The following is a 104,626-nucleotide window of genomic DNA, read 5'->3' on the forward strand; positions in this document are numbered from 1 at the left end:
TGCTGTTTTATCGTTACGGCGGAGCACCGCAATCTCAGGATCAAACCTATCACATAGCTACTCAGCATTTCCATTGCAGAGGTGTCTTCGGTACGTCTTTACATCGGAGAAGTATCTCTAAAAACACGCAACGCAGCATAGAGGCTTGATATGGAAATTTCCCCTTTTCAGCAAAAAAAAATCTGTTTTCATAACTGCTGTCGCTCATTTTTAATCAGGCACTCTAAAAGTATCAACAAATTCTGAGGAAGTGAAGGTTTTCAATTCACAGAACACGTTGGATTCTTTTTATGCCGTTAGACACATGTAAAATAGGCAGACAATGGTTTAATGTGCAGAAATTAAAGCTAAATGCTGCTATTTTCCCAGCACGTCCTAACGACGCTGTCTGTTCGAGGTAGGGAGAGAGACGAGCCATTTCATAGATTTCAGGTCACAAAACCATATTTTTGGTTATGTCTGTATGTGGCTTGACCATCATCCAGAGAAGATTTACATGTAATACTTTGCAAACATACAGAGGGGTAGACATGCATTCATATGTCTGTTTCCCCTTTCATGCTTGGTGCAGCTGCCTGACTCGAAAGAGACCGGCCATTCACACTCGGGTGAATGAGTCTGTTGATAGTCTTGTTTTCTTACTGTTGTGCCAATGATGGGTGGGGTGGGGTGGGGAGGGGGGGGGGTGTCTTTTTAATGCCCTTTCCCTCTCCTCAACTCTCATCTTGCTCTCCTTTCTCTGGAAACATTGAGGGCAGTTTGAAGGATGACTCACACTGGTATTGGTGGCCAGTGTCATCAGTGATAAATCCCCCCACCTCACCCCCTGGTGATTTGGGCACTCATTAAGTTTGGCTTTCCCTCAATACCCCAAGCTCTACTTATGCTCACCAGGAAATGGAAAGCATTTTGTCTTGGTGGATATCAATATACTCCATCATGCTGGACTCTCACTCAGTCAGTGTAACATGCTAAGCCTGCCGAGTGATCCGCCATGGCTTTCCACAGAGGGCGCTCAACCAGATTTTATCTTCCCAGTTAGCGTCTACATTTCTGGGGTCTTGACCAGGGAAGCTTTGGACTTGGTGACTCAGTGATGATAACTTATAAGGCATGCTTTCCTGAGGCACTGTGCGTCCTTGTAAACTAAACTAGAGATGTCTGTCAACGACACACACACACACACACACAGGCAAACACAAAGACATGGATACAGTCAGACACACACACAGGCAAACACCATAATAACAATTTAATGATATGATTAATGATGTAATTATCAAACAAGGACCCAATCAAGCTTTTCACAGCATATGAAGTAATAAGAAATGTGGTTTATAATTTGAAGATGTGTGAGTTATGGAGAGTTATTCAATGCTGGACATACAGAGAGTTCCTGTGAGCAGCGGCCTTAACTGACTCATTATCTGGGATAGCCTGTGCATACACCTGTGTCTGCTTTCCCTCAACTGTCCTTCAATTTTAGTCAGGTAGACTATTGCATAGAGGCTTCAGACAAATGCAATAAAGTGTGAACTACGTGAGCATTCATTTTGCACCCCATATAGGGTTTAATGAATCTCTATGGGAATCATGCAGCCTTCTAAGTCAAGCCAAGTGCATTAAAACAGAAAATTTACTATCACTGGAAGTTCCATGACATACCGAACTGCAAAATAATTTAACCGGGCACTTCCTCTTCAACTGAGATTTCTGACCAAGGGGCTGTGTTTTTGCAAGGAAATAATGCAACTGTTCAAGCTATATTTGTTTGAATTCCATTTGTATGTTCAAGATATAACTCAAACAAAACTTTTCTGGGCATGCATTTATGATTATGGTTTTTGTTTTTTTCTCTGTTCTGTGTCCACAGAATCTTCTGAGTTTCAGAACTATCCTTCCAAGCAGCGCATAGAAAAGATCATTCTAATTAAGAAGAGGGAAAGGCAGAGAGAACCCAGTCTCACTGAGGAGCATCCCTCCTCCAGGCTTTCCACAATCTCTCTTAGGAGATTTCTCTTTCCAGGATCTCCAGTCATCTCTTATAGATCCCAGACCACCTCTCAAAATGACCACGAGTTCTCTTTTTGCGATGCCCTGGTTGGCCCTGCTCCTCGTGGGCCTGGCCACTAGCGACCCCTCCGGCCCGGCCTCCGACTCCTGCGCCACCCTGGTCCAGAACCGCTTCTTCGGCTCCTTCACCTCCACCTTGGTCTTCCCCTCCACGCCCTGCTCCTGGACCCTGCAGAACCCGGACCCGCGCCGCTACACCGTCTTCGTGAAGATCACCAAGCCCACCGAGGCCTGCCTGCCCCGCCAGCTCAAGACCTTCCAGTTCGACTCCTTCCTGGACACGTCCCGCACCTACCTGGGCATGGAGAGCTTCGACGAGGTGGTGAAGCTGTGCGACGCCTCCACCCAGGTGTCCTTCTTGCAGTCCAACAAGCAGTTCCTCCAGATGCGCATGGTCACCCCCCGGGAGGACCTGGAGGCCGAGGATGGAGACGGGGAGTTCAACACCGAGTACCTCGTGGTGGGAAACCGCAACCCCAGCATGCCTGCCTGCCAGATGTTGTGCCAGTGGCTCGAAGCCTGCCTGACCTCCAGCACCCACGGCCACCCATGCGGCATCATGCAGACCCCCTGCCAGTGCTGGGAGGCCCCCCAGCGCAAGCCTGGCGGCTGCTACAGAGCAGGAGTCTACCTGGAGAGATGCATTCCCAGCATCCCCCGGGACATTGGCCGCGACGCTGAGATTGCAGGTGAGTCCTTCCTCTGACTGTCTCTAGTTGAGCCAAACTGTGTAGTGTCAAGGTGGGTCACAGTTGGTGTCACTACCAAAAAAACTGATTGTCCAGTGTAAAGCACCACAACCTCATTCATTTTAAGCCATCACTGCACAAAGCACCATGACTTCATTAATCTAAAAAAATTAAAAAATCACAACACTGAGAACCACAATAGCCATCACAGTGCAAAGCACCACATCTTAATTAATTGGAAACTAGCACAACAGAAAACATCACAACATAAATAATCTTAAAGAAATGCAGAGCATCAGAGCTCTTTACACCACAGGCTCGCTGTGTATGCTTTCATAAGTATGTAAAGACATGATCTCATTCTTATCTCTGTGCAAAAAAGGTTTGAGTGTTCCAGTCAAGCATCTCTCTGCATCCAGCCTGATAAATTATTCATGCTTTTATCAAACCATTTAATTGCAGCTGTTTAATTGGGCATATCAAAAGACTACTTAGAGGCTGCTTGCGGAGGGATCTATTCATTTTGAGATCTAAAGACTTAGCAATAAAAAAAACTACAATTTTTCTATTATTCTCCCTCTGCAGCTTGTCTCAGAATCTCAGTGCAGATGGTTTTTCAGATTTACTGGTAGCAATGACTGGTAATGTGTCGCTAGTACATTATGGTGCTCTGCTGCAACAGTGATTTGATGCAGCTATCTACAAAAGCTTGCTATTATGAATACAAGAACATGTGGTTCTTGTATCCAAAATTATTTTCTCCCTAGAGTGCAATAACACTAATACAACCATAGAAATGGGCACCATTTTACATAAAAGTAATAATTATGCAACATTTATATTATATACATAGTTATGCATATGACGCATTTATAAACACGTGTTATGTAAGTGGGTATTATACTGTACCAGAAGGGTGCTGGAGACGTTGGTGACCCTTGGTTGGGATTGTGTGGGCGTGGGTGAGTGGGATGGAAAGGGGCTGGTGTGGGAGGCAGGCACAGCCCTTACAATGCTGTCTCACAGCAGGCAGGGACCACAGATTGTATTAGAAAACAGAGCAGGGCTCTTGTGGTTACCATAGCAACTGTCTGAGTTTGCACACAGTCCCCACTGAACTCAGAAAAACAGGCAGCATAAAAATCGCCAGTCTTACAGACAGCAGGAACATAAGCTCTTTTATTGTGTGTGTGGGCGAGTGCATGTGTGTGTGTTTGGTGTTTATATGCATGCTTTAATTGTGAATTTATAATCAGCTAGTTAGAGCCCAGGGTGTGTCTATAACTATGATAATGAAAACGTTTATGAGCAATTTATTTTGACAATGATTAAACATGCGTTAGAGAGGAGCAATAGAATACTCCGTCTCAAATTGATGCAAAGGTCCTTTTTGTAAACAGTAGCACAAAAAATCTGTGCAGACAGAACTTGGTTTGGTTGTATACAACAATGCAGTTAATAGATTTGTCCTCTAGGTGCCAGCACTGATACATTATGGTGTATGTTTTGCACACTGTAACTGCTGGAAGAATGCTCCTCAGCACAATTCTCCTTGTAATTGATTTCATGTACATAAGATGTCTGTCACCAGGTTAGACTCATTCTTACAGTCTGTTTGCCAACACTAAGATATATTTGTTAGTTTGTTTTTATACTGCAGGAAATGCTCCAAAAACATGTGTCTGAGGTATTCACACTCCTCTAAGTTCATTAGTGTGAAATGGCGCTGTTGTTCAGGACACAAAGGATCATGCAATGCTATTTGTTACAGTGTAATAATTGAACTCCTACTCCTGATGTCCCTCCAGTTTAAATAGCCTTATGTGAGCGTCTGCTTATTATACTCTAATGGTTGTGAATCCATTCTCGGCCTGCAGGGGGCTGGAGTGGGTGGGGCCGCTGGACGGAGTGCAGCAGTGACTGTGGCGGCGGAGTTCAGACGCGCAGCAGGACCTGTCTGCCTGACGAGAGCTTTCTGTGCGAGGGCGTGGTCGAGGAGGGGCGGCCCTGCAACCCCCAGCCATGCATCGGTGAGCCTGTCTGCCTGCAGTCAAAACTCCAAAACTTTATTGCACACAAACAAAACAGTTTCAATGTTTTCGGCGCCAATTGATTTGAACACAAAAGAACACTAGTTTTGCATGCTAATCAGCTAAGTCAGTTTTTCCTTATAGAATGTCAGATCCACACAAAATGAGGGCCCATGTTTCCTGCCATGCTACTTGGCATCTAGGAGAGACCTGTGCATGAGCATGAGTCTTACCTCATGGCCACTCTAGATTACTGCGATCAGATCTCCCCCACTGTCTCACACAACCTCATGTAGCCTCAGGCTTGCCTGCCTTACGTTCAGTTACGAAAGTGCAGGAGTAAACACCCCAGTGCGCGCTGGAGCGTGATAGCTGATATCTGACTTTGACACCGCAGGCAAAGTGCGCTCCCGAAGCCAGTCTCTGCGTTCAATCAAGAGAGACAACGGTGAGGAACCTCGCTATGGAAACCTTGCACCCCAAACAGGTAAGTGGACAGCACAAAAAAAATATTAATAAAGCCGTTTTCACAATTTTCTTGAACTCTCCACTTTGCCGCAGCCATTTGCACATCTCTTTTCCACGCCCAGTAAGCTGGGTTTTTGGATGCAGCAGAGAATCCTGTGTTAAGGATTAAGAGATGAAAGTTTACACAGCATGCGGACAATGACTGGCTTTTAGAGCAAGCTATCTAACCCTCAAGTGCTAGTATGAGTAGCACACTGACTTTCATAGGCTTTTAAAGCAAAGCCTTTCATCTGCCATCACTGGTCCAGACCTCACATGGACACTAAATGGCTTTTGAGACAAAAGCTCTATTGGCACATACACTATCAGTCTGAGGAGCAGCAAGAAGAGGGACTTTAAGAACATGTTTTTTGAATTCCCTCTGCTGCACTGAGGACAGGGCGTTAGAAGTGGTCTGAAGTCCCATCTGCTCCTGTCTATAAAATTGGGACGCTCAAGTTCCACTAGAGCCGAGTATTGAAGATATCTGAACCAGTGTGCTAACCGCTAACCGCCCTCTCTGCAGTGGATGCCGGGTCAAACGACTGGTCCCCCTGGAGCGTGTGCTCGGCCACCTGCGGAGAGGGCTGGCAGAGCCGCAGCCGCTTCTGCGTGTCCTCCTCCCACAGCACCCAGTGCACCGGCCCGCTGCGCGAGCACCGCCCCTGCAACAACACGGCCGTCTGTCCAGGTGAGCTCCCCGTCCCGGCCCGCGCCCTTTTAGGGCTCCCGGGTCTTACTGTAACTCTCAGCCACCACAGCTGTCCCAAAAATCTCTCTATCCTCCTCCACCCCTCATGTCTCCGTCCTGCCCAGCCCCGCCCCATTTTCTACCTCTACACTCTCAAAAGAAAGGGTTCTAAAAAGCTCCTCTGTCCCTCCATAGAGGAACCCTATCTAGTTCAAGGGTTGTTTGTTGGCCAAAGGGTTCAATCTGGGAGCTTTCACACTTTTAACATCTACCAGAGAGGGATCCAAAAAGAACTAAAAAAGGTTCCCTTTGAAGACAAGCCAAAGAACCCTTTTTTTCTGAGAGTGGAAATCCTCCCTTACTTGCTCCCCTTTCCTCTCTCCCTCTTCTCTCTATTTGCTGCCATACTCTGCATCCTGCTCCACTTTTCATTATTAGTTTTGAAGGCTATGGTTTCAAAAGCAACTGGGTGAGACATAGAAACCACCTGATTCAGTGACTAATTGCTGTAATTTGCCCAATTATCTACTTCTTCCTGTTTTGAAAGCCTGTGTATGGTGAAAGGCCCTCTGGATTATGTCTAGAACAAGGCTATTCTGATGGATACAAAAGCTGAAACCATGCACTGATTAGATTGAATTGAAAGCAAAAACTTGATAAGCATATTGCAATAAATGACATGCCTATTTGCAATTTGGCAGTCAAATATATATGCAGCGTGGGGCAGGTTGCAGAATGCGGACTCAGCATGTGTGGTGCGGTGTGGGTGTTTCTCTCTATAAATCACACTCTAGCTTCTCTGATTGCAGTGCATGGAGCCTGGGACGAGTGGTCGCCATGGAGCCTTTGCTCATCCACTTGCGGACGTGGTTACAGGGACCGTTCCCGCACCTGCAAGCAGCCCCAGTTTGGGGGTGACCCATGTGTTGGACCGACAAAGCAAACCAAGTTCTGTAACATTGCTGTCTGCCCAGGTGAGCCTAACCTCCTCAAAGATGTGTATATCACTGCCACACCGCTTTGAAGTTTTCCAGTCCCTGATTGGTCAAATTTACATTTCATTCTTTGGTTTTGTGAAACATCTCTGGCCCCTATAATAGACTGAGAATCCGTAGGGTCAAACAAATATAGGTCGAGAAACACTTTTTTGTTTTCTAGTTTAAAATAGCTTTGAATTTCATTGAAAAACAAATGTGATAAAATTTGTAACAGATCTTGCTATTTTTTACTGCCATTATTTTTCCTTCTTATTTTAATAGCAATCCTATATCATAAATAATAATTAAAAGGAAGTGAAAAAAGGAGCTTGCTTCAGCCTTTTAAAGCAATTCTCAGCAGTCTGAGACCAATCTCAGCCTGACAAAAGGCTGTGTTCAGCATTCAAAGACAAAGGCTGCCAATCACTCTCTCTAAAAGTGTTCATTTAATTGGTGGAATTTGGTAGAGGCTGAATCCAGAGGACTGGCAGTTAGCACTGCTGTGTTTAGTATATAAAGACCTGTGTTGGCCCTTGAAAATCAGTGTGAATTCAGAGCTTTTCATACCTCCCCAAAGTGAAGGTCAGAGGCATGCTGTTGAGTTGAAGGCTTTTGTTCATAAGGAAGATGAGTGCAGCTGAAAGGGAATGAGCAAACAAAGCATTAGCGTGAAGTTATGCAAACTCTGTTGGAGCTCTGAATTTCCCTCCAAATTTCTCCCAGCAACTGTCTGTGACTTCGGCTTACCTGCTTACATTTTATGAGAATAATTTGTCCTAAAATAAACATGTATAACCTTATATTGGTATGAATTGTGATGGAAAGTGTGGCTCTTATATGTCTTTTTCTCTGGTTCCCTCTAGTGGACGGTGCATGGAATGAGTGGTCCAGCTGGAGTGCTTGCTCTGCCTCCTGCTCCAATGGAACCATGCAGCGCACTCGCGAGTGCAATGGCCCATCATACGGAGGTTCAGAGTGCCGTGGGGAGTTTCTGGAGACTAAAAACTGTTTTCTGAAGGAATGCCCAGGTAAGAACCGCCCCATCAATCAGGAAAAACTGACCCATGGTATGAAAGTCTGGGAGGAAGGGAACAACATTAGTGCTATCACGCTAAAGATATAATTGTACATTTTTGGGAGTATTGAGACATACCCATGGAAACGACCTTCTATTTGAACAAGATCAGCAGGGTCAGGGGTCATGTTTTTTGTTGCCTTCCCTCAGTTGATGGCCGCTGGCATGATTGGAGCATGTGGGGAAGCTGTTCAAGAACCTGCGGTGGAGGCAGCCAGCAGAGACAGAGGATATGCGAGGGCCCATTTTTTGGGGGAGAGCCTTGCCCTGGGAAAGGGCAGGTGACACAGCGCTGCAGTGAGAGGAGGTGCCCAGGTCAGTGAACTCACAGCAAACTCACATTCAGTAAGCTTACATTTCCAGCATGCATTGGGGGTGGCTTGGGAAATGAAATTCATCTAGCCTGCTCTTCATTTGGTCTCAGGAATCAATTTTTTTTCACAAATTACTCATGCCCAAACTTTTCTTACATTACATTAGATAGGTATTAAGCAAACCTGAACAACTTCTAGCATTTTTGCTTGCACAGAATCCATTTATGCAGTTTGATATATACTGAAAAAAGTCCAATTAAGTACCTTGTTTTCGGTTACGAGCATAGTTCCCTAACCATTATGCTACCCTGCCACCCCACGCTTGTACTGCATTTCAGAAACACTGTAATTGCGATGAATCTAACAGGGAAAGAAAAACCACAACCAAAATTAATCTAATAGGCACATAATGTTCTGTGTGGGAAGTCAGTACCAAACCAGAGTGCAAGTGTCAATCTGCGCCAGTGTTAGAGGTAACAGAACTGAAAGATTTTGAGGCATTGCAATATATGGCAGCGGTGATGTTTCGTAATCACTGTGGCCAGATTCATGGCAGCCTATGGCAATGAGGAAAACAATGCTGACTGATCTCTGTTCTCTCCAGAACCCCATGAGATCTGCGGTGAGGACAACTTTGCCGATGTCGTGTGGAAGAAGACGCAGGCAGGAGACATTGCAGCCGTACACTGCCCCCCCTCCGCCTCAGGTAAGCCATTTTCTGGAGAATGGGTGGGTGCAGCGGGTGCTGTCACAGTGGTGCCAGCATGGCCTGTTTAAGGTATTACGAGCATGCCAGGGGCGTTGTATAATCTTGTTAAGATTTATCAGTCCCAGTCTTACTGGGACTGATAAAGCATCCTGTCAGAATTGTACTGACCCCCAGCCTTCTGCGTCAACACAGGGCTGATCCTTCGCCGATGCACCCTCAACGAAGCAGGCATTGCTTACTGGGAGAAACCAACCTACACTAAGTGCATTTCTAATGAGTACAGAGACATTCAGATGATGGTAAGCTTAGTGTGTTTCTAAGGATCTGTCAATTACCTTTTAAAATGATGTGATCTATACAAAATATGCTACCCCTGTATTAGTTTTGCATGCAACTATGGACATCTTTCAGATAGGACCATATTATACATTGTACCTGTAACATAACAGAAAGAATGATTTTAGCGTTGTGTGACAGAAAGAAACAATGAGAAACTCTTCTCCTGCAGACACGTGATCATCTGACAAAGGCACAGAAGGGGCTTGTGGGAGATGGAGTTTCTGAAGTCATCACCAAACTGAAGACCACTTCTGATCAAGGGACAAACTACAGTGGAGACCTGTTGGCTATCATGGACATCCTGAGGAACATGACAGAGATTTTCAGGGGGTCCTACTACAACCCCAGCAACACAGATGTGCAGGTCAGTCAATATCTGGATGTTTTTATTATTATTATTATTATTATTATTATTATCATTATTATTACTGGTGGTGGTGTTGTTGCATTTGTTGTTGTTATTGAGTGTTTATCCTGAGCCATAATCCTCTTAGCTCAACTGCACTGCCATTCTCTTTCTCTGCTCTGCAGAACTTTGCTCACTCAGTCAGCAACTTGTTGCGGGAGGATAACCATGAGAAGTGGGAGGAGGCTCAGCTAGTGAGTAGTAACCGTGTGAACCATGTGCTTTCCAGACAACCACACAGCTCCATACTATCTGCATGGCAGCAAGCATAATTGCCCCAGTATTATCTGATAGGTCATTCACTCACAGTTAGAATAAAGCCCTGTGTCTCATTTGCTGCCCTTTCTGTCACACTGGTAAACTTATGCGTCAAACCGAGCTGCATACCCAAGTGGCAGTTAGCATTGCATGCAATTCTAAATATCCTAAAAACACCAGGGATTTGATTTTCGTTTGCAGAAAAATAAAGGGAATTGTGTGCAAGTTAGGAATCTAGTTCAGCCATTGTATTGCATCACGTTTAGTGGTGGGTGGTGGGTGAGGTGAGTACCCCTTCACTGTAAAGCACTTTGAGCATTTGGAAAAGTGCTATATAAATGTAAGGACCATGTTTAGACCAAGACTTTAAGATGTCCACTGATGTTAATGTGATTTACTGAGGCGCTGAACTGAATATGAGTTTCTGAGCAAAGGACATAGTTATGATTTGGAATTTCAGCTGTCAGTTAAGGAGCTGACCATGCAACCGGAATATTGTAATTTGATTTCCAAGTGGGAGCAAACACTGAGCGAAGGATTTATCCTAAATTGCTTCCATAAATACATCCCATTGTGTAGTATATGACACATGAGCTGTGAAAATCTCCTGGGCTGCGGTGTTCTGCTAAGTGAACCATCGTTTGAATCACGCTGTTCGTGTGAATTAATCATGCTGGCATATTGCAGAATGCCATCAGAAACGGTCACTCCTGTGAAATCTGTAATTGTACAATAGCCATTTCTGACGCTTACGGTTAGCTGCACCTGAGTGGAGTGCATCACGATGACAAATCTTGCAAGGTTAGAAATTGAGTGACAGGGGCCGCCTGGAACAGCTCTCGATCCGCCCGAACTGTGCGAGCAGACAATGTTGGAGGGAGCGAGAGAGAGAGTGCAAGAGTGCGAGAGAGAAATACTGTACGCCCACTCACCAATCTGTGCGGCTCCATAAAAACCAATCGAGCTGTCAATGGTGGGAGTAATAAACATTGCATTAGAGGCACACACACTCCACCCACACCCGCTCCGACCTGCGTCAGAGAGACGTCAGAGATTCTGCTCTAACTTTCTGAGAAAAATATCACTAAACACACTCTCCTGTTATGGAAGTTCCACTTCCGGTTCTGCACATTATATAAAAATCATTTGACAAGGAATGTTTCATGCAATTTAGTTTTCATTTCTTTTTAAGTTTATTGTCCAGTTATAAGAACAATCACAGAGCCAAGAAGATTACCTTAATTAAGATGATTCAGAGGGAGAAATTGACATTCTGGCATTTCTTTGACAAATGAAAAAATGGGAGAGGTGTCAATCATTGTCTTTGCACATGGATGTGACTGCCTCCCTTTTCCTCCAGATGGGGCCCAACATCAAAGAGCTCTTTCAGCTGATCGAGGACTTTGTTGAAGTGATTGGTTTGCAAATGAAAGAGTTCCTGAACATTTATGAAGTCACAGAAAACCTTGGTGAGTCTCTGTCCAGTTTTAACTGATAAGCTTCATTGCAATATTTGCAGTTTTTAGAAGTTATTCAGGAAATGAAAATTAAAACAAACGTGAACGCGTTTGGCTTAGCATAGTTTTTGGTGCTTTGATGTGGTCCTATGAACACTGAGGTGACAAGTTTTAATCCTTCAACCTCCCTCCCTCCACGCTTTAGTGCTCAACATCCACAAGAGCCCAGCCGCTGCCACGTTTGACATCAGCTTCCCCATGAGAGGCTGGAGGGGGATGGCTGACTGGGTCAAGAACTCGGAGGACCGGGTGATGGTACCTCGAGAAGCCTTGTCACATGACGAGCCAGGTAAAACTCAGAAACACAGTCTCACAAACATGCACACACACTCGCGCACACTCATACTCACACATACACACATGCACACACACGCACACACACGCACACACTCGTACACACTTATGAACACAGTACAGAGTCTCGCTCTGATTTTTTTTTAACGATTGTGTGGGTTTGTTATGTGTTGTGTGTATTCCAGATGCAGATGATAACTCTGCAATTGTGACTGGGATTGTTCTCTATAGAAACCTTGGCAGCATTCTTTCCCTTCAGAGGTATGTCTGTCTTCTTTGTTCTTGCTATTCTTTTTATAGATATCTAGCTCAGGTGGCACTGCATTCTCTACAGGAGCACACCAATCTCTGTGAAGCTAACAGAGATAATGTTTCATTTACCGAAAGTTTGTAAATTATATAAACCTAACACAGGTAAGATTGTGTTTTCTCTGGAGGCATGTTGGTGATTGTGCTGTCATTAAGGCATAATGCTCTACATTCAGTATCTCTATGCTGTCACAGCAGCAGAGTGCTGAGTTTCAGAATCTGACATGGTTTAATCTGCTTCCAGAAGGGAGCTTCAGGCAATCCTCCACATTACAGCTCCACTGAATCCGCTGTGGATATGTGATCCTTAGTTCTTTGAGAACAGAATAAGCAGCTAATACTCAGTTTGGTTCAAGTTCAATTCTACCAGCTGAAAAACACCAAAGCTCAAATCAATCCCATGTAAATTCCTATTTAAGTGATGTAATTGTTCATATTTATTTTGGCGGTCAGTTCCTTAAGATGGTATTTAAGTGTGTGTGTAAGACGCACATATACAATGACACATGCAAATGTCTCCTGTCTTTTAGAAACAGCACTCTATTGGACTCCAAGGTGATCTCCGTTATAGTCAAACCTACTCCTAGCTTCCTGTCAACTCCCATCGAGATTGAATTTTCCCACCTCCACAACGTAAGTGTCAATGCATAGGAAACATAACTTCATGAAATCTAATTAAATCATGCTGTGCTCATGCTGACATTTTAAAGATAAATACCCTGTTATTAACTTGTACTTCCTCCACAGGACACCATCAACCAAACCTGCATCTCCTGGGATGAGAGTGAAACGTAAGTGGAGTCAATTTCTAACCACTTAATACAGTACCGGTGATTTCCGTTCACTTTATTCTTAAGTGTTCCTCGTCACGTGCAATGATATGTGTGTGTGTCTGTGTGAGTGTGTGCGTGTGTGTGCATGTGTGCGTGCGTGCGTGTGTGCGTGCGTGCGTGTGTGCGTGTGTGTGTGTGATGCTTACTTCAGAAACGTTTCAGCTTTCTTTCTTAAAACATGATCTGGGAAAAAAAATCCAAATATGATTATATTTGTTATTCTAATATATTCTTATAAATATTGGCACAATCCATTGGCCACTGTAAGAATGATTCACTGTTCCTGTGTCTGAGTCCCACAGAAGGGAAAGCCCTGTACGTCAAAGGAAATACAGTTACTCGCCATTCATATTTTCTGTCAAATACTTTCATTATGTTTACAAACCTCTAGGGGAACTTAGAACAGGTTTTCAGTCTGGCCCCCTAATCCTTCCCTACCAATCCTACAGTTGGTTGGCTATGCAATTCCTTGCTTTGACAACAAACTGCCCTTCCCTATCTGTCACGGCAAATGAGAAATGACTAAATGAGTCCTCAGTTGACCGTCTTAGTAATATAAAGTATTTTCTTTCAACAATATTTGTTCTTATTTCAGTAACTTAAGGTACATTTTATTCATTAGCCTTACCGCAAACACCTTTACATTTTCACGGAGCGCTTCTGTTTTAGTTGTTCTCTATAGAGGATGTATTGCCCATACCTGAATTGTGCTCTCTCATGTGCATATGATGAGCATGTGAGCATAATGATGTATAGACTGGAGTATAAGGGCCTTCAGGGCTTTTTGGTGTCACACTTTTGTGCGACATCAAAGAGAATAACAACGTTCCTCACTTTGTTGGCCTTTTGGGTTGGCCATTGTTGTCCTCTCAGACACTCCAGTTAAAGATGCCCAACCTCATTGTGGAGAGTCTTATGAGATGCCCCAGTAATGGGAAAACCTGTGAGGTGCCCGTGTTATTTTACTTGTAGTTCAAAGAGTTGCTCTTCACAGGCTTTGTGATGAAGCATGCGAGATGCTTCTCACTGCTTTGCACACAGCAGGGTAGGTGATCCTGTCCCTTTGCTTTTTGAAATTAGTTTTTCAGTCCTACCTCAGCACTGTAAAAATATCTGAGACCCATTGTACCTTTCTGAACTGCAAGCACAATAGGACCTGCAATATTAAGATGTTGACTGGGAATTCTATTCTGGGCTTTTGGTTCAATGTTGCATCAATTAAGTGCACTGTGGGTTTTTTCCCCCTCTTACCACATCCCCCAATATGGTTTACTAAGACTCCTCTTCTACAAGTTATTTGTCTATAACTTCTTACACAGAAATCTTCTTACACTTACTGTCCATTTTAGAGTTCAATTGTTTAAAAAGTTGCAGGATTTTTAAGTTCTAAATATGCATTTTCAAAATACAAATACTTTCTTGAGTACACTTCATTTTATCTTTTGTAAATGCTCTCCTATCAAAAACTGGCAACAATCAATTCAATCGGTATAAATGACAGAAAGTGCATAGAGAAATGAGTCTGAGGCAAAGGTTCCTAAGACTTTGTGGCCTTGGCACACAGATTGTAAATGGTGGGAGAACATCTAATAAAGTGTCCTCTAGCTGATTATCTTGAAGTCTGGTGACGTCGTATAGGCCAGTGTGGGAGGAATCCTTGTACTTGCACCATTATTGCTTGTGCGTCATTCACGCCCGCCCACTCTCTGCAGCCTGAGCCCGTGTAAGTGTTGGGTCTGAGTAGCAGATCTGTGTGTGTGCGCGCTTTCTGTGTGGTTGCAAATACTAGAACTTGTGAACTGTTGCATGATGTGCCCGGTTGACTTGTGAGTCGCACTTGCTGCTTGCTAGATATACGAAAATAACGAATATTGCTTAATTGCAAGTGTTAATAATAAATCCAATGAGAGAAAATTCACCATCTGCCCTGCTGGCAGTGGCCCCTTTGCATTGAAAGTTCTGTTTATTCTAGGGCAGGAAAAGTAACTATAGTTCACTGTTAGATCCTTATCTATAAGAGTGGGTGAGAACTAATGTTTTTAATGTTATTGCAAAGTCAAATCCTAAACACTTCAACCCTAATCCTTAGAGTGAGCGTGTGAGGAATTTCAGTATGATGGAGGTTATTACAGTTTGAATTAATCTAAGCCTCAGAGAACAAACACTCAGGGAAGAACAAAAACAAATTCAAATTGAAAGTCATGCAACAGATTTGTCATGATTTTAAATGCATTGACCCATTCTTATTCTTGTTTGCAGTATCATGAACAAACTTACTTAGCTGTCATCAGTTTATTCATAAAATGATTAGTTATATTGGTTATGTCTACACACTCAGGACAATAACAGATTTGAACATTGCTCCTCTCTCAAACCCCTACTACTAATATGTCGTTATCAGAACATCTGCAAGCCACTATTCGTTCTTTAAGTATTAACATTGCAATATTACAGAATAATAGCAATATAGAATTTTCATTTGTTACCAATATAATTTTTATTTCAAATAATGCTAATTCATTTCAACTTATGAATAATAATAATAATAATAATAATAATAGAGTAATACAGACAGTAAAATCGTGGTACAAATATAGATTGCCTTGCATTGCAATAACCCGGCCCATGCTCAAACACCCTTAGTGTATGCTGTCTCAGATTGTACTGTCGGTCTGCCTTTCCCGAACGTTTGGCCATTTTCCTTACGCAGTGTAAGCGCAAAGGCTTAATCTGAAAGATCTAGTTAATTTGAGGGGTTCTGTCTAATGCCCCGCCGTTCGTTCTCCTTTCGCCCCGTGCAGTTCTTCGCTGCTTGGATCCTGGTCTGCGCGAGGCTGCAGAGCGGTGCCAGTCGATTCATTCAGAACCAAATGTGTGTGTGACAGACTCTCGTCCTTCGCCATTTTATCGCGGCAAAATCCCGACACGGTAAGTCAAAGACATGCATGTATTTCATTTTTCTAGAATTACGGTTTTTGTTTGTTTGATCTGAGGTGCAATCGCTTAGCCTGATTTTCGTACTGTAGCAACGGTCTTTTGTCATCCCGCCCTTCTCTCTCTTGATCGGTAATCGCTACCGCATGTACAAATGCATAGTGTTTTTGTCTTATGCCAGACACGTGTGTCGGCATTTTTCAGTCGAAACAGTAATTACAAAATGCGTACATTGATGATTGTTTTAATGTTCCGTCAAAAAGATGGTTCGTTAAGGCTATGGGGGCAACTGTTCGTTCTGACAGAGCTCTGATAAATATTAAATTAGCGTATATAGTACATTGTGTGCACACAGTTGAATGCAAATAGTATGTGCTCAACAAAATGATATTGAATTTAAATCAGTGTACGACACGGGCGTGTTGTGCAGTTATCGTGTGTAGTAAAGCATTTCTGCACATCATTTTGCTAAATATTTTATCATTGCAGTGCATTAATTGATATTACACGACTCAAGAGGGTTTCTATCGGGCTTTATGCATGCTGTAGCTACTTGGGAATGCGGATGAACAAACAAACCAACCCACTAACAAACATGCAACAATATCAAATGTATTGCATTCAGGTTAGTTATGCAGTAGTAATATAATAAAATGCATATATTGCATACATAGGACCATGGAACATATTTTAGACTAACAGGGGTAGGGGTGACTAATGAACAAATAATTTTTTTTTTGGGGGGGGGGGGGGGGGGTTATCAGACAGGAAGCAGCCTCTAAAGAATTTTCTTCACTAGTTGCCGTGGCAACTGCATCTGCAGCACCCGCTGGCTGTAAAAGACAGAAGACAGGAGCTGTATACAGCCCTCTCTGTTAGACATGGGCTCTGATGCAGGGGCATACGATTACCACAAACCCCTCCAGACCACAGACAGCACCGTTTGCTCATTTCCTGGGCATTTCAGATTGTTTGAAAATTTTAGATTGTTGACAGAAGCAACACAGCTCCTCTGAGAAATGCACTGATTAATGACAGGATTTATCACAACAAATGACATACTGAGAATTTAACACTATGTCTTAGATATTCTGCTAGATATTCTGTCCTTTGCCCCCAGCTTGACTCCTGGGGAGGGTAGGAACCACTGCTTTTCTTGTATATGTTCTCATGGGCAAAAACCTCCTTGTGCATTTTGATTGAATTAATTGTGTTCTAGTGCGCATTGCTGCAGCCCTTCCTGAATGGCTTTTAATTTGTTCCCCTTCCACAAAAGAGGCAGTTTTTTTTTGTCAGGTTATCTCCATATTATCTTCTGGATCAGTTGATCAATCATACTCAAGTTAGAACTGGAAAATGTGGATGCGGTGGACTTTGCTTTGTTTTACCAGTTCAGATCTGGAGCTGATGGAGGCTGGTTTTCACCATTCCGTCAAGGCCCAGCATGTTTGTAGCTAATCATTTCAGTGTGTAGATGCTGTGGTCTTCTTGTCCGAGTGCTGCTCGCAGACTTTAGACTCCACTGATCACGCCAGTGTAATTTAATGTGATGCAAATGAATTCTGACACGGTCAACAGGGAGTCATTTACATTGCAGTTCAAGAGGTTTTCTTGCTTTCATAACTGCAGTAAGTGCACCATTATAATTTAACAACGATGTGTCCTGTTCTAGTTTGTACCCTGGTCCAGAATCAGCAAAGATAGTAGTCAACGTGCACTGTTTTCTTGCTTTATAATATGGCAGTCGCTGAGCTCTTGTTCTGATTGGGGACATTCTTCCCTGCCTGTGCTCTGACTGGATGGTTTCCTGGATCACCTGGGAATGCCACCCTAATGTAGTGTAATTCTACTTCATAGCATTTCAGGTGCAGCTTTACCAAACAGCTGAACCTAGACTTCCGTTGCGGAGCTGGGACATGACCATAAACTCGACCAAATGGCAGCTCGGCGAGAGTGTGCGTCCAGGAGTCTTCCATTAGTCAGGGGATTTGTCGCGCCCCCTCCCTCGGTGACTCAGTAGCCAGAATAACGGGGACACACTGTGCTCTCCCCTGCATCCGAAAGCGCACAGTACGTGCTCGGATGGGGCGGGGGGCTGGGGGGCGTTTAGCGGCGAGGTTCTCTGTGAAGCAGCCGAGCGCTGGCGCCAGTCGAGTGACAGGGTTTAATTGCTGCTGGCGCGTGGGAGAGGCTGGTGATTAATGCCCACCTGTCTGCCCTCATGAGGCAGACGGTGGTGTTGCTGGGCACATGCTCGCGTGCACCCGCTCGCACGGGCACAGCTCACTCACGGCGGCAGGTTGGTGCTGCAGCTACTGCCGCTGCCATGGCAGCAAAAGCTCCATTACCATGGCAACAGAGAGAAAGGCAGCGGTAACATATATATGGTTGTTCCGTTTGGTCACTTGAAAGATGCAGACGTACAGCGTGGAGTGCTTGCGCACGTATGACGAATATGGTCTTTTGTGCCTCGTTTGATCTTATAATTTGCCTGCTGGAAACTATAAATTATAATTACAGTGTTCCTTCAGTAATTCATTTTTTCACAAGTCACCTTGAAGTCACCTTGCTTGATAACTGCAGCTATTGCGTCAGTAGAAGGCTGCATACCCACATACCTGTGTGTGTGGGCATGTGTGTGTGTGTGTGTGTGTGCGCACCTAATCTAAAGAAATATCTTGTGTGCCTTTCTTTCTTCCAGAAAATGGACAAAAGTCTTCTCCCATCCGTGACTCTGATCGTGGGCTGTGGGGTCTCCTCTCTCACACTGCTCCTGCTCATCATCATTTACGTGTCCGTTTGGAAGTAAGAGACTTCTCTCACTTACATCAGTTGTGAGGTTTGATATATTTGTGAAAGGGAGAGTCTGCAATGGTAGCCTGCAAACGTGCCCCCACCCCCCCAAGCAGCACACAAGCATATGCTACTCCACCTCACTGCTGTGTTTCCCCCCTCAGGTACATCCGCTCCGAGCGCTCCGTCATTCTGATCAACTTCTGCCTGTCCATCATCTGCTCCAATGCCCTCATCCTGGTTGGCCAGACTCAAGCTCGCAACAAGGTACCTTGCAGTAGTTCCGCCCTGCTCCTCTCCTCCTCTCCTCTCCTCCTTTCTCTGCACCCCGTCTCCTCCTCAAGGTTCTGCACTGGGTTGTGAAAAACAGTATCCTCACTTCTTCCTCCTCTTTCCCTCCGTCTCAGGTGGTGTGCATGCTGGTGGCTGCCTTCCTTCACTTCTTCTTCCTGTCCTCCTTCTGCTGGGTGCTGACGGAGGCGTGGCAGTCCTACATGGCGGTCACGGGCCGCCTGAGGAACCGCATCATCCGCAAGCGGTTCCTGTGTCTGGGCTGGGGTGAGCGTCCGCCCGGCCGCTTGTCTGTCTCAGTTTCAGTTATCCCGCAGTCTCTCTCTTTTCATTAACTCTCTTCTCTCTTTCTGTCCATTTACAGTCTCCCATGCTCTCCTCTCTTCTACTTCTTCATCACACTCTCCCTCATTTTCTCCTTCTATCTCCTGTGTCCTTCATTACTCGGTCCTCCCTCCGTTCAGTACTGACTCTCCTCTCTCTGTTCCAGGGCTCCCTGCGCTGGTTGTGGCTGTGTCTGTGGGCTTTACCAAGGCCAAGGGATATGGCACCGTCAACTAGTAAGTGTCCTTCTTGGATGACACACTCAAACAGGTTCACTACAGGTTCACAGTGTGAAAATCGGTCTGTTCTGCTCTGTGGTTGACCAGCGTGCTTGTGCTCTCTCCTCTCCTGTAGCTGTTGGCTCTCTCTGGAAGGTGGGCTCCTCTACTCGTTTGTGGGACCAGCAGCTGCCGTCGTTCTGGTATTTAAACCTTATTGCTAGCTACCAGCACTATAGCCCCAATAATACACATCTGTGTCAGCCACAGTACATTATCTAGTGCTGAGAAACACATATTTTAGAGTCATAGTTGTGGCATTTGTGTTATAAAGTATGTAAAGTATTATTTGGTGCTCGGGTCATCACTTAAAACACTGAGTTACTGTACTTTTGCTAAACATTATGACTGAATACAAATAGCATATATATTCCATGAACACAGTAATACGGAAAGCAACCCAGCATTGTAATTCACTTTCGTTAGTTATTAATGGTACCTTTTTAAGGCCAGACAGGCTTGTTTACTTCATCGTTGTGTTTGGGTCAGATTATTTTCCGGACTCTTCAGCACAGAGCTCAGTTCTGTGTGTGAACACTCCTTCACTGGGTCTTTCTCTGCCTTTCACAGGTCAACATGATTATTGGGATTCTGGTCTTCAATAAACTTGTGTCCAAGGATGGCATCACAGATGTGAAACTGAAGGAGCGTGCTGGGTAGGCATTATCAGCACAGTACTACAGTAACATTGATGGATCCACTGTGTCACTTTCATATTAAATCCTAATATACTCTTAAGTCTTAATATATAGGCATGTGCCAATATTAAAATTTCATTGTATGATTATCTTGGCCAACATTTTCACAATATACAGTATTATAACAAATATTAAGTTGAAAGTCTTGAAACAGTATTAGAACGTACTTCTATCAAGTCAAGTCAAGTCAAATTTATTTATAAAGCACATTTAAAATCGACCACCAATGTGCTGTACAAACCAGACCATTCTGTGACTTAAAACATACCAATAACAAACAGAAAACATCTGTTTCTAAAACATGTTTTATTATAAAACATTTAACTATTTTTAACAAAATAACAGAAGTAAATATAAACTTTTTTTCCCACAAAATAGTAAAATAGAGTAAATCTAATCATTTTAGCCTGCTTTTAAACAACTCTGGAAAGGACAAATTCTGACATAGGTGGCCAACTGTACAACTATGTGTATTGCATCTTTCAGAATTGAATGAATTTTCTGATGTGCAAATTGTCCTGCAGAGCGTCACTGTGGAGCTCGTGTGTGGTGCTGCCCCTGCTCGCCCTCACCTGGATGTCTGCTGTTCTGGCCATCACCGACCGCCGGTCCGCCCTCTTCCAGATCCTCTTCGCTGTCTTTGACTCGCTGGAGGGCTTCGTCATCGTCATGGTCCACTGTATTCTGCGTAGAGAGGTAAACTGGAAGTCACCTGGATTTGCTGACATCTAAGGTGTGATGGCCTGAGTGTGGAACCATTGTGTGTTGACCGTGTGCCGTGCTCTGTTTTAGGTTCAGGACGCGGTCAAGTGCCGAGTGGTTGACCGTAAGGATGACGGGAATGGTGATTCCAGCAGCTCTTTCCAAAACGGTCACACTCAGCTCATGGTAAGCCCTGAAACGAGCCTCATCAAACATGGACATCACTAAATAGTTAAATTCCAGCTTGGCTTATGCTGCTGTTTGTTCCTTTTTTTCAGTCAAATTTCGAGAAAGACGTTGATTCCTCCTGCAGACCAGGTGAGCTTCTTCAATAGTGTCACTGTCATGTACTCACCATCCACCAGGTTAAAGCAGCGTTTCTTTGTTTCTTTTTATCACACACACACACACACACACACACACACACACATGCGCACACACATAATAGTCCTTTAACAACTCATTGGATTTGGATAATGGCACTTTTGTGTAATTAAACTAATGAGGTTACACAGTATATGGCATATGATCAGAGGATACAGTATATAACCAAAGGATAGTACAATCTTGGTTCTGGTACTGAAGCAGTTTGGTATTGGAGGGAATGGACTCAGTCACAGTGTATTTGGCCACTATGGCTGTCTGGACTCATGCAGGCTTTAGGACTGAGCTGTAAGTCAATACACCTTGATGACCCAGGGCCCTTTCTGTCTTTAGGCACCCAGAAGCGCCCCTCCCTCACTCAGGGAGATGAGAAGGCGCCCCCCCAGCAGCTGACCATGCAGAAGGGTTCCAACTTCCACACCCTGCCCGCCAACATGAACAAGATGCACCTGCAAAGCGTTCCGGACTATGGCAGCCACACCCTCACGCTCAAGAGGGACAAGAGCCGGACGGGCGGAGAGCTGCCGGGCAGCAAGTCCATCTACATCTGCGAGGGGGAGCTCTTCAAGCAGCTGGACGCCGAGCTGGGCCGGGGCCCGTCCGAGTCCGGCGCCGTGGACGGCAGCAGCTACGTGCTCCTGCCCAACAACACCTCCACGCTGAAGCCCCGCCCCAAGGAGGAGCAGGCCCAGTACAACATCAGCATCGAGCAGCTGCCCCAGGCCCGGCTCATCCACCTCAGCAGCCCCACGGCGGAGCCCGGCTCCGGGTTCGGCCTCAAGAGCCTGCCGGCCGACCGGGTCAGCGTCTCCTGCTCCGAGAGGGACTCGCCCATTCAGAACCTGCACAACATCTCCAGCGAGTCCCACATCACCAGCAGCATGTGCGACGCCGGAGAGTCGTGGAACTCCATGTCCAAGAGCGAGACCGTGTCCACGCTCTCCATGAGCTCCTTAGAGGTGAGACTTTCTTCAGAGAGAGAGAGAGGGGGGGGGGGGGGTTCGGGCTGTGGTGGCTCTTCAGAACTGTTGGTTCACATCTTTTGCTCCTGGGTTGAAATCTGGGCTCATGAGGCTTGTGAACTTCTCCCTCGTGACCTTTCAAAGTGTAAATGACGATTGAACCGGCTTAATTATGCAGCACAGCCTGTCAGATTGCTCATTAGCGCTTCTTAATAATGTTGACACCCCCGAAAGTGAGGCTGACATGAAGCCCTGAACGTCGGCGTTGAAGCTGAAACGCCATGCATCTCATCAAAAACTTGGCATCATTTATTTTGCCCTGGGGATATAAAATGCAGTCTTGTTCAAAAAATGGATGGTGCATTGCTTAGTCCGTCACCTGTATACTGGCAGGAATCACTTAAGGTACATTTTACCTGAGGATCCATGCATATTATACTGTTGTTTCTTTCGACCATGCCGCCATACACTACACCAAAGTAGTTTAGTTACCCACAAATGAACTCATCAAACCTTGTTGTGTTCTCACTGTGGGAATTTATTGAAATACCACCATTGCGTGTTTGTGTCGGGGGGGAGGGGAGGGGGACATGATGAGAAGGCTGAATATCACTGTGCGCTGACCTTTCTTAATTAGGTGGTGGTGTCTGTTGAATTAGCTAACACTACGTGATCATTTTCCCGCTTAAGTGGGGGTCCATTAGGCTAGGCCAGTGGTAGATCAGAGTCTATTAGCCTAAGTGTTCTGTATGGAGGCGGAGGAGTGGGTGACATTATGCTTTTCCGTCCTGTCCTGTGAAGCTGTCGATGAGTCAAAACGCAATGCAAGCCATTCCCTCGCGGCACCTCCTCTACTTTTAGTCATATTTGTCATTTTTTATGTATCAATTTGCACAACTGTGCCTGTACATAACGCCCCTCAAATCACTCCCCTTCACGGTGTAATGGCTGCCGTGTCACCGTGTTATTAAAGATGTGCCCGAGCTTCTGGCCTTGCTCCCTATGACTGGCAATAACTCAAGGCTCGTCCAATAACTGGAGCTGATGTGCGACAGCCATTTTAGCGCTGAAGGATGAGGAGGAATCCACGTGCCACTGTGCTCCTTTCAGAAAATAAATAAAGCCATTTCTGTCATTTTTGTGCTTCAAAGTGGTATGCAGTCAGTGAGTGGTATGCAATCAAGGTGATATAGCTGAAGTGAAGTCTAGAGAACTCTCAAGGGCCAATCCTTTTTGTAGATAGCTTTAATGTTAGACAGCATCTACATTTATTTCACTGTGGGAGCATTTGATCAAAATCTAACTATGGCACTTTGAGAAATCGTTTAAAGCAAACATGGAATATTTCCTGGGCTTACACCATTTTTTTCTTTTTTATTTAAGAAATTTTCACGAATTATAATTTCTGTCCAAAACGAAATTGCTTAATTCGTAGCAGTTTACTGTGCTGTACTGTATGTTGCACTGAAAAACCTTTAGATATTTTCAGGGTTTTCCCATATGCATTTCACCATTGATAAATAAGCTATTATATTCCAATGTAAGGACATAATATTGAATGAATGTAACCATGCCCTTTGTTTCCTACACAGAGGCGAAAATCCCGCTATGCTGAACTGGACTTTGAGGTATTTAGTCTTCTTTTTTCATGATGTACTTTCTGCTTTAAAAGGAGCACTGGAGCGTGGGCCCAGCTCACATGACTTGCGTGTCAATACTTGCAATATTTGATGCAAATTACTGTAAAGCCAGATCTGTCATTTTATTTGTGCCCACTCTTTTAACATAATTCCAGTTTGACTGAGTGCAGTTCATGCTAAACTAATTATGATTCGACCGTTAAAAGGAGAGTGTAATTGTTTTACAGTCAATTTTGGGTTGTGCGGTGGATGCAGTTTGCGTGATAAGAGGGACAAGGGGTTTGCTGACATGGTGTGTTCTCCTGTTTTCTGTGCCCTGAGCAGAAAGTGATGCACACACGGAAACGTCACCAGGACATGTTCCAAGACCTGAACCGGAAAGTGCAGCACTCCGAAAAGGACAGAGATTCCCCTCCCTCTGACTGCAAGGTGAGGGACGGACACACGGTCATCCTCCTTGCAATGCTGAACAAAAAACACACCCTTTTCTAACTATTATCAGCCCGCTTTGCATGACAACCAGCCTGCCAAGTGGTTTATTATTAGTATTATTATTATTATAAGAACAATAACAATAATGACGATTTGTATAGCACATTTTCATACAAGGATTGCACCCCAAGGTGCTTGACATTGAAAGAACATGCACATATGTCATATAGAAGAGACACATGGCAAATTCCTTGCAGATAAAAGATGCAGAGCTAGAATCTTTAGCAGGGGCTGGGTTCAGGAGTTTGTTGATTGTAGAGAACGAAATCTTCAGGTTATCCTTATTATCAGTGACTCCCGTGAATTATGCCTTGATTTCCTTACAGCTATGTTGTACCTGTTGTAGTTGTATTCACTACAATTGAAATTATTTCATCAGAAGAGCACAAAATTGTTTTGGTAAAAACAGTTGACATTTCTAAAATGAAAAATGTTGGAGTTGCGATGGCTTACAGAACAGGCTGTATCTGTGTTCCCCCAGCCGGTGCAGAGATGGAGTGTCTCTTCCGGAGGCAGTGACAAAACCAGCCTGAGTGTAAGTTCCTCTCATTTTATTCTTTCCCATTTTTGATCACAATATACGAGTAGCTGCACCAGACAAAGAAAGATGGCGCGTACAACTGATGTTGAGGGGTTAGCTCATTGGCTTCCGTGTGAGGACATGCCCCACAAATTGTGATTTATTTTAGCCTTTATTTTACCAGGCAGGTCAGTTAAGATTGGATTCTTATTTAGAGTGACGGCCTGGCCTGATCACGCCAGCACTAACTGTGGTCGGCAGCCCTACTGGGCTGCAAATATGTCTGTAAAATATTCATAGGAGCTTCTGAGATTTAACCATAGAAACATGGCTATTAAAAAACAGGAAATGCAGCAGCCGGCATTTGTGTGACAGGGCAATTGCCACTGTAGTGTTTGTGCTCTGGGTCCAGTTGCTAATATCGACTTCCCATTGACAGGACAAACCGCAGACACCTAGTGATCGGGCTTGGGAGGGGGTTCAGAAGACGCACTCGCCCCCATCCTGGGTGCGCAAAGACCTGGAGCCTCTCCCGTCCTCCCCTCTGCAGATCCAGGCAGTGGAGTGGGAGAAGACCAGCGCCACCATCCCACTGGTGGGACAGGAGATAATCGACCTGCAGACTGAGGTGTGAGGAGAACACCTGATTTCCCCAAGAGTCTTCTCGTCATTTTACATTCACAGGGAGAGAAGGGAGCGGAAACGGAGTGATGGAGGGAGATAAAGGGCACAGAGCAGAACGGAGCGAACTCACATCGCATCTCGGGATGCGAGTCCATCGCAGCGTTTTGCGCTTACTTCCTTTTCCTGACACAGACAAAAAAAACTGAGAGGAACAGTGAAACCCCCTGGGTGGAGAATCTCATGCAGAGGGGGGAGAGGAGTCCAGTTCTGTTCTGATTATAGCTGCTAGGAGTTTCCTGCTCTCTTTTATCAGGGTTTGAGGAGGGTAAAATTAACAGGCTTGAAATTGTGTCGCTCCTTTGACTGACATGGAACCCCAGACGTGGGGAAGACTTGTCAAAGGACGGGCGCTCGAGCTTGCTGATGTGGCGTCTTCCAGCCATAGTAAAGCGCTGCTGAAGAAGGGCACACATCGTTCCCCCCCCCCCACGGGGACGGGAATGGTGGAACTGCGATGACTCTCCTTCTTTTTGGCTGTTTTTTTTACAGTGGTGATAGATGGACACCTTCCGTGTTTTGTGTTGTGTTCGTTTCATATATTTGAGCAGAACTGCTGATGAACACGCACAAGATCCTGCTCAAATCGACCATGCCTTTAAACTCTACAATGAAGACCGTGGAAATCTGACTACAGAGCAGAACATAATATTTTATGATGATGGACATCATTACTGTTATGATTAGTATTATTAGTATTATTATTATTATTATTATTATTATTACTGTTATTACTGTCCTTTATTATTGTTATTATTTTAGTACAATTCACATCATAGCTACAAGCCCATAACATGTTGTTGCCATCTGTTGGTTTTTCAGATGTATTAATTACATTTATTTTATTTTTTATCTTAGAATATTTAATAAGAACCCCAAGAGATCACAAATCAAGTGCAGATAAAAGACAGGAGATCAGGATCAGAAAATTCAGTAAAGGAGGTTATACTACAAGCCTGTAGAGCTGGAGTTTCAAAGGCACATCTGAAAGGGAGAACAGTTGATCCTTCTCTGACTTTCTGGCATACATCAGTGTGGTCTTATTAAGGGTAGAGTAGACCCTAACCCAAAGCAGACCATAGGATAAAGCTCTGCCTCGTAGTGCTTCAGACTCTGGGCTGTTGTCCAATGGCATGCCAGGCTCTGGGCCTCCCTATGGCAATATTTCCAGCCAGGGTGCCTGCAGGGTTTCATACTGTGAATCCTCTTGGAAGTAAACCTTTTGTGTTTTAACGTAAGTGTTGAGAGAAGGTTTGAGATCTGATGGTGACTTAATGTACACGCAGAATAGCTACATCAGTTTTAGGACAAGCAGTGGTCATATATATCATGTCCTTGAAAAAGTGTACTTCAGATATCCAGAGTGTATAAATGCTTCTATGAAAATAACAAAATATCTATTTATATAAGAGTATATGAGTATAAAAACTGTGATTCAGAGGAGACTTCTTTGTACATTTCTAGAAAGCACAAGGCTCCTGAGAGTCCTGTGATACAGTATTGTAATTCTGTAAACATATATGTACATGGGATGAGTTTCCACAAATGTCTTCTGTGCTTCAGGATATATATTTTTTCTAACTTCTTCACACTGTTGAGTCACTAAACTTTCAGTGTCCTGTAATAATGTAATGGTATGTGTAATAATATCACTGCCAATACCACACCATCCCCACACCCTGCCCCAATTCCCTGATCTCGTCTACCTTCCTGCAATCTCCTTTTCCCAGCCCTGAACTACCTCCACTTCCCTTTTCTGAGTGAGAGTTCTGTTTGTCTGAATCTCTTCTTCACATTTTTTCTAATCTGTTGCATTTTTCATTGTTAATGTACAGTTTTCAGAGCACAAGTTGAATATGTTATTTGTAATAATAAAATATACCTAGAATATAAACAATGGCCTTGTTGTGGTACTGATTGAATGTTAAGTGACTTGAAGTTTGTTGACTTGTTTGGGATTTGCAAGTTGCATTGTGGCCATTCCCTAAATGATGGCAATATATTGATTGGAGTCTCCAAAGCATGTGGCAGGGCATGTTGATGTCCTTAGCCATTTAAGGCAGGGAACTCAAACTCCTGTTATGGAATGCTTCAGTTTCTGCTGATCTTTTGTGTGTGTTTCAGTATGTAAGATTTACTAACTGGCTAAATAGTCCGCACACTTTGTTCCTGATTGAAGGGAAACTAAAATGAAGTCTTGAAAACATCAGTGATGGAACATGGGGGGGTTGAAACACCAAATTAAAAATGGTTAAAAACACAAAAAAGTTGATGTAAAACTCTGTGTAGGTTCTTGTAATCACAGATCAAATTTAGATCTGTCAGAACAGCATATAGAGTAAAATGTATCATTTTAAGCATTGCAATGACAATTGTTTTCCTGTTGCTTCACAGGACACTGTTAGCATATTCCCATTTGCAGGTGATGCCTTGCATTGCTTTCTTAGTCACATTATCAGAACACACAAGCACATTGCCATCTCACTTCTCTGTGGTGTATTCACACCAAGCTGGCATTGGGGTCTGGGTCCTAAATAGCAGCATCAGGGAACAAGTGTTTTAAGAAAGGTGTGCTATAAAACATAGTTGATTTAATTATAGAAAGATTGTTGTCATAAATGAAAGATTGACTGTGGCAGTGCCAACTATGTCTGGTATCCACAGGCATTGCAAAACTGGCCATAGCCTTCTTCAAGGAATTTTAGTTCATTTGGTTGTATAATCCTCATCTTCTCACACACCAGTGACTTACTGCCAAACGATTACCTGCTGTCTACCCTTGGCTGGTGCATGTGACATAGACTTAACTGATACCATGACAACGCAGCAATTTCAAAATTTTGAACATGTGCACACAAATGAATGCAGCATAGACATCATTTGCCATGAGAGATTTGTGAATGGTAAAGATAGAATGGAAAGTAAGAATAGATCTGATCATAGGACAGTTGAGCGGTAGGCTAAAAACAAACTTTAGATCTGGGAAAATCAGGCATCATTTCAAAAGTGAGATATTTTGTGGAATTGTGGAATAAGAGTGTCCTGAAACAACAAAGTAGGTCATAACTGCTGCCACCAAAAATTGGATTTCCAAGCACAATTTTTTTGATGTGTTGAAAAACATAGAGGAGTATCTGCTCATGGGTCATCAAGTTTCAAATTTAGTTAATGGAGCATCAAGCCATTTACAGTGAAGTGATTTGAAATTCCAGCTGGTGTTTTGTTACACAAAATGTTCTGTGTGTAACAGAGTCATAGTTTATGCGTATACAATTACACTAAGTCAGTCGTTGTTTGTTGCTGGCTGAATATTAGACCCAAGCTTGCCTGGTCCCCACGGTATGGCGGGTGAAAGGTATTAATCAGACATAGGATAGGTGATGTACTTTCTGACCACGTATATATCAGATGTTAAAATAAAAGCCACATATTCCTTCCATGCCATCACTGCCATGACACCGCCAGTCACTTATTAATCCCATATTAATCCCATTCAAATTTTTACATGTACTGATGGTGACAAGAGGGTAGGCTGCACCTTATCCAGGGAATCCTATGACTGGCACCCACCATACCTGAGATTTGTCTGTTGTGTCTGGCTCTACCATTCTCCGCTGTTTCTCCAGCATCCAATTTGCTTCTCTCTGTCTGCACGTACACATATATAGTAACAGCAGGATATTCTGTATGTGTGTGTGTGAGGTATTTTGTCAGATCACCACTGGAGACATTTGCCATACAATTTTAAGCCTCCATTGCTAAGCCCCTCTATGCCTTGACAGCATGACAAAAGAAGAAGGCTAAAAGCTGCAGTGGCTGCAGGAGAGCTGGAACTTTACATGACCTTGCCCCTGAGGACTGGGCCATTGCCTGTGAGAAGGCATTTGAAGACCTAAAGCAGTGTTAACCATAACTGTTCCAGATGAATTACCGTCCGGTAGGTTTTCACTTCATCTGTAATTTGGCACACCTGATTGTACTCATTAGCAGCTCAACATGAATGCTTTGTTAGGGTTGGAGTAAAAAATTATAGGACTGTAGACCTCCAGGTCCTAAAGAGTGCTTTACTGAACTGTGTGGTGCTAGCTCACCCAGACTTTCACAGACCATTCATCCTATCCAGCAATGCTTCATCTATCCCACCCATTGACTGGAGTTCTTGGCTTTGAAATGGGCTGTATGTGATAAGTACAGTCACTGACTAAAGGCTCATAAATTCACAGTTTGGACTGATAACAGCCCTCTCAAATAATAAACTGAACAGACTGAAGCTAGATGCCAGTGAGTGCCATTACAGTAGGTCTTCCTTTGACATCAAATATGTTCCAGGCAGGCTGAATGTGGCGGGGAGTGAGAGTCATTCACCAAGATGGCAGGGGGTGCAGGTCGCCCTGCTGCGGTGGGATGGAGTGGTCGAGCTGGCGTGTAGCATTAAATCATGTCCTGCAAGTAGGCTGTCCTCTTAACTGCAGTGTAGGTGAGGGTCAGGACTTTGGACCTGATACTGGCAGCAACCGGTAGGCAGTGGGGTGACCTCAGCAGAAGAGTGTCGTGAGAGAACTTTGAGGAGGGTTGAAGACAAGTCGGGCGGCATCATTCCAAGGAGTTGACTGGTCAAATGGCGGTGCTATTGTATGTTCAGTTCGATAGCCTGAACATAACCTGTCCCGGGCCAGGCTAGCCATAAGTTACCATGGTGACTGTGGAGGGGGTGATGTGGTTAGGGTGCCATCTGCGGGCAGAGAGGGAGCGATTTTGCTGGTGCTACAACCCCAGATGTGTGCAATCTGAAGTAATTGCTAATTGTTTATATGCTCTGCCTGCAGTGAGACCGGGGCGCTGGAATGAGACGCACACGGGAGCAAAGCCGAGTGATTCCCTTATCATGTGTGTGTTTTGTTTTGGTTTGTTTCAGTTTGTGTTTGTGTATGTACGGCCTGAAACCAAGCGCAATAAAACCTGTGTGCGTCAGAGAACAGAGGATTGTGGGGTTTGTGGGGAGAAAGACTGCAACACTTGTTACAGTGACATACCCTGATTTAAAGTGAGTCAGCTTCATGATATGGAAAACCCTGGATTAAAGCTTAAGTTAGCTCACTAACCCTGTAATCTCGCTTCAGTACATTCCTCTGGTCCCCCTATTGGAGGGATATGAACCCACATTTATTCTTGTGTAAACACATATATCATTAACACATTATTATGAAAAATAATTACGAAACCATCCGGTTAAAATTCAGAAGGTCACAAAATTAATTGAGCGTTGGTCTGGTCTCAAGTCCTTTTGTGAATATCATGATCTTTCCATGGTATTACATTCTGCTTCCTAATGCATAATGCATAATGTGTTTATAATATGTGGTGAATGTCTTGTTTCCAGAATTACAATTATAGCTGAATCTGAGGTTGCAATCAAATGTCTTACCAAGCCCAACAATTAAGGCGGGTACATGACCTTGAATGGGTGAGCCTTGATGACACACCTTAGCCATTTCTTGTTCTACATTAACTGTGCAAATGGAACTAATCCATTGAACAAAGCCACCCAACAGGACACTTTTGTACATGAATAAGTAATGCCAAATATGTACTTGATTGCGTCAATGCTAAATAAAAAAGTCTCTTGAGTGTAATATACAGGAGGTATGGCTACTAGCCCTGCAGTGCATAATAGTACAGCCTGTGGGTGGTCCGGTGGCTGAGTGGTTGGCGTGCCACTGCTGGGTGGAATGAGCAATAAAGACATCATAAACCGAGACAGGTTTGCTGTATGGCATAGCGGCCAAAACACTGGACTCACAGCCACAAAACTACACTTTAAATTGTGCTAATGCGGATGTGGATAACTCTCACTAATGCAGTCAGCCCATGGCCGCAACCTGAATCATTTCAAGGCATACAGTGTGTGTTCATATTATGTGCTAACTTGAATTATGTCACTGTAGGTATTTATTGACATTCATAGATATGGTCTCTAAATAATGCGTTGTCACAATGGTAAAGGGTCCACACTTGGGACATGAACCAGGGAATGTATGGCATTCAGTTGTCTCAAAGTCCAGCAATGTTTCCATGGAAACATTTTCAGCATGGGCTTTCCTATTGCATCAATATTGCCATAGAAACCCACATAGCATCTACCATTCATTAAAATGCTGCTGACACAAAGCATGGACAGCAATACTGCGGCTCAGAACAATAATATGCACTACGGTACATAGGGGTTCCAATGTACAAAGGCAATTGAAGAGCTGCAGCAAGGCTCATTTTCCTCCACTGCTAGTTTAAGTGGAGCGATACACCCTGCAGTCTCGTACTGCATACTGGCTGTGCCAGTGCTGACTGTGATAGTGTTTGTTTTGACCCACAGGTCATTTGTAATGCTGCTTGAGAAAAGCACATACATGCATAAATTGAAATATCCAACTAATTATACAATAATTAACTGGCAAACATGGGCAAAGATGCAGCACTGCCATAAAATGAAATTTACAGTGCCATGAAAAGTATTTTCCCCTTCCTAATTTCCTCTGTCTCAGATCTTAAAATGTAATATTAGACAAAGAGACTAGTAAACACAACATTTGAATGATTTAATTTATTTAATTAAAAAAAGTTATCAAACACACATATCAGTAGTGCTGTCACGTACGGGAAGGTAGGACCCAGATGCGGAGTAAAAAAAAAAAAAACACAGGAACTCAAATGGAAAATTTAAACAAAGACGTTTACTACACAAAAAATGCAAAACAAACAAAAGGCCACACAGGGCAACTCTAAAAAAAAAAAAAACTCAAAAACCAAAAACAGAAGAAAATCCAAAAATCCAAAAAACATGTAGAACAGAACAGGCAGGACAGACACAGACACAGACAGGCAGGCAGAAAAGCACAGGCAGCAACACATCAAGAAACTCAGGCAGAAACACAAGAAGGTCAAAACACGGACAGGCAGAAACAAACATGAAACGCAAGGAACCAGCACCCGAGATAGGAAACAAAGAACTTAAATGGACAGGGGTAACAAGACACAGGTGAACTCAAAGAACAATCAAACCAGAAAAGGAGGGGATAACAAGACAAAGGTGGGAACAATGATAGAATAATTAAAACCAATAATACAATTAACACAGGGAGGGAGAACGAACTGAAACACAAAACTGAAGTGCCGCCATCTGGTGGCCAAAAGGGGAAAAACAGAAACAGAAAATACAGAACCATGACAAGTGCCTAGTTACTCAATCGACCAATTAACTAAATTCAACTGACACTTGGATTCAGCTGATTGAACACAGCCAGGCTTGATTGCAGCCAGCCCTGTTGAATCTAAACCTCACTCACTGAACCTTCAGAGTGAAGCAGTCACCACAAAGCTTCTACCAACATACTATGCCGCGTGAGCTGAAACTGAAATGTAATTGGGTTATGGAGCAAGTCAATGGTCTAAAACACAAAGTCCACATTTGAATGGCTGAAGAGAAACAACCATGAATGTGCACATCATATTTTTAATTTGTTAATTATAAGACAAGAAATCAGTGAGAAGTGCTAAAAATTGGGGTGGGTCCTAAAAAGCTGGTACAGCACATTGGATTTCTTAAGCATTTTCAGTGTTTCTTCTCATATTCTGCACAAATTTTAAGGAGGTCTCTCGAGCATCTAAGTGCGTGCCCTATGATCATGTGATTGGATGGGAATTTGAGACTTTTACATGACAAGTATACCTCCTAAAGCAAATATTATGGCATAAAAGCCAACAGAAGTACATAGTTCTTCCCCCAGTGTTACTCTTGTCCACAGTGTGCAGAACAATTGGCCCAAATGCTATGAGTGAGTCATCCCTTTGCGTCTCCATGCAGGAAGGCATGGCCTTAAATCTTGTTGCTAGGTTTTATGGTTGCTAGGATACCTTACTTCCGATGGCAACCACATGAACTTGAGAGCTTAACAATGAAAAAATGCTGTGATGCGACTCTGAGATTCCAAGATGGATTTTGATTTGTGGTAGTTAGCGGATCTAAAGCCAACATGACCAATCTCTATTCAAAAGGGAAAGGCACAAATGTGTATAAAGCAACTGCAGGGCATCCCAACTTTCAAACCAGATGCCCCACAAGGCCTGTGAATGGGAAGTAGGTCTATATTTCATGCAGAAGAAATTTCTGACAGGAAGGAATCTAGTTGAACACTTTCAACTCACTAATTACAAACCTACTGAAAAGTTGATTGTGTGCAAAATGTATTGCTTAACAGAAGGTCCTCAGAAGGTCACTGAATGAATGGAATTTCACCAAATGAACTATAAACAGACAATGTGATGTCAGCATTGTTCATTTAATAATATATTATTATTACATATTAGCAAACTTTGGGTATGTATGTACATATATTTTAAAATACGTTTTTTTATATACAGTGCATTGGTTTTTAAATTATTGATGAATTTGACATTGTGCTTGTGAGTCAGGAATAGGGATCTCTCCTGGCCGTAGCAATGAGACTTAAACACCCTGTTTGGTCATCAGTACCTAATAGGAAGATAAACTTCAGAAGAGGTGTGGATAGGGAGGAGAATGGGTTTTTCCAATGGATGATATAAGAAGGATTTACAGAGAAAACTAGTTTAACAGAAAGTTTCAATTTAAAATTACAATAATCTTGATCCATAAAATTACAAAACAGTAAGAGTTAAACGGAAACAACACTTTCCACATCTTCTCAATCATTGTCTTCAAAATTGAATGCAATGGTATGTTCTTGCCTCTATAATTGTATTTCAGCACAACAAAATAAATAAATAAATAAAAATAATAAAATAAAAATAAATAAATTACCTTTTTAACTGTTTGCAAGAATTTGGAATTAGGTCCTATGGGAATAACAAAAGACACTTCCAGCAAATTTGACTATGGACTGGTATATCCATATATATTTCTTTAGCACCATGTCAAATGTTACACACGCCTCATCTTTCACTGATTCTGAACCACTTCCATCTTTTCTCCGATCCTAAGCCTATGTGCCCCTTTACATTAAAATGGGCCAGGGACACATCTCTATGAAAGAGATTCTGCTTTTTCCTGCTGGTGTTTGTGTGAGTGGACTATTATTTCTTACAGCGCCATTTCTGAAAATCTCTTGGAAAACAGTGCCCCCTGTCAATAAAGAATTGCTACTACCGCAGCAAAACTCAATTTTTCATGGGAAGGTTTTAGGGGGAAAAGGAAGAAGAAAAACACAGCCCCAAACCTAACAAACATTATAAAGTTAATGATTGTACCATATCCACCGTATAAACATTCCTTACCTTGCCAAATAGTTATTGACACTATACCATACCACACTATAGCTTGACATATTTATCACACTGACATGAATAGTCCACAGCCACCATAAAACAATAATAGGTTTTTGACACAAAGGGAGAAATAAAAAACACACTCAAGGACTGCGTGCATCTGTTCATGGAAGACTCATGCAGGCTTTCCAGTTTCAACCCCCCCACTCCTTTTTGCTTTTTGGAAAACACACATGCATTCCCCTCACACAAAAGAACAGTAATTGATGGTGGAGAATGTCAAGGTCAATGGGTCCTTCCGGAGCTTGTCATTCATTGCTTTGTCATCCAGGTGGTCTTTTTGAGTGCGTCTAACACATATTCAGTGGACACCCACTCCCTCTTCTATGAGACAGTCTCCTATTGTATGCTTCGTCCAACAGGCTTTGCTTAAGAGCAAACTCAGTGAGTTTTCCATGAGCACACATTTACCCTTGTCTGGCTGGTTTCAGCTGGACATTGGAATTACATTATCACTGTTGAATAAAATCCTTCTCACATCATTCTTTGGGAGTAGTATTGCACCATTGAAGGATCTTGATATTATTTAAATCGATCAATGCAATCCTGATTCTCAGAGGCAGCACGAGGGCTATACATGCTGGGTTCTGTAACCTGGAGATGAAACCGAGGTCATTGTCACAATAAGTAAGCCATGCTTAATTGGATGTCATAAAATAAAAAGGCCCCCTTCTTTTGCTTGGCTGCACGCTTGGCCCCATTTCCCCATTATTTGCAAATAAATACAATTAGCCCACCAGAAATGCATGAGTGATTTTCTTTTTTTCTTTCACCGTGGATTAGGGTTTTAAATGTATTTTCAAATACATTTTGTATTTTAAACACTCGGTATTTGTAAATGCTGTATTTCAAATATTTAAAAAAAAAAAAGTAATTAAAATACTTTAAATATGTATTTGACCCAGGTCTGGAAGCAATAGCCCAGGGAACCATTTGTTAAACATAAACAAAAAAGTCAGGATTTGAAAATTGAAAATTGCACAGTTGCACCAATAATTTTGCTGTAGTTCTCTTATTATGACAATTCATAAAATAAAGGTATACGTGCAGACGTTCGTTAGCAAAGGAGTTTTATTTTGGTGATTGAGGGCACCAGTAACACTCTTATAAAGAGATCATTCAAAACTCACCAGTCTACTTTTGTATAAAACATTTAAATTAATAGAAATAAGTTAAGGCCTAGATCATGTTTCCTACCATTACATCAAAATTCATATGCTGTAGGCCTAATATGAAAAGTTAGGTTTTGATGCACACAGACTTAGAGAACTAACTGATTATAAACATACAGAAAATTAGGCTTTGGAGCCACTGAAGCACGGTCTCTTTAACAGCGGCAGCTCCTTGTGTTATTAATGAAGTAAAACAGTGTTAGTAATTCCAAAAGACATTATCTGGATTTTACTTATCCATTTAAACCATGCAGCTTGGTTTTTGTTCCATGTTTATTATTGATAGCTATGAGGACCCATCTAAGCCCTTCTATGTTTTTAGCTCTGTCTAGTTTGATATTTAGTTATTCTCTTCTATCGCCTGTTTTTTAATAATGTGCAAATAAAACACGCAGAGATAATACCTGCCACGCAGGCATATCTTGCAATGTTATGTGTTTACAAGGAAGAAAGAAAAATATTATTTAGAACAAATAGTTTGGATGGGAGTTTTATATGTAGCTTAGTCCCTGCGGTTCGTTATTTGCGGGAAATTGTAAGGATACTTTTGGGACTCACAGGGTCAAACTTTCCAGATAAAGTGGGCAAATAGCTAAATAGCCACTTCAACTTTCCCAATAGAGTTTCCTGAAGAACACACACACTCTTATTATGTCGTGTAGGGTTGTCTGATGTTACATTTCTTTAAAATAACACATGTCAGTTGACCTGCGCACTTATCTTTCAAACTGTGCTAATGAACAAATCATTCTCATTTTCAAATCATTAATTGCCCAAACAGCCACCGATAAAGATACGCAAAATTAAATATATATCATCCTTCGAACTGAAAACAAAGCTTAAAGCATAACTTCTTGCAACAGCTTCAAAAGATAGTATACGCTATTCGGTGCGCCTAAACATATCAAAGACGGGAAAACCCCAACGTCAATGGTTCTGAAGGAAGTTACACTGTGAACTCCGAGTAAAAAACTGGTTGGCCCTCATTCCCGTATTATTGGAAGGAACTAAGGAAGCACAAGGGCACAGTTGACAGTGATTATTTTGAGCTGAGGGATTAGATATGTCTCGGCTGCTTAAATCAAATTTGAGGGGTTTCCTAATTACCCAAATCAGGATGTCATCCGACCAGGTCAGAAAGTAATGTTTAGGTATCCGTATTTGACTGTATTACATGTTTTTGGTGAAAACTATGACTCCGTTTTTGTTGTCTAGCGAGCTGGCAGTATTTACCTAGGCCTCTGAGCCCAATTTTAGTTGACACGCCTAGATCTTAATGCAGTTTATCAACGAGAAAAATGATTTAACCTTTTTATTGCAGTTTTGTGTTATATTTGTTGAAAGTTGCTATGTATGTGATCGTGCACTTTTGCAGTATCGCCAGCAACATGGTAGCTAGATGCCTAGCTAGCCGGATAATTTAGCTAGCTACATACAATTTTAATATGTCTAGCTGCCAACATTATGGATTATTTTGGTACATTTGTTGCAAGGGTGCAATTACTTGGTGGCAAAACTAGAGTGAATTTTAATACAGTTATTATTCACTCTGCACTTTATGTATCGATATATGCTTAGCTATGTCAAGAATCTCTTTAGACTCAATAGCATGTATATGGTTTCTTTATCTATATTGTGTGTATTGAGTTGCTAAATTCATTTGATTATGTGGTCTTGCCAGCAGTAGACCTATACATACAAACAGGTCATTAGCAATCAACATTATTGTGTTGTAATCATTAAAAGGCTTATTGATGATGGATTTACCATCATGGATTGATCAACAAATTCAGCAGGGTAGAATTACAGATTATAGGCTAAATGCTTGTTGCCAAAAACTTGCTTATCAAGTTGTGACATGCCTAAGACCATTGTCACATATTTTGTGAATGCTTCCAGACAAATGTATTTTCTGTGACAGAATGGTATGCTGCAATATTTTCTGCCAGTCGTGTGCTGACCCAAGGTTTTCTTTCTCCTATGATTTAGCTGGGTGAGCTGGGTAAAGGAGCTGGAAAGGGAGGTGGTGGTGGAGGTTCAGTCCGGGAGGCTGGAGGAGCCTTAGGCAAGAGGCAGGCAGCTGAAGAAGAGAGATACTTCAAGTAAATTTCTAGTTTCCTCCATTTCACAGCAACATCTGAAAAGCAGGTTTTGTGCAACTAAAGAACTAATTATGGGATGAAACGCATAGAAACACTTGAATAAGACAGGGTTCTCACACATTTCATCTTGAAAGAAATCACTAGATTAAGACCTTTTGACTGTAACATGAACAGATGCATCTAAATTAAGTTTTGGCATGCAATTTACGTGCATTTGTGAATACATGTAAATTAGCATTATAATTGTAGCTATATCCTACTTTTTTGTGAAATAATGTGTCAGTAGCAAGCATGACATGTTTTAAATAAATCTTTCACTTTCACTTGAGACTTGTTTTTTGCAATACTTTTATGAGTACCACTGAATACCAGTGGCTTTGTTTTTGTCCGGTGTATTTGAGCTTACTCCTCTCAGTGAGTATAGAAAAACAGTGCTAGATCAGAGTCCCGTATGTGCAGCGATTTTTTGTGCCACAACTTTCCCATCAGGTCCTCTGCAGAAGGTTATATAGTGTTCTGTCATTTCACAGTGTAAGCAGCTGAGTTCCGAAGCTTTGTCTCAGGCTTTTCTGTCTGGTTGTGTCCTCTCATTGTGCTCCCTTCTATTGCCTCCTGCAGGCGTAAGGAACAGGAGCAGCTGGCTGCACTGAGAAGACATCATGAGGAGGAGATTGACCACCACAAGAAGGAAATTGAGCGTCTTCAGCGAGAAATCGATCGCCACAAGGGCAAGATCAGGAAACTGAAGCATGACGACTAAGTTCTGATAACACTCCTGCACGGGCCAGTTCATGCCAAACTTCACTTATTCCCCAAGCTGCCATCTTGGCCAGCTTTGTTCATGTTTGACTGTTCATTGATGGATTATGGATTAATAAAATACTGAGCGCATATACTTTTTCCAGAAGGATGATTTTTTTCCTGACAAATATGAAGCAGTTGATTGGTTGAAGTAACTGGGTCATTGATAACCTGATAGCTCCATCCATTGTCCATCCATCCATCATTCATTGATTGTAGGGTTTAAAAACCTCAGTCCTACTGAATTGCTACTGAAAACAAGTGAAGTACTGTAGTAGACACAGTTACTAGTAGGGTAAGTGGCAAACAGTGTCAAACAACTTTCAGCTCTCTTTTGTGGCATACTATGTAGGATTTCACCTTGAAAATAGTATAAAATAACCAAGCTAAGGCATATCTATGGTGCACTGGAAATATCACCTGGTTTGTGCACCTCTACCTGTATTTGTTAATCTAAAATGTGTTTGGGATGTTTCTGGTTGTGGTACTCTTTTGGGGAGGGGTGAGTGTAGCTACAGTGCCCGAAGTTTGAGATCAGATTTCAACAGAGTGTTTGTTGCTAGCTAGCTAATCGCTGTAATGGCCCAGATACAGCAAAGAAAAAAGACATGCTGACAAGGCCTATTATGCATAATCCTGACTGATTTTCATTAGTAATTGAATTCAAAACCATATTAAATCTTCCAGCAAATACTAAAGCTAACAATTTATAGTCAATATTAAGCAAGCTTATTGGTCTCCAATTATAAATGAAGATCAGATTCTTCTTAGGTTTAGGTATCACAATGATTAACACCTGTGTCATAGTAGGAGGAAGTCTGACATTCTCTAGACCAGTGGTCTCCAACCCTGGTCCTGGAGTGCTACAGGGTCTGCTGGTTTTTGTTTTCACCTTAAAATCAGTGCCCAATTGAGACCCAAGACACCAGGTGAGTTGAGTTAACTGTGTAATCAACTGCTCTAATTGATTCATGAAGTGCAGAGTCACTATGAAAAACAGCAGACCCTGTAGCTCTCCAGGACCAGGGTTAGAGACCACTGCTCTAGACCATTGACAGTATATAAATGGACAACGGGATGCCACAATTTTCAATGGGCGAGATCAGTGATCGATTGTATCACTTCCTGATCGGCCTCTTGTGCAATGGCTACTGGGAACACACAAGATTGTGCAGGTCCCAAGGGTCTGGTTTATGATGCAAAAAGATGTTTTCTTGCACTACATGTATGTAAAGTGGTTGTGTCCTGGGCGACATTGTTCACATACTCGTCTGCTTACTTTTTGTCTGACTGGAGGTTTAAAAGGTAGGGGGTAGATCAGGGCATCTCATCAAATTATTCCGCCATCCTTCCTGGCTTCCTAGCATCTGTTGAATCACTAGGCATAAAATGTGCACTGCCACCACAGATTACTTGGGAATTGCACCTTGCAGATGTGTAGTGTTAATGTTTAAGGACGTGCACAAGGAACGCTCAATGACCGCAGGATACGCATGACAGAAATCCTGCGTACACGTAATTTAAATCAAGTATGTTTCCAGCCTTAGGTAGCAGCTAGCTACAGACATGGTCCTATGACTTAGGTAACTTCTGTGGCTTTTAACATACCATAAACTAGGGCTTCAACAGGGATTTTAAGATTACTTCAATTAATTGCAATTTTATATTTTTCTCAATATCGTCATAATTTTAGACATTTTAACTATCTTAGCAGAGTGGCAAGCCAACATAGTATTGTTTTTAATCAAATAGTATAAGTAAACTGGCCACAGAAAATTCATTATCACATGATTTTAAAATAAATTATTACATTATATTACATTTTATTTTACAGACGCTTTTATCGAAAGCGATGTACAATAAGTACATACCCGAAGGTCACTGAACAACTACAAAACACAGGTAAAGCGCTAAATTTGGCAGTCATAAGGTACAAAATTATGTTATCACTCTACCTGGCAAATTATCAGTTTGTCTGTGTATTTATTGTAACTTTCATTTCCACAAGGTAGGACGACTGAGCACACATGCCAACAGCCAATGCCCCGATAGCACCCTGCGCCCCCCTCCCCCATTCGGTTGTGAGAGGAAACCGGAGTAGCCTGGGGAAGACACCCAAAATGAATGAATTTCAATGGACAGCTTCTCTCAACTGATCCTCTCATGTTGAGAACATAGACATGTTCTTGTAGTGAAAAAGCATAACACGCTTATTCATAAAGGTTCAGGACAAATGTCGATGAATCCCGCCCACTGTCTTTTTGAACAGTAATTGGGTAACCAATTAGTCAAATTATAATTGTTTAACAACTTAATCAATCCATTGATTGACAAACAAGTTACTCAGGTTTGGGAAGACAAAATATTATCGCAGGAACAGCTGTATGCACTGCATATGTTCACCATACTCTCAACAGCATGCTGACCATAAGCAGGGTCCAAGCAGCCTCAAAGATAAATCTATTTATATCTAGTTATATTGTTCTCATTAATAACGGCTTTTGATTCACTTGTATTGTCTGTGTTGTTTTTGTATGATTAGGTGTGATTCCAGTGCTAGTTTGTACTTGGTAGGATTCTTGCTTGCTGAACAAGCTTACTCTACAGGGTTGGAGTCCTGATCGATGTGGTCACTTCTGGCACTACGATCCTTACTTCACTCTAGTGTTTCTTTTGCGCCTCCACATCATGAAACCTATGCACTTGTTGTACGTCGCTCTGGATAAGAGCGTCTGCTAAATGCCTATAATGTAATGTAATGTAATAATTGTGCGTGTATCCACTCACGCATCAACTGCTTCACATTAATTTATTTCTGCCCATTAGTTGATGCTTGACTAAAGCCTTTTCTTCATCCATCCCAAATTGTATGTGTAGTACTTCATTTACTTATAAATGCACCCTCATTCCCATCTATATCTTAACTGTAAATTTCGAATCCGTTCGATTATGTGCTTTAAAAAAGTAAGTTGCTAGCAAGTTGCCTATTGAAACTACAACGGCTGTCGCGTGCTGGCAGGCTAGTATGGAAACCTGAGTGACGGTTGCCAGAATGCGACTTCTGTTATAGTTTCAATGTAGCAACTGGGTGTAATTAATTGGCGTAATTTATCAAGTAGAACAAGACCTGTCATAAAAAGGGTTTAGTTTGCCAGTCAAAATTATGAAAAAAAAAATAATACAAGTGGGCGTGGCAAACAGGTACGGCACTCTTGATGGTAAAGTTAATAGGCTAGTTATTCAGGGTGAAGGTTGTGTTAGGCCGCAACGCGTAGGTCTAGCACGTTTTAATTTTTCTTGCCCTGTTTCAAGAAAGGCTTTTAAATTTACTATCAATAATGCCTTGGATCCCTACCTGTTTGCCACTTGTATTTTTTCATTTTGACTGACAAACTAAATTGATATTTCCTTCTTTTTCCAAAGAGCACCTTTCTGGCCATTATCTTTGTTCGTGTATCGCTCCTTCTCTAACCTTTTTTTAGTTTCTGCATTAAACGAAATCCCTATGGGGGAAAAAGAATTGGAAATCTGCCGCGGGAACACGTGGCTCAAAAATGCGAACTCAACTGTGTTTTAGAACTACAACATGTAACCCTCTATAACTTAACGAGAACAGCAACAAAAAATACATATTTACGGGTCGCTAACCACTTAGTCGTTAGCTATTTGTTTTTTAAATAATTTTAGATTCCAAAAAAATAAGTGAAAATCATTCTTTTTTCATATACAAACAAACGTCCAAATGTCATTAATTATTTTTGAAGGAATTAGGAAAACGCCATTCATTTCCCCGTTTTGATCTGGAAGTCTCGAAAATGCTAACGAAATGGTTTACATAGGAATATATGCACCTCTATGACGAACCCGAAGGCAATGACGACACTACTTCGGAGGCCCATTGTTCCTGCTGCGCAGCTACGTGCGCGCACCTAAGGACGGCCATGTTCGCCGCGAGAAAGCTTTGTGAACGCGCTGTGACAGTTTTTACTGTACTGCCGCGAACAAATCTGAATAAATAATCTTTGTATCATATTCACCTCGTTGGATTGCTTCTTGCGAGACATTGTGAACTGACAAATAACTACATCAAATAATACTTTGCTGGAAAAGGTTGGTAAGCTTTACGCCACTATTTAATTATTTAAACGGTTTGGTGGATGGTTTGTTTGGTCTCAAAACGGTTGTCTTTGCTAACTAGGCCTTACCAATACTCTACAAAATGGCTAGCTAGCTAGCGACACTGAGTCAAAAAATTTCACGCAGAAAGTTTTTTATTGGTGTTTACCTTTAGTATAATTTCGATTTTCAATGTGTGTGTTGTAGCAATAGTTTGCTCGCTAACGCTGGGTTGTCTAATTAACCAGCTAACGTTAGCTAGTCTATGTTAGCGAACATTAGCTAGGAAGGCCGGCAAGGGAGTGGATCGATCTTCACGTGCATTGTTTCAATATAATAATACTGTTGGTTGGCTAATTTGATGTCGTCGAGCAAACCGACTGTTGGTTCGGTAATTAAGGTTGTGTGTCGGCTAATTCGCACATTTTGGGTTAGAAGTTGAAGTCCCTGGCGCAACGTTTGGCGCGGAAACCGGTCAGTTCTTGGCTAGCTAATGTTTCCGAATTGAGCAGGAGTAAATCCGCTGGCTAGCTCGTTGGCTAACTTGGCTAAATAGCTACAATGTCTAGAACTAACGCTAGTTTTGTGAAATTGGAAGCTTGTTCAATGGCTAAATACCTACATTTCTTTTGCCGATGTCATGTTGTTGAACAGTTCGACTTTGAAAAGGAGATTAACACATTAATGTTGGTGAGATAAAACCAGGTGCAAATATTTACGATGAAGCCCAAGCACTTTAGCGAGTCACACACCCCTTCACGTTCACTAACGTTAGCTCACGTAACATAGTATATTCAGTCTGACGGACAAATTGTATTCATGACCATTCGGCATTAGTCCGCGCTTATGAAGCGTAATGCTAGCTAGCTAGCTAGCTAGTGATCGATAGCAGACAGTATGTTAACGAGATTCCATTTCAGTGACGTTACGACTAACCTGTTCAGAGCTAAGCAATGTTAGGTATCATAACCCCGATCTGATCCTTGTGACCAACAGAGAGCAAACAAAATAAAAATAAAAAATCGCACAATTGTTTCACGAAATATTACATACGTTTCTAATGGCCAACAATTTGAATTATATACACGAGAATATGTAATTTAGATAATGTACTTTGTACTTTTTTTGTAATTTCAGGTGTTACTCAAAATGCTGCGCTCCACCTCGTTTGGTTTAGTGTATTTTACTTCTTACAGTATTTGAATGCCTTCCTTCACCCAGCTACTTTTGGTTAAGTTCTTAAGTTGTTCTGAATCTCTGTGTAAACTTATCAAGGAGCTGTTTATCTCAGTGCAAGTTAGTGTCTGTTCTGCTTTTTGTCACAATCTACTTCTTAAAATAAATAATAATTGACTCAGCTATTGGCTGGATAGTTAGTTTGGCACGTCTAAAATGCTTCATTGGTGCAGTTGTTATTACTAATGAGTGAAAGAATTACTATTATTTGCAAAAGTGAAACCACACGCAGAAATGTTTTGCACCTGGGTAGTGAGAATTGTTGCCACTACAATCATTGTTTTTAATGATAATTAAATGTTAATATAGAAAATGGAAAACGTCATCGCTGTGCTCTGATTTCAGCTGGAGAATGGCCGCCGAGGTGAACGGCAGCTCTGCACAAGTGAAGGAGGAGGTGAAGGAAGAGGAGGAGGTGAAGGAGGAGGAGGAGCCCATGGACATCGGTGTTACGCACACTGAGAACTACCAAACACTCATCGATGCTGGTCTTCCGCAGAAAGTAGCTGAGAGGCTGGACAACATCTTTCAGACAGGTGATGCTTCACAGCTTCTGTGTTTTTAATGGACTGTTCTTGCTGTTCTATTTAGTATTTTTATAAAATACAATTTTAAAAAAATAAAATACTGTTTTGAGACTGGCTAATGTATTTGGATACCAGTTTGCTGTGTCAACTAAAAATTTTAGCTTCAGAAACTTATGCCAGCACAAAATGTAAATGCATTGTTAGAATGTAAATTGAGCAACAGTTTGTTTTAAATTGAGAGCATTTGACTGATGGAATTGAAGGCCAGTGTGTTTGGGCGCAGCAGGGCATCTGGACTGGAAAGAGCATGTAACCTCACTTTCTACTGTGACGCATGTCTGACCTCCAGGGCTTGTGGCGTATGCTGACCTGGATGAGCGGGCCATTGATGCCCTGCGGGAGTTCAACGAGGAGGGAGCACTCTCCGTGCTGCAGCAGTTCAAGGAGAGCGACTTGTCTCATGTGCAGGTGAGGCACCCCCCCGCCAAATGTGAATGAAATGGTCCTATTTAATCACACGCCTCTCAGTAATCTCCCCATTTTCTCACTCGCCCATGTTATAGGTCTGCAGTCAACTTGTGTATTGTGAATGCATTGACAATGTCTGGTGTGTTGTAGCTAACGGTACTGTTTGATTCAGAATAAAAGTGCGTTCCTGTGTGGCGTCATGAAGACCTACAGACAGAGAGAAAAGCAAGGGAACAAAGTGCAAGAATCCACCAAGGGGCCCGATGAGTCTAAGATAAAGGTGAGATGCTCTGGGCTCTGCAGGCATGTTGAAGTGCAGTGGTCAGTCCACTTCTGACAATCGAGCAGGGGACTGCAGTCGCACATCTGTATAAATGGATGCATTGTAAATGCTATGTAAAAGTTGTGTCGCTCGGGATAAGAGCATCTGCTAAATGCCTGTAATGTAATCCATATTACATGCTCTGCTCCTCTCAAATAGTGACAAAGACACTGTTTCCTACAGGCCCTCCTGGAGAGGACAGGGTACACCCTGGACGTCACCACAGGACAGAGGAAGTATGGGGGACCCCCACCCGAGGGGGTGTTTTCAGGAACGCAGCCTGGGGTCGGAACAGAGGCAAGGCCAGAAAACACATAAATCCAACCTTTTTTGTCTTCTGCTTTTTTCTTGTGCAGTAAGCACTGTACCAGTACAAAGGCCACATATGTGTGTGTGATTTGCGATTGTGTGTGTGTGTGTGTGTGTGTGTGTGTGTGTGTGTGTGTGTGTGTATGTGTGTGCGCGCGCGCGCCAGGAGCTTATTCAGTCTTTTCTGCAGGTTTTTGTAGGAAAGATTCCAAGAGACCTATACGAAGATGAGCTGGTCCCCCTGTTTGAGAAGGCCGGTCCCATCTGGGACCTGCGGCTGATGATGGATCCACTGTCGGGTCAGAACCGAGGCTACGCCTTCATCACCTTTTGCAACAAGGAGGCGGCGCAAGAGGCAGTCAAACTGGTATTGAAACGCTTTTGCCTTACAGAGCTGGCCGTCTTCTACTCTGCATGAGACCGCCGTGTGCTGCTCTTCCCAGCAGTCCAAGTACCTCGCTGGGTAACTTGAGCATTTACTTGGTTTACGATTCTGATTTAACAAAAGGTTTATCCCCCCCCCCCACTCTTTTTGCCTTTAGTGTGATAACTATGAAATCCGGTCAGGAAAATACCTGGGTGTGTGCGTCTCCGTTGCAAACAACCGCTTGTTTGTGGGATCAATTCCGAAAAACAAGACCAGAGAAAGCATTTTGGAAGATTTCAGCAAAGTTACAGGTCAGTCTTTCTGTCTTTGCATTTAACGTAGTTGGGGAGTGAAATTGTCACTGTCCTTAATCGGAGGTGTACATTGACATCAAGCTGCATGTTGGGATCCACGTGGCTGTGTGAACACCTGGCTTTTTCATTCACGTCTTTGTGTGCTGCTTCCAGAGGGCCTCATGGAGGTCATCCTGTACCACCAGCCGGACGACAAGAAGAAGAACCGCGGCTTCTGCTTCCTGGAGTACGAGGACCACAAGTCTGCCGCACAGGCCCGCCGCCGGCTCATGAGCGGCAAAGTGAAGGTGTGGGGGAACCCGGTCACGGTGGAGTGGGCTGACCCGGTAGAGGAACCCGACCCAGAGATCATGGCAAAGGTGGGTTGCCGCGCTTTTGTAACTCTTCGTATCCAGACACCTGTGAGGTGTGGTAAGGACATTGTAAGGAACCCATTTTAAAGGCGTCAGTGCATTCTTTGAAAGGCAAATGCTTGAAACATTGTATGTCTAAACAAATGCATGTTAACTGGGCTTTGCTGGCTGTTTTCCCAGGTGAAGGTGCTGTTTGTGAGGAAGCTGGCCACGGCTGTCACAGAGGAGCTCTTGGAGAAGACTTTCTCTCAGTTCGGGAAGCTGGAGCGCGTGAAGAAGCTGAAAGATTACGCCTTTGTTCACTTCCAGGACAGAGACGCGGCTGTTAAGGTCAGTGTGCCGAGCTCTCCACTAATACCCTCAACCCTGTTTCCAACGGGCCATTGCGTCTCCTCCAGGGCCTAAATGAACAGTGACTGCTTTTCAGGCAATGGAAGAGATGAACGGGAAGGAGCTAGAGGGAGAGCAGATTGAGATCGTTCTGGCCAAACCTCCAGACAAAAAGAGGAAAGACAGACAGGCGGCACGGCAGACATCCAGAAACGTGGGGTGAGGATTGGGCTTGATCCTGTAACAGCCAGCGGAGCACGGTCACAGAATCAGTTCAATTTAACATAGGCTTTGTGTAGTAACTCAGTTTAAAAAAAAATCTCCATTGTCCTCTCTGCGCAGGTACGATGATTATTATTACTATCCTCCACCACGCATGCCGCCCCCCATGAGAGGCAGGGGCCGTGGGGCTAGGGGGGGCTATGCTTACCCTCCAGACTACTACAGCCACGAGGAGTACTATGACGATTACTACGGCTATGACTATCACGACTACCGGGGCGGATACGAAGACCCCTACTACGGCTACGACGACGTCTACCCCCCCAGAGGGAGGGGAGGCCGGGTGAGCAGGGGCGCGCCCCCTCCCCCTCGCGCCCGGGGTGCACCGCTCCCCCGCGGGAGAGGAGGCTACCCCCAGAGGGGGGTGCCTCTGGGCGCGCCAAGGGGCGGCCGAGGCGGCCGGGGAGGCCCGTCCCAGCAGCAGAGGGGCCGCGGCGCTCGGGGCTCCAGGGGAAACCGCGGGGGCAACGTGGGCGGGAAGAGGAAGGCCGACGTGTACAACCAGCCTGACTCCAAGCGGCGCCAGACCAACAACCAGCAGAACTGGGGGTCCCAGCCCATCGCCCAGCAACCCCTGCAGCAAGGTGCCGACTATTCCGGTAACTATGGTTACAGTAATGACACCCTGGAGTTTTCTCAGGATTCTTATGGGCAACAGTGGAAGTAGATTCAAGTAAGGCTATTGGGCAAAAAAAAAGGAAATTGGCTGCAACCTTTTGATTGGCTTTTTATCTTTCATCCTTCACCTCCTTAATTGAAATGTATAAAAAAAAGACATGCCACAAAAGAATTGGCTTTACTTCCTCCATGATGAAGTGTTGATTGGCTGGAAATGGGACACTTTTGGGCTTTAAACGGAAACAAATTTTATTGCATTTTTTCCTTTGAGTTTTTTCTTTTAAGTCAACATTAAATATTTCGGTGGACCCTTATTTTCCAAAGTTTGAGAAGAGAAAATCATGAGTGTGTCCTGCTGGAAGCAAAAGGGTTTTTCCCCCTGGACTTTTTCCCTTTCAGGTTTCTAATAGAGTGGCATAGGGATTTGCGTGTATATAAAAAGCTTAAAGCTCAAGCTTGATTTTCGGTTGTTTTGCTGAAATGGGGAAAATAATCCATAGAAAAAGGAAACATTTCCAATTTTGTATTCAGAAATAACATGTACTCTTAGCATTTTGTAGAAGTAGATTGTGTTTTTTTTGTTTGCTTGTTTTTTTTTTAACTGTTATGACTTCAGACATTTTTCTCAAGAATTTGCCCAAATTTGGTTTGGCTCCAGAGCCACTACAGTTTGTTCTGATGTTTGTATTTAAATCTTTTGATTGTTACATTTCAATAAAACTCAACTGAATACCATTCAGGTACCAGCCATCTCAAATTCAGTTGTGTCAGAATATTTGATCCAAATGTGACTTCTCTACAGACTGTCTAGAAAAGGACAACTTACATAATGTGAGTTGTCCTATTTCAAGTATTGTTCTATAGAAACAAAATCATTCATTGAAGACTTAAAGACTCATCAAACCTGTTAATTTACTCAAAAATAATCAAGAGACTCCTTCTTTTGAAATCCTCTAAAACAGACCAAGAATATTATGCTTCAATATGCTGCATTGTTGTGGGTCAAAGAAAGGATTTTAACCCTTTGCTTTCCAGAATTTATTATTCACTTCAATTGGTGTTCTTGTCATTTTGGGACATTTTGATTTCCATGTGAAAATGTTTCCCAGAATGGGGGCAAAAAAGCCAGAATATTGACACTGATTGTTCTGCAGAAAATTTTGCTTTGCTACCAGCAGCCAGAATCAGAATGTCATCCGAGCTCAAAATCTGCCTATTCCCATGGAGGAACGGTACAGAGATGTCTCTAATCCTGAAGTTAAAGAAAAGAAAGAAGAATGGGGACCTGGTCAGTCTGTCTTCTAGCAATAGTTTTACAAAACGTACAAAAGGTCTGATTGGGTTCTCCCTCTATCACATCTACTGGAATTACTCAATTACGTTCAGTTATTTGACTTGAAACACCATCAGGGATCATCTCCCATGTAAAACAAACCAATATCGGAATTTGAAACGATACCTTTGTATGAATCGCTGCCTGAAATCTACGCACATTTGAAAGGGTTAAACTTCTTACTGCAGAGAGCTTTTCTTTTCTTTCTTTCTGATGAACGGTTTTGGTTTTGTTTAAGATTGTCCTTTTATTCCGACTCAACCAGGTGGCGAATCGAGAGCGGGCGCGCTAGCATGAAGAACACATCTCAGCTGTGTTCTTCTCAAAGGGTGAGCTGGTTTGCCTCTTCACCGCTGAACGGAACACTCTCTCTCAGGGCTGCACCTGCACATGTTTCAATCGGTAAACGAGGAAGGTTTTAAGGCTCCATTGTATTACCAGTTACGTTAGGGCTGTACCACTTGTGAATGTAATGGTAATAAAGCACAGTCTTGTTCTTTTGGAGGATTTCCCATGGTCCGGAGAAACAAGACCGCTGCCAGTCTCACAATTACAGTAATGGATGCTAACAGGAATTAAATAAATTGAGAATAGCTAGAAAAATATTTAAATTGCAGAACTTTGCCTAATGGCATTGATATAAAAGAAATAACGGAGTATAAAGCCTTCCCAATTAGCCTTCTGATTTGGACACAGGATGCCCCAGGGCTTCAATCTCCAAACCCCTATTTACAGACCTCTTTCCATAGTGTTCCTTCAGGTCAGGATGTCCCTTTTGGCTTTAAGCATGGATGGTTTTGGGGGGGGGGGGGGGGGATTGAGTTCATTATCTTTGGCAGCACATGGTGTGGTGCTGCTGCAGTTGGTGCATATGAAGTTTTGCTGTATTGCTTTTCATCAAGAAATTTTAATTCCTAAATGCCAATAATTGCTTTTGGCTTTATTACACATGTAATTCCCCCTTTACCATAAATCACACAACCTGGATGAAAGGGTGGGCGGGGATGTGTTTCCATTTGTGAACGTCTGATTTTCCACTTACCAATATATGATGGTAGCATTTTAGGTGAAATTTTCTTAGTGGACATGACTTGAGCTGTGAAAATGTGATTTATAGTGAAGGGGAAATTAAAAGGAAAATAAAGAATAATCATTTATTTGTTTTAATTATATTCATTTGACAAAATTGGATGCGGTAACAATTTATTTTCTGTGGATTTTTCATATCGGGGCTGTTTCCTGGCTCACAGAATGTGTACACTATACAATTACAAGCATGTTATTTTCCTAGACAAAGTCTGCTTTGGAAACGAGTTGCTACAAAAATTTAGTACATGACTACAATGAGAGAGAGAAAAAATCTCCAGGTCATTGCTGAGGGACAAGTTGTGAGTCATTTCCTGCATTCCTGATTGGCTGAGCTGGTTAATTTTTTGTACTGGGAATGAAAATGACTCACCCAGCTTCAAGTCTGGTTCTGCTGTCTTCAGCTGCTGATGCAGTTGATCCCAAATGTCAACATGTTACTACGTGGAAGGACTACCGATTTTACCCCTCATCACACTTGATTGGCTTCCAGTTAACCAGAAACTGAGTAAATGCTTAATTATGCGTAGAAAATGCAGTGAGAGGCACACACACAATTAGACCACGTGTAGATGTGGTCTCAGTGAATTGAAGTATTGAAGACGATGTGAGTAAGCGTGATAAAAACTTGGTCTGCAGCATTATAGCCCCTTGCGCACATCTTGCAAGACACAGCAGCTTCTATTTCAGTTCATTTATTTGCTTTTGCATTGCTTTCCTTGTTTGACTTCGCATTCCTTACCCAAAAAGGCTATACTATTTTTATTTGAATTGATGTGAACTGAGGAAATGGTGTATAATTACCAGTTCTGTACTGATCTTTGCTACTTTACCTTCATGAAATCAGTTTTGGTGGTGGTGGTTGCTGGCAGGAGGGAGGCGGATTTCAAAGAATTTGAACTTGATTATTTGGGGGGGGGGGGGGGCAATACCTGTGAAAATTTAACAATAATTGGAGTATTAATATATCATTCACTCTGGGACTCCCCTGTGAACTTTATGCTATACTGCAAAAAATTTGTCATCTATGAAATGTATTTCTGCACATTTTTGCAACGTGAAACCTCACAAGATCCCTGCTGTTATAGCAGTATACATAAAAAATACATTTGCAGCAATACACATTAAACGTGAAGCATGACACTGACCGATATCAGGGAGGATGTTGCCAAGTGGCATGAGCTAAATTAGGTGTGCTGTTGTCCCAGAAAGATGTTTATCATGAGGCAGAATGTGAAGCCCTGATAAAAATACAATGGAAAAAAATTACTTAAAAGTTATTAAGAATGTGGTTGATCTATCACACTTTTCAAAGTTTATATAATTTACAAAACGATTTGAAGATACTGTGTATTTCTGTTTGCAGTGCGTGTTTAGGTGTAATGTGCTGCTAGTGTCCGGCAGAATAATGAAATGCAAGCAACTGTAGGAAATGCCACTTTATTCCGTCCCAGTGAAGAATACATAATTTCTAATTGCCTATAGCAGTCTGTATGTCTTATTATTTAGTGCTGAGAAGAACGATGAATGAGTTCTCCACCACACATAGTTTGATTAGTTTAGTAAGGCTCCAGTCACAGCTCACAGGCTAACCCTGCAGAAATACTTCAACAAATGTTCACAGCTTGGAGTCACATTTTAATTATGTCATTTTACAGTCATTGCTTTTCAAACCCTTTCTTTTTTTCCTTAATGGCCAATCAAAAGTTAAGTTGAAAAATAATCTGATTGAGTTCAGATGTCTTCCAAGAAGCAGCGATGTTTTTTTGTGTTTTAACTCCTTGCTTTTGTCACCTGACTGTCTATCAGCAGGAGGGCCCTGACCCAGCCTTGTCATGATGTGGACATGCTAGGCGGGGCTCCCGTTGGAGGAGATCCTGTGGACTATGGGTAAGGACGTCATTTACAATGTGTTTTTCCTCCCTGATCTAGGTGTAACTGCAAGACTTCTGTTCATAGAGAAACCGGGTAGTGTTCATTCCCGCCCCCCCCCCCCCCCCCTTTCAAAAAAGGGGTTGAGTCATATCACCAAGGTCTCACAGGTTTCAGTCATTTGCTGACTGATCTGGAGTCTGTTGAGTGGGGCCAGAAATTGGGTGCGTCCTGTCAGGGTAGGCTGAAAGTGTGCCTCTGGTTACTGCTGAATTATTTCCTCCCATCATCGGCTGCCAGTTGTTGTCTGCTAGAGACAGCCCTTCTCCGATTGGTGCTCATGCTCCAGTAGAACTGTGGCCTGTAGTGTGGAAAATGGTCACTACATCACAGGACTGCACGTTTTAGTCGCAGCACTCCTTGCTCAGGTGGCACAGTGGTGCATTCAAGCACGATTGGCGATCCCAGATTGGGGATTAGGGGGGGGGGGGGGGGGGTAGGGACAACTATTAAAGGTGCTTCAATATCTGAGGAACAGAATAGATTTGGATTCCAGTGCTATACGTTCTGTCAAGAGAGGTAATTCCAAAAATGGTACCAACCAGGACAGGATCTTGTGTATATATGAACAGGCAAGACAAATGATTCCAAATCTGTATGTGTTCTAGCAGACAAGATCAGCCTAATTTGAATTTGTATATATTCTGAGACAGGAGAGGGGATTCTAACCGATGTTCTCTGAACAATCAAGGTGGTCAGTTTGTGCATGTCCCTAAAATGGTGTTAAGACAGACTGACATATCTGTTTCTTGAAGGAAAAGAATAAATGATTTAACTATTAAATAAATGAAGGTGTTTTGTTTCGTTTTGGTTTTCGTGAATATGCTGGTATCTGTTAAACCTGGTCGTTAATGGGAGATTCCAGTGCTTTCTGTCACTATGGATATTATATTTTCAACCACATCCCTGTGACAGAACTTTCAACATTAAGAATATGAAGCTGTGTCTCGTTTTTATAGATAACATGATGTGTAATTAAGGGTAGGGGATTCTGGTACTCTGTTTGAACTGACAGAACAAGTGATCCCAACATAAAGCATATTTCAGCATACTGGACATCAGGATTAGCTCTATGCATGTTATTTCAGACAGGGCAGCGAATTGCAATACTAATACTAAGCGCATACTGACAAGATTGGGGTTTGTAGTGTTAATTATATTCCATTACATAGAACCATATATTCCAGAACTATTCCAATACAATGGATATCCTAATAGACGTTATGGGGGATGCCATTTGTATGAATATTCTGTACAACCTGGATAGGTGATTTAAATACTAAGTATACTTTCTCAAGACAGAACAGATTGTAATACTATATACTATCTAGTGGAACAAATTCCATCTGCATACAGTGAGTGAATGAGAAAATTCTAAATACTAACCCTTTTGGTTTGTGACTGTGATGGATGGCCGTCAAGCGCAAGTCCTGGAGGGCTGTAGTTTCTGCAGGTTTTTGTGGTTTCCTTTCAGTCAACAGCAGATGTGTGCTTTGGAAGCAAGGTGTGTGGCCTGTCAGTGATTCATCAATGAGTGAGTGCTGAAAACATAACATAAACTATCAATCAATCAATCAATCAATCAATCACTAGAAAACTAGTAAACACTGCAGCTCTGAGGAACCAGAGGCCGACATCCTTGGTACATACAGGATTTGCATGGGTCTTAAAGTAGAGGTTCATTTCTGTCTGCAAGAAACCACACCAGACATGACTTTAAGTACAGTGAATGAAATTTTTTTGCTGTGAATCAAAAAAATACATTGTGTACATTCGCAAAATTCAGTCGAACGATACCCAATCATTTTTTCGTGGACTTATATTTTTTCCCCAACTATACAATATTTAGCCTGAAAAAAATGAATAGGACATCTGGAGGTGAATGTCTTGTGGTCATCATTTACAGTTCTGTTTCCATGGTACTGAGAAGGGTTGTATCCCAACCCAAATACCCTGTTTATTAATGCACAGATAATGCATTTTATACTGATAGATTTTCTTTCCAAAGCTGTCCAAGGATATTTGGAAGATGGAAAATAGAGAAAAATGTGAGCATTACCCTAATTGGTTTTTTAAAATCTGTGGTAAATTGTTGCGCACAATAAAATATTAATTTTAATGCTTTTTGTCACATAGATGCATACAGATTAATTTAGCCCTGTATCACTACAGTATTTAAACAGTTTACCTCGGCTGAATGCTCCAATGCAGTTTCTACAGTTAATAAAAACTAACCGTAAGCCTTCAGCATTAAGTGAATTCTGTTACACTGTTACACTGACTGTCTAAGTTTTGTCCTATGCTGCGTAAGTAGTACAAGATGAATTCACATCATTATAATTAGCATGTGATTTATTCTGAATTATCATTTAAAAGAACAAAAAAATGCCAAATAATAGTCCAGCCCAGCCAGGCCCTAATTTGATTCCTTGTCCTAACAAAATAGACCTGACCCGACCTGAATGGGACATGCCATTCTCATCTTGTGAAGTTTGGGTAGCTGTGCCTTTGTAAAGCCTCAGAACCCTTTGTGTGCACACTGTTGGATGTGTGGTAGCGAGATGTTTAGGGTGATGGAAGATTTTAATATTGGCACCAATTTTGAGCAGAGCTTCAACCTACTGCTAGTTCATAATATTTTACCTGTTAATAATGGATATTCTTTCGTTTTGACTGACGGTCCAAATCCACATCAAAGAGCTGTTGTTTTTTCCCTGATAGCGACACATTATTTGTCTATGGCTGTAACCGTGTGAGAAAACTGAACAAACAATACTTTGCAAGGAAACAGATTTTAAATTTATGCCTACCATTGTATGAAACCGTGCAGAATAAAGCCTTTAATAAGCAAGCTTTGTCCTTGGTATTTTTTTCCTTCCTCAATAGTAATCATCACATTTGCTTTAATTGATAGATGACAATAAGGGATGTTGGGAAGTGTCCTAAGATAACTGCTTTAACTGGCAGGGAATTTCCAGTATTTTCCCCAGCTTATGGTATATTTGTATTTTTGTGTATAAAAGTCACCTTTATACTAAACATGTGACCTGTAACCAACTATTTATGATATGAATACACAGTCAATTTAGAGTTCCATTTTCCAGATTTAACATTACATATTTTAATATGAAAAGTTCAGAAAATAAAGTTAACTACAATTTATTTTATTTTTTATATTGGTAGTGCAACTGGGAGCGTTCTGCAGTGTTACAATTTAGTGTTGATTATAGGGCTCTACATTGCTCCCATTTTAGAAGCATTTCAATGTTCACCCTGAAAAACCATTTTTGCCCACTGTAACATCTGAAAGCAAATTTGTTGGTTATAAATATGTCCTTTGGAAAAGGTTGGTTGAATGAAATAATGCATATTCACACACTGAAATAATGGTAGCTGCCATGCTTATTTATGTTAGAGTCATGGTTGTTTATCTAACATTCGTGTACAAGGAACTAAATAAACCTGCTTGCCCAAAATTGAACTGACATTTTGTTATCTGTTGTAGGCAATGCAGCTTTCAGGTGGGACGTTGTGTGTGACAACCTACTGAACCACACACAAATTTTGATTAAATAAAGTTTAGTTGTGATTTACAATTTACAGCCATCCGCCAATCCCTGCTTAGAAATGACTGCTATGTACAACTTCCTCCGACATCTAGGGGTGTGCGCCATTACTTTTCACCTTAAAGCATATAATATGCTTATTGTATACACAAAAACATGACAACTAAAAATAAATTTTAAATACTAGAATCTAACAAAGAATACTAAATACTAATGTAAAGTAATGATTTTTATGATGCTGTTAACCTCACATGGCTTAACTGCTCTGTGCCACAACTCTGGTATCATTGAAAAATCCAGGGTACCAGGGATTGACATTCCCCCTGAAGCTTGCAACCTTGAGTGGTTACTGGAGGTATTGCAGTTTTTTCAGGCTCTTGGTGCAAAAAAGGAAATTTCCTCACTTAAGTCCTTTCAAAACTATGAATTTACCTTGGCAAAATTACATTATTTTGGACAGTACTTTTCAATTCTAAAATTTCTTCACACTGAACTAATTACAGGGACTGATTTTTTTCTCAGTCGCCCAGAAGTAGATAAAAGATTTTTTAAATCCCATTCATTCCTTCACGTTTAGGTACCCAGTGCGCATGCTCTGGTGCCAAAAAAAGCCCCAAAGTCAAACATGGCAACTTCCATGAACTAACTTAATGCTCCATGGAAAGGAAGCTGTTTCCAGTACTTGTACATCTCGATGGAAAAATGGGGTTTCCCACTGGTACGACTTTGTCGGGTCATTCGTGTGCACACAACTCAAAAATACGATATTTCCGACAGCACACGATGGCAGCAGTATTGAACAAAAAGGTTCTTGTCTCCCTAACCAATGAAATTCTGTAAGGACCACGTGAATTGGTAACGTCACGTGAGGGGAGTAAGCAAAGATGGCGACCGCGGGAGGTGAGGCTAGTTCGCAGAGCGAATCTGGCGACGAAATTTTTCAGACATTTTACACAGAGGTGAGTGAAATGTGGAAATAATGGTCGATTAGGCATCAAATTATTTAGTTTCAACAATTTTCTGGTCTGCATCGAGTTCCGAACACAGAAAGACCCAAGGCGTTGTGCCATCGTGACCTAGATTCTGCGGTTAGGGGTGCCTATTTGGCTAGCTAAAGCTAACATGATCTACTCAATGATACTATGTTATTGTGTCTGAAGTTTAAGATGGTCTTTTTTTCCTAGTTGGTGAAACAGAATTGCATCCACCATTCACATTGCGTACGCTTAAGGTTGCCTACAACATCCACATTCTACAGCTATAATAACGTTACACTAACTAGCTGCACAGTTAGCTGTATTCGTTAAGATGGCTAGCGAGCTAATTGGTTGTATTTGCATGCTCATCTCAGTTGCAGTGGTTTCAATTTGGCTCGCTTTTAAACGTTTCATATGCGGTGACAAACTAACTATAATAGATGGATTGTTACATTTGGAGTTGTATTACTTGCCATTATTTTATTTCTGAGGTGTATAGCTGGTCTTTTCTTAATTTTACAGGTGAAGCAGATTGAGAAACGAGACTCTGTACTTACCCCAAAACAGCAGATAGACAGATTACTCAGACCTGGAGCTTCATATTTTAATCTAAACCCATTTGAGGTAAGTGTCCATTTAATTGTTATAAATTTGTGCAGTTAATCCTTGGCTGATTACCATAATCCCTGTCTATTCATTTATGATTCAGGTCTTGCAGATTGATCCAGATGTAACAGATGAGGAGATAAAGAAGCGGTTTCGGCAAGTATGTAATTCATTCAGTCACTAGTTTTCAATAGGCTCTATGACTGTGCAGTGCTTTTATAAAGTGTTCATATATGTAGGGTAGTATTAACTAAACCTTTCTCCTTCAGCTATCAATCCTGGTCCATCCAGATAAGAATCAGGATGATCCAGACAGAGCACAGAAAGCGTTTGAAGGTACAGTGCAGCCCACTGTTATTCTGTCAAGCATTTAATACTTAACCTGACTCCTTACCTACCTGTATGTATTCTTCCCTACATAACCACAGCAGAAGTGTGGTTGTAAGTGGTGTAAGCGTGAGAGCAGGGCTGTGTGCAGGATAACTGATGGTGAATTCAGTGAACTTAAATGAATTCTGTCCCTGCGGAACAGAGGCTGTCAACCTCTTGCATTGGAATGAATGTGGCATTGTTGGTCCTGTTGGGATAGTAGCATGAACATGCATTGTATTTTCCGATTTCTCATCAACAAATCACAAAAATCCTGGTTGTTTTTGCATTTACAGAGACATTTACATTTTGTGTAATATTGCTATGTATTGTTTTCATTGGTGGTGTAGAAAACCTGGCTGTGTCGACTAGTTATTTGTCTAAAGTTTTGTGTACATGGATGCAAACTACAAGGTTCTCACTATGTCTCTTTAGCTGTGGACAAGGCATATAAATTACTCCTGGATCAGGATCAGAAGAAACGTGCAATTGATGTGATCCATGCAGGAAGAGAGTATGTGGAGCACATGGTGAGTGCCTGCCTGGTTCAGCTTAGTATAGCCAGGCCTGGAGAATGGTAATTATGCAAGTGGCCCATGTTGATGTCTTTTTTAATTACAACAGATGAAGGAGAAGAAGAAACAGCTGAAGAAAGAGGGAAAGCCTACAATAGTGGAAGAGGATGATGCTGAGCTGGTACGAACACTGCATCGTTTACAACCCAGTTCAACAACAGACTACCTCTGGCATACTCTGTAGTTCATTTCAACCTGAAGGAATGGCAGTTGCAATTCCTGTGGGATATTGTTGCTACAGTGCAACAAACTTTCAGAAAGTCATTAACTGACCACTGTCTTCTGTCTGTCACCTGGTGTATGAATCATAATGTGATGCTGCAGCTGAACTTCACCCACGTGGAGGTGCAGTCCACTCAACTGAAACATGAAGTGAATGTCATTTGTCAACTTTAATTTTTTTTTCAGACTGGAAGTCATGCTGATTGACAACTTCAGTTTAAATACGGGGGGGGGGGGGGTTGTATGGGACGTATTTTTGTAGCAAAAGTCACAAGTCTGTAGAATGGATTGACAAATTTGTTAGAAGTTTTCACAAATCTCTCCCTTTCAGTTCAGACAAGCTGTTTACAAGCAGACGATGAAGCTGTTTGCTGAGTTGGAGATCAAGAGGAAGGAAAGGGAAGCCAAGGACATGCATGAAAGGTAGTTGAGATATTAAACAAAGACCACTCATTATGCCAGTTTGGGTAAAGTAGATTCTGAATGGGATATGTGTTGGGTGATGCAGACACTCAGAGACTGAGTGCGGCACATGCATTATCTCACAGTGACCGACGCTAGGATAGTTTATGGGCAATGGTACCGATTGGTATGGGGGGAAATTTTCCGAAGAAATCAATGTCGGCAGTTTTGAAATGGGTCGTGAAAATCTTAATAAAGGATAAATTTGCTGGCAAGGTTCGTCATGACGTGGTAGACCCATTGATGCCTTCTGGATTAATATTCACATCTGTTAATGGCTGCTCACCCCAGGTTGTCTCGTGTGACTTTAGGCTATGCTTCATAAATAGTGGCTGTTCATTGTAGATGGTGACAGCTGGAGATAAGCTTACAGGATCATTCATTTTATGTCTCATAACTTCCCCTCATTTTTGTCCAGGAAAAGACAAAGGGAGGAAGAGATTGAGACTCAGGAGAAGGCAAAGAGGGAGAGAGAGTGGCAGAAGAACTTTGAGGTACTGAACACTTCAAGTAAGGCCTTCATTATGGATCTGCCTTCTGGGTAGAATTACACCTGCATTTGTTTTCCCCTGTAGGAAACGAGGGATGGACGAGTAGACAGCTGGCGGAATTTTCAGGCTAAAGGCAAGAAGAAAGAGAAGAACCGCACCTTCCTTAAGCCTCCGAAAGTGAAGATGGAGCAGAGGGAGTGACTACCTTATTTGGAATTGGGGGGGTGGGTGGGTGAGGATTGTCCTAATGGTGTAACCAACAACAGCATCCCAGACCTAGGAGAGCCAGGTCTCCAGAGAGTGTGTAGTGTGTAGTTTTTTTCTTTCTTTTTTAAATGTACATATTTGTAAATTGTGACCTCTCTGAGAGTTTCACTCCGAACTGAGTAATCAGAAAGATCAAAACAGAACAGCAGGTTTTCTGTTAATATCGCCATTTCAACATATTTTTTTGTTGATCTTTTTCTTACTTTTTCTTTATGACAAACCCCCATTCACAACCGGCCACATTGTCCTAATTTGCCAAGCAACTGGTCAACAAGACGGTTACATCAACCACTGCATACCCGCTTTCTCATTGCGTGGGATTTGAGTGTATCAACTTCTTGTCTCCCTTACATTCATGGCAGCGAGATCTTTGGTTAGTGTTTTGTCAGCCACACGATGAGAGGCTGTCAAGTTTATCTGCTTGTTCCCATGGTGATGTGTTATCTGTCTCATTTCATCTTCTGTAGTGTCAGTAGCCTTCTGTCTTTCCTCTTCCCGTTTCCTCTGTGGTAGCAGCAGTTATGTGTTATATATTTTTTTAAGTTATCCCATCATAGCTGTTGGAACTGCATTGCCCTGCAGGTGTGGAAAGATGCATTTAATTTCTGTTTGAGTTTAGTCGGATGACCCTGTGACATTTGCACACATAATAAAACGTTAAATCTTTCTTAAGCCACTGGTAGTGAGTGTTTCCTTGTTAAACCATGGTGCAGTAGGTGAATGTTCAGTTTGTTTTAAAGTGACATGGTGTGTGTGTTTATTTATTATTTTTTTGGCATGAGTATGTCTAAACGTCTGTTAATGTGTCAGTAATATAGTTTTTATGTGAAACGGCTCAAGCCACTAATATTGAGCAAAACAAATATTTTCACATCCTAGCTTTTATGGAAAAAAATGTATTTTCCCAGTCTTTTATTTTATTTTTTTAAACCTTCTGCTTTCTTGCCATTCTTATCACTGCAACCTTAATTCTGTAGAGTGCAGATAAGCATGATCTCTCCTCTGAAACATAATGTCAGCTGCTCACTCAGTAGGCTGGCAGTTCATTTCATACAGACTCGAGTTTGAGGAGATATGATGTGTAGCTTGGGCTGGCAGATTGTGTGCACCCAAATGATCAGGGGGTGTTTTCACAAAGCAGGACTACTGAGTTAGCTGGATAACTGTGCGCAGTAAAACCCGAAACGGCTGTTTTTACGCCATGTTCCAGATTTGGGAGGGTTCTGGGTTTTACTTGGTGCAGTTATCCAGCTAACTCTAATCCTGCTTTGTGAAACGGGGCCCTGCACACATTGTGGTGTGATGACTGAAGTCTGTCCCTCCCTGGGCAGCGCTACAGCCAATTAAGCACCAACACTGACATAGTGTAGATTCAACACAGTGGAACAGATCCTTAACACAGGGGTGGGCAATTCTGGTCCTGGAGGGGCGGCGTGTATGCAAATATTTGTTTCTACCAATTACCCTGGCTAAATGAACTAATTGGCTGTATACCCCAACATTGGTTCACTCATAGATCGCAGTTAACGTTTTCATGTGGTGACAGGGACAGTCTTTTGGCTGTCATTCATGCGCTCATCATGAAATGTAGTTAAAATGTCAGATGGTGTGACCTGCCCAAAACCCCCGTCAGACATTTTTCATCAAAAATATGACTTTAACAAAATGTGAATACGCATTGGCAGCTATTCTTACTGACATTATTGGCCAGTGGAATTGAAGTAGAGTAACACAAAATGAGAGATTGACAAATCAATCCTGGCTCAATTTGATTAGTGGTAAATGGTCATCAGTTCACTTGTATATTAGACCACAGCAAAATGTTTAATATCAGAACTCAAACAGATTTCTGCAGTCATTTATGAACAACAGTTTAGCTAAAACATTTGATCATTCGTATAATTGGCATAATTAAAAAGCAGAATTTGGCATGAAATCAGAAAACCAATATGACCTGCCCTTGCCCACCCCTGCACTAAATCATGTCACGTTTAGGGTTGATTTTATGTGCTACTTTTCAATTACAGTACAGTTCTCAACGACTGATTTAAAATGTACGTTGACTGACCACGTCGTTTTTTTAATTCTGTGCCAGTTTCACATACACAGATTAAGCCTGGTCCTAGTCCACACAAAACTCAGTTTACTCCAGGTGTAAAATTAATCTGTATAACCTGCCCTAATGTTACCTAATATTCTTCTGTGCTCTCCATATTTCATCATGATTCGCTAATTTTTATCGCTTGATCAAATGAGGATATTATTCGATCAGGGCTTTTTCACCCACCAAAAAAGAAAGGGTTTTTATTATTTCCTCCATACCCTCAACGCATTGAATTTGGCCGTCCATTAGATGCATCTGAGCCAATGAGAGTTGAATTCGTTGTTTCTGCGTTGGATAAAAATGGATGTAAAACAGGGGTATCTGCCTACTCTGTCACCTAATAGGGCAGCGATCCCGGCCTAATTTGTCCACTAGTTATCCGATTGGTCGGTAGAACAACTGTTGAGGCAAGGTTTGTTTGTCTGTGTTACGCGACGACTACCAATAGAGCAATATAAATGGTAGTTTTCTATATCAATCAGAATGATATGTATTTTCTGAGGACGTGATTGGATAAACTAGCTGTCCAACAACTACCGTGAGCAATACGTCGCGGTTTATGGAGCCTGTGCTGAAGAGAAAGAGGAGGGACTACGGAAGAGTGTTTTTATTTATTTCTTTGTTTCCACTGGAGAAATAATAACAGCATACGTTTTTGTAGAAAGTTGCTGTTATTTTTCCCCCTCCTTCTGATGATAAAAACCTGGAAGAGATTACGATAGAAATCAGAAAGCCAAAGCAAAAAGGAGGAGGATGAAGCGGCGCAATGCGGACTGCAGCAAACTCCGTCGGCCGTTAAAACGGAACCGAATCACCGAGGGTATATACGGCAGGTAGCTACAAAGGAGGGAGCTTGGGATGGGTTCATACGATAATTACTCAAACCCTGGAGATTCCCTCTTTGGTGCGGCTGTCAGGTGTATTGTGTGTTGCCCCGGTGTATTGTGAATTCTCACGAGGCAAAATGGTAGCTGAGTAGCTAGCTAGCGAGCGTTCACTATCTGGGTTGTAGCTAGCGTGATTCCTGTCAACTTGTGGGACAGGGCCTGGGCAACAGCCTGGGGTTCGCTTAAAATCTTAATCCCCGCTAGCTTGGACATTGCGCAGTCAATAATAACGTCACACACTGCACTTTTAGGTGTATTACTAACGTTACCTGAAAGTGCAAAGGCAAAACGCGTTGTAAATATTGCTAAGCTAACGAGCTGACCATATGTACAACGGTGGCTGCCACGTTAGCAAGCTACTCCGTGGCTTTTTCGGGCAATATTTCCGAAGGATGAGACGAACACATTCTGCGACAGAAAATTCACGAGAAATTACAGCAACGTTACGTCCTCACGCTAATATTATAATGCTAGTAAAGTCATATCTTTTCTAAAATATATTTTGAACGTGAGGAACCTCTAATGCAAGCTTTTTAACCAACGTCAATGGGGAATTTGGCGATTTTTGCGAACGTTGGTTTAATTGGATGAGGTTTATAAAGCTACCGAGTCAAACTAGCTAGTGATTCTTAACTTTGGTTTGTTCTTGGTCAGTCGTTTTGGCAATTGACAAAGTCAGCTGCCTAATCTGACGTTTTTCCATGAATGTTAGCTAAGTAATATATTACGTCAGTGAATTTCAATCCCGCTACCTCGTTTGTTTTTCATATTACTGGCGATATTCCAACAAGTGTTCAAGTGTTTGTCACAAATAAAACGTAATAGAATTTGGCTTACAAAAGAATGTTTGAGTAACGTTGACTGAACTGAGGGGTTCTTTGTAATACATTGGTAGTGTTAAAAAAAAAAACAGCCAACTGTCCCGTATGCTGACCACAATAAATTGCACGTGTTCTTTGCTGCTAGTGGTGATCATAACATAAAAAGAGCAACAATCCCTACAGTGCATGCAGAGAAAACGTATTAAAGAACACTTCCATCGCGACAGAAACATCCTTTGGGTTTGGCCTGTGTAATTTCGGCAACCCTGTTACAAGACAAGGCCTTACATAAGAGAAATTTCACACAGACCGTTGTTGTTTAATGGAAACCCCCAGAGCCCCGACCTTTTGATCATCTGTTCAGGTCCGTTTGTTTGACTAAGAAAGACCATTGTTATTGCTCCTGACGTGATATTAAACTGGGATAGTAATTGGTTGTTAGGTCTGCTTTGAAAAACAATACACTCACAAATTCATTATTTAAAAAAGAAAAAATGGCCAAACAGCTGTTGTATATCTCTCCCCTCCAGTACCTTCCTTTACCTCAAGTTTCTGGTTGTGTGGGCGTTGGTGCTGCTGGCAGACTTCGTGCTGGAGTTCAGATTTGAATACCTGTGGCCCTTCTGGCTCTTCATCAGAAGTGTGTACGATTCCTTCAGATACCAGGGGCTGGTGAGTAGCACTGTGAAATTTATGACATGCCTTAGTGGGCCAAACGGGAGATGCTCTGTTTACATGTTTGCATTTAGTCTTGAGACAATGAGCACACGTCTGTTGCAGTATTACCAGTGCATTAGATTGAATGTACTGCAATCAATAGGGGCATTGGTGGCTTGGAGGATATGCCCAGTTAATAAGCATGTTGGGTATTGGGGCCTTCCGTTGCCCCTGATTTATTTATTTTTATTCTTCCCCCGTCTAACAAATTTCTCCTCTTGGCTTTTTGTCTTGCAGGCATTTTCAGTATTTTTCGTATGTGTTGCATTTACATCAGATATTATATGCCTCCTCTTCATTCCTGTACAATGGCTGTTCTTCGCTGCCAGTACCTACGTTTGGGTGCAGTACGTATGGCACACAGGTAAGTGTGTTTCCCCTCCTGGCTGTGTGTTTCTACGTTTTGAGGATGTTATTGTTTTTGTTCAGTTATCGTCTTCTCATTTAGCAACTAGTAAGACATATGGACAAGTGCTTCTCAAACACACCAACACCAATGACATAATGTACAGATTGGGATTAAATGTGTAAGTGATGAAGAGTCGAGTGAAAAATATAAGTTTCACTTGTAGCCGACATGGTGGGGAAAAAAATGATTGAAAAAATTTAGATTTTATTGTGGGGTGCTGTTGTGTGAATTAAAGGTTGAGAGGGACAAAATAACAATGCAAGGTTTTGATGTTGCAGTGTTGCAAATGGGGGTAAAGCATTGAAATGCTTTGGTTACCTTCCTCCCTGCACTAGTGTAATGGTGTGGAGGAGGAAAAAAAAATGTATGGCCCACAAAACAATGCTTTGGCTCAGCATTCGATTTGGGGACATACCATGTTATGGTTATGTGTGATTGCAATCCAATAGGAAATGGCCAAACGGTATTTTTCACACCAACATCATGACTTAACAGCATTGATATGACTGTTTTTGTCTTTCCCCTACCGTGCACCTCTGTGATTATTTCTGTCAGTGACACAATGGGAAGAGTGACTTATTGGGGTAATTATAGCTCTGTATAGCCTAACTGTCAAGCAGGGGTGGTTTATTAAAATGGGCCGCCACAGGCCTGGTGTATCAACTGGCCCATCTGTGTCAACTCTTAAATTCATTGACTCGTCATCAAAATGATGAAAATTCGAGGCCTGTACACCCCTTCCCCCACCCTTTTTAAAACATACCGGACCAATTATGCTGTGTTGCCATATGAATGGGTTTTTGATTTCCAGAGCTGGGATTGTGATGTTTTGGTGTTTTTTCTGTTGTACACCATCTGAACTTGTCACTGTGACAATATGTTCCTAACATGTTGTCGGAGCATTTTTTTAAATGTAAGATGTGCCACTCACAATATTATGTGGTGCGCATTTTATGTAGCTTTATGTGTAAACAAATAGTCAGTGATACCAGAAAAAAACAACTTATTTGCCAGTCAAGAACATTTGCCAGTCATTTGTTGACTGCCCGAGTTTGCATGCTGTGTCTGGGGTCCATCAGTGAAAGGGGGAGGGTCCTTTGGATTTTCCGATCACAGAACAAAAATTGGGAAGAAAGAAGGGAGTATCCTTGGACCTGATGACGCCTGATGTTTGACTTCCCATACTATATAGTAAATATAGAAGACTACAGTCTGGTTAAGATCCTTAAACTATGTGAATATTAGTAAATTACATTAATGATCACAAAGCAAACATATTTTTATTTTGCTTGTATGGACAAATAATTGTAATACAGTATAGCATGGATTCATGTATTCCTTTCTTTCCCTTCACAGAAAGAGGTGTCTGTCTACCCACAGTGTCTCTGTGGATACTGTTCGTATATATAGAAGCAGCAATCCGCTTCAAAGACCTGAAAAACTTCCATGTTGACCTGTGTCGACCATTTGCTGCACATTGGTGAGTTCTCAAAAGATCATTTTAGCAGCAAGAATATTTCAAATTTGGAACTGTGCATCATACTTGTCTACAATGACTGCTTTTCATGTGATCTCTGTAAACGGGGCACATTGTTTTGATCTGTTGTGTAACTATTTACAGTATTTGCTCAAATGAAAGAATTAAAAGTGTTAAAATGAAAGTCCTAAATGAGCAGGAAGATTCGCAATGCCATTTTCAGGAGCTCAACTAAAAACTCAGTTGAATACTGGATTGCTTTCCCCCTTTTGTACAATGCTGGAAAGAATACTCATTTGTTTAAAACCTGATGTGTATACAGAAAAATAATGCATCTCAAATGAAATTATTTGCTGTAATGCTAATTAACATTAACAGTTGCTTGGGCCCTTAACAGAAACATACACACATTTCTGACAGCCAGCTTTACAGTGGTTTGTGTGAGGGTATTCAGGGGTTTCTGGACCAAAGCAAGAAAATGCACTTCCAGTAAATTTACTTTGTTTTGTTTTGTTTCGAATGGAAATCATGCCCTGGCTACAGAGCAGCTGGCTAGGAGGAGCCATGTAACTTTCTGTTACATGGTGCACACTGACCTCTGTCCAACTCTGCCCAACCTCTGCCCCCCCCCCCCCCCATTAGTATTGGTTATCCCGTGGTGACGCTAGGCTTTGGCTTCAAGAGTTACGTCAGCTACAAGATGCGCCTGCGGAAGCAGAAGGAGGTGCAGAGAGAGAACGAGTTCTACATGCAACTCCTCCAGCAGGCGCTCCCTCCTGAACAGCAGATGCTCCAGAGACAGGAGCGCGAGGCCGAGGAAGGTGAGCCCCCCCCCCCCAACTCTGCTCCCCGAAAACAGCCTTCTCCCCTGTCAGAGGGCCAGAACCCCTTACATGTGCAACCATGTCAGCCCTGACAAAAATTATGAACTGTTGCCCAGGATTCCATGGTCCCCTTGGGGTGCATTCTAACACACACAGTAATTATGTTGAGGAACAGAAATTTGTAAATGGGACCTAAGGAATTTACTTTACTAATGAGCTCTTCACTGCGGCAGATACCGATATAACTCTGTCAACTGGTGAATCACATGAGATTTAGAGGTCTTGTGAGGGCCATGCTTGACAACATGAAATCAGTTGGAAAATATAGCTTGCCTTAGACAAATTGTGCCCTGTGGCCAGCTAAGCGAAATTGCAATGCTAAAAATATGTGGAGAGTAACAGAATGGCAGCTGTGTAATGATTCCTGCAGAAGGTCCCTCCAAGTTCTAATAAAGCTATGAAGGCAAGAAGGGCTCATTTCTCATGGTAATTTTCTCCACAGGGGATTAATGTGTTCCTGTTAGTCTTGAATTTAACATTCATGTGCTCGTATCCTCCAAATCGGTAGTTCCTGAAGAAATCTTGTCATGATATACAGATAATTCTAAATCATTTTTAGTCAACATAATTTGTCGGCTTGATCCTTGCAGACGTGTGGTAGTTTGCTGCCAGACGGCTGCTAATCGCAGGCTTGACATATCACTCTTCTGTGGTGTTAAGCCACAAGTGACCTTCCATCACTGCAACACCCACTCTTACACTCTCCACCTCTCTATCCCCCCCCCCCTCTCTCTCTCTCTCTCTCAACCTGCAGCTGCAGCGGCCAAAGGCATATCTGAGGTGGATTCCACAACAACGTCACAGAACGGCGCGCCTGCCAACAAAAAGAGCTCCCTCCCGCTCCCAGAGCTGGAGTACAGAGAAAAGGGGAAGGAGGGCAGGGACAAAGAAGCCAAAAAACACAATGTGGGGATTAACAACAACATCCTCCAGACAGTAGACTCTAAGCTCCAGGAGATGGAGTACATGGAGAACCACCTCAGCAGCAGGAGGCTGAACAACGACCTGGCGGGGAGCACGGAGAACCTCCTCCAGAAGGAGGAGATGGGGAGCGGGGCTGGCAATGCCTCTTCCAAAAACTACAAGAATGCCAGCGGGGCGGTGATCAATTCTTCACCGCGCAGCCACAATGCCACCAACGGCAGCGTCCCCTCTTCCTCCTCCTCTTCCACCAGTAAGAACGAAAAGAAGCAGAAGTGTTCGGGGAAGAGCCCCGCCCCTCACAGAGATCTGATGGAGAACTGTATACCCAACAACCAGCTCAGCAAGCCTGACTCTCTCATACGGTAAGCCTTCTCAGATCAACTCAGCATGTATCTGCACCCTCTCCCTGTGCCATTACCTACACCTCTCCCTGTGCCATTACCTACACCTCTCCCTGTGCCATTACCTATACCTCTCATTACCTACACCTCTCCCTGTGCCATTATCTACACCTCTCCCTGAGCCATTACCTACACCACTCCCTGTGCCATTATCTACACCACTCGCTGTACCATTACTTACACCTCTTCCTATACCATTACTGACTCCACTCATCACTGCCTGTAATGGTCCTTTTACCATTACTTCTGATGTTCCATTTACACTGTAAAACCCACAAAATTGTTTGATGAAACCATTTGCCTTGAAGCAATTGAGTAGGGCAACTTAATCTGTTCAAGCATTCACTGGTCATCATTGTTGCTTCCTGTTTTACAACCTTTTCACACACATTCCTATAAACCTCATGATAGTTTAGAGATGTACATCTTAGCAATAAGAGTGTTTACTGATATTGTCGCATTGAGCCACCTGCTTTCCACAGCTGCCCATATGGTGAAAATCTCTTCCTTAAACTGTCCAGTGATTTGGGACATTCTCATTTTTGGCTCATTTTAATACTCTCAACTGACAGGGCGCGTGCTGTGTATACCACAATCCAAACACGGGTGCACTTACGATTAATTTGCTTCCTGTTCTCAGTGTTTTTCTTGTGATAACAATACAGGGACAGAAATCTCCCTGTGGTGGGAGGTCCTTCCTGACAGAACACAGGCCAGCTGTGGAATGCTCCCCAGCACTGCCTTTAGAAACCATACCAGCGTGGTGTGTAGTGCAGCATTGACCATGTTAACATGTTCCCCCTTAGGGAAACCATGCATTCAAGAACATGCCAATGCCAGCTTCTCAACATGGTGCTCTCTTTCTTCTACCATTGCAAGCTGCAATGTTTCCAGCGTTGTCTAGGTTAGCTTCCTTCAGTTCCATAATGCAAAAGCATTCATTCCATTTATTTTGGTCACAAAGGGAACTGTTTTCCTGGGAAATATGCATCCTACGGTCAACCTGTAGCCTTTATTGCACGCCACAGAGACCAGTTAATTGTGCAGTCATTGTTGTGTACTGCACAGAGCAGATAATCTTGCAGTCGTTATTTCACGCTGGATGGACCAGGTCATCTCGCTGGCTGCTTTGCACACTGTACAGACCGGATTGTTGTGCATTCATTGTTGCACACTGCCTGGAGGAGATAAGCTTGTCAGTGCAGCGCGTCACAAAGATCTCAGATCTGGACATCCTGCAGCACTGCACAGATGAGCTCGTTCTGCAGACAGCACAGCACGTTGTGGCTGGACGAAAGTGACTCTGGTTTACTCTGCTCCGTACCATGTTCATTTCCCACCCATGAAACCTATTTATATCTGCAGCCGCCAGGGGTGCAGAGCTCTCGCTGCTTCTGAGCACAGCGGTGTTTACATTAACGGCAGTAATTAGTTAATTTTCTATTCCCGTAATCCCTGAGCTGTAAAAGGCAGCTGCAAGTGGTGGCATTGCTGGCGCCCTGCAAATATTTATCGGTTCTGGCTTCAGTTACTCCCATACTGAAGTATTTGTAATGCTGTAATTTCTATGTCTGATTGGTATTCCTAAATTACAGTTTGTATAGATCAAGGAATCCAAAGTGCAGACGCATATAGAAAACTGTATGTGCATCAAGTGTACCCAATTTTTCTTTCTGTTACAAAAATGATTTGAGAAATGGCTTCATAGTGATGTGTATGCGAAGCACAAGTGCAACCAGGTTCTCCCCGGAGTGAGTCATCGCAGATGGCTTGATAAAGATGCGGAACTAAGTTCAGAATTCAGTTCAGACTTTAACTGTGTGCAGCGCAGCTAACACAAAACGTCCTCACAATCGTTCTGCAATGTTTTTGTCCGTCGTATAATATTGGCACTACGTTGCAGCGACATTGTGAGAATGTTCTGTGTTAGCTGGGGTAGGGAATGTGGACCAGCATACAGAAGGGTACCAGGGCTTGGAATTACTGGTTTAAAGGAGGAGAAAAAAAAACAAAATTTTATACCGGCAGATACAGCTGTAACGATATGGAATTTCTTATACCACGGTGGCAGAGAGACACTGCGGTTAGTGATGATCTCGTGGGGGGTGGGGGGGTTTAAAGCCAGCCAACATCTTGATCTTTACCTGCTTAAACATTCAGACTTGATATTTTGCACGGTTTTATTTTATTTTAGAATAGACTTATGTCTTCTTAAATATGTAGCACAGCCAACATGTTATAAAACATAGCCTACTTTCTCTTCTTATTCTCTTACACTAAGCACGTCATGTGGCGCTTTAGCCTCAGGTGCACTCTTGTGCTGCGTTTGAAATGGTCGGCTCTATTATTGAAATTGTGGGCTCTATTATTGTTTTTGCTGCGTACTCAAAAGCTGTGTTTCTGTAGCCTTAGTACAAGCTGTTGGGGTTGTGCCATTTTAAATAATTGAAATGCATATCCCTAATTAATTTAGCACTTCCCTTTATTATGATTGTTAATATTATTATTATTATTACTGTTCACCTTACACTAAGCTTGTAAAACTATCTGGAAGATGTAAGATGATGTGACTTTGTAACATCAATTCAATTCAATTAGTCTAGGATGCACTGTCCTGATGGGTATTTTTTTTAAAGTTAAAAAAGCTTGGGTAATGACGGTGCGGTGCCCAAACCCGCGGTAAGCCTCCCATCGCTGCGGCATGTCGATATGGCGGTTATCGTCGCAGCCTGTCCTGCAGATCGTACTACCAGCACCCCGGGCACAAGGCACGCACTGGCCTGTTTTACGGCTCTCAAAAGTCAGAAATTACTGCTGATTATAGAGTTGGGCAGAACTCCACGCCTGTCCAATATATAAAGTGTGTGTGCGTTGCTGTTCGCTACATTTTCATTTAATTTGCAGCATCAGTGGAGCTTCAAATGCGTTGCCTCTCTGGTGGATGTATGTTGCATCATCATGTAGGGAACAATCTTCGAATCAGGCCAATAGGGTTCATTTTAAGCTTTTATCGACCAATTTGACCTCAGTGATTTCATGTGTTTCTAATATGGGTTAGATCATTCCCTCAATATTAAGTCATGGCATGCATTTAAAAAATGTTGTAAATTTTCCCTTTTAAACCTGTACCCAGATTTATGGTGCAATGAAGCATTAGGCCTATGTAGCATTTAGGTTTAAAGAATGTGTGTAGTTCACTTTAAACCACCCAGTGGATAGCATACTCTAGAGATCTTGTGAGTCATCGCATTGGAAGCTTTTTTTTTAGTAGTGCACATCAGTGCAAAGCGATATTAATTGTCTGTTAATTATTTATTAACATTATTTGAAACATACCTTCCAAAATCATTTGCTCTGTGAAGTAAGCTACATCATTGTAGGATGAGAGAGCCAATGTGTGACACGTTCAGAATCTGTCATAATCCAGGAAAGGAGTAATTGGTCATGGGACCAAGGGCACTGTGTCCTTCACTGCTTTGTGTCCAAGCTTGTGTCCCTTGGTCTGAGGGAGGAAACCTGTTCTATAGAATCAGAAATCCTTTGTTTACTCCAACATTACCGTTTCTCCTTTTCCACAGGACCCTTGCGATGTGCTCAGGTTAAAGCGCGCACTGGTCACGGTTATGTGGTGGACGTTAGTAACCCTTAGTTCCACACACAGTTCTACTCCTCAGTCCTTACAGACTGTGGTCTGTTGCACGCGTTTGGCTCCAGTGCATGTGTATGGATGGGTCGTGCAGTACAGTACTGCAGTACTCCAGTGGTGTGGGGAAGGGGGTCTGGGTCTCTGTCTCATAGGAAGTAGGAGGCATCGGGGGGCAGGAGGGCTCAGCGGACATGCGAGTAATTGGAGAGGGCTTTGCTCGTCACTGAGGGGTGACGGTTCGCCTGAAGCTGACCCCCTCTCCCTCCCCCGGTCTGTCCCACCCATTCATTTCCTCAGCGTTCCTCTCCACTCCCCTGGGACACTCACTCCTACGCCAAGCTGGCCACCCATCGTGTCATTCCCACTGGTGCTGCGTAGGTCACAGCTGTTCATTGTGCCCCCGGTGGTACCCGCTAGCAATGCCCAAAAATGACTTGCATATTTCATAGTGCATGTGAAAAATGGCCAGAGGAACGACGGTTTTGGCTGCCATTTAAATGTCCAATATGTTGAATCCATTAGATTTGTAGGCTAGATGTACTGAGCTGCCTTATACTTGCGTGTCAGGCTAGATTGTGGTCTCTTGGATTTCTTGTTTCCCTAAACCTCAGTGCAGAAGTAAGGCATTGTGCTTGAGTGTAAGGTTGAACAAGCACACCCTGATGGAGACGCTCGTCTGACATGCGCTTGTCTATGTAATGCGTTTTGTGTTGAACATGCCACATAAATAAGGCTTTTTAAGCTGTGTTCGCCACGCTTTGGTTCTCGCCTTGGCACTCCTCGGAAACCCAGTGCAAGGGGGGGGTGGGGGGTTTGTTGTATTGTGTGAAGCACTTTGTGTTACATTTTACTTGTATGAAAAGTGCTATACAAATAGTCTTGATTGATTGATTGATTGCAAAGAGCACCTTTTTTGAATCGCTCACCAGCACACCACTCTGTCTGCACGTCACATTGTATTTACATTTAACTGCAGTTTTTTATTTTTCTGTTCTGAATACACCAGATGAAATGTATCATGTTGACCATAGGATTTTGGTTTAGTTAATTTTACATGTTAACAGGTGTTGCCAAATTTGCTTTTATGTTTGCCTCATGTTAGCCAACAACCCTTAGCTCATTTTTGGTTGGATAGCTGTGGCTTTTTTTGAACAAGTTCCTTTAGTTAAATATGGTCTTCTCATTGAACTGTGGCTCCATTTGGGTGTCGGTGATTCATAAACCTCTGATGTGGCTGCAGTGGTGTGTCTAGCTAATGAGACTTTATTCACAGAACCTCTGTTTCCTGGCTGATGTTATTTGTTCCTCTATTAGCGAGTATAGTGTCTTCATTTGTTCTCCTATGAGCTTATGTTAACTTTAGGCTCAGCCACTTAAAATTGCCAAAATTTTCAGGTAATATTAATCATTTACATGTTGAAGTTTGATGCACACTTGGTTGAATGAACTGGCATTCCTATTCTTGAACTAGCCTGTGCAGATATGATGGCTAAGCAGGGTCTATCAGTAAGCAGAATGTGTGCTTGATGGTGCCATTGTAGGGTGTTTGTGATTCTGAAAGGGTGCATTCTAATCCTCCTGACGCGCCTCTCTCCCTCTCTCTCGCCGCAGGCTGGAGCAGGACATTAAGAAGCTGAAGGCGGACCTGCAGGCGAGCCGTCAGGTGGAGCAGGACCTGCGCAGTCAGATCAGCTCGCTCAGCTGCACCGAGAGGAGCATCCGCTCCGAGCTGGGCCAGCTGCGGCAGGAGAACGAGCTGCTGCAGAACAAGTGAGGACCCGCCAGCGCTCTTCTGCTCTTCTCATTCTGCTCGTTTCACTCAGGCTCCTACCCCTGCCCTTTATCCCATAGTATCCGTTTGACCTAATAGTGTCAGTTTTATTTTTTCTCAAATTCTGTTTTTATTTTTTTACCATTTTCAGATTTTACGGTTTTATTTGTTCTGGATTCTTAAAAACAAATTTTTTTATGATGTTATGAAATTACAGATTTTTACTGTAACTATTCTTGCCATCAATAAGTATGTCATGTCATGTGTAAACATGACCAGAACAAAAAAAAGCACAATTTTAACACCACTTTAAAGAAGTGTTTCCATAGGACTGCTTCACATTTTAAAATAAACTACTAGTGGGACTTAATACATTAATTAATTTATAAATAAGAAACAAAAATAAAATAAAATGGTCTTAGACAAAAGTTGGTTTGAAAATCAACAAGTGAAGCTGGGAAGTTTTGTTTTAGTCATCAGTTCCTCCTCTATCATGGATAGATTAACGTGTTTCATTATAGCTAGTAGTAGTTTGGTAAAGCACACCAACACTGGCTATATGTGAGTGAATAAAATCCCCTACTTGGACAAGTCCTGGGCACACCCTTAATCACGAAATGACTAGTAGCCCTCGGGCCCCTGTCTAGCGTCCTGCCGTTTGTACCGTAGCCTCTGTCTGTCTCCCTGTCTGTTCGTCCGTCTGCAGGCTTCACAGCGCCATCCAGGCCAAGCAGAAGGACAAGCAGACCATCAGCCAGCTGGAGAAGAGGCTGAAGGCGGAGCAGGAAGCCCGGGCAGCGCTGGAGAAGCAGCTGACTGAGGAGAAGAAGCGCAAGAAGCTGGAGGAGGCCACAGCGGCGCGGGCTGTAGCCATGGCAGCAGCCTCCAGGTGCGCCTTGGGTTCTCGCCATTGCATCATGCATTAGGCCATGCGTTAGACCATGCATGGCGTTAGGCCATGCGTTAGACCATGCATGGCGTTAGGCCATGCGTTAGACCATGCATGGCGTTAGGCCATGCTTTAGGCCATGCATGGCGTTAGGCCATGCGTTAGACCATGCATGGCGTTAGGCCATGCGTTAGGCCATGCATGGCGTTAGGTCATGCGTTAGGCCATGCATGGCGTTAGGCCATGCGTTAGACCATGCCACCTCCACTTCCTTAGCATGGAAAGATTTTGACAGAATATGTGACAGAATAAGCTATTCACAGAGGTAGCACAGTTAGCATGCAGCCCAAAGATACTGTTTAATACTGTTGCACTGGAGGCACACAATTGCTATCATTCTGATTGATTAACTATGGGTATGATGGCCAAAAAGTTTCTAAAAAGATGGACTATCCCTTTAAGCATTTTAGTCAGTGTACATTTTTGTGGGCACTTGCTATTTTTAACTAGGGTGCAGTAGGCTATTAGAATATGTGTTGACATTTTCTGTTAACAGTTTAACAGGTTAATGATAAAGTGCTGTTTAATAACTGGAATTTTTTTATGACAGAAGCTGACGCTGTTTAACCCCTCAATTTATGGGCTACACGTGATTTAAGTTACATTACTGGAATAGGCAACACATGCCTGTTTATTATCTGGTTGTTTACGCTTTTATTATTGAGCTAAGTGTGCTGAGCAGACTTGGTTTCACAATACGTTTTATTTTTTGAAGAATATTTTTCTTCTGATACGCCTATTGTTTTTTGTGGAGATAAAAATCCGGTCAGAAAAATGTTTGATCTCTAACTGCCTTGTTGCAGAGATGCTTATTATGCATGTATTCAACCATGATAAAGCTTCTAAAAGTTGGTTTGTATGGGAATTTTGCGATTCCCGGGAGGGTGGCTAAATTACTGGGAAGTGAAAATGGTCCATATTTGGGGGAAAACGTGGGACCCTAGTCTGTGCTGGTGGGCCGTCCCACTGACCCGGCGCCTCCTCGTCCCCGCAGGGGAGAGTGCACAGACTCGCTCAGGAACCGCATCCGCGAGCTGGAGACCGAGTGCAAGAAGCTCTCCATCGACATGAAGCTGAAAGAGGAGCAGATCAGAGAGCTGGAGATGAAGGTGCAGGTGGGTCCAGAGCCGACGGTCACTCCGCCGACACCGGCTTCTCACACCAAACTCACCTCTTAAAGAAAAAATCACAAAAATCTACTTTTACTGTCACAATTAAATAGCAACCTGGGGGATCAGAATATTATGATTTGGTGCTCCTCAACGTTAGTCATGTTTGATGTAGTTTGGAAGAACTCCGCTTGTGTTTAATACTAAAAAGATATGTTCTTTAACATTCATGCTGTGACTGATAGTGACCATTCAAAAATGTATTCATGTGCAGGTGTTTGTCCTCTGTCAATCAGGCGGTTCTTCCTTTAACCCTTTAAGGTGTAAAATCACAGATATGTTATTAGAATTCTAATGCTTCTAATGTAACAATCACCACTGAACATTCTAATGTAACAATCACCACTGGTAATTGTGAGCGATGGCCTTCTAGAACTCTTTAGGAAAAAAAACAAAAACCTACTCTTCAAAGGGTTAATACCAGCTTTTGCACTGGCTGTGGTCTTTTAACATTAGTCAGGCCATGATTGCCAGCTTATTGTGAAGCAGGGATTGTAGACCATAGAAGTTCAGCTACTAGACCGGAGGGCGGCTGCGTTTGCCCCATGTGACCTCCTCCTTCACCTGCGCCTCGTTCTTGCCCCTCCCTCTCTCAGGAGCTGCGTAAATACAAAGAGAACGAGAAGGACACGGAGGTGCTGATGTCCGCGCTCTCAGCCATGCAGGACAAGACGCAGCACCTGGAGAACAGCCTCAGCGCCGAGACCCGCATCAAACTGGACCTCTTCTCAGCGCTGGGCGATGCCAAGAGACAGCTGGAGATCGCCCAAGGTCTGTCCCATCCCACCCCTTCATTTCATTAGTATGACACCAAACACGGCTACTATGACTCGGTCATTACTGTGACACCAATCACAGCTACCATGGAGACTCAGTCATTAGTGTGGAGCCAATCAGATCTAGTACGAAGTCAGTCATTAGTGTGGTGCCAATCACTGTTACTATGGAGACTCGGTCATTAGTGTGGAGCCAATCAGAGCTACTATGGAGAGATAGACATGGTCGTGTTTTACCAGGGTGGTTCCGTGCAATGTTGAGTAGCAGTGAAAGGGTGATGGTTTGTGATGTAATAAATGGGCATAGCTACCATATCCTTTGTAGAGCAAAAGATTTTGATTGGTTGTGACATGTCACTCACTCCTTCCTTCAAACTGGGCCTGCAGTCATTTATGAGTTTGTCAGTGTTCTCTCAGTGGAGATCTGAAGTTCTGGATTTACAGTGGTTTTCAGGGCCATCGTGGCGAGTAGCAGTGCAGTACTTGGTGTAGAGCTGCAGAGTGAGAGTATAGTTAAAGTGGCGCATGGCAGTGAAAAAACCATTACGCTGAAAAATGGTGCACATCTTTTTATGATTATTATAACAAAGTGGGCCTCATCACAGCGCAGTTAATGTGTCAAACAGTGAACCATGATGGCTATCGCAAGCGCACGTAGCGGTAATGCGCCTGAAGTACCTTAACCCTAAATCAAGCTTAGCCTTAAGACGGGGCATTACATGTATTTCTGCCATTTTCTTTGCTTTGTCTGCAGGTCAAATCCTCCAGAAAGATCAGGAGATCAAGGACCTTAAACAGAAAATAGCTGAGGTGATGGCTGTCATGCCGAGCATCACCTACACGGCAGACACCAATAACATGAACCCGGTGACCCCCCACTACTCCTCCAAGTTCATGGACAGCAGCCCCTCGGGTCTGGACCCCAACGCTTCGGTCTACCAGCCCCTCAAAAAGTGAATGCTCACCCCTCCGTATTTTTTTGGCCCAGCTGAAGATGAACTCTTGTGTATTTAATGCTGAGAACGTCCTCTTTTGTTGTTGTTGTTGTTGTTTTCTCCCCTGGTTAAGAAGACTTTGTAACTTGTGACTGTATTGTTGTAGTTAAAAAGACAAAAAAGGGACATTGCATCAACTAGGACTGCGCAGTGTTTCCCCCCCCTTCCCCCTCCTCCCCACCCTTTGTAAATGTTTAGACAACCCTCACAGAATGTTGGCACATCTCTTTTCTGGGTCAGTGGAGAATGGCTGCTTTTAAATGCATTTTTTCAACTCCACTCCTTTCCCCTTTGATTCACAAGATCAGTTCCACTCACATGTTTGATGCAAGGATCTAAGTCAGAACCAGGTTGAGCAGACCTTTACAGTATAATGTCACCAGCTGTTCAAAGAATGTAATGCAGAATAAACAGTTAGTAAACTTTCTACTAATTTTTCCCTAGTTCCCCTTCTCCACTTCATAACTATTACTTTAGAATTAGAGTCATTGTCATAGAATGGACACTCTAGAGCCTTTTCTAGACCCTGTGAGTTCCGAGTTATTTTTAGTTCTGCCACCAGCTGTGACAGCAGTTTTATTCTGGAGGTAGTCTTCTGTGTTAATGCCACAGTCATACAATTACCACATGTCATGGGGTTTTTATGTAAACCTTAAAATACTGTAGTCAAGTGATGCATGAACAGCTTCGAACGGATTTGAAACGACAGCTTCATTGAGTTATGTTGAGATGTAAAGAAATAAAAATACATACTGCCCTCCCTGTTATTAAACTATTGTGCTAAATACACCCTCCCTTTCCTAGCGGACCAAATTCGACAGGAGTAGCTACAAGATTGTCACGTGATGCTAGTAGTAATGCCCGAGCTATTTAAAAGCTGAACCTTGTGATGTCAAGTTAACTGATTTATCCAGTTGTCATATCCACAGTGCCTTGAGACTGGACATTTATTTATTCTTCTTTTTTTGGAGACGGCCCCCTATTCAAGCGACCTTGTATTTTAATGTGAACCATCAGAGTCTACTGCAGATTGTATACAAACCTATCTTACCAAATGATCGCTGCCTGCTTCTCCCAGTTACACCTTTTTTGTTTCTTTATTCAGACAAATGTTGCACCCTAAAAATGGCATGCGATTCAAAAAGGGAAGTTTTTTTTTGAAGGGTTAAATCTGCCATTCAGAAACTTATTTGCATTATTTCTTTGTAGATCTCAATACAGAATTTCTATCTTTTATTTTTTTTAGTCTTCAGCTGAATGTTTCATGTCAGTGAATGTGCCAAGTTAAGAGTATTGCTTTCCATCGATGGGAATCCTTAAATGTGTGAAATTGGCTATTGAGTTGCAACATGCTTTCTTTTGATGTGCAAAGCATGGAAGTGTTTTGAAAATGCAGGACAGAACAAACCTTGCCACCTGTTTGCAGTAGACTCTGTAAAGGCGGTAATTGCCAGTGTTTCTTTGAACACATTTCACTCAGTGAATGTGGTTGTATTTGCATCTTACCCGAGGCAGTAATTGTCAGTCAGCAGGTTTGTTTGGTTTTTGTTCAGTTAAAAAAATAATATAAAATAAAATGGGGGATGAATACATAGTCTGATTTTGATGTCACCTGAAGGTGTAGGTCATATTGTGTGTGTTTGGCTGAATTGTGCAATTTGCAAAGGCATAAGTGGGTTCCCGAAGCTTTTGAAAACTTTGTTTAGAGTAAAACGATTTATTTGTCTGCCATTGCTTGGCCACTCTGTTTCTTTTCTTGATCTTATCTCAACTGTATCTCTTCCTCCCCTCCCCCTCCTTTTCTCCCTCTAACTTCATCTCTTTCCCTTCAAATTTTCTTTCTCTCTGTGGGGTTCACATTGAATTAAAAAAAGTCTTGCCAGTCATGCAAGCTGTTTGAAACCTATTGTCGTGTCAATTATTGCATCTCGTTAACTGGACTCTTACTCAAATATTTGACTTTCCTCCAAGTTGCACTTGAGTATAGTCAAATTACAAAAAAACAACAACTTTGAAATAGTGCAGTTAAGCTGATATAAATAATATATTAAAAAGGCACATGTTTTATTTAAAAAGTTGTGATTGTTACCCTTCGTCTAGATTTGTTTTAAATGGGCACACATTACACTGGAGTAGATTTGCAACCACCGCTGACTAAATCTAAAGCTGACTTTTTGTTAACTTGGTTATAGTTTCTGTGCATCTAAAAATAATTTGCTACAGTATTGATGAAGTGCAGATGCCAACTATCAATGACTAACAACAAATAAATATGCAAATAAAAACATTATTTTAAAAATGTGAACTTTTACATTTTCATATGAATTTAAGTCCCCATCCCCACATTTCATTCTGAGGCAAGAAATTCAAAGTATGTCAGTTATATTCCTGGTAGATAGTGCTGACTTAATGTAAGGTAACACAACCATGTCAACTACAATAATGCAATTTAAATATTGTCATTCATTTTGAGTGAATCTCTTCAAGGTTTTCCTTCATATGTACAGTCATTTTCAACTGAAGTATACACCTGGAAATGGAGACACTTTATGTAGTAAATTAATATTACCTATAAAGTAGCTCTATAAAAACAGGTCATTTTCCTTTGGACATCTGACTTTGTTGATGAGTGTCAGATTCAACTGGTCTGCCCCTAGCCACAAGGAGGCGACAGTTTTCAGAAACTGAAAATCTGGGATTTGTTCATTACTCCCATTAAGCCTACAGTGATGTGATCACATCTGTTTCTTGCATATAAATGGTGTGCTCTTTTGTCTCTGATTTTATTTCTTTGTGTCTGAGCTAATAATATTTTATAGTTTCACCTCTTTGCCTCTGGTGCATGAATAAGTTGTGCTATTATTCCATGGTGACTTCTGTGGTCTGGATGCTTCCCGATTCATGGTATGAGAGTATAATAAGGCCTACAGAACTGGTACCTTTCCTATGGCTTCGGTCTTTTCCTTAAGCACTTATCTTTATTTCCATACTGCATTCATTCACAGAGATGGCTACTGTGGTTCGTGGAAGGATGCTGTCAGCATTGGATTTGTGACAGCTGAGCTCATATTTCAGGCTGATATTAATTCCAGGGAGTGTTCTCAAAGTTGTTTGTTGATGTAAGTAAGGAGCAGATGACCCTCATGTCTGATTTGTGAGATCAAAGGAGAGGTGAGCTTCATTCTGCCACCTAATTCCTTTGAGTACTTAATACCTTTATGTCCAAGCACCAGATACACGGAGATAGACCAAAATTATGACTTCTATAAAATAACTTTTCAGATATTCATAATTCGCCATATATTTCATAACTGGCTCTGGGAATGTGCAGAAGAAAATGATTAGATTTCCCCCCCACCAAGCTACAAGTAATCCCAGAGGATTTGAAACATGGTGTACGGCAGTAGTTTGGAATTTTCCTCTAACAGAAGTTTTCTTCCCTGGGGCATGTGTTGGTGATGTATGATACGAGACACGAGACATTCTACTACAGGTTTTACCCTTTTCCCAGATAATCGTTCACTTAAACACTTCAGTTTTTTCACGATACTTCTTACGGGTTGACAGACAGTGAGTGTCTCATCTGGTGGTTTAAAACTTCCATTTAGCATTTGCAATCCAATAGGCTATTCTGGACTGTCATCCTACAGAATGCGACGGGAGACATTTTATAAGTCACAAATAAGGTAACTTCAGTAAAATGAACTTGGTTTAATTAACCAAATGTGTCTCCTTTTACCTCCCTTTTGCTAATCTAATATCCGACACAATCTTCCTCTACCTTGCTTTATAGATGGCATTGCCCAAGGCGATTTACTATGCTTATTATTTTCGTGTAGCCTAATCATGTATTTTCGTGTTTTGCATGGGCTAAAATGAAACACAAGCTACCTAACGCGCAACTCACAAGTCTTCGCGACTGTTTACCTCATGCATTAACCCCAGTGACATGGGCTCACATTTTTATTTCAATCATATGCGGCCAGAAGTTCAAATCACATTATTTTGGATTTTAATAAATGAAGTTTTCTTCGACTAGTTGGCTAATTTAAATTAGCGTCAGAGGGGAACTATAGCTACATAGCAACGCACTTACCCAGATTTTGAGAGGTGTTACCTATTTTACGATTTAGGCTATAGTTTTCAAAGCAACGCGTCATGTATATTATCCGGTTGATTTACATAAATAACACCGCCCACCTTGGGCGAAACGCTTTAGAGCGTCGGCTCTTGGGTAATGTTTAAAACAGGTGGGAACACAACATTTAAAACAAAAAAGTTTGAGGGAGCGAGCACACCAACATCGCGCAGAGTTCTTCGAGCTGCGGTGGATCATATCCGGAGCTTGTTGGACTCGGTTCTCCCTTCACAGAACCATAAACTATGGATGCTTTGAAGTCGGCTGGCAGGGCTATTATTCGAAGTCCGAGTCTTGCGAAACAGTCATGGAGTGCAGGCAAACACAAAAGTAAGTTTTAGCTAAACATTGTAACTGATTCAATTCTTTCCCAAATGTTTCCGTTCATCGTTCGCAACAATGATTACCTAGTATCAGTATAGTCAGCAAAGTTACGAAAACGGGCCAGAGTTCCGAGGTTTGTAATTATTTGGTGAATATAGAAGAGCGTACCCATAATAGCTTGCAATTTACGTGTTGCTTGCCAATCAACTTAATTTTATCTGCCTGTTGATTAGGCTACCTCAAATGCAAGGATAGTGGACACATGCTACCAATTCAGAGCGCGTTGCTAGCTAACTGTTGTGCAGGCTGCAGGCGTGGAGCTAGATAGATAGCTGGACATTAGTTTTACACGAGCCTTTTATATCAGGTCGCATGTATGTGTAACAGTGGTTTAATGTGTCTGGTTAGTTATCTTGAAAATCCATGTTTTCAGAATTGGGTTAGCTATGTTACCTGCTTGGTTACCGGTGTCCAGCTATGCAAACCAATTAATATGCGAACGTGAGCTAGAATCAAGATAGTCTATGCGTAGGTAAAATAGGGTATTTACGTTTTATTTATTTATACGTTACATAGACTGTCTACAAGGTATCCTAAACAAATTATTTATGTTACCCGAATGGTTAAACTTGCAAGATTGTTTTAATAATTCGGATGAAATGTCTATCTGTCATCTTTCGAATAATCCTACAAATTAAATAGCCTACTGATATAACGCTGAATTTGTATTATGTGTGTCAGTTACTAACCCTCATCCTCAATTGTAGTGAATTATTTTGATCTATTCTTCCTCGATAATATTTTCTGCTGGAGCAAAAAGTTTCTTGTTGCACTTTTCATGAAAACCAAAGTTCTCTCGCGCCATTATGAGTGTTATGTTTGTCTTGTATTTAAAAAAAATCTCATTCTCTTATTCTCTTATGGAAAGAACCTGTTCAATCTTTATAATTATCTTACTATCTCTCAATAGTGTCAGACTGGTTTCCGACCGGATGTTTAGTTCTGTCTACCCTCAAACCTTGACTTGCTTCCATGTGACCTACTGCCAAGTCTCTCTGTACTCTTCTAATAGTTGTGCTTTTTTACTGTAACTGTTTTGCATTTGTGTGTGTGCACGTGAGAGCTTATGCTCACGACAGCTTATGTACTAACAACCATTTTAATGGATTTATTTACTGTTATTCAGGTAGACCAAAATAGTGCACGCATTAAGGTTATATTGACACCTGTATAGATGAAAAACTTGTCCTTGGAAATGCACTTCACAGCCATCTCTCACCTTCCCCTTTAGCCTGAATCATTTGTGTTTTTTTTTTTTGCTGTAGAGGTTGTGGACTTGAATGCAGGAGGGGCATATTTGTTCTCCTCTGGGAACCAACTCATTCTGGAGCTGCTGCTGACCCACTTTCTGACTGGAATCCCAGCTATGTTTTTAAACTTGAGCAGCTTTACTCAAGTTGTGAACTGGACAGATCCTAGTGCTTTGCCAGTCTGATCCAGTCCTATGCTGTCATTTCAGGGAGGGTTAGAAACGGGCATGTCTGACCGAGGGACACTTATGCTTACAGACTTCTCAGATAGACAGAACGGAAAAGTCTGGCAGTGGTTCACGTAATCTGTCTGGGCTATGTGCTACTTTTCTGGTGATATATTCTGGCAGTGTGGATACCTCTTGAACGTCATCATAACTTTCTGTGTTAGAGGTGTCCACCTATCATAGTCTATTTCAAACTGAGAATCAGGGACTAGACTATTTGTACTGTTATTGCATCTGTGTGTGTCATTTAGCAAACTGCCCAGCCGTGTACAGTTTCTTTTTAGTTTTACAAATGTAGCTCAGGTAGTCAAAGACCCTCTATCTGTGGCCATCTGAGGATTTGACAGTGCTCTGCTATTCTTTTCATTACTGATTTTCTTGTAAGCTTTGGTTATTCAGTACAAAATTAACTCAGTAGGACATGGTAGCTAGTGGTTTTTATTGCATTTTTTAAAATTTGCTTTGACCAGATTGATTGCATCCTGCAGGAATATTTCATTTAAGATATTTACGATGGGGGGTGGTCCTCAGTGGCTATAGCCCATTGGTTCTGTACTTGGTACACTGGTAGGCATTCAGGCGTGTCTGTTAAGAGGACACGCATGCTTTTCAGATGTTATGCCTTTTCGTGCTTTCATATGCTTTGTGTTTAGGTTAGAATGCAGTTTTTTGGCCAGGGGTCATGATTTCACAGGTTTTCTCTGAAACCAAGGCCGTACTGTTGTAACATGTGCCTTGCGAAATGTGCTTTGAGCCCCCTTTAACCTAGTTTATGGAGATTAATCCTCATACATCTCATCACGTGAGTCTTTGAGTCTGGAGTTGTACTATGAAACCATGAATGTGTGCCTGGCATTTCTGAGGTGTAAGCTTGTGGTAATTGTTGTTCATCCTAGTAATTTCCTTTTTTATTTTTTATTTTTTGGAAGATGCTGCCTACCTATTGAATTGCTGTAATGAGAAACCTTGGGAATTTTGCTTCTTCTAAGGTAAAGTTTTGCCTGCAGCAGTTGTTTTAGGATGACTGTGACTGGTAAATAGTTTTCCTAGCTGAAGTACATTGTGCATATGATTCATGGGACAGGCATGCAGGCTGTGCAGTGACCGGTGTGTAGAAATCACCACACACCATTACCAATGGGGGTCCCACCTGGGGAGAAGTTGTATGGCGATTGTGCTGGATATAGTAATCACTATTGACTGTGAAGAAATGTGAAGAAATCATTTTTAAAACTTGTATAAATCGATCTGAAGGCCTGTTACTGTGGACCACAAGTTCTCATACAGAGTATATACAGAGTCATGTGTGTGGTACCAAAGTAACAGGTTTATGTCCCTGCTAGGGTCACAGGTGGCTACGCCAGTGTGGCCTGGTTCTGCTGTTTCCCAGTCGTAGTTTTGAGCAGACCTTGGGAAGGTTGTTTAGGAACTTTGCCTTGTGCTAGTATCGCGCATTAGGTCTTTTTATGGCCATAAGGCAATCTGTGTTTACCAACCCCCCTCATATTTGATGGATGAATTCATTAGGAGGTTTTCAGTTATGCCAGGCTTTTTAAAATGGTGTTCATTATTTATTTATTTTTGTCACAGGGGAAATAAAAGTGATTGAGTAGAAGTTTTGAACTCAGCATACCTGAAACTCTGCTGGTGATTTCTGTGTAGCAATATGAGGTTTTTTTTTTTTGGGACACTTAACTCGTCTGACCAAAACAGGGCTAACAATTTAAGGCATGATCTATAATTGATATTTATACTCAGAAATGGTGTATTTATCCCATAAAATATTTTTTTGTTCTGTTTCATATTGCTATCCCTCCTGCATATTACAGGAAAACAAATGTGATTCATGTGCTCCACAGATATTTGTGGGCTACAGTTTGTGAAGAACAATTTGTCCAATCCTTTATCCTTTTAAAATCACAAATTTCAGACCCACAATTTCACAGCATGTGGCATTTTTCATTATTGGACATTGGAACGTAATTCTACATTGTCACTGCAAAGAACATTACAGTTTTTTTGGGCACGCAAATGTAGTGCATTACGTACTTGGTGTAGTCTTATGTTTTTGCATGGTGTAATACTCAAGAGTTCCTGATTTCCACAGGTCATGATGCCACAAAAATCGTTTTCGTTGGGTTGTCAGACCCAGGGCTGATGATTTGTGCCTCTCTGGCATCATCCCCACAAATGCATCTCTCTCCAGAGATGCAGAGAGGAAATGTCAGTTTCCACGGTGATTAAAGGTTGCAGGGTGCCTCACTAATCAGAATAAACTGAAATTGCCTGTCATTCTGGCTGTTGGGCTCACCCCTCCATTTCGTTTGTATGTGTGATAATTACTCCAGGCCCCAGTGTGGGGATGGGGAAGAGGGGGGTGCAACAGGACTGTGATATGGAGGGGGGGTTATTGATTGTTCCTGGAAAGGAGAGGAAATCTCAGGAGCCTTGGAATAAGTTATTTTTCACTTCTAATTTTCTTTTAAGGATGTAAATCCGGTTGTAGGGAGCTGCAGGTAACATGAAGGAAAACTCTGTGGATATCTCTGTGATTAAGCCTTGTGTTTACCTGGTCTTGAACTCTTTCATTTTCCCATGTCTGTGATGGGTTGACTCTACTCTCTCTCTCTTCACTTCCATGTTTCTACCTCTCTGTCACTGTCCTTGGTGTTGGACTTCATTCAGACAGCTTGTCAGTAGTGTTGTCTCCTGCTGCTTATCAGGAGCTGGCTGTTTACTGCTTTGCCTTGACTCCCTGCTGGCCCCGGGCATTCTGAGAACCTCAGAACCTGAACTTGATCATGCCTACCTTCCACAGCTATTTCACAGCACAATGTGGATTTAGCCCTGCTGGTCTGATCGTGGTGTCAGTCCGCTCTCCATTCAACCCTCTGGCTTTCTGGAGTTTAGCAGACGATTAGCAGAATCGCACAGGGTTTCATTGGAGAAACTGTGTTCAGATTGGCTGGGTCTCCTGAAGTTAATATTTATGGCACTTTGACTGGAGCTGGGCCCTGAGGTCAGTGCAGTGGTCATCGTTCAAAGGGAGTGGTGTTTGGGGTCCGTAGTAGAGTGGTCCCTCCCAGATTCAAGTCAGACTCAGTTGTGATAGCAGTCTCTAATCTTAGAGAGATTTGTCAGTCAAGCAGATTATCCATCTACTCAGTTAACACACAACTTCATTCAAAGTTTTATTCATTGTGAACGGGGGGGGGGGGGGAGTAGGTAGGAAGCCACAAGCTCTCACTGCATTTTTGTTTAAATTAATAAAATGGCTAGCTGAAGTAGGTGGAGCCTAGCTGTGTAGCCGGTAGGTGAGCCTTCCCAGCAGTGCCCTAATTGCAGTGCAGCGCAGGCTGGACTGCAGACCTGGACTCGCGCTCACGCTGCTGTTTGTGTTCTTAATGAAGCGTGCTGTAACTGCAACAGCTCCACCCCTTCTGAGGGGGATTATGAAAGGTAACATTGTAGCATCCTCCGGCACACCCTGTTATTCAGAGCTGGAAGTTCATGCTTATCTTTGCATTCCCGGTACACCTGTAAAAACAGTGTGTGAGCCGGGCTGCCCTTTCTGTGTGTGTCGGCGGGTGGACCTTGACATTGCCCCAGTGTTCCGGAAAAATAAAACCAAAATACTGCAGTTGGAGGCCTCTTGCGAACAACATCGATAACCAGACCCCATTTGTCTAATGATGCCCTCTTGAAAAATTGAAACCTTTTTTGCCAAGTACTGATGTATTTTAATTACAGCTAGGAATGTAATGTTTGCTAGCTAGTCAACAGTAGCTAATAACATTAATATTTTTATATAAAAGTGCAAAATTTGTATTTCCTCTGACTTTAATGCCCAAAATTGCCAATTTACTGTACACAACGCTACTGTAAGAGAATGAATTGGGCAGTCTGAGAAGGTTTGAATATTAAGCAGTCTGCTCAGTGGTGAGCACGTGTGAAGTACAGTAGAGTCGACTGATACAGGGCTGTAGCAGTTGTCAAAGCTCTGTGCTTATACGCCTTGATGGCGGGCAGGCTGATTTTTGAGTTAGGGTTGATCAGTTTAATTTTCTGTCTTTTGAGGCTTTCGGCGAATTAAACATTTCAACATCATCTCCCCACAGAGCTCCCAGAGAACTGGACAGACACCCGGGAGACGCTTGTGGAGGGCATGACCTTCAACCTGAAGTACCTGGGCGTGACGCTGGTGGAGCAGCCCAAGGGCGAGGAGCTGTCTGCTGCTGCAGTCAAGAGGATTGTTGCCACAGTGAGTGCCTCTCCCACACTGGCTGTCCCCGTGATAGAGCCTGAATGGCTGTCTCCCACACAGTCATTCACAGGCATCCTTTTCATTGGTAATATGCAGAGCTAGTAAATTACATTAGCCACAATGTGCTAGATGGATAGTTAGTTCTTTCTTTAGACAGCCTTCTTCTCTGGTCCAGAATATATTCTTGCTAATGCTTATTTTTTAAAGTCCATTTTAGAAGTCATAATGTGGAAGGTTCAGGTGAAGTAACTTGTTTAGTGGCTCAATAACAGCATCTCTCTTGAGATATTGACCGTCAACCCTTTCCTGTGTCCAAACCAAATTTCTCCCACCTCTGGCAACAGCTCCCTGACAGGTGCTAGAGGTTTTGAAGGCCTTTTGTTTTGACTGATAACATACTGTTGTCCTGAATGGAAAGGCCTGTAACTTGCTGTTTTTCTCCTGAAATGTGGGAAATGCTGCCATGTGCAGTGGGTTAATCCAACAGCAGCAGCTGCTTAAAATACTTAGTTTTTTTTGTCTCAGATTAGGGCCCGAGGTCAGGGACCTCAGCAGTGAAGGAGCACACAGTGCTGCTCAGTTTGTTATTTTTTGGTCTCCTCCACCAGTAGTGTTCCAGTAATTGGCATGCAGTTGTGTATTTCCTTGCAGTTTATTTTTTTTATAGTTTTGGTGAGGCAATTTTATTGGATTTAATCTAGTTTTCTGCTCAGCATTAGTTTACCATACCAGGCTATACATGATGCCTCACTCTGGAAAGACGTTTGTTTGTACAGGAGTAGATTGCCATTACTGATGTACAGAAACCTTCCTGTTATAGTATAGAATGAGAGAGAAACGGCTGCATTTGGGGCTGGTCCCTAATTTCTTGGGTTTCAATCACGTGTGTAAAGACTCCTTACCGTGCAAAGCAGTGGGCTGCTGATTCTGTGCTCCAGAACAGCAGAAAACACTCTGGCGGCTGCGGCGTGTGAAGGAATGTATTCCAGAGATCTCCAACCTTGTTCCTGGAAAGCCGCTTCTACATTTTTTCCACATCACCCTAAATCACCTTTGGAGCTGAGGGGGCCCACTGTAACCACTGGCAAATAACGCCAGCCAGTCGTAAAATATAGGTTAAAGGCGAATGACGTCTCAGTGGGTGCAAGATCACTGGGGTGTTCTGTGTGGTGTTTGTTTTTTCAGAACATTGACTTTGGTCAGTACTTCAGAAAAGCAGCTGGGACTGAACAGTTATAAACCTTGGTGATGTTTTTCTGTAAAGCTCTATAGGTCACCGTACAACTGGGCATATGTTAAGCAAGCTGTTTACACAAATGCACCTTAATCGGGTTCAATGCTCGTCAATGCCAAAGACCCAACAGTGAATGTAGTGTGTACCGTCTAGTGCAGAAAAAGGCCTATGCTATGAGCTTGATTCTGTGAAGTGGCAAGTATACCCTGTAGGGAATATTTTTCTATATTATACTGAAGGCGAGTTATTTTATAAGGGGATAGAGAAGCACAAATCATGAATGTTTCCCCAGTGTATTGTCGTGGCACGAAGGGTTGAGAGAGTACTTTCAGTGTAATTGCAGCGGAAAAACTAAAAGTTCACATTTCTTATTTTTAATTTCTCAATGAGCACTAGATCTCTTGTATTTCAGTGCTTATTACTGTGTGTGTGTGTGTGTGTGTGTGTGTGTGCGCACGCGTGCACTTCTGCATGTGCACACGCGTGTGTCTCTGTCCACACAGGCCAAAGCCAGTGGAAAGAAGCTCCAGAAGGTGACCTTAAATGTATCCCCCCGGGGCATTATCCTGTATGACAGCTTGTCCAACCAGGTGATCGAGAACATATCAATATACAGGTGGGTCATGTGAAATGCTATGTTTCAGCTTTGTTCACACTGTGGTTAATGGTAAACCGCAGAGGTTTTATTTCACGTTCTCTCCATTCCACCTCCATTGGTCACAGGAGATTTGCAGTGTTTCTCCTCTGAGAGGGAGAGGGAGAGGGAGATGGCGGAAAGTGCCGGAGATGTCTCCTATAAATCTCACTCTCTTAGAAGCTGATGGTATGGCAGTTTCTAGACTGTGCTGCCGACTGCAGTTTTACCCGAACGAGCCTGTAAATTTCTGTGCAGCTTCCCTGGGTTGGGGCCTCATCTACAGGCCTAAAAACTCTGATCTGTTTCTTCTGCGCAGTTTTCAGACCGCCTGACCGCACAGCCCCTGCACAGACCTTTTAAGCAGCATTCATCTCATTTACAGCTTGCTGCGCCCCCTCTCTGGCTCCGGTTACCAGTAAATGCTCTGCGTTCCTTCTGTAGTCACGCCTTGCAGAAAGAACTGTACTGAATAGAAGGCCAAAGTGGTCACCATAGCTAGCCACAGAAATTCTTTAATGATGATGATAAAAACATTCCCTGCCCGTTTTATTCACTTGGTTTTCAGTTCTGAAGGAAATGGGTAAGATCTTTGCATAAAACTGGCTTATGAGATTGTTTGCTTTACAGTGGTGTGACATATAAAATAAGAGAGAATAGCATCCTGTTGTTCACACATTGCTATCTATGGGTCATGGAGGACACTACCCCATTTACCAGAGTGTATTAATAACTGGAATTTGTTAAATTTGTGTGCTTATGTCAGATACACATCTCATAATGAAAGAGTTTTTCCAATTGTTTAAGATCCAGCATGTATAAGATCAGAGCTTTGTTCTCTGAATCCTGACTATTTTATCACACAGTTTGTCTGTCCTGTGGCTTCTCTGCATTTGTTTGGAGTGGATTTGTGCAATTCCCTGTTACCGTTAAGTAACCGTTACCCTACAGGATATCGTACTGCACGGCCGACAAGATGCACGACAAGGTATTCGCCTACATCGCCCAGAGCCAGCAGAACGAGACGCTGCAGTGCCACGCGTACCTCTGTACCAAGAGGAAAGTGGTGAGTGCCAGCAGGAAACGAGGGCCGTGGTGTGGTCGGTCCCTGCAAGGCATCGTGGGAGTTTTGTTCGTGTGAACTTTCAGTCCTGTTTGCACTTTTGAAAGGGGAAACTGCAGTGCTATTGCAGTGTATTTCTCAGCCAGTGAAACGTGCCTTGTCTTGCAGTTTCCTCCAACCACCACTTCTCCCAGAGGGGTATAAATAGCAAAGAGATGCTCCACACCCTTTTTTGCTAAACATGCTGTTTAAAGCTCATTTCCTCCCAGCTGAATATCTGAATGAGGTTGTCATACTGGATCGCTCTAATCGCCCTAAGATGCCATCAGCTGTCATTCTTGTAAAGCTAGTTAGATTCCTGGCTAACACACAGTGTAGCAGGAACATTTTAGCGACAGGTCAAGGTTGCCACAGTGTTACAGGAACGTAATGTTTTTTTGCTTTCTCTCCGTCTCTCTCTCTCTCTCCCTGTTCCCAGGCGCAGGCTGTGACTCTAACTGTGGCGCAAGCCTTCCGAGTGGCCTTTGAGTTCTGGCAAGTCGCCAAAGAAGGTATCCATGGTTTCATCTGAGATGGCGAGGCTGGTTGCAATCCTTTCTCAGTCCCTTTGAAACAGGAGACTCCAGTTTGCTGATTTTCCTCAACCATTAGCGTTTTTGAGCAGGGCCCTAATGTTAAGATCTGTTGTCTTGAATTTGGCCCTTTTGCAGGTTTAACAGTGAAGACATGTTGCCATTTTTATCACAACCTTGAAGCATGAGCCAGATAATAATATAGTGCCGCAGTTTCCCCTCACTTTTTGACTCTTAGATAATTGGTGCATTTGTGATGACAGTGTTGGAAAGTATTGATGATGAATATATCGGCCATGTGAGTGGAACTTTAGGTTGTGTTTATGCTGTTACTAAAATTGTTTTGAGGGGTGGAGTGCAATCAAACCACAAAATGTATTTTCTTCCTTTTTTTGGAGGGGGGGGGGCCCTCCCTCCAAAAAAAGGAAGAAAATACATTTTTCACCAGCCCAGTCATCACAACAAATGCCATGTTTGGTCGCATTTCCTGGCTGCGAATTTTGAATGGCAGTGCTCGGTGCTGTGACTTGCCGTGATGGTTTTGGAAGTGCTTCCTTTGTTGTGGTGACTAATCTGTTCATCCTTTCTGACCTTCCGTGAGCAGAGAAGGAGAAGTGGGTGAAGTCTGGTTCTGATGGTGAAGTGACCAGCAGCTCCCAGTCCGAGAGGTCTGCGAGCATAGCCAGCCTCAAAGGAGGGGGTAAGTTTCCCCACAGACAAACTAGGCCACTGCACTTAGCTGCTGTGGATCAGACTTTGAGTTGTGCTGGCAGTACATCTTGGTGTTAGATTTTGAGGCTGAAAATGGTGCTTGCATACTCCTTACATATGTGAGTATTTGTATTGGTGACTGGTATTTAGCAGATCTAATGAAGGTGTGTCCTTGGTCTGAAAGTCTCCGTCCTTTCACATTCACACTATGCTGTTCTATACTTTCATTCATTCACTCACTCACTGTCTCACACACACACACTTACCCTCTTCCTCACTCTTTCTCTCACATATTCCTTTTCTGAACGATGGAGGTAAGCATGAATCTCCCAGCACATCCTCCATAGGCGTGGGTGCAGATCTGTTTCTTATGGGGTGGAGTCCTCATGTGCAAAACCTGGTTTCTGGTGCCTTGTTGTCACAGCTGTTTTTGCTGAATTCCACCTTCACGACCGTGGCCTTGACTTTTAAGGTTAACGTTCCCTCATTATGGGCTACCCTGAGTGTGTGTAAGGAGAAGCCTCCCACTACTTGGACTAGGATAGCGTCTGCATGATTAAGGTTCTCTGAGAGGCCAGCAGCTACCAGGAGCACACATTCATGAGAACTAATATTAAGAAAAATGATTCAGGGCTTCTGAAGGAAGGTGGCAGTCAAAAGCACTTAATGCTTTTTCACTTTGTTGTGTTTGATTGCCCTGGTCCACTTTTCTATGTTAGGAAGTGGAATTATCCATAGTGGCCCACATTTGATTTCAAATGATCACTCCAGCCTGTGTACTAATGGTTAATCAGAATAGTAGATGCAAGCTTATCAAGCTTTCTGGTCTAGGGAGTACACTATGGCCTTTTTTTGTTATCAGGACTGAGAAATGTTCAAATCCTCAGACATTTGGTGTCGGATAGCTCAGGATGAGCAAATTACTCCGAAGTGAATTTAAAGTTTTGATTGCCAGCTGTCTCCCAAGGAGGTTGATTTTCAAACATTCTTCTTCCAGTGCATTCTGAACAAGAAATAATTAGGATTGGGATCGGCAGCAATTTTTACGCTTGATTATTGTAATACTGTAGATGATCATAAAAGGCTGCATAATATTTGGGTTGTATTAAATCTTCTGTTTTGTATTGTATTATTGGAATATACAGTAAAACATCTTAAGTACAAATTTCAACCAGGTACAGAGCCCTGACCTCAACCTCATCCAACACCTTTGGGATCAGTTAGAAAACCATCTGAGAGCCAGGCGTAATCGACCAATCTGTGGCCGAGCTCACCAGTGCTCTTCTGGCTGAATGGAAGCAAATCTATGCAGCAATACTCTAATATCTGGTATAAAGCCTTCCCAGAAGAGTGGAGGTTGTTATTGCAGCAAAGGTTGGACTAACTTCATATTAATGCCCATCATTTTGGATGTAATGTTGGGTGTCCACATAGTTTTGGCCATGTAGTGTATATAAAATGTTAAGGTTAAAACTAATTCAGTTGTATAATGAAGTTTGCATTACTAGGAGTCTCCTCAGTAAAACTAAATTGTTGAATTGACATTTCAGTTTGCTGCAGGGGGAGGTTTCACTTCCCTGATTATGTTGGCACATTAATAAAAACTTCTCATTTTCCCAGTATTTGCTTGAGGTACAGCTTGCAGATCCAAAATGGAACCGCAGCCACTGCAGCATGTTTGTAGTTGTATTCAATGCTATTATGGAAGTATAGCTAAAGTGCAGTCTGGTCCAAATGGGATTGTCTGTCTTCTGTAAATCATTATACAGTAGTGATATGAATATAGAATATACCTTAGACTCTCTTCCTGTTTTTGGCACTGTAGGTTTCTGTCATCACTGCTTCTTTCAGAGGTGCAATTTAGTATAATGACCTTGGTGCGTATGTGGGTGTATAATCTGCCTTATCATACCAGCTGTCTTAATGGCGTACTGCTAATTTTGTGATATTTTTAAGTGAAATTATGGCTGCTGCTTCTGTTCTGGTGTACCTGTTGTGTCCGTCCCACTGCTGCATGTTTTCAGCTTTCAACATCTGTAACCCTAGGTCTGTGAAATGCATCCAGTATGTGACCCAATTCACATGCCAGTTGCCTGCGTCCGAACAGTAGTTTAGTCTCAGGAGTATTTGGTTTTGAATTACCCCTATGTCGGTAATCAACCATCTTGCTTTTCTTTAATATGTCACCCTAATTATTAAATTAGCAGTGGGACACTGTGTGTGTGAGGGGGGGGGGGAGGTCTTAGTCTATTGGACCAAAATTGTGTATTTGGATGTCGTGTGAAAGGCAGAAGTCTAATGGCTGACCTGCCTGGTCTGCGTTGAACTAAAAGCAGCTGTGGTCTGCTGCATCCCAGACGAGCTGGACTGTTTCAGGAAAGTGTGCCCCCCTGCCACCCTGTCCCCGCTGTGGGTGGGGTGGGGAATGGGCTGTTGGCCAGAGGTGTTGGGAAAGTTGAAACGGACTCTCTTGGTAGATGCTTATGTGATCCTCTGACCAAAATGGTCAAACCGACATGAATAGGAGGGGTGCTGCCATTACTCCGTTTGCGCTTCATTGGTTAGTGGGTCAGGTTTCCGTCCCCACAAGCTGCCAACAGCAACTACAGACATGCGCATACACACAGACCATCTGGGTTTTTCAGGTTCTGTGCTTAAACTGAGGAGAGGTGAGCCTGAGTCCAGCCGGTCTCCGTTTCTGTGGTGCCTCCAGACTGTCGATCCGAACATTATACAAATATTTATTAAGTTCCTCTCGGCTCTCTAACTCCTGGAGTTAACTGCTAAAGACCTTGTGGATTACCTCATGCAATACATCTGCCATCCTGGCACTGGAACCAAACGCTGCTTTGTTTGTTTTGCTGGTATTGGAATTTTTACAGCTTTTACAAAAAGAAAAAAGAAAAACTTCCTGGAAGATGGAGGTGGTGCTTGGTCAAGTGTGAATTGTAGTCCATAGACCATGACAATACAGCAGGGGCTAATAACAAATGGAAGATCCATTACTCAAAGACTGTCATTATTTTAATTTTGTTTTAAGCTGGCAAAATGCAACTACATCTTAACGGTGTGTGTGTGCATGTATGTCTCTTCAAACAACTTCTCAGAAATGAAATTTGTCAGCCGAGACATTTAATGTGTAATTAGGAAAAGATCATTAGTCAGCTGCTTGGCGTATTGTCTCTGAACAGGATGATGGAGCTTTTCTGTTTGTTTGTTTTCTCGCTGCCTCAGAAGTCGCTACGGGGAACCTGTTGGATTTGGACGAGGGTGCCATCGCCGGGCTTGCCAGCCTGCGCGAGGATTCCGGCCATCTGGACGATGCCTTCGTGGCACAGTGCCATCATGCAGAGAACAACAATACCATATGGGTAAGGGGGGCCCGCGGGTCGCCCGGGCCACGGGCACAGCCTGCATAGCGCTCGCCAGGGCCCGGGGGCTTTGGAGAGGGCGCTCTCAACTTCTGTACTTCCGCTTTGCAAAGTTTCTGTCATCTGTTACTCGTTTTGGTGTGAAGTGCTCAGTCCTGTTTCCCCCTCACAGGAACTCGATGATGGTTTGGACGAAGCCTTTTCCAGGTGAGCCTTGTTTACTAAAAACTGTTTTATCCTTCAGTTTGGAAGTGCTCCTGATTATGACATCGCTTGTGCGTATGAACAAGATGCCCGCAGCTCAGTGTGAGGCTTCAGTCTTCTTATCTGTCTTTAAAGTAACCATTTCCTGTTCTCTTTTTCACCGTGGTGAATGAGTTTTTTTGGTTTGTTCTCTCGTTTATGTAGCTTTACGTAAACGGATTTAGCATGTTCTATTAAGACACATGTCTGGCGAGCTGTCAGTTGAGAATGAGGACACGGCCTGAGGTCCTGTTTATTTCAGAACATTTGCATACCATACGCTGCAAATGAAGTACCTTTATACCAGTTCTGTTCGGTGATGGACAAACCAAATAATGGTCCTGTTTTCAGGTGATGTGTGATCATGCCGTTTTAAAACTGAATGAAGTACAAAGAGATATTTGACATTTGGTGTCATGTTTGCATAAAGGCCTTCTCAGAGAAACCAGTGCGTTTTCTCATTTTCATGGATATGCAATATGTTGAAATTTGGCCATGCTTAAAATGCATTCTTTTCTGATGCAGCCCTTTTTTGGAATCACATTTTCCAGTAAGAACTTAAATTTGACGATGGCCAAAAACTTGTGAAGTAAAGGTATTAGTTTCAACCACAGAAATTGATTTGGTTATGTTGAGTGAGAATCTGGTGGGAAAAGTCTGTGCACAACATATAATTAGTATACAGTGCCACCTACTGAGTACAGCAGGTATTGCTTCATGTTTCATACAGCTCTTAGGCTGTGAACAAAAATTATTTTGTCTAGTGTTTCATACATCACACATGGTAAGCTAGGTGTCACCTCCATGATGCCTAAAGTTGGCTGTGCCAAAAATATTCTTCTACAGTTGTAATTAGTCGTAGGCGACTGATGACAGGCGTTCGATTTTTAGCAGCAGTCTGATTCTCGCATTCTTTTTACGCCCCCAGCCGCAGTCTGGATAGCTTTCAGTCACCAACAGGTAACCGTGTTTCTGGGACGTGACCAAAGTACTGTTTGCCAGAGCTCTGCTCACCCCTTTAACCCCTCCCCCCCCACCCATCTTATGACCTCCATACTCCTCCCTTCAGTGACATGGTCACCCCTGATACCAGCATCTCCATTCATTGTGGTAGATAGTTTGTGATTTGCGAAGTGCTTGCAAACATCCCATTGGAGAGGTTCAGAACTCTGCCATTCTGTCGAAATGAAATGTTGGCGATGAGGTAATGTTGTGATGTATACCACAGTCAAGACTAGGTCAGATGACAAAAGCCTCGACCTCATAAATCAGAGAATCCCAGCATGGCAGGGTACTGAGGTGGACCAATGTCTGACATCATCATTTTAATCTGATTCAGTCATTCACCACTACAGCTGTGGCACAGATTTACATTTCTTACGCAGAACACTAATGGAGTACATCTGTTAGGAATTGTTCTGTGAAAAGCTTACTTGTTTACTTTGCAGGTATCTCATGTGCATCATAATAAATCATGCCATTCTTTTAAAAATATTTTGTATGGTCGGCTAGGCATGAACCAAGCCTACTAATGCAGTCAGCCGTGCAATGCAGATTTATGAATTGTAAAACCCGCCCATTTCTCTCTTTCATAGAACCACTGGTGCCTTTAAGTGTCAAGTGTGTATGCATCTTCTCGCACTTGGAATCATAAAGGATTGATTTGTGCCGGGAACATAGAGTGATATGCAGCTAGGAGCAAATTAATGAGTAGTTTGTATCTTGGAATCGTGTGGTAAACATAAATGTTGGCCTTCTAGGTTTTCACTACAGTATGCATTTCTGTGATTCATTTAGATGGTGAATTGGGTTCAAGTAAAGCATTATGTCTTTGTTATATTCACCTTTGAACCTTTCTAATCTGAGCCTGAGATATGCTGCTCATGTGCTGGTGACCTGAATTAAACTGTGCTTTTCCTTATACTATACTATACTATACTTGTATAAGTTTCGTACCATTACATGGCGTGTAGACAAATACATTCAGTTGTTTCTGTGGTTGATTCAGAGTGTTATTAATTTATAGTTATAAATGCTGTGTACTTTCATTGTGCATTTTGGAATAGATGTTTTTATGAATCGGCTGTCTGACCCATTAAAAGTATACAGATTTATTCGCTGGGTGTATCTTGTGCCCAGCTGTTCTAGCCAGGCTCTGTGAATAAGATTTATGTTTGCAGTGGGCACTGCATGCTCGGCCCCTGAGAGAGGAGATGACCTTTAAAACAGGGCTGGGTGTCGGCAGCGAGTGTCTGGTATCAGGTTGTCTGAGTCACGGCTGTGATACGAGTAGCTTCCCCCGTCAAGCTGCGTTAACATAGCAAGCAATGAAGCTAACCTTTCATACGAATACGTTGCCCAGCTTCCCGTTGCATGTTGCACCCAGCTTTGAATGGGTGAAGCTCAGTCCCGATGCTCTCCTTTACAGTTTTCCCCTTCCCTCCCCCCACCCCTCGTTTCTAGGCTCGCTGAATCTCGTACTAACCCCCAAGTCCTGGACATTGGGGTGACGCCTCAGGACTTAAACGCCAACGAGTGCCTGCTGTCTCCTAGCGACTGGGATAACGCCAATGCCGCCAACGGAGAGGACCTGTTCCGGCTGTGAGTGCAGTGACCCCCCCGGCCGCGGCGGGAGGGGGAGGCGCGCAGCCGGTGCTCCCTGGAGGGCCCACTGCCAGCTCCCCGTGGGCTCTAGCTGGGAGGACCACTGACCCGGCCCAGATCACTGATGTGTGCTGTCTGTTTCCGCAACGCCTTCACCAGAGCAATAATAAACTATTCAAACCAGTCATCTCTTTTAAAACGTTGCATCTTACCATAATTAAAATGCAGGATCTTTGTTAGTCATCTTATTTGACATTTTATTCTTCCCCCATACCCAAATGCCAGATTTGTATACATGTATCAAAATGATTATATATTTTTATGTGCATAGTAGTGTAATAGTATTGTACATGATAACTGTGAAGGGATTTGGCCAAGGGTCTTCCTCATTGACCAATTAGATCTTTCTGCAGTGTTTGAAGTGGTTCTAGATTGGATAGCATGTTCAAACCAGCATGTGCCCTCCCTCTGAATGGCTGTGTGCTGCAGATGCTAGTGTAAGACACTAATGAGTATTTAGCAAGATAATGGCTAGGGCATTTGTGGAATGATACTGAAAATTTGCACATGTGAAACTGGTCACACCTGGTTCAGTTCCACTCATTATGAGTGAAGGCCTAGATTTAAGGAAAGTTGGAGGGGTTCAGTGAGATGCCAGGCTTCATGAGTCACTACACCTGGGGAAATATCTGTCTGTTCCTGTAGGTCGTTTCACATTGGAACAGTCACAATGTGCTGCGTGAAAGGTTATAGAAGTTTAAAAAACTCAGGAGAACTTGTGTAATGGATAACAAATTTCCCAGCCACCAAGTGCATTGCACTCCATGGAACCTGAAAAATGTAGAGGACTAATGCAAATTCACCCCCAGCTTCCACAGCCCGTAGTGCCTTGAATCTAGCAGATGAAACCTAGTAAAGGCATTTCCATTTATTTAGCAAGTGAATATAACAAGTCCATTTTTGCCCAAAGGCAGGTGCATGTACTTCTCTTTGCCTTCATTATTATACCTGTTTGGTACAGTATAATTGGATAAAGATATTGCAAAAAGACTGTAGCAGTAAAACCTCAATGATTTGGTAATTTGATAAACAATGGAACTGAATACAGTAATTGCACAATATCCATACCATGTTATACTCGTTATTAAACACATTGGTAAATAAAACGTAAAGAGTTGGGTTTTGATTGTGTATCATCTTTTTACCAGTTCACAGTTCATGGGCAGCTTGCAACACACAAAATGTTGACGTGGCAAACGTCTGGTAAATGTGGACAGGGCAAGCCATTTGAAAACACTCCGGTTTACAGAACAAAATATCTATATACGAGAAGCCATTTCATGTAAAATGGTTAACTAAACACCCTGGTGAATTAACAGAAAATAAATGCTCAATATTTTAATGTGCAAAAAAATTTAAGGCATGTAGAACAAGAACTTCAAAATCCTATATATACTATATTTCTGAGTTGAGTGATTTTGACCTGCTCTTAATGGAAGCTTTAGACAGAATATGGTGTGGTGATTTATCTTGCATTTTGCCTTTAGCTTTCATGTAATGGTGCAATGTACTGCCAATAAAATTCTGAAGTATGTGGTTCTCACCACTAGGAGGAAGCAGTTTTACACAGCACAGACCTTAAATGTGCATGACACAAATACTAAACGTCAAAAGGAAGCCTGTTTTCCTGTTGTTTCTTTATAATTTAGTGTGAATCGAAACTGATGCACAAACCCATTTCATCTGCAGAGATAAATCTGTTTAATTTCAGGGAAAGATTTCTGTTTTACGGTTAGTGTACTGGTTCCCTACTCCCCCTCTACGATTTCATTATTTGATATCCATGCTAAAGACAGATGAATTGTGATTATTTTCTTAATTCATGGTACAGACCTGTCCTGATATTATTTTATACATTATCAATTAGATAGTGATCTCTTCAGCTTTGCGCCTCTCTGCCTCTCAATTACAGAATCTGCAATGAGGTTGTTTTGCCCTCCTCTGCTACTACCGATCGAGAATATTCAAAGAACATATTGTGCTACTGTTCACATTTCAGCTGGCCATAGAAAGAATAAAGGTGTTTTTACAGTTCTAAAGGATAGGAAAAGTTAGAGCACGTACTTGAACAGAATGTATTGAAAGATAAAATATAACCATGCAGATTTGTAGGATAACCAAGATGCAAATAAAGATAACTGGGCTTGAGCTTCAGTTTTAGTGGACCAGCAGGGGGCACTGTTGCATCTAGTACATCCCAGTGCATTGCAGCAGTGAAGGTTACATGTAAGATTCATAGATTTGTTCAATTTCCCATGACACCTGTAAAAAAAGATTATCTGCGTTACCCTACTCTTAAAAACATTTAGCATAGCAACCACCAAGACACATGTTTTCACATCACATTGTATTTGGAGAAGTGGTATTCTAATTGCAACAAGATCCTATTTGGTGTCAGCTGTGAAGTGAGATTTCCCTCTGGATGCATTAGAGGGGGTCTGGTATGGATCCCACATGAATGGCTCAATCCCTTTTAACTCATGGGAGATGCACTTTGTTAGTGGGCTCACATATAAACACTAACGAGTACCATTCATTTCCAACTTATTGCATTTCATGAACTTTCTTTTATGAAGCAGCAGTGCCTTAAATGTGGGAGTGAAGCATGCAGTGCTAAATATTATGTGTTGTATGGGTGCATGGGAAGATGAAATGTGTTTTTCATAGTTCTTATTTTTTGTTGTGCTGAACTGGGAATAGGATGGCTTGCCAAGTGTGAACCCAAAAACCAATTCAAAGCCCTGAATCCTAAACCTGCAGTGGGAGTACTATAGTTTATTATCTATTTGTCTCACAGACATGTTTAATCAGGAGAACTCTTAAAATGAGATTGCTTTTTAGAGATATAGTACAGCAGAATATTTACTGAAGCCATTCAAGTTAAATGACTATGTTCACAGCTACAAGAGTAAAGTCTTGCCTGCAGTCTGTGGGTTACCATTATAATTCCTGAACCTTCATGGTTGCGGTTCATTTGGTCTTTGCTCCAGAGGGAAGAAAGACAAGATGCAGAGACATTTCAAAATCAGTGAACTTCATCCTGGAGTTCTCTGCGTCCTGGGGCTGTGACATATAGCAAATTATAACAAAAGTGCAGCACTGTTCTCCGAATAGTGTTCTTTTGGCCATTCACTCAGTTTGCACAGTTTGCTGCCAGTGAACAATTCTCCTCAACATTTTCTGTGTGTTCTTTTTTTTTGGAGGAATGATGTTTATGTACAGTACCGTGAAAAAAGTATTTTCCCCCTTCCCGATTTCCTCTATTATTGCATATTTTTTCTTGCTGAATGGTTTCAGATCACTGTCACTGTCTGTATCTGTTCAACCACCAAAATTATGTTTTTATCTGTATTTGGATAGAAACTGGAAGAGGGCGTAGCCTAAACCTCAGTCTTCTGGGCCAAATTAATTGAGATCATTAGCAATTACTTGAGCGGACAATGCTTTTTTCACAGCTCTTATGATCATCCTGTCTTCAGTTCATGATATCTTCTGCAGACTGCCTCATCGCTGGTGATTCCTAAGTCTTCCTGCAGTTAGTTTTTTAGAACATTCCATATGATTGAATTTGAATTCTGCAACAGCACTAATTTATTTTTTTTCTTTCCTTTCATCCTGCATTCTGGGTTGTCATGATCACTTCTCTGGACCTCATCTGCAGTTTTCTTGTCTTCTATCTTTTGGCTCAGTGGTAACCAACCCTGTTCCTGGAGATCTACCTTTCCGCAGGTTTTCATTTCAACCCTAATTTGGCACACCTGACTCTATTAGTTAGCATCTCAAAAAAGATCTCTAGCTGTTGAATGAGGTGTGCTTTGTTAGGGTTGGAGTGAAAACCGACAGGACGGTAGATCTCCAGGAAAAGGATTGGTTGGCATTGTTTTAGCTTATAAACAGAGCCGGCTGCTCTGGTGGAACCAGCATCTGCTTCAGCTGGATACCATTTGGAATTTCGTAATGGTCTATTGTCAAGCTGGCCCACCAGCTGGACATGATCTTGCCTGCATGGTTGCTATCTCAACCGCCTTTGTTGCCAGCTTGACCATCTCCAAAGCAGCTGGACCAGCTGGAATCCAGGCTGGAACCAAGGTGTAATTTCCACCAGGGTGTTTCTGGCTGGCTAAAAAAATCAGCTCACTCTTCCCTTTGGTTTAATTTGGTGTGGTGGGGAAGGCACTTACGGCTTTTCCTGCTGCCTGGACTCTGAGGTCTTGTGTAACTCTTCCAGGGGGAGACCCAGCCTGTAAATAATGCAGGCTGTTAAAGTAAGCCTGTCTGAATGGATCAGTTGGGCCTGCTTGGCAAGCTAACCAGGAGGTACTGTGGCACGGTGGCAAAGCATGCACTCCACGCGCACCCGCGGCGATCAAAAACGTGCTCATTAATGCACCTGCTGGCGCCTTTTCACTTTTTAATGCAGTTTGTGGAGATTTGTTCTCTTGGAAAAAAATGTAGAGACAGGTTTACTAAAGTATTGAATGTGCACCGTAAATTTAAAAAACGTTGTTGCCCTCCATTACATATGGGTTTTATGTGCAAGTGTATTCCCTGAAAGTAACAAAACAGAAAGGGAAGGTCACTTTGTAAATAGGGTCTAAATTGTAAATTGAGTCAGGCATTGGACTCAGTCTTAGATCTTGTATTAATTAAATGGCTCATATTTGTGTGGAATTTGAAATTCCTCCTGTGCTAGTGCTTAATTTCTTTGTTCTTAATATGACATTGTAAAATATGTGTAACAAAGCAAACACTAAATGTCTCAAAATGTCAGAACTTTATAGAGAACCCTGGCAAGATCATTCATATTTAATTGGGTTGTCTTTGAAAACACATTATATCTTGCATTATGCATACATGGCATTACATTTACATTTTGTTTTGCTCCTCCATTTTGGCTCCATCCCAAACCACTCTGGCACGGACTTATAGAAATAAAGACTTCATTACTCTTATGATATGAAAATAGGACAGCAAAAAACAGAGCTCTTGAAAACATTAGATAACTTTATTCAATTTACATTTGATACATAATTAGTCCACTATGCAGTTCTCAATAGAAATTGGGTAACATGATTGTATACTGAAGCGGATACATGCTAGCCCTCATTAAACAGCTTTCAATTAACTACCAGTTTAAATACACTAAATATAAACTGTTTTATTCACATAAAATATCATTCTTTCCTTTTGCCATGCGATTTTGTGGACCTTTTTGTGGGAAAAAGTGTGTACACAAAAAATCACATGAAATTTGCGTTTTCACGTGAGAAAATCACAATTTAAGAGAATATTTTTAATGAGAATTAAAATATTCACAAGTGAAAAAAAACTGTCAATTGGACATTTTCGCATGTGATTGGCTTTTTTCACGTGAATGAAAATTTCCACAAAATATGTGACATGAAATCAAGGAAGATTTAACATTTTCACACGTGACTCACTTTTTCAAACGACAATCTTAACAAAATATGTGACTTGAAATAGCATAGCATACCTTTTCCCGCTCTCATGTTATAAGAGGGATTCTTTTTATAGTTCACATGTACTCTTCACATGTGGTTTTTGGACAAATGGTTTTTGAACTTTTTAAAAAAGAAATTTCATAAGGGTAAACAATGATTTTGTGTACTTATATAAACTTATCTTTATCTCACCAGACAA

General features: G+C 42.3%; 6 protein-coding genes across 10 annotated transcripts; all 6 read left to right on the forward strand.

The window, feature by feature from the left end:
• Nucleotides 1-2,029: 2,029 nt before the first annotated feature.
• LOC118233285 (adhesion G protein-coupled receptor B1-like) lies at nucleotides 2,030-27,614 on the forward strand. Of its 2 annotated transcripts, none has more exons than XM_035428816.1 (31): nucleotides 2,030-2,762; nucleotides 4,640-4,792; nucleotides 5,190-5,279; nucleotides 5,826-5,990; nucleotides 6,785-6,964; nucleotides 7,831-7,995; nucleotides 8,193-8,357; nucleotides 8,961-9,062; nucleotides 9,258-9,364; nucleotides 9,574-9,768; nucleotides 9,936-10,004; nucleotides 11,429-11,537; nucleotides 11,731-11,874; nucleotides 12,065-12,140; nucleotides 12,719-12,821; nucleotides 12,936-12,979; nucleotides 15,823-15,949; nucleotides 18,657-18,760; nucleotides 18,913-19,015; nucleotides 19,156-19,306; nucleotides 19,530-19,599; nucleotides 19,718-19,784; nucleotides 20,212-20,297; nucleotides 20,864-21,035; nucleotides 21,132-21,227; nucleotides 21,320-21,359; nucleotides 21,759-22,384; nucleotides 23,980-24,015; nucleotides 24,352-24,456; nucleotides 25,001-25,054; nucleotides 25,479-27,614. In XM_035428816.1, the coding sequence occupies exons 1-31, from the start codon at nucleotides 2,069-2,071 to the stop codon at nucleotides 25,671-25,673; spliced, it is 4,593 nt and encodes a 1,530-aa protein (XP_035284707.1). In that variant the 5' UTR covers nucleotides 2,030-2,068; the 3' UTR covers nucleotides 25,674-27,614. The 2 variants fall into 2 exon arrangements, with proteins under 2 accessions (XP_035284707.1, XP_035284708.1); XM_035428817.1 differs by having other exon boundaries at nucleotides 6,800-6,964.
• A 9,609-nt stretch (nucleotides 27,615-37,223) lies between these two features.
• LOC118233293 (ATPase inhibitor B, mitochondrial) lies at nucleotides 37,224-39,246 on the forward strand. Its single transcript, XM_035428829.1, has 3 exons — nucleotides 37,224-37,381; nucleotides 38,239-38,351; nucleotides 38,970-39,246. The coding sequence occupies exons 1-3, from the start codon at nucleotides 37,313-37,315 to the stop codon at nucleotides 39,109-39,111; spliced, it is 324 nt and encodes a 107-aa protein (XP_035284720.1). The 5' UTR covers nucleotides 37,224-37,312; the 3' UTR covers nucleotides 39,112-39,246.
• A 3,828-nt stretch (nucleotides 39,247-43,074) lies between these two features.
• LOC118233287 (heterogeneous nuclear ribonucleoprotein R-like) lies at nucleotides 43,075-55,596 on the forward strand. 4 transcript variants are annotated; one of them, XM_035428821.1, is made up of 13 exons: nucleotides 43,075-43,262; nucleotides 44,850-45,040; nucleotides 45,381-45,499; nucleotides 45,672-45,779; nucleotides 46,005-46,118; nucleotides 46,321-46,497; nucleotides 46,673-46,808; nucleotides 46,965-47,170; nucleotides 47,345-47,494; nucleotides 47,592-47,713; nucleotides 47,837-48,375; nucleotides 49,993-50,056; nucleotides 52,623-55,596. In XM_035428821.1, the coding sequence occupies exons 2-12, from the start codon at nucleotides 44,857-44,859 to the stop codon at nucleotides 50,022-50,024; spliced, it is 1,887 nt and encodes a 628-aa protein (XP_035284712.1). In that variant the 5' UTR covers nucleotides 43,075-43,262; nucleotides 44,850-44,856; the 3' UTR covers nucleotides 50,025-50,056; nucleotides 52,623-55,596. The 4 variants fall into 4 exon arrangements, with proteins under 4 accessions (XP_035284712.1, XP_035284713.1, XP_035284711.1 ...); XM_035428822.1 differs by having other exon boundaries at nucleotides 52,626-55,596; XM_035428820.1 differs by having other exon boundaries at nucleotides 49,993-55,596.
• Nucleotides 55,597-57,132: 1,536 nt separating this feature from the next.
• Nucleotides 57,133-60,952, forward strand: dnajc8 (DnaJ (Hsp40) homolog, subfamily C, member 8). The gene is made up of 9 exons (XM_035428825.1): nucleotides 57,133-57,270; nucleotides 57,811-57,912; nucleotides 57,998-58,054; nucleotides 58,164-58,230; nucleotides 58,699-58,793; nucleotides 58,888-58,959; nucleotides 59,392-59,483; nucleotides 59,941-60,016; nucleotides 60,098-60,952. Exons 1-9 carry the CDS (start codon nucleotides 57,196-57,198, stop codon nucleotides 60,212-60,214), a joined length of 753 nt encoding a protein of 250 aa, XP_035284716.1. The 5' UTR covers nucleotides 57,133-57,195; the 3' UTR covers nucleotides 60,215-60,952.
• A 1,982-nt stretch (nucleotides 60,953-62,934) lies between these two features.
• Nucleotides 62,935-80,116, forward strand: LOC118233286 (macoilin-1). Its single transcript, XM_035428818.1, has 11 exons — nucleotides 62,935-63,217; nucleotides 64,623-64,764; nucleotides 65,047-65,173; nucleotides 66,575-66,698; nucleotides 67,338-67,516; nucleotides 68,334-68,865; nucleotides 74,162-74,320; nucleotides 75,028-75,210; nucleotides 76,265-76,385; nucleotides 77,036-77,210; nucleotides 77,970-80,116. The coding sequence occupies exons 1-11, from the start codon at nucleotides 63,138-63,140 to the stop codon at nucleotides 78,170-78,172; spliced, it is 2,025 nt and encodes a 674-aa protein (XP_035284709.1). The 5' UTR covers nucleotides 62,935-63,137; the 3' UTR covers nucleotides 78,173-80,116.
• Nucleotides 80,117-82,413: 2,297 nt separating this feature from the next.
• LOC118233288 (low density lipoprotein receptor adapter protein 1-B-like) lies at nucleotides 82,414-100,084 on the forward strand. Its single transcript, XM_035428823.1, has 9 exons — nucleotides 82,414-82,678; nucleotides 88,328-88,470; nucleotides 90,211-90,323; nucleotides 91,293-91,407; nucleotides 91,883-91,955; nucleotides 92,581-92,676; nucleotides 95,922-96,058; nucleotides 96,231-96,265; nucleotides 98,765-100,084. The coding sequence occupies exons 1-9, from the start codon at nucleotides 82,594-82,596 to the stop codon at nucleotides 98,904-98,906; spliced, it is 939 nt and encodes a 312-aa protein (XP_035284714.1). The 5' UTR covers nucleotides 82,414-82,593; the 3' UTR covers nucleotides 98,907-100,084.
• The last annotated feature ends 4,542 nt before the right edge of the window (nucleotides 100,085-104,626 follow it).

The sequence above is a fragment of the Anguilla anguilla genome, chromosome 8, assembly GCF_013347855.1.
Source record: "Anguilla anguilla isolate fAngAng1 chromosome 8, fAngAng1.pri, whole genome shotgun sequence".
In the NCBI taxonomy this organism is placed as follows: Eukaryota; Metazoa; Chordata; class Actinopteri; order Anguilliformes; family Anguillidae; genus Anguilla; species Anguilla anguilla.

Bases quoted from the DNA above. Each gene is read 5' to 3' on its own strand.
- LOC118233285 (XM_035428816.1), top strand. From the start codon at position 2,069: ATGACCACGAGTTCTCTTTTTGCGATGCCCTGGTTGGCCCTGCTCCTC. The intron at 5,991-6,784 runs GTGAGCTCCCCG...ATCACACTCTAG, and splicing joins CAACACGGCCGTCTGTCCAG to CTTCTCTGATTGCAGTGCAT. The intron at 19,600-19,717 runs GTAAGTGTCCTT...CCTCTCCTGTAG, and splicing joins GGATATGGCACCGTCAACTA to CTGTTGGCTCTCTCTGGAAG.
- dnajc8 (XM_035428825.1), top strand. From the start codon at position 57,196: ATGGCGACCGCGGGAGGTGAGGCTAGTTCGCAGAGCGAATCTGGCGAC. The intron at 58,055-58,163 runs GTATGTAATTCA...TTTCTCCTTCAG, and splicing joins TAAAGAAGCGGTTTCGGCAA to CTATCAATCCTGGTCCATCC. The intron at 59,484-59,940 runs GTAGTTGAGATA...ATTTTTGTCCAG, and splicing joins GCCAAGGACATGCATGAAAG to GAAAAGACAAAGGGAGGAAG.
- LOC118233287 (XM_035428819.1), top strand. From the start codon at position 44,857: ATGGCCGCCGAGGTGAACGGCAGCTCTGCACAAGTGAAGGAGGAGGTG. The intron at 45,041-45,380 runs GTGATGCTTCAC...TCTGACCTCCAG, and splicing joins GGACAACATCTTTCAGACAG to GGCTTGTGGCGTATGCTGAC. The intron at 45,500-45,671 runs GTGAGGCACCCC...TGTTTGATTCAG, and splicing joins GCGACTTGTCTCATGTGCAG to AATAAAAGTGCGTTCCTGTG.
- LOC118233288 (XM_035428823.1), top strand. From the start codon at position 82,594: ATGGATGCTTTGAAGTCGGCTGGCAGGGCTATTATTCGAAGTCCGAGT. The intron at 91,408-91,882 runs GTGAGTGCCAGC...CCCTGTTCCCAG, and splicing joins TCTGTACCAAGAGGAAAGTG to GCGCAGGCTGTGACTCTAAC. The intron at 96,266-98,764 runs GTGAGCCTTGTT...CCTCGTTTCTAG, and splicing joins TTGGACGAAGCCTTTTCCAG to GCTCGCTGAATCTCGTACTA.
- LOC118233293 (XM_035428829.1), top strand. From the start codon at position 37,313: ATGTCTCGGCTGCTTAAATCAAATTTGAGGGGTTTCCTAATTACCCAA. The intron at 37,382-38,238 runs GTCAGAAAGTAA...CCTATGATTTAG, and splicing joins TCAGGATGTCATCCGACCAG to CTGGGTGAGCTGGGTAAAGG. The intron at 38,352-38,969 runs GTAAATTTCTAG...TGCCTCCTGCAG, and splicing joins GAAGAAGAGAGATACTTCAA to GCGTAAGGAACAGGAGCAGC.
- LOC118233286 (XM_035428818.1), top strand. From the start codon at position 63,138: ATGAAGCGGCGCAATGCGGACTGCAGCAAACTCCGTCGGCCGTTAAAA. The intron at 63,218-64,622 runs GTAGCTACAAAG...TCTCCCCTCCAG, and splicing joins ACCGAGGGTATATACGGCAG to TACCTTCCTTTACCTCAAGT. The intron at 76,386-77,035 runs GTGGGTCCAGAG...TCCCTCTCTCAG, and splicing joins AGCTGGAGATGAAGGTGCAG to GAGCTGCGTAAATACAAAGA.